This window comes from Colias croceus, chromosome 4 (genome assembly GCF_905220415.1).
Source record: "Colias croceus chromosome 4, ilColCroc2.1".
In the NCBI taxonomy this organism is placed as follows: Eukaryota; Metazoa; Arthropoda; class Insecta; order Lepidoptera; family Pieridae; genus Colias; species Colias croceus.
In genome coordinates, this window is record NC_059540.1 from 10,238,059 (window position 1) to 10,382,237 (window position 144,179).

Sequence of the window (144,179 nt, forward strand, 5' to 3'; positions counted from 1 at the left end):
ATAACTGGTGTAGTTTATATGGTCTATATGCATATAATAGTAGACTTTTCATAAATTTAGTACATAAATTCAACTGAAAATTCCAAAGTTTTCCATGAATAATAAATTTATCGTCTAAAAATAAAAACTATTTTCAATTCACTTCAATAACACTCCATGAAAAAGGTAAAATGGTATGCAAATCACTTCGAATGCGAAGGATGTACCTTAATTTGATAAACAGCGAAGAGCCTTGACGAACCTTAAACAATAACGTTTAATACAAACTTAGTTACTGTTCCCTCATAAATATGGAAATATGCTCCTTCTATTATTCTACCGTCATTCTAGTGTGAAATTCTCAAAAATTTCTCTTTCGGGTAACTTTTCTGAAAAGGTCGGGAGGGAACGTATTTTTCTTATTACGCGAATAACAATCGTCGGCAAATGTAACTGGAGCTCGACTTTACGTAAAATATTCGAGAAAAAATTTACATCGTTTGTGTAATTTTTAACCGACTTCAAAAAAAAGGAGGAGGTTATCAATTCGGCCGGTATATTTTTTTTATGTATTTACACCGAGGTTTCTTAACCGATTTCCGTGATTCTTTTTATGTTCGATGCGGGATGGTGTCGAAATGGTCCCATAAAAATTTTATTCGGATAGACCCAGTAGTTTTTATTTTATGAGCATTTTTGTCTGTACTCGATGACTTAATTGAAATGTAGCAAGTAACTTTGATTCACTTCCCGGTAACCGATTGAGCTAAAATTTTGTGTACGTATGTAAATTGGATAGCAATGAAACATAATCATGACATAGAGCTGATTTGATGATGGAATCGGAAGGTGGCCATAGGAACTTAGTAATAATATATTGACTCAACTTTATCGAGATTGGGCTCGTTTGATTCGTGTTGAAAAATACACTAAAAAGTATTAAATAAAAAAGATTTGATATCATTAATTACTACATATTATTTAGATGTGCTTTTTAATAAGATGTGCTTGAAAGTGAAAGTGAAAGTGAAAGTGAGAGAATAAAATTAGATTAAACATACAGATTATTAACGCAACTCTCCTCTCAATAGTTTAAAGTTAATTTACTTGAAAATTTGTTTTTCTTCATGGTGCGCCAGAAAAACTCATGCGAAAAGCCAGTTTACTTATAAAATTGATATTGTCAGTTAATAAAAGCTTGATTGAAATAAAACAAAGTCATAATACGAATAATTTATTGTTAAACAATGTAGATAGCTTGTAAAACGACGCACAGCGCCAGCCACGCGGCGAGGGCGCAGTCCAGTCTGTTCGAATTGACGCCTTGATGTAACTCTGCTAGACTCTCTCCTGCGAACAATTGTATTATTATTGTATTTATATAAGTTATATGAATGGTAAAAATTATCCTTATTGTTACTTTTACAGGTTCGTAGGTATAATACTGATTCATGAGAAAAACTCAATAAAATTACCATGAAAGTCGTTCTTTCAATATGAATAATACCTACATACTTCTTTTACGCTATTTAACGACATTTTAAATTATATTAATTTATGTACACGTTGATACTTTTTTATATTTTAAATAAAATTTAAGAAGTCACAGCTACAATTTTAAAAGTTCATAACACCAACTTAGTAACAAAAGGCCAAAAACGTTATCCAAATAGAATTGTGTTTCTAAAATGCAAATACGAGATCCAAGAGCTTACAAGAACCACTCAATATATTAATGCTGTGGATATATGAGGTATTTTAGGCTCACATTGCTAATATGTAAGCATATGCAAATAACATTATATAAATCACTGTCTTACAGTGGAAAAACTCATTTCATTTTTCTCATTCATTAATTTCCCTTGAGCCTGCTACATTTTCTACCACGTGCCATGATTACTGATTGTAAGATGAGAAGATTACAAATAAAAAAAATGTCTTGACTAGAATCCATACTAATATTATAAATGCGAAAGTAACTCTGTCTGTCTGTCTGTTACTCAATCACGCCAAAACTACTGAACCAAATTTCATGAAATTTGGTATGGATATATTTTAATACCCGAGAAAGGACATAGGCTACTTTTTACCCCGGGAAATAGGATAGGTTTTATCCAGGAAATTCCACGGGAACGGGAACTATTCGGGTTTTTCTTTGACTGCGCGGGCGAAGCTGCGGGTGGAAAGCTAGTATGATATAATTAGACAATATTCATTTTGTCCTAATGTTAGGTAAGTATAATTATATAACATACAAAAAGATTGCACTTTAATTTGCGTTTTAAGATGTGGACTCATGAGTATAAAACTTCTGAAACAATTAAGTAATAACATAAAAACAATACCTAACGAACTACTAAACATCTTTATTCAAATATGTTGTCTCTACGTATTTCTCATAACTCTTTCTACGTCCATCCGCTTTGATTCACAATACATTATGAAAATGTTCAACGTCAGAAATAGTTATAGGTAACAATTAGTGTTGCCCAAATGCAAGAACAAGACGAGACTTAGCCAGTCTTGGTCTTGGTCTTGCGCCAATACATCTGGTCTTGGTCTTGGTCTTGGTCTTGCGCTCCCAGTCTTGGTCTTGGTCTTGGTCTTGCAGCAAGAGTCTTGCAAGTCTTGCAATTACCTATTAGTCTATTACTATTTATTAAAGTTTACTTTAAATCTTAGAAAAACGTATTAGAATTGGAACATTGTGAGCTTGAATTAACATAGCCATAGTAAAGATCAAGCAGATTAATAAATAACTGAAGATTTGATAAGAAATTCGAAAAATCAACTGACCTATATGTCGTTTTCCATGGAATTAACTGTTTCTTAATAAACATTTATGATTTAAACATTTGATTTTTTTTCATTTAAGCTTACATTTGCTAAAACATGTAAAAAACAAATTAATTACAATAACTTGACTGTATTTTAAAGAACAATACTTATCTGTTTAGAAAGAGATTGAACCCTCAACTTATAAGAAATTTAATAAAAGAGTTTTACGATTTATCATTTATTTGAATAAAAAAAAAACATATAAGTAATCAATATTATAATATATACTTACTAGAATGAATTAATATGACATCTACTACCTATCCTTACATTTTATCCTAATCATAATACTACTTATGCGTGATCAGTATAATGTATTCATTTTCATTCTAAGCACTCTGAAACTTATTTATTCTATGGAACACCTGTAGGTACTCTTAAAAAATTCGAAATTATTTTGCATGAGTATACCTACCGCGCCCTATTGCGGCAATCAAATAGTGTCAAATGTTATGATTTCGGCGTGGCGGCCACGATTGTTTTAGATTTCAAAAGAAGCCGCCAAGTTTTTCGGAAGTACATGTATCATAACCATGTACTTCCGAAAAGCGGCAAATTTCTTTGAGAAGTAAGTACAAAACCTTTGATGTCGCATTATCAAAGTGCCGATGGTTAAAACATAACAATGCATGCACTCAGTTTATTTTAATAGATATTTTTTTTATTCGCTATGTTTATGGTAGTAATGCGCATAGGTCCAGTTTTTCATATTCTTTGATACAGTTTTTTGCGTCTCATAGAATTCCTAAGCGTACCTACCTAGTTATACACCGAACTGTTACACCTAACTACTCAGTGCTAAGTCCTAGATGCAAGACGCAAGAGTCTTGCAGGCTAAGTCTTGTTCTTGCTCAAGTCTTGCACGGTCAGTCTTGGTCTTGGTCTTGCTAAAAATACGCGGTCTTGTTCTTGGTCTTGGTCTTGCAAAAACGCAAGACGCAAGACCAAGACTGCAAGACCAAGACTGAATTTGGGCAACACTAGTAACAATGCGCACAAATTACAAAATGAATACAATTGCTGCACATAATGCTCTACAGAAAAGAAAAGAAACATTACCATCTCAAACAGACGACATACAACATTCACTTCAAAGAAATTCCCTAAAAGGAAAATCAACCATCGAATACCACGCTGCGAATCTAATGAGTGCAACCGACGGCTTTATAAATATAAAAGTCAACTCTAAAACCAGAAACTAGCACACAAAAGCGAAAGTTCCAATCGCAAATAAACAAATTAATTAACGCGTTGCATCGGAACGAATAATTGCGAGCTTTCGAACGTACTTACCTACAGCGTGGAATTTATTGATTTTTCAATTTATTTAGTGTATAACTAGATGTTCAGGTGTTTGGGATTATTTGATACGAATGTAAGTCGAGTACTCTTCATTGCGAATTGTGACACTGTTTCAGAATGCTATAAGTTACCTAGGATGCAAAATAAATAATACGTGATAAATATACTATTTATATCTTTGAAACTGAATAGATTAAAATTTTATTGAATGATAATGAAAGACCCGAAATCAATATCCTTCTTATTACAAATGCGTAGCCCGACGGGCATGCATTTGTAGTACTTCTACCACTTAAATAGTTCATGGAGGGTGGTGGTCGCTTAACATCATGTTACACACACGCTCAGTTACCTACTCTAATATAAAAATTAAAAACATAAAAACGTAAAAAATAACAAACCTTTTATGACATGCAGCATGACGTGCGCGGGCTGCGGCGCGGGCGGCGGCGCGCGGGACACGCTGCACGAGTAGCGGCCCGCGTCGTCGCCGCGCACGCGTGCTACTCGTAGCACGGAGTTCGCGCCGTTTGCACCGAATTCTGTGCGCACACTATGAAAAAAGTTCATAATTTTTACTTTAGAGTTTAGAGGAACGATTTCACACAATACAAACATAGATACTTAACCTTTTTTTAACAAAGATATCATGATTAAATAAACAATTTTTCATTGTAAATGCAGACAAATTATAAAAATTTGCAGGTTTGTAGGTCAATAAGAGTTTAACATAGGATAAGAGCCGTCAATTTTCGAAAAAAATAGAGTTCAGGAAAATACCTATATCAAGTAAAGTAGGACGATATCATGTAGCCACACGTTATCTTAACAAATTACAAGACAGTAAAACTTTCAAATCTTTACATCTCACCTAATTCCACCTCTAGTCGTATCATCATTAAGTAGGAACTCCCGCCGATGCCACAGCAGAGAGGGGCCGCCCTCCATCTTGAGCCCCCTCACTTCACACCGCAGGGCTACAGTGCTGCCAACCTCACACACCTGCTCTGTGACTACGGCACCAGCACCGTCTACTATTTTAACTGACACTTCTGAAACAATATTGGACACTGAAATTGGTAACATATAAAAATGGAACTTAAATTCATTAATTTATTCCAAATTTCTAGATAATCATTATTTATCGTTACGATTAAATTTACATTGTGAAGTTATTTGAACAGATAACAATTCCAGAAACTACATTGATAAGCTACAGTTAATTCCTAAATCCACTGATAGACACTATCTTAGGACAATATTTAAAAAAGGTCATATTTGTCAAAATACAGAAAGACCCTTATTAGACCCTTTGATATTATAAAAAGTTAAAATAATTCTGAAGAGACTATTTTCGTGAAAAAAATACGTGATACGTTTTTAGAAAAACAGGAGCTCCGTGAATTCAAATATACTATCTACATTTAGTTTTGATGGAATCACAAAAGTGATCACATTATAATATGAAGTATGAAGATGCTAATGGCTTCCTTTATTATATTATATTACTTCATACTAAAAATAAGATAAGCGAAAATGGAATCACAAAAACTAGCGTAAGATATGAAAATAATATTTATAGAGAGACTGTGTAATTCAAAGAAATATTGTCATACTAGATTTCCGCCCGCGGCTTCGCCCGCGTTTGCAAAGGAAAACCCGCATAGTTCCCGTTCCCGTGGGATTTCCGGGATAAAAACTATCCTATGTGTTAATCCAAGTTACCCTCTATATGTGTGCTAAATTTCATTGTAATCGGTTCAGTAGTTTTTACGTGAAAGAGTAACAAACATCCATACATCCATACATCCATGCATCCATACATCCATACATCCATACAAACTTTCGCCTTTATAATATATATTAGATCTTCTTGAAAGGGTTAAGGATATTAAAAATGGACACAATGTTAAAGAAAAGGTCAGTAAAGTGATTGTTTTAAAAGAGTTTATCTACTATAATACTATTATATCGCTATACTACTTCTGCAATAATTAGTTCACCCTCGTTCCGGGAACTTTTTATCCCAAGAGATTCAGCAAATCGATCCTAAACTTGTATCACGGTTCGGGGAGCAATCATCTAAATGGCTATAACCAAATACTCCGCGTTATATAAATGTACTATCTGTGGGTGACTTAGCTTAGTGTATCAGAATTTAGGCACGGGGATTACTACCTAAATAGGTTTAAGTAAATTAAGACACAAATTCAAGTTCTAAAAATTCTATACATTTTTGTTTGACTTTTGTAAAGCTGCAATATCAGTTTTTCTGCAATATTAATTACAGTCAGCAATTTAAAAATATTGAAGATTTTTCGGAACTTTTAACGTTTTCTTTCTTTATCAAATCAAGTTGTGAACGTCTTAATAAGCTCCTAAATATTGACAATTCGTCACAGAATCTTCAGCTAAAGGAAAATCTGTTGATATACAAAAGCTCCAATTGAACATTGAAATTAAAAATAACACCAACCAGGCACTCTCAAAGTGACTCGAGCTGTCCGCGGCGGATGGGCGGACAGCTGGCAATCATAAAATGCCGCGTCTGTCGGCCTTACTGACTTCACCTCCAACCGCCAAATGTCAGGCGGAATGAAGCGGGCTGAATACCTGATAAATAAATGGAATGCAAATAATTAGGACAATTCCTAAATTGAGGATTCAAGGTGATGCTTTTTATTACTAATAAGGTTTGGTCATGTCTATTATTTTTCACATGTAAATATACATTCAAACATTGATATAGATTTTCCCACTTTCGAAATCAGAGAAAGATGTAAGACGTCTTTTCTTTATTCATTGCATTATATCGTTCTCTTTGAAATTTATACGATTACCTGTCATCAGCTGTATATAGTTGTGTGCCTGTAGTAAGAAGTTCCATAGGTGCTTCGTCGCTTTTCCGACGAACCCACGATACCTAGAATTTCAGTTCACGTAAAACGTATTATTTGATGCTCGAATCATAAATGCCGGAATATTCCAGTACGAGCAGTTTCTTGTATTGGATTACGTAACGCAAAAGTAAAATATTATATTTCATTTTCAAGACTTCTCGATTTTACCTGATACGTCTATTTCTTAATAATTCTTGATGAGAACTGTTTTACGAAAAGAGTTTATTCGATGTAAGGAATATAAATGAAAATTACAGCAGTAATAACTAATATCATTGCTTTAATATACCTTATTGTATAATATTAAAAATATGGAAATATATTTTATTGATATTTTGAAAAAAAAAAAGGTTGATGAAGAGGATTAGTTTGAAAAAAAAATCATTCTTTGCGAAATTGAAAGAAAATAAGAGAATATATTTTCTAATAGAGATAATATATCCACACAAGGACAGTTTTCTCTGAATTGACAGATATATCAAATACTAGGAACATACTTATTACCAGTTTATCGTGCAAGGCGTCCACTTTGCAGTCCATGTACGCCGTGGAGCCGACCAGAGCCTCGATCTCTGGAGCCGCCGCCACGTATATACTGTTCCCGTGACCAGCCCTGAATATAAACAAGCCTTGTGTAATATACAATATTGTTTCCTGTCTCTTTGTGTATACCTACTGTATATTGCGTTTAAAATGCCTTTAATCTTTAAGAAGTTATACTTAAAAGGAAATAAGCAGTATTTCAATGTTGGTTAAAATTTATTTTATCATAAAATCTGATAATCTTTCTTATGTCTGAAACAAAAAACTGCAGCGTCACTCGCGTGTTTCCTATTACACAAAAACTATCAATCCCTGATACATGAGAATCTAGCTGTAACCCGCGGCCTCATACGTGTGGTACCCGAGTAAAAAGTCGCCCTAGCACATAGGCTACTTTTTATCCAGACCATCATTTATCTCTCTACTACCAAATTTCATACAGAGGTTTTTACGTAGGTATAAGATCATAACATCCAAACATTCTTACGAAGTTTCGCCTAATATTTCTACTAGGATTCTTCATTTTCAAACTAGTATAAAATATTTAGAATCAGCGGAATGCAGCTATTGTAACAAAGGTGGAACGCAGGTCAGCATGGATTTATTCTTAGATTTATTGGCAAATTTTCATTCTGAGCGAACCTAGCATGGCTGGAACGAAATCCCTTTTGAGTTATATTTTTATGTTTGGCAATAGACGTGTCTACTGATGCAGATAAAGAATCTGAATTTGACCAGCCTTTTGAGTATGTATTTTTAGTAAGTATCTTTTAATATGACTGCAAGTTTTTAGTGTCTGCTTGGATTGATTTTACATATTTAAAATAATATTATAATGATATAGGTAGGTACTTCAAGTATTTGATCATAATATAATGTGTGTAAAATAAACGTACATGACCTTAATATTACATTCAAAGGTATTAAATAAACATCATTAACATTTTAGATTTATTCGCTCATTTGGCAAAATTCTCATTTAAGAAAATTCAAACTAATTTTGTTATAGAAAACTTTGAATGTGCTGAATACCTATACCGTGACTTTAATGTAAACTAAACTTTGTTCTAAAAACTTCTATAGTCGGTTAGGGATTATTGTAACAAACTGAAAATTCGATAAACTAATTGTTTACACTACAAACTACGTTAAAATTTCCTAGCCGTAGCTCAGTTCATTGTAATTACTTTACAACCGTATTCACAAACAATTAAAAGGCAACTTTAAGTAAATACTAGCTTCGAATGGTAATTACTGTTACCGGCATTTACAAATGCTAAATATTCGCGTAATTAATGCCTTGAAGTAGCGTGAAAGTTAGTTACCATTTTATAATTTAGTTCCGTGTTTGTTAATACGTCTATTAATGTTGCTCTATTGAATAGCCATGAAATTGCCTTCTCAAAATATATGTGAATACATTTGTAACGGAATAAGGAAAATCTGTAATTAATGTTTGGTAGTTGGTACCTTTCGTGTCCATGAAATCGAGTATTGATTTCTGTTTATGAATATTCAAGTATTCTTCTACGAGTTTATCGTACCTAATCATAAAAGTTTTATAGTAACACAAATTTTCTACATACAATCATCTCTACTTTTCATGCTAACGGTTCGTTTTCAAGTCAATTATGAAGCAAATAATTATACAATAAATTACCTGTCATTTCTATGTTGATGTGTATTTGAATACGTATCAAATATATAATTGAGCAATGGTGCACTCGACCCCGTCTCCCCCGGCTTCTTCCTCCTTTCCATCGCGAAAGGGGAGGGAGTTAAAAACGACCTTGTCGTCACTTCATCCCGGTCATGTAAAGTGACATTTTCAATCGGCCGGATAATATATTCAACCCGTCTCTTTCTATGTTTCCTGTCCTTGTCTACATAAGGACGTATAGCACCGTTTAAACTTTTGGTTTCATTTGCAGTATTTTCAGTTGGTACGCCACTGTGACAGCATTCTTGGAACTTATCAATAGCAGTGGGATACTTTAGATTAGATTCGAAACTATGCATAAAGTTAAGGGAGTTATTTAAGTTAAGAGGTTTTGTTTCGTTGAGTGTGCCGTGCAGCATTTGATAGAATTTGTTTATAGTTGGCTGGGTAACTTCCCGCTTTTCGTTCAGAAGTGTTAAGTCAGCATCGGTACCTGGAAGACGGGAACTGATTAATATAAATGTAATGTCAAAGAGACAATAATGAATGAAAATGACGACATAATGCGGAAAACCAACTAAAGAATTATTTACTTATATTTCAATTTAAAAATCTTCATTAAGTGTCGATATTATCAATCTTGAAGTGACATCAATTTCATTAAAATCAATATCAATATTTACCAATTTACTTGTCAGTCTACTTCGTTATAAACTTCCAAGATAATATTCATGTTGTTAACGGGATTTTGAAAGTTAATAAACAATATAATAAAAAACCAATCGTGAAATATTTAACAAAAAAATCGCATAAATAATCTTAGATATAACCGTATTAAATTAACATAATATACTGCTTTAATATATTAATCTTGTAATATATGTACATAATACTGTTTTATATATTAATGTTATATATTATATTTACCATGACAGGGAAGAGCAGTAAGCGCGGCTAACAAGAGCGCCGCAGTGGCCGGCGCGTACATTTCTACATCTTCATGACATCTGTAACAAAGAGATTAATCAAATAAATGCCACCAGATACACATTTTCTTTGCTATAAACCCCACGGAGCCCGAGACCTTTCCAACGAATGCAAAATCGTGGAAATCGGTTGGCCGTTGGTGAGTTCTGGAGTTATAGCGTCAGGAAGGAATACCCGACTTATTTTTATATAGTAGATTGACTGAAGAAGGAACTAGGGGGTGAAAATGATGTCCTAGAGCAGTATTCATCCCAGTGTGGAAAGATAAGAGAGCTAAATAGGTCGACTAGCGCTATCACTTTCCCACACTGAAAATAATACTGCTTTAAGTCATCATGGTAACCCCCAGATAAACTTCTCAAAACATTCAGATATAACCTATCAGCTGGCAGGTATCTTACGTAATGATCGTGTATAAAACTACGAATAAAATGTTTTTTTTTTATAGCAAATCAAACCTATTTATAATACGAATATAATTGAAGTGCAGGTGGGTAGTTCACACCAATGATAGGTAAACGATCAAAGTTTGGGCGCTTTAAATTTATTAATAGCTGACCTTTTATTATAGTTACCTCAAACAGTACATCGACAAAAAACTCGACGAATCTTTATCGCGTCTTCTCAGAGATATAAGGCGAGATTTTGCTGAGGAAAACTCTGGCACACGCAGTATAATACAGGAGCTCGCAGATAGTGTAAATTTCATGTCATCGAAGTGCGACGAGCTCAAAGCTGACCTGGACGTAAAGACCAAGAAGATAGGAAATTTGGAATTGGAGATCTCTTCATTACGATCACAAGTAACTGATTTGAGCGCTAAGCTGAATCAACTTGAACAACAATCGAGAGATTGTAACCTAGAAATTCAGAACGTTCCAGAATTTAAAGCAGAAAACCTTAAAACAACTATCCAGCAGCTTGTTGCTACAGTGGGCTGCGTGCTACCGGAAAACGAGTTAATAAACTATCATCGTGTTGCAAAAATTAACCAAACATCAAACCGACCTAGATCGATTATAGTCAAACTTCCCAGTCCTCTGGTTCGGGATAAAATACTTGCAGCCGTTAAGACGTTCAACAGGACTCATCAGGACAATAAACTTAACTCATCTCATTTGGGCATCGCCGGGGAACAGAAACCTGTGTACGTTTGTGAACATCTATCACCTACAAACAAACAATTACACGCAGCGGCTCGTAAAGTGTCCAAGGACAAAAACGTTCAATTTGTGTGGGTTAGAAACGGCCGTATTCATATGAGGAAGGACATAACGTCAAAAAGCTTTGTGGTTAAGGATTTAGACTTTCTGAATTCCCTTAAATTCGATTAGTTTTTTGCTGAATGGTTATAAACGATTGTACTAAAATTAAAATTACATACCAAAATGTAAGAGGTCTTCGGACTAAAACAGAAGAACTTTTTACAAATGTTTTAAAACAAAATGCCGATATTGTTATTTTTACGGAGACTTGGCTGAATGACTCGGTTTTCGATCGCGAACTTTTTGACAATAGATACACGGTATTCAGAAGGGACCGAAGCTCCTCTGATTCTAAGAAAATCTCTGGAGGTGGTGTACTTGTAGCTGTCCTAAATAAGTTCCAGCCAATTCGTAAGCTGCAATGGGAATCCTCAACCGAAGACCTATGGCTAGCTGTTAAGCTGAAACAAGGCAATTCCATCGTCCCCCTATTTATTTGCGCAGTATACCTCCCTCCTCCTATCTCTTTAAATAATTTAAAAAACTTCACCTCAAACTTAAACAATATTGTTCAGCATAAACTACCGAAGAAATCGGTGATCTTGTTGGCGGGTGATTTTAATCTGCCTCACATCCAATGGAAATTAGATACAAACAAAGATCTAGTCCCTATCTGCTTGTCAAATCCAATCGACAATCTGCTAATTGACACCCTTTCATTCAATAGTCTCCACCAAATAAATCCTGTCACAAACATTAATTACCGCACGCTAGATCTTATTGTCACTAACGCAAAAGACTCATCTCAAGTTATGATCAATCCATTCCCCCTTGTAAAAATTGATAATCATCACCCTCCTTTAGACATACATATAAAACTTAAAAATTACAAACCACCCAAAATTAATAAGTTTCCTAGCCTCAATTTTTCTAAGGCAGACTACAATAAAATCAAAGAGGAATTAGATAAAATACGTTGGGATAGCTATTTTGAATCTAAACAAACAGTAGACGAAACAGTTGATACATTCTATAGTATTATAACTCCCATAATAACACAATACACGCCCTTACGACCAAAAAATAACAAGAACTATCCCTTTTGGTTCAGTCGGTCATTAATTAAATGCCTAAACGAAAAGTCAAAGTATCACAACAGGTACAAAAAATACTCTAATCCAATGGACCTGGTTACTTTTCAAATGTTACGTGACCGTTGCCAAAAAATGCTACTGACATGTATCAATAGACTTAAATCTGAGGCAAAGGCTCAAATAAAAAAAGACCCAAAATACTTCTGGTCCTTTATAAAATCCTTAAGATCAAATAGTAGGGACATTCCTGATGAAATGTATCTTCATGACCGAAACGTTCAAGGCGGGGACAATATCTGTAATCTCTTTTCCGAATACTTCCACTCCATATACAATAGTAAACTTGCACCCCATTCAGTAGATTTTGCTATGACACCTTTCACTAACAATGGATCTCTCAGCTCTTGCAACATCTCTGTAACTGAAATCTACAAATCACTTCAACGAATAGACATTAACAAGGGACCAGGCCCAGACGGAATCGCTCCCCTGTTCTTAAAAACTTGTTCTGCGCAACTCACAAAGCCTCTGTACCACATCTACAATAAATCTATCTCCCTCGGCCATTTTCCGACTAAATGCCCACAAAATTAAAATCACAATCAAAATCAAAATTGCCCACATCACTCCAATACACAAAAAAGGCGACCAGAGTGATGTTAAGAATTATAGGCCGATATCAATACTGTCAGCCATGGGTAAGCTGTTCGAATCCATAACTTACAATAGATTTTATTTTCATCTCAAACCTCTGTTTGACCCCTGTCAACACGGTTTTCTTCCAGGGCGTTCAACCATGTCTAACCTTTTGGAATACGTCAGCGACATCAATGAAGAGCTCGAAAAACAAAATGAAATTCATGCTATCTACACAGATTTCTCCAAGGCATTTGACATGGTTGATCATAGCCTTCTTGTCCAAAAGTTGTACCACGCAGGTATTTGCGGCTCTCTGCTCAGATGGTGCGAATCATATCTTCGTAATAGGTCCCAATTAGTTATACTCAGAGGTTACAAGTCAGTCGCTCGACCAGTACCCTCAGGTGTACCTCAAGGCTCTCACCTCGGTCCTCTCTTTTTTCTACTATACGTTAACGACCTAGGTGCCAACATTACGTCTAAGTACCAAATGTTCGCCGACGATCTCAAATTGTATAGGGTAATAAAAAACCATGAAGATACTTTAGCATTACAAAACGATATCAACAGCATTACATTATGGTGCGCAAAAAATAACATGTTCCTTAACGTATCTAAGTGTTATCATATGAAATTCACAAGGAAACGAAATCCACTTCATGTAACTTACTCTATTGATAACATTCCAATCGGTGAAGTCACGAACATCCGCGATCTCGGTGTTGTGGTGGACAGAAAAGTCGACTTTCGCGAGCACATAGACTCGGTAGCAACAAGGGCCGCACGCCTTTCGGGATTCATCATTAGACAGACCAAATTCTTTAATGACTCTGAAGTACCAGTATTGCTTTTTAATTACTACGTACGATCTCTCCTCGAATACTGTAGCCCTGTGTGGAATCCTACTTATGCCGTACACATACAGCGGTTGGAACGGATACAGAAACAATTCCTGTACCACCTAACTTTCGCTCACAACCTTTGCCGTAACCTAACGTCTTATTCTTCTAGACTTATGCATTTTAAAATGAAATCGCTTGAAAGCAGACGGACCCTTTCTGATATCGTGTTTCTATACAAAATTATAAATGGTAAAATAGATAATTCTCAATTATTGGGAAAAATTAGCATACATGTACCGAGGCCATTCAGCCGTCCCACTAACATGAAAACGTTTAGTCTTCCCTTTTGTCGTACAAACTACGCTCAACACTCGTCATTGCACCGCATGTGTTCAGCTTACAACGAAATAGTATGTAATAACGTCGATATATTTAGCGCATCCCTAAATTCATTTAAAAAATTAGTTTCCAAAATTACATAAATATTGTATTTAAATTGTTCCATAATGTTATTTTTCTAAATTATGTTAATATTGTAATAATGTAATTATATGTATTCGCGTACATTATTGCAGGCTGTGTTCACCTCTAGAAGGTCTAGCACCTATTACTTGTGATGTATCATAGAATAACCATATCTATTATTTTTGTAGTGCTATGTCCAGTTTGGTGGACCTATTAAAAAAAAAAAAAAAAAAAAAAAAAAAAAAAAAAAAAAAAAAAAAAAAAAAAAAAATAGTTAGAAAAAGATAAACTCTCCTTCAGACGACAATGCGGTCTTTTTTGTTGAATATCCTTGCCCGTTTTTTGCTGAAGTACTTTAAAAATAAAAACCTAAGCATGTATAACTCAAACAATCTGATATCTATGAATTATAGTCGTCGCCAATCAGATCCAGATAAAATAATAAAAGACTTGAGAAGATAAAGAGCATTTGGAAAAATGAATAGAATAGAGCCATTTTCAATATGTATTAATATCATTGTATTTTATACAGTAACAATTAAAATATTAAAAGCTTTGAAAACCTGAAGAATAATTAGCTACTCGAGCGCCAGATATCCAATAGTGTCAACATACCCAAAATTCTAAAATAAGTTACTAGTTTAACGACCTTCCTTTTGGGAATAAAATTACCCTTATATTATCTGACCAATTCATGCTTCCTTTCCCTTCACGCTCGAGTCAAACTGGATTACTATCATAAAATTATGTAAACTAAACTTCACACGCACCCGGAAAATTATTTTAATGCCCAGTAAATATTTAATTAGAAACAAGGGGTTTCGCTTTAATCATGAAAATTGACGGATGCCGTGTTCGAACCAAATTACATATTCAATTCTTCCGGGTTACGATACTCAACCGTCATTTAATTTGTATATCAATGCGAATATTAATTAAAAAATTACCGCGGAGGGAGGTGAATTTCATGTTTCAGCGTTTTTCCACCGCTATTTTAATTAAGTAACGGTTGTTATTATAATAGTTTTATAGCGATTGCGTCACCACTTTTTCATGATCAAGGTTAACTTTTTCATTAACAAATTGGTCTCATTTTCCTTGTGATACCTGATAGCGCATGTTAAACTTTTTGTCCATTTCAAAATAGATGTCTTAGTTTTATTCATCGGTTTAATTATCTAAGCTCTCAACGTATGTACATATTGTTTTCATCTTCTATCTCTTACCTTACGTGGAAGAAAACGAGTTAATAAGTTATACGCGAAAATAATTATTGCTATTAAAAATAATGCTTTATCTGCGTAGGTGCTTTCTCGGTACCTATATCTGAGTAAGCAGTAGCAATTGCCATTATTATGTAAATGCCTTCATTGGTTGATTTTTCATTACTTTTAACAGGGCGTTAATTGTTTTCAATGTCCAGATTGATTGCATCCTTTATTATGAATCCATTGTGAGATGAAATGTGAACTTAAATTGCAAATTATAATAATTTATTTGACGTGGCTTTGAGTGGAATGTTTGCTTTCGTATGTGAAATATTTAACTGAAAACAAACGATTGTTTTATTTTCAGTTTGTGTACTTAAATGAATTAACACAATGAAAAAATTAAGCGTCATGTAGTGTAGTGATATAATGACGATGGTGACGAAGAACAAGGAAATTATGACAGAATTCTTGTACCTTCTTATTGAATATATATTGAATATTATATAATATTATATATATAATATTTCACATTACCCAAAATATTGAGTTATGTAAAATAAAGAAATGGTATAAATTTCCCGCCGGATATTATGGAATATTTAATCAGTTCGTTTGTATTTCATTCAATCATGTTATGAAATTGGAATTTCGTTTTGGAAATGATCATACCTATATTTTTGTATAACAGACCCTGATTAATGCGTTTGAATATCGAATTATCGCGTATGTGACTAATAGGGGTATATTGAAATACATTAATATTACAAAATTAATGACTCTTTACTTACATAAAATTTGAGCTTTTATGTTTTTCGGTTTTAAGCGGCATCTACAAAGAACTAATTTTGAAAATATGTGTTTGCTTATCTCTGTCTACAGGATCGATTTCGATGAGATTGCTACTAGGGTAAATGTTAAAATATAAATAACGTTTGTTTGGATAAAAATTACCTACTTATCTAATACATCAAAATTGATGAAAATAACTACGAAAAATATACAATCAAATCATAATAAAATCTATGTTAAAAACATGCTAACATATACCTTCATTAAAACCACTCCGTAGTTTTAGGATCGTATTATTCACTAAAACGTCGGCTGCAGATTACGGCGTACATTTATTTAAAGCTGACCTTAACGCGAAATATTGCCCAAATCATTATTTCATACGTTGATAAACTATTCACACATTCGTGTACTAAATCCTACTAATATTATAAATACGTGTGTTTTTTACTCTTTCACGCAAATACTACTGAACCGATTACAATGAAAGCAGACATATAGAGGGTAACTTGGATTAACACATAGGATAGATTTCATCCCGAAAATGCCACGGGAACGGGAACTATGCGGGTTTTTCTTTCAAAACCGTGGCAAGCCACGGGCGGAAAGCTAGTTGAGTATATAAATTCAAGTTAAAACTCTTACTGATAATTACATAATCGATCAAACTAAGCTGTTAAACGAATGTATTTTATAAAAAAAAATAGAGTTTATAGAAATTATAAAAATTAAAATGTAGCATGACATCCATAGTAGAGCCATTTTAATAGGCAACATTTGACAGTTCAACAAAATTCAACAACGTAACCTAGTAACGACGACATAGAATAACATGATATTTCGTTTTGTTAGAACTGCACATTTGGTTAACTTTTTTCAATTACGACTACATATTTATAATAATAATGACCGATACAAGTAATTTTAACCTCCTGAGACCCAGGATTTTTTTTTCTTTCTTTTTTAATAAAAAGTAGCTGTATCTGTTCTAATGCAATTATAGATATTAAAAAAAATGGAAAAAAAAATCTTTTGTGGAAAACTTGGATTTTCTTTATGTCATTTATATATTACAGGGGGTCCCAGTTCCAAGTGTAATAAGTTTATGAAAATGAAGAAAAACTACATGTTTTTTTAGTTATTATATATTTTTAAACTTGAAACCTAATATTTATTATTCTATCTATTGTTCTGTATCTATTTTTTGTAACTTGGTTCAAAGATAGGTATTTTTAAGGGTGAGAAATAACCAGTTCAAGTATTTTGCACCGGCGCGGCGGTGTATTTATATTGTCACGTCCACCCCTAGGTCTTATTTCTAATCCATCCTCTTGTTCAGCCTCCTCTAATGATTGGTCCACGTCATGTGCGTCCCCGAAATGGTCTGCCAACAACTGAAGATGACATACATAGTGACGATTCTGTACTGACGTGACTCATACTCATTGGACGAATGGAAGAAGACTCATTTTCTGGTGTTTGGGCGGCTTCATCGGTATCATTTGGGGGATTATCTTCATCTCAAACATTTATTTATTCAATTAGACTTCTTCTAAAAGCACTTTTGAATCGTCATAACAGTATTAACATTTACCACCGATTCGGAAAGCAGTAGCTATGGAGAAGAACCGGCAAGAAACACCATAGGTCCATCATATAGGTCAATATTTGACTCATCCAGGTGTTGGTAGATCTCAGTATCTTATAATCCTTGAAAATTATAATGAAATCTGTAACATAAACTAAAGAATGTCATATAGGTAATACATGGGACCCTTGTAACCAATACCAAATCGGCAAGAATTGGGACCAAATGTCTTACCAGTATGACATAAAAGAAAACATTTATATTTTTCACAAGTTTTAGATTTATCTTTCAAAATAACTATTGCGGTTGCAGAAATAATATCTTTTATAATTAGATATACAAAGATATACTGCAATATACGAATGGTACCACTAGAAATGTAAGATTACTGACCACGTGTTTGCCGTCGCACAGCCACCGTCAACTTCGAAATGAGAATACTTCAAATCACTGTCACTTATATAACCAAAAACCGTTTAGTATAGCGGATGACATACCACTACATCGATTAGAGATATTATTCCCGCATATACGCAAAAGATGGCGTTGAAATATTTTTTTATTGTCTATGTAATATATATATGACCGCAGGCCCCAGGAGGTTAAGATTTCATTTTACTGATAAACCATTCTAAACATAAAAAACAATTTCTGAATTGAACAACTGACGTCGCTACAATTTTGTGTCAATAAACCTTTTTTCTTTTTAAATACCAGAGACGTTACTTTAAAAATCGAAATCTGACATCTAGAATCGAATGCATTGATTACTTGTAGTACGGGAGCTAGCAACGTTTAAAATAAAGTCATTTTAGTATAGTTGGGTTTTTGATATACTGTTTCTCTTGCTATTTCGGTTAGAGTCCGGGCTGTCTGGCTGGCCGCAGTGGTTGCGTTTATTAGTGCGCATCTTAACTGCACAGGAAAATATCCCTAATTTAAAGTCATTTTTTAACGCGTAATTTTTAATCTTTTGCCTTTAGATAGATCCATCAGACATAATTTTTTTATTGCAAGACGTTTTTTTCGTTGTAAAATAGGTGCCATACGCAATTTTTATTTCAAAATAACTAAAATGTCATCGAAATAAGTGAAATTACATCAACATGAGTCCGCTTAAAAGGTAAGTAATAACTTTATTATTTATATTATATTATCCTTTTTTAATACTTATATTGAATAATTAGTAAACTAATATTTTTAATAGATGGTTTCATATTTATTACACTTTTGGGTATAAATATGAATTTGATGATATTTGTATTTTCTAGTGTTTGATTTTACGCGAGTATTATACATTTTGAAATTAAAGACTTGGGAAAATAATACAATGAATAAATCGCGTTTAAAATCCGTTAAAAAGTCTTTAATTTCTTGATGATATTTGGTTTTTATCAAGTTTACATTAACGTCCTATTTGAGGTTCGTTGGGAAAAAGGAGGCGATATGGTAGATTGTTGCAAAAAAACTGTAAATAGTAAAATGAATATTACATATAGTATAAGTAACACAGTGATTACTTATCCTTCACTGGGACTCATGTTGATGGAATTTCACTTATTTCGATGATATTTTAATTATTTTGAAATAAAAATTGCGTCTGGCACCTATTTAACAACGAAAAACACGTCTTGCAATAAAAAATGTATGTCTAATGGATCTATCTAAAGGCAAACGATTAAAAATTACGCGTTAAAAAATGACTTTAAATTAAGGATATTTTCCTGTGCAGATAAGATGCGCACTAATAAACGCAACCACTGCGGCCAGCCAGACAGCCCGGACTGTAACCGAAATAGCAAGAGGAACAGCATATCAAAGAACCAACTATACTAAAATGCTCACTTGTCAACGTTGCTACCTCCTAGAATATTGTGAATAAAAATCATCATAAATTAATAAATTCGATTGACAAATGTTTCAAATCCTTATCGATTAATTCACTTTAATCGATGTTCTTAAGCAGGTTACCTCTCTTCGAAGATAAAATTGATAGACGTCAAATGTTGCCTATTAAATTGGCTCGACTATAAGTGGTGTCATGCATGAATGATAGAAGTATACAGGGTGTCCCAAAAAGTAGTGATGAACGGAAGCTGAAAGGTAGAGGACCTAGAGGGCTATCCGAATCACCCCCATGTATGTTATGCGATTTTTCGTATTTTCCGAGTTATGACGTTTTTTTTCAATTTTTCACCTATCGCCGAGTACGATGATATTTTCACTCATGGTGACGTCAATTATTGCGTTAGATGCTTAATTTTTTTTTTTGCTAAGCTGAAAGATAGGCCAATTCAGTATGGTAATATTTACTATCGTTAGACCTTTGAATGGAATAAAAAAAAGAATTAAATGCCAAGAAATATAAAATTACCCAGTATGCTCACCAATTCAAGGGCCCGTAACAAAATAAAATCACATAAAAAAAGTTTTCCGTTTGGCTTTTAAAAACTTGCTCTATCTATCAGGTAACTAACCTGAAAATTTCATTGTATTATTCAGAAGGCTTCAATCGAAAAATTGAAATTTAAATGTGGTAAGTGCAAAAATTGAATTAACATGATGATTAATAAAAACAAATTAAAACCAATAAAAAATGTTGTGTGGTTTTATGAAACCACGGTAAAAGTGAAACTGTTCGAACGGTTCCGAACACTGCTTTGTGTAGCGCATGTCGCGTGCCGAGTAGGTATACCTACTCGGCAGCCGCGATACACGCGACATGCGCTACACAGACCAAAAAGTTTGAGACGATGTAATAAAAGTTTCACTTTAACAAGGTGTTTAATTACCAGAATTTTTTAAAAATGACCCCGCTGTTGCTTAATGTAAGTGCGACATCACCGTAAAAAGTTGGCTTTTAAATTGTGACAGTCTCTCGTCTTTGTAGTATCCCCACGGGAAAAAATCAATAGGGTTTATGTCCGGGGACCGTGGAGGCCAGGCTAAAGGGCAAAGATACCCTGAAAGATGGATTGGTCGTTGCAGCCTGCGCATGCGCCGGTGGCGCACAGCCTTAAAGCCTGGCCTCCACGGTCCCTCGACCTAAGCCCCATGATTTGTTTCAATGGGGATACTTAAAATACCTCGGCTACTTGAGAGAATGCCATAATTTGGACGAAATAACCCGGAAATTCATAGTAGCAGAAGAAATCATTAAAAATGATAAAAGGGCATTCACACATTTAAAAGACAACTTTTTACGGTGATGTCGCACTAAAATTGAGCAACAGCGGGGTTATTTTAAAAATTTCTGGTAATTAAACACCTATTTATTGGTTTTAATTTGGTTATAATGATCATCGTGTTAATAAAAATTTTGTACTTACCACATTTAGATTTCAATTTTTCGCTTGAAGCTTTCTGAATAATAAAATGAAATTTTTAGGGTAGCTACCTGATAGATAGAGCAAGTTTTTAAAAGCCAAATGGAAAACTTTTTTTTATGTGATTTTATTTTTTATGGGCCCTTGATGTTGTGAACATACTGGGTAATTTTATCTTTCTTGGCATTTAATTCTTTTTTTTTATTCCATTCGAAGATCTAACGATAGTAAATGTTACCATTCTGAATTGGCCTATCTTTCAGCTTAGCACACAAAAAAAATCGAGTATCTAGAGCAATAATTCACGTCACCATAAATAAAAATCTCATCGTACTCAGCGATAGATGAAAAATTGAAAAAAATGTCATAACTCCGAAAATACGAAAAATCGCATAACATACATGAGGGTGATTCGGATAGCCCTCTAGGTCCTCTACCTCCCAGTTTCCTTTCATCACTACTTTTTGGGACACCCTGTATAGTGACATACAAACCACGTGCTGGTAGCTGATTGACGAACATTTCTATTTATGCTGCAAGTACATGCATGATCGTTTAGGTCATTGCAGACATGCAAAAGCTTAGAATTTTTAACGCACTTTAGTCCACAAATCAAGGCTGGACACGAACTGTATAAAAATGCATAATTTTTTGTCATTCATGAGGCATGACAATTCTCGTAAACGCATGTTTGCATTACCGTCTAGGGACTACGTAACTCACGATCAGGGCCGTCTTAGACTATGCCGGGGCCCTTGGGCACACAAGAATTGGGGGCCCTCTGAAACCAAACTAGGTATACAAATTTTTTCCCATAAATAAATATGTTTTTGCTCTAAATTGAAACTTAAAGAAGTAATAAGAAATGAGAAAACTATGTAAAATTTTTGCTCCATTTTTTTATACTTACGTTTTACAAAAAAGTTACTTCTGACCAATCTTGTATTATAATATGGTCTTTTTTTCCTTATTTTTTTTTATATGTATAATTCATTTAAAACGCTACTGCTGAAACGAAAAGTTTTATCATAAAATCATTTAGGTGTGAAGTGATTTAAGAAACGTATAATTTCATGGTCTCATCATAACAATATCGTAACGTCATGGAGTAATTCAACAATTTTGGTATCTTATAATCTTGCCAAAGAAGTGGGCTATTTAGCACCGAAATAATTTTTCAAATCGCACCAGTAGTTCCCGAGATTAGCGCGTTCAAACAAAGAGTTCGAGTTCGAGTTCGAGTACGAGTTCGTGTTCGTGTTCGTGTTCGTGTTCGTGTTCGTGTTCGTGTTCGTGTTCGTGTTCGTGTTCGTGTTCGTGTTTGTATTTGAATTTGTGTTCGTGTTCGATGTTCGTGTTCGTGATCGTGTTCGTGTTCGTGTTCGTGTTTGATGTTCGTGTTCGTGTTCGTGTTCGTGTTCGTGCTCGTGCTCGTGCTCGTGCTCGTGCTCGTGCTCGTGCTCGTGCTCGTGCTCGTGCTCGTGCTCGTGCTCGTGCTCGTGCTCGTGCTCGTGCTCGTGCTCGTGCTCGTGCTCGTGCTCGTGCTCGTGCTCGTGCTCGTGCTCGTGCTCGTGCTCGTGCTAGTGTTCGTGTTCGTGTTCGTGTTCGTGTTCGTGTTCGTGTTCGTGTTCGTGTTTGATGTTCGTGTTCGTGTTCGTGTTCGTGTTCGATGTTAGTGTTCGTGTTCGATGTTCGTGTTCGTGTTTGATGTTAGTGTTCGTGTTTGATGTTCGTGTTCGTGTTCGTGTTCGTGTTCGAATTTATAATTTATAAAATTTACTCGAATTATTTATTTACTTAATTAGTTACTTTATTTATTTACAATTAATTATTTATTTAATTATTTATTTTGACATTTAATGTCTGATAATTTAATTATAATGGTGTTCGAATCACTCGAATTATTCCTATACATAGATGTTTTGATTCGAATAATTCTGAAAATGATCTGACGTTCTGGCAACGAGAAAAGTGTATTGCTTTTTAATAAAATATTTTGAGATTTATGTGAGAAAAATTGTCTGTCATCTCCTCCAGGGGGGCCCCCAGACGATGGGGGGCCCTGGGCACTGGCCCCCTGTGCCCCTTTGGTAAAGACGGTAATGCTCACGATTCCATAATCAAAACAAACTTATGTCCATAGTGACCAATAATGCAAGTTTAGCACTGAAGAAAAGTTTATACGATTGCAGTAGATAATAAAATACTTAAAACTTTTATACTCAAGAGAAACTGTATTATGAAGCTGTCGCATCGATAATGAAATTAATAAGATAGGTAATATAATATTATAGATGCAAAAGATTGTATGTTTATAACTCCTTCACGCAAAAACTGCTGAACCGATTTTCTTCATGAAGTTTGGCACACACATAGAAGGTTAAGAAAATCCATGGAGGATTGTCGAGTAAGAACCATAGGACAGTTCTTTGGCATATATTAAGCAGTTAGTTAGTAATTATGTAAAAAATTGTAATATTGACATGATTTTAAAAGAGCAACTATGGAGTATCTTGCCAGTTCTTGTTCATTTAGGTATACTGCTTTCCGAATCGGTGGTAAATGTTAAAAAATGTTATGACGATTCAAAAGTGCTTTTATAAGAAGTCTAATTGAATAAATAAATGTTTGAGTTTGCATAATTTTTATCTCAAAAATCCCAGGAACGGGAACTATGCGGGTTTTCCTTTGACTACGCGGGCAAAACAGCGGGCGAAAAGCTAGTAAGATATATTTTGTCATCCTTCGGCATTTTTATCACGAAGGCTGTAATACGTAAGGTTTGGAAGGAATGAAAAAATAAATTTTTTATTACGCCTATAACTTGAAAACCGTTTAGGTCGAATTGAGCTGAAATTGTCAATCCTACAGTGATGAGGATGAAACAGGTGCATTTGATTTTTTAGTCCATTCTCCGTTCTGAGGCCGAATCTCGTGTTCTTTCTACTGAATATTTCGATTGAGGTATTCATTCCCTTTCCTCCATTAGATTATGTACAGATATTTATTTTTTACCTTTATAACAGTATTTTTAGGGTCAGTCGTTTAAAAGCCTATTATTATTTTCTCTTATATAAAATACTAGAGGTCCGCCCCGGCTTCGCCCGTGGTACATATTTCGCAATAAAAGGTAGCCTATGTCCTTTCTCGGGTATCAAAATATCTCCATACCAAATTTCATGCAAATTGGTTCAGTAGTTTAGGCGTGATTGAGTAACAGAGAGACAGACAGACAGAGTTACTTTCGCATTTATAATATTAGTATGGATTATTAAAATAAAATGAGTTCATTCTGTTAATGCCGAATAAACATTTAGGTATAAAAAGTTCGTTTGTTTGTGTTGGTCAACTTTCTGTAGTTCGCGCCAAAAACATCCTGCGGTTTAATTTTCAAATCATAGAGCTAGTTTTTATTGGATGCAAATTTTATTTAAATTAGTTTTATTTACTTTTTCATAAGCTATAAAAATATAGGTAAATAATATAATGATTGGGATGGAAGTTTGATATACAATTACAAAAGAACGTCTAGAAGAAGCTGTAAAGTTTTTACTTTTTAGGCATTTAAAAAACTTAAAGAATTTAATATCGCATCGTTACGAATACAAGGGTAGACATGGCTAAAAATAGTTTAAATTAAACAATTTGAATAACTATTAAAAATATAGATTTGTGTATTACAATTATCAAACTGACTGGCTTTATCCTTCAGCTAATGTTTTCTATTATATAGTACAAAATAAGTTTCTACGCCTTTTTCTTTAGATAATTGAATTTTCTTACAAAAAAAGTCAACCAGCATGTTTCCGAAAATCGATGTCTTTTTTGCGTGAAAAATAAATATTTTTAACTATTTGACTCTATTTACGAACCTCCCTACACATTCACATAAATCTCTTGATACATAATGTTGAAATGCCATAGATCAAGGCATACATAAAGAGGCTTTTAACTAAGAAAGGGTTTCCAGTAGCTAACCTTCGTGACAGCTGGCAGAACATCGCTTTGCGCTATTGAATCGTAAAAACCGTATTTTTACTCCATTTTCTATTTCATTTCCAAAATGTTTTTTGTTGTTTGTAAGTTTTTGTGCGGACGTTGCTTTTGGGAATGAAGCTACAAATACGTGCTATCTAACACTTCTTCTAGGTTATATATATTTCCTTAGTTGTAATATGTTGATGTCATATTAGATTTTTTTTGGGGACAACCCTAACGATAATATGGATCGAGGCAGCCCTTGTCGACTTACCAAAATAAAGGTAGTCTTAACTTAAGCTACACTTTAAAACATAAGTTAAAATCAGGTCAGACACTGAATGAACTTTAATAACAGTTTTGTTATCGTATATTATTACCGATTATTAACCGACTTCAAAAAGAAGGAGGAGGTTATCAATTCGGCCGGTATGTTTTTTAACCGACTTCAAAAAAAAGGAGGAGGTTATCAATTCGGCCGGTATGTTTTTTTTTTATGTATGTACGCCGATTACTCCGAGGTTTCTGAACCGATTTACGTGATTCTTTTTTTGTTCGATGCGGGATGGTGTCGAATTGGTCCCATAAAAATTTTATTCGGATAGGCCCAGTAGTTTTTATTTTATGAGCATTTTTGTCTGTATTTGTAAATGTTGCAAGTGCAAGTTTGAAATCGGTTGTTTTTAACGCAGTTATTAACTTGTTATTTTAGTATTCAGTATTCTCAGTATTCATAATTTTAATAAAAAATTGTTGATTACTGACTAAATTTTTTGAATATCCTTATCCAACTCTGGTTGAATAAAATAATATGAAAATATATCTATGTACGGTTTACGTATTACATCGAAAGTGGACTGTATTTAGGTCGCTATAAATGCTGCTAATGATGCTATGATATTATGGGACCACTGGGAACACTTTAATGGCTGCTAATAATTATATATGATTTACGCGGATTCGAGCGGATAGAGCACTCGGGCGCTGCTAAGGGTGAACTGCGCTTTCCGGCCGGCTCGGCCGTCGCACGATAATACTGCTGAGGCAGCTTGACCTCATTTACGTTATTGCTCAATTATTGTAATATGTGATGTAACTATGGATAATAAGTAATTTAAAATAAAATATTTGTTCGCTGCTCGAACATGCTCCCGAGGCCCACAGAAGATATATATTAATTTTTTATAAGTCGTGGAATGTTTATAATGCTTAGAGATTATATTTCCACCACTGAGTCACTTATTATAGCAGAGCGTTTGTTAGCTATTGGCGATGTCGACCTATCGCTCCTTTTAAAACGCGCGCTTGCCCATCGTTTGAGTCTGTTTTGTTCACATGACGCTACTTCACTGACACACTCTCCCCGCTCGGGTAAGGGAGACGCACGAACACTAGTAACACTTTTTTGATGCACGCACACACTAGAATCGACACACTCTTGGGGTATTGTCCGAGACTGAATAGTTTGTTGCTCTGCTGGGACACTCTGCTGTTGGGCTGCTGGGACGCTCTGCTGTGGAGTCGCTCGACTCCTTCGCCACCACACGAAGAAAAAGATGCTTGCTAATATTGTTAATGCTAGTGTTCCATATGATACGGCATATTGGTGTAGGTCGTGTTGCGAAATACCTAAGGTATCCGTTTCATCGACAGCGTTTTTCATAATTTTTATTTTCTCCCCAAGAGATTTTAATGATGTATTGATTTCTTCGTTGTCAGAGTAGTTTGTGATAGGCAGAGGCAGAGCAGAGTTAATCAGATTGTGGATGGGATTTAATTTGGTTTCTAATATGTCTGGTTTCAGATATAGCTTGTTTTCAAGTTGCTTAAATGAGTATAGAGTGATATCATGTCCCTTTATTATGCATTGTTTACTCAGTGATATAAGTCCGGCCTTGCTGACTTGGCGCGACTGTATGTCATTATCACATAGTATACGTATGTGTGCAGTATCGCATTGAAAATATAAATATGTAGTTAGATCATGTAATTGTATCCAATTACTTTTACAGCTGTTTATATTGTATTCACATTTGTTATTTTTTATTTCGCAAAAACGTTCATTGTTGCTAAAACTTATTATGGGACCATGCAATTGGCAAAAATAAATATCATTTTGGTTTTGACATGCTTGTAGTTCGGCTAGGGTTAATGTTATGTAGGCATCTCTCTTTATGTTTATAGAAATATATTCCGCTATTGGTTTTATGCTTATCATATTGCTGTTAACTTGCTTGGGTATGGGTATCAGTTTGTATAGTTGGAAATTGTCCCGGCTAATCAAAGGTATGAGGATTTCAAATATAAAAAAGTTTTCGGTAATTCTAGCTTTTACTTTTATTAATTTATAGATTTTATATAGGTCTGTATGGATGTTTTCTATTGGTAACGTAACGTCCTTGGATATTTGGCTGGATATAATTTGCAGCTCGTCGCGCAATTGTTTCGGTGACAATAAGTGTACATTTATCTGGCCGTGATAAATTTCAGTGGTAGTGTCCAATAAAGTATCTTGAATTCTACGTAAGTTCTGAATTAAATTGTTGCACGCTATTGCTGATAAGGTTACTTCCTGAATGGTTTCAATTTCAGATTGGATTATATTTGTTTTGTTGTTTAAGATATTTAAATGTCTGTTAAACATTTTGTACTGGGTTTCTATGGTTTTTTCTGTTCGCTTTAAGATGTTAAATTCGGCTTCTAGGACCGATGTTTGGTTCTTCCAAAGTTGAGTTATATGATTTGCGTTATTTTGAATTAGCTCGATTTCCTGTTCATATTTCTCAGCAAAGCTTTGATCAAGTACTCCAAATAATGAATTAGCCACTGAGCCGACCGCATTGAAAAGACCGCGCCGGGTTCTTGACCGCGCGTCGAAATGCTGATTCAGTAACAGCTGGTTGTAGTATTGGAGTTCATTGTAATCGTGACGTATTTGTAACAAGATAGTCTGGCAGTGATTTGATTCATTCATGTTAGTGCAGGTTTTTTCTAAGTAATCCGATAAAAGTTCAGCCGCTTTGTTCCCTTGCCAATATGGAGACATGTCAAAATATGCAATTATCTTCCATTTGTCTCTAGCTAGTTGCATTTCGCCCATCGAGTCAAAGTATATGGATAGATTGCTTTCAAGCTGTTTTAACTTATATTCCGCTGTAGAGTAGGATAAAATGCTCATAAAAAATATTAATGATAGTACGACGCTTACAAGTTTTGAAGGAATATTTTGTCTGATTCGACATTTCTTTCTTTCGCTTTTCAATTCGCTGCTGCTGTTTTGAATGATTGGACTTTCCTTTCTTTCGCTTTTCAATTCGCTGCTGTTGTTTTGAATGGATATATTATTATTTTGCTGAAAATTGCTTTTTTCTTCGAGTGGTAATAATGATAACTTTACTACTGGCCGCTTTAAGATCCCATTTTTTGTTTTTAATGTAACGACTCTTACCAACCCGTCGCTTCCTGGATGGGTTTCTACTACTCGGCCCACTGGCCACTTCCCGGCTGGCATAATATCATCGTGAATGGTCACTAAATCCCCTATTTTAAGGTTCCTTTGAGGTTCTAACCATTTGCTTCGAACGGTCAATTGGCTGAGATATTCATTTTTCCAACGTTTCCAAATATCATTAAAAGTTTTATTTACTAAGTACCATCTAGTCCTGGCATCATGTGCTGTTTCTATTAGAGTATTCTCCGCTCGCTGATTTAAAAAATGTGAAGGTGTTAAGAAATCTAAATCTTCTACATCTTCCGTAATTGAACATAAAGGCCTTGAATTAAGGCATCCTTCTATCTGTGCAAGGATTGTGCTGTATTCTTCAAAGGTTAAAGCTTGCTCTCCCACTACTCTTTTTATATGCTGTTTTAGGCTTCTTATCGATCTTTCCCAAATTCCTCCTGCGCTAGGCCACGATGGACAATTCCAGTGCCATTCTATCTCCATTTCAGTGATTTCTTTGTAAAAACTATCGCTAAAATTGCTTATTAATTCATTATATTCTTGTTGTATAATTTTATTTGCACCGACAAAGTTCGTGCCATTATCTGAATATATATGCTTTGGGGTTCCGCGTCGTGCTGCCATGCGTCGCAGAGCCGCTATGAAAGTTGTGCTGCTGAGGTCGGAAACTATCTCTATATGTACTGCTTTCGTAACCATGCATATGAATAACGCTATGTAACCTTTTGTGGTTTTTACTCCTCGACCTTTATTAATTTTGACGTTGACGAATCCCGTAAAATCAACTCCTGTATGATAAAACGGAGGAGCTGGATTGACACGATAGCTAGGCATATCTCCCATTAGTTGATGTAATTTTGTAGGTTCTCGCTTCTTACATGTGATACAGTTCCGAAGTTGCTTTTTTGTTGCTCGATATCCTTTGATTATCCAGTACTTTTGCCTTAAAATTGAAATAGTAATTTTTGCTCCACCGTGAAAAGAAAGTTCGTGTGCTTCATTTATAAGTAGTTCCGTTAAACGCCCGCTATATGGAATAATTATTGGATGTTTCATATCTTCGCTGATGTTTGAATTTTTTAAACGTCCTCCAACTCTTAAAATACCATTTTCATCTAAAAATGGATTTAAGCTTAATAATGCACTATTAGATCGTAATTTATTGTCATTTTTTAATTGCTCTAAATCAGCTGAGAATTCAGTCGATTGAACATATTTAATAATTGCTGTTTTAGCTTTTCTCACGTCTTGTAATGTGAGATACGTCGGCCTTTGTTTTAATGACGGTGTAATCGCTCGTAATATCCATGCTAATACTCGTACTATTTTTAATAATGAACTATATTTGTATAATAAATTATCTATTATGCTTGATGTGTATGCTTTTTGAATAATATTAACTTGTTTTCTTATTTCTAAATTTGTCGTATAATTAGTGTGCTGCTGCTTATTTTTAAAATCTGAACTTAATAACCATCCCGGACCTCGCCACCATAATAAGTTTTCTTTTAATTGTAATGCTGTTTGACCTCGACTCGCTGCGTCAGCTGGATTTTCCTTCGTTTTTACATAGCGCCATGATTGAGGTTGCATTGTTTCGTGAATTTTCTTTACCCGATTTGCTACAAAGGGCTTCCAACGGTCGGGGTTTCCGTTGATCCAACCAAGAGCTACCATGGAATCGCTCCAACCATAAATTTCAACTTTTGTGCTGCTGATGCTATTTTTTATTTTATTCATTAACTTTGTTAATAACTCCATGGCACATAATTCTAATCTAGGTAACGATACTTCTTTTTTATTCGGTACTAATCTGGATTTTGCTGCTATTATTATAGTTGAGATTGAGCTATTTTTTACGACTCTGGCATATACGACGCATGCATAGGCTTTTATTGAGGCATCGCAGAACCCATGTAATTCAATTGTGCTATTCTCATCACATTTATACCATCTGGGAATTTTAATACATTTTAACGTGTTTAGCTCTTTTTTTATTTTTATCCATTCGCTTTTTATATCTTGGGAGACTGGATCACGCCATTCAAGATCTGCTTGTAACCATACTTTTTGAAATAAAATCTTAATTTTTGTTGTAAGTGGCGTCAACCATCCTAATGGGTCAAATAGCTTAGACATTTCCGATAATAATTTTCTTTTCGTTAACTTTGCTGAGTATTCATTTATTACGCTATCATAGTCAAATACAAATACGTCACTAATCGGGTCCCATCGTAGGCCTAAGGTTTTCGGCGTGTTTTCCGTTTTAAACATAAATGTTGATTGCTCGTCTCGTTCTTCGCTGATAATGTTTTCAATAAGGCTCTTATCGTTTGCAATCCATTTTCTCAAAAGGAACCCTGCTCCGCTAAGTACATGATTCACCTCCGCTATTTTTTGCTGACCTTCGCTAATTGTGTGTGCTCCCGAGATGTAGTCATCCATATAAAACTCTTCTTTAATGCTTTTTGCTGCTTTTGGGAAATTATTTTGCTCATCTTGTGCTAGCTGATTCAACGTCATAATTGCTAAGAAAGGTGCTGCTTTCGTTCCGTAAGTGATAGTTGTTAATTGATATGCTTTTATAGGCTGGTCCGGGCTTGATCTCCACCATATCTGTTGAAGTTTTTGGTCTTCTTCTTTTACTAATATTTGTCGATACATTTTTTCAATATCAGATGTATACGCGTAACGGTATAGTCTCCAATTGATAATGATACTTTGTAAATCCTTTTGCATATTGGGTCCCTTGTGCATAAGGTTGTTTAAGCTGTAGCCTGTCGTGGTTTTAGCTGATCCGTTAAATACGACTCGTAGTTTAGTGGTGCTGGATGCTGCTCGCTGTACCCCATGATGTGGTAAAAAACATTGTACGCTTGAATTTAATGCTGCTATTTTCATGTGTCCCAGTTGTATATATTCGCTCATAAATTGCTTGTATTGCTCTGATAATTCATGCTGCTTATTAAGTTTATTTTCTAAATTCATAAATTGTGCTAATGCAAGTTTTTCAGACGATCCCAATTTTTGTAACGCTTGATCCTCCATAGGTATGCTTACTTCATAACGCCCGTTTTTTAATCGCTTTGTAGTTGCTAAGTAATAATCTAAACATTGCTTATCTTTCGCTGACATATCATTTTGCTCCTGTATATCCTCTATTTTCCAAAAATCTTGAATCTCTTGTATGTGATTCAAAATAACGTTGCAATGGAAGGTATTTATGCTGCCTCCACATAATAACCAACCCAATTGCGTCTGCTGTGCTAGTGGTTGTGAGATTTCGCGGCCTCGAATGATCCCATCTAACATAATGTATGAATAAATATCTGCTCCAAATAAAATATCTACTGCTCGGCTTTTGTTAAATTCTGGATCTGCTAAGTTTAAGTGCGCTATACATTTCGACCAGCCGGGTTTTTCAAACGATCTATTAGGTAGATTTTTTATAAGATTAATCATGATGAATGTATCGACGTTGAAGGTAAAATTGTTATATATAGATTGGCAATTAATCTTGAGTTTTCCACGACAGTTGTTTTCTTGGCCCCCTACACCAAGGACAATCCCTTTGCTTTGTTGGCGTTTTAAGCCCAGTTGCTGTGCTGCTCGTTCGGTTATGATGCTAATTTGAGACCCTTGGTCGATCAGTGCTCGCATTATGTGCTGTTTGCCATCTTCAGCTGTTACCTTTACCAATGCGGTGGCTAAAAGTACTTCAGAATCATCTTGTTGAGACGTATTCGCTTGATTTTTGGGGCTGTAATACACCTGTCTTTGGGTGTTGCTACTCATCAATTTTTTATTTCTAAAATTCTCGCTAGCTTGCTGCTTAAAACATTCGTGTAATAACGTGTGATGTGGGCCTGCACACACATGACACCGTTTATTCGAAGTACATTGATTCCCATTGTGATCAAAAATGCAATTAATGCAGAAACGTAATTGCTTAACCGTTTGAAGTTTATTCATAAAAGGTAATTTAATAAATTGTGGACAGTTAGTGAGCGCGTGTTCGAAATTGCATAAGGGGCATTTTTTCGCTGAGGTGTGCATTGACGTCAGTGACCTCTTTACTTGGCTATTAATATTAATTCTATTAGAATTAATATGTATAGGTTGTCTGTTCGTTGCTAATAATTGGTTTGATGTTCTGTAATATCTTTGTTCTGATGCTGAATTTTGGTTTCTTCGTGATGATTCAAGCGATGTAAATTTGTTCTCAAGGAAATCCAAAAATTCTTGTAGTATAGGGAGCTCTCGAGTACTTTTTAATGATTCTACGTATTCAGAATAAGTTTCGCTGTCTAATTTTTGTGATAATAAATGTACCAATAGCGGATCCCAAGTAGTTATATCTACGCCTAGGTTCTTTATAGCGTGTAAGCTTTCTAATGTGACGTCATGTAATTTCTTGATTGCTATATATGATTGCTGTTGTATATTAGGTAAATTGAGAAATATGTTAACGTGCGATGTAAAAATTAGCTTCTTGTTATTAAATCGATGATTTAGGATGTTCCAACAAACTAAATAATTGTCGGAGCTGATAGGCAAATGCTGTATAAGGCGCTCGGCTTCCCCGCTTACTTTAGCTTTCAAAAATTGCATTTTTTGCGCGTTCGATATTGATGTATTTTTATGTATAGTTTCATTAAAAAGGTCTTTAAATGATACCCACTGATGATAATTGCCAGAAAATGTCGGTATATCCATCTGCGGAGTTGATTTATCTCTATGACTTGTTGCACACATTTTCGAATTTATAGCTCTCTTTGTATTGATATATATTTTCTCATGTTTAGTAAAATTAATTTCGTATGCTTCATCTTCCTCTCCAAGTTCACCGACTATCTCCCAATGTAGATTTTCCACCGCTGTCCATCGATTGTGGAGAATACGAAGAGAGTCTTCATATTCCCACTTCTCCTCCAAATTATTCACGTCAATATTGCTTACTGCTCTGATGAATGCTTTAAAATTGACTTCCTGCTTCCGTGATAAGTCATCTAATTTGCTGTTGGTCCCCCGTGATTGAAATGTTGTAGACTTAGGCGTCGCTTGCGCTTCTAAAGCGGATCCTCCCGCTTTCGGCTCTAGATGGGCTTGCTTTTGTAATAAAAAATTATCATATGCTTCACTGATTGCTTCCTTTGTTCTAATATAAATGTCGTGAATGTTAATAAATTCTTCCCGCATAAAATATTGATGCTGTGTCGATTCATATTTTAAAAGCTTTTCATGATTTTTCTGGCATTCATCCCATAAAGATTCTAATATATCTAAACGCTGTCTGCAATAGTCGATACTCTTACGCTCTGCACTATCTTTTTTAAAATTCGCTAATAACCTCTTTATTTTGTCCTTGATCTCTAGTTGGACCGTATATAAAGCTTCCATTTTAATATAAAATAATCAAACGGTAGAAATAAAAAATAAAATGGAAAATTCTTACTTGGCTGTCTCGGATACGGTCGACGTGGCTACGTCCCCGGATACCTTAGGTTGCTTGCTGCTGCTGGCTGTCGTGGCGGTTGACGCGTGGCGGCACGTGCTGGTGACGTAAGCAGCTGGCTTACGTCTCGCTGGTTGTTGATTCCTTGTTGCTAATTGCTGATGGCTATTTGCTGCTTGCTGATTGCTAGATGCTAATTTTCGGTCGCTGCTTGTCTGTTGCTAATTGATAGTTGCTGATTGCTAGATGCTGATTGCTGAATGCTCGATGCCAATTGCTGGTCGCTTAATGCTGATTGCTAGATGGTGATTGCTGGATGCTAGATGCCTGATACTAAATGCTAGTTGCTGGTCGCTTATTGTTGATTGCTAGATGCTTGATGCTAGATGCTAGATGCCAGGTGCTAGATGCTAGATGCTAGGTGCTAGATGCTAATTGCTGGTTGCTAGATGCTAGTTGCTAGATGCCTTTTGCAGTTCACGGATGCTGATTGCTACTTGCTGTACGCTGGTCGCTGAATGATGATTGCTGATTGCTACTTGCTGTATGCTGGTCGCTGATAGATAATTGCTAATTCTGCTATTCTGTTAATTTCTATCCCGCTCGAATGCTGCTGCTAGATATTCTGGTAGGGGTTTTGCTGCTGGATGGCTGTACTTTGCTCGGGGCGATATACGTGGCGACACGTGGAGCTGACGCAAGCTCTTTTATAGCTTGAAAATGCTGGATTTTGTCTCGTAAAAATGCTAATTTTGGCTGCTGTTGAATTATATGCTGCTTGCTTGTTGCTAGTATGCTAGTTATAAGATCATAATATGCTGAATAAATATCACGGGGGAAGAAGGGACACGTGGATTTCCGGTTCCACGTCACACTTTACACTCGCGACGCGGCACACTTTTTTACGTTAATCCGGCTCGAAAATGTACGGTTTACGTATTACATCGAAAGTGGACTGTATTTAGGTCGCTATAAATGCTGCTAATGATGCTATGATATTATGGGACCACTGGGAACACTTTAATGGCTGCTAATAATTATATATGATTTACGCGGATTCGAGCGGATAGAGCACTCGGGCGCTGCTAAGGGTGAACTGCGCTTTCCGGCCGGCTCGGCCGTCGCACGATAATACTGCTGAGGCAGCTTGACCTCATTTACGTTATTGCTCAATTATTGTAATATGTGATGTAACTATGGATAATAAGTAATTTAAAATAAAATATTTGTTCGCTGCTCGAACATGATAAATATATAAATATAGTTAATATCACGTTATTTTCAAATAAAAATACAATAGTTATAATTTACAAGAAATATTCGGATCTGAGAATATTTTCCGTGTCAGGTCAATATTTGTACAAAGTACAAAAAATAACTGATACATTTGTAACGAATGTTTTCTTAGGATATTTTTCTTGCCTTTATCGGAAAGTAGTCTCATCGGTATATTGTAATAAAACAATGGATTTTGTTGTATGTACAAGCGGACCCAGGCAACTTAGGAGTCTAGAAAAAAAAATCTCCTTTTAGTTAGAACGTGGTGTTATTTTCTTCGTTAGTTTTATTTACGTAAATCAATTAAAAAAAACGTTTTTAGGATTGCAAAATTCCTTTAGTATCGAGGAAGGCTGTAAATAGATATAGCCTTCCTTCCTTGTGTGAAAAATGTCTTGAAAAATTTATTTATAATATTTATTTACATACTTTGCAAATATTGCATTCAAAATGTATGTATAATTGATTCAACAAAACTTAACAAACGATTTGAAAAATGCTGGTGAAATTACAAATGTTCTAGATACTTTATTGGCTAAAATCTAGTACTGAATATCTTCGAAACGAATGCTTCTAATTCCATCAAACATAGTCAAGAATTATAACTATATATATACGGTAGGGTATGTAGATATCTATTTACCAATGATGTAAAATGTTATTTAATATTCATTCATTTCATTCGTAGGTATGTACTACAAACACAGATAGACACGGATGTTTTAACCGACTTAAAAAAAGCAGGAGGATATCAATTCGGCCGGAATATTTTTTATAGACAATTAAAGACGTATTAAAATAGATTGCGTGGAAGCTGGTGTTATATTATGTATAACACCAGCTTCCACGCAATCTTATATTATCATAATATTATTATGTGTAATAAGTTGTTCCTTAGGTAACTAATATCTATAAAATACAGATTTATTATATCATTCCATAGCTTTAGGTAGAAGGAATTCTAAAATTTTCGCTAAATAGTTAACATTTCACTAATCCACGGTGAAGTCTAATACTAAGCTTACTTAAATAAGATTTAACAAACGCCCACGTGCTCATTACAAATACAGGATGAACTATCGCCTATATCAACGCAATGCTTATGTATATTAAGTATATTTTCCAAGACTTGCCTACGTATTTTCTATATTATAAAATATTCAAGTCTGCTGTGAAAATAAAATAAAGAAATATTGATTATAGTGACCTGCATCTCGCTTCGATGGCTTTGTATAATCTGTGACGTCAGTTTATTTTTACCACAGAGTTGGTACTTGGTATATATTATAGTTGCTTACTATATATAAAACTAGATATTGAATAATAAAGTTGTTTTCTTTTATGTAAATGTATTTACTATAAAACTAGATATTAAAGAATGGTTAATGATAATAACCTTAGCATCATATAGCGCAATAAACGAATATTTTCTTTAAAAAGGGCTTTATTAAGTAGAGCAATTTATTTCTTACAAAATGTAACCGACAGGCTTTAACCACAGAATACATAATAGTAGCTAAACGCTACTTTAACAATCTTGAAGTTTAATAATATAAAATAGTATTATCTCTATCATTTTCAAATCCAGATTCATGTTATGTATTATATAATATAGTATAATATTATATAATAATCATATAATTTGTTTATTGAAAACTAAAGTAGGTATCATCTCTGATAAAAGTGAATTAAACAACATGCAAAATATTAAAGTTGCATGTGTGTAAAAAATCAAAATGTAACGAAGCGAACACAACAACTTTTACAAGAGAAGTTATATGGTAACGACGTATAATCCAACTGTAGGTACAATTCCTATTCATAACTGCACTATACAACGATTATAACAGAAATTGGTTAACTATAATACAAAACTCCGCATATACCAAACATATTCAGCAAAAACAAAGGAAAAAATTTTCTAAAGCATAAACTAGTTTTATCCGCATACGTTTTATTTGTAAGCTAGATTATTTTATAAAAATATTATGCAGACTGAACATAAATATTCATCACATAAATGGAGTCAGACATTTTACACTAGCGCTATGTTTTTTCTAATAAATAGTGAACTGAAATAAAAAAAAATTATACTGGGGTTTTAAAGTCATCTTTTGTTAAATATTTTTCATTTTATGTAAACGGAAATGGAGAAATAAATTGAATGGATGTTTCAGGTTGGTTCAGTTGTAATATTGAATACGACGGTATTGCCTCATATAGATATCTAACTTTTCTCAAATAATATTTTGAATTCTTGTGTATTAGATAATAGATATAACATTTTTACAAAAGAAAATAAAAATGTGTGCGTGAAAGTACTAGTATACACGTAAGAAGTGAAACTTCTTTATAACCTTATTTTTCAATAAATAATTTACTATATGCAGCTTTACAGAAATACGTAGAATCACGCGTGGTAGGGATATGAAAAAGATGGCGCGTAACGAAAAAATGTTATACTAAATTTTTTTCCAACCCCGATAGAAAGTTCACTTCAAAAATAATGTTTATACATAACAATTTATTTTAAAGTCATCGTAGATGAGTATTTTCTCTTGTTTTGCATTTTTATTAATATTTTGTTTTGTTTACTGTTATTCGTCTTTTATAACCTAGCGCTAGCAATTAAAATCAAAAAATTATAGAGTATCTCTACCTGTGATCTCTACGATGCTAAACACATGTCTGGCAGTGTCAATAGAATTGAGAACTTCCTCTTTTCAAGTCAGTAGAAACTATAAAAGTCTCCACTCTCCATCAAAACAGAAGTGTACCGTTTAGGAACAAAAGGAACACATTCCTTTCTCTGAACAGAAAATGAACGTTTCCGTGAAATTCAATGATACTTCGGAACAGGGCAATGTATCCACTACACAAATGATTTGCACTGTTCGAAAACTATAAAAACATGTAAAACTGAAGTTTACTGTGTTACAAAGGGAGTAAAAATGCATTGCAATGCATTGTTGGTTCCAATTAATTGATTTGAAAAAGAAAGAACGTATTTCAGAACGTGAGCATCATTGGTAAAAAATTCCTTCATTGTAACAACGAAAAGTGTGTTCTAAACTGTATGCTTTTACCCAGTGTGTTTTCTTAACAAACTTTCAAATGACGCCTCTTTAAATAAATAATATTAACCTACTCCAAAATTAATAATGCGCATGCAAATCTTCGCTAATTGTCGTATTTCCAAAATGTATTTATTTTACTAAACAAATTTTACTAAATTATGCATGAAGAAAATGTATTTTACCACTCTATATACATATCGTCTTCGGACGCTCCGGGAATATATCAGTTACCGAACTGTGACGAAGATTTCTATGCGCATTATCACTTTTGGAGTACTGTATATTGTTAGGGGCGTGCTCTTCTTATAGAAGGGGATTAGTTTTTGGACAAGTTTTGGACATTCTACAACGATGATGACGTATTAGGTAGGTATAGGTAGATACGTTATTAGGTTTATACAAAATGATTATAACTCAGTTATATTTTACTGGCTTACCGCCCGTGTCTTTACCCGCTTTGTCTAAAACCTAATAAATTATATACTAAAACCCTCCTCTTGAATCACTCTATCTATTATAAAAAAAACGCATCAAAATCCGTTGCGTAGTTTTAAAGATTTAAGCATACAAAGGGACATAGGGACAGAGAAAGCGACTTTATTGCACGCCTCATAAGCGAAGCGTTGAGGTGGGTACTACTGTCACTTCGCGCAAAACATCTGATTTTTCAAACTTAAAATGTCTTTATGTATCATACATTGCACTTGTAAGATAATACATACACACACATATTAAGAAAAAACACTATTTTTAACATTCATGATATTTTTGATGTCATTTTTGTTATTTAAACTAGTTAAAAAACAGTTTAAAAAAGTTCTGTCTTGGACGTCCGTGTGTCTGTATGTGCGGAGGATTTTCTTGTTAACACGATAGCGACCGAAATACTTTACTAATCGAGTCTTTTTTTTTCTCTTACGCTTGAGTATGCTCAGGAATAGAACCCTTTCATTTTCCAGGGTCTGATTCGATGTGGTTTAATTGTTATTAAATAAACAAAAAAAAATATCGATTTTTTTTATTTTTTTTTTTTATATTTATAGTGTACTCAAAATGCACCATTATAAACTCGATTCTTTATACTATAAGCCAAGGTTTAAAAAAATAAGTTGGAAGTCAGTCCCTTAAACCTGCGCAGTTTCCCATCTAGGGGCCACAAGAAAAATAGCTCAATTATTACGGTACCGCTTTCTTTACTTTTCCAACTGTTTTGAGACAGTACAAGAGCATTGGCACATGAGAACAAGTGTATCCACATACTTATATTATATACACCTTTATAAATAATCAATTTTATTGTATAGGATGAGATTATGAGGCGTGCACTTTTGGATTTTCCAAACTTTTTTATACTATGTAGTGAAGCTATGGCATTACCGATTCATTACTCCCAAATAAAAATTGATTCTATTGATATATGTGCAATCGGAATCAGTTTTTGATATGCAAATATTTAGCATATAAAAGCTAGTTTATTTAAATACAATTCATCTCTTTATGTAAACGTCTCAGCGTCTCTAAAGCGATTCAAATACGCCGCTTTCACGAATTTATTCAAGACTTAAGGTAATGTATGACATTGTTATTTTTATTGCTTCCGAAGCAATTTCTAATGTAGAGGAAAGGGTTTTTGAATGTGCCTTGGAGATTGAATGTAAATTTCAGTAGCTATATAATACGGAAAGATTGAATTTCCGTACTAAGTTACGTAAATAAAAGAGAGTTTTGTTTAATTCAGCACAATATATTTCTCATGCAAAAGTATTGTTTGTATCTGAATTTATTTCAAATTGATTTTCAGCGTGTTGATTTGTGAAACTGTGCTTATAAAAACGAGTAGTTAATTGGCCACTTATTTTGCTCTTTTATTTGTACATCCAATCAATCAATAATTATAGATTTCAAGTAAATTAGTGGAATTAGTACGTAGATTTAATCTTTTATTCAAATAATTCATTATAGTGGCACCTTTAATTAAAAAATCTATTGCTTTGCTTTCATGTTTTGTATCATCAAGAAAAACAGATATCGCGATATAACCACGTGAATGAAGTTCATGTAAATCATTCTCAATCAAGAAGAACTATGATTAGCGTCTCATTACAGTTTCCATTGTGAACAAGCCCTATGTTAACCAAGCCCTACGCAACAAGCTGCCCTAAGGCTGTGTTCATACTCATATAGATATCTACAACCGCATATCATACGCATTCGTTATTACCATTGCTCAGTATTCATGGCTCGTTACATTATATTACAAGGCTATTTGAATTGTGAGAAATGTCTATTTATGATGTGGAAATATTAATGCAATGATAACTGACTGATACTATAACAGCAAATTATGCAAAATTGTTTGTAGGAAATCGAGAAAAATATATCCGATTCGACGGAGGAGGTATATGATGACGTAATATTGTATTATATACGAACGCCACAGGAGAACGAATTATTTTATATAAATTGATAAATGATACTTTGTCACCTCTATAACTCAAATAAACCCCAAAACAATAATAGGAAGGAAAGCTTTAGGACAATTTATCAAGCACAGTGTTGCCTAAAACACGGGGAGCCTTTATTATGTTATACTGTTAAAATCATAAGAATTTTATTTAACCGACTCTGCTACTAATAAAGACAATATGTTTTATGATACATTTAACAAGCATTTAATTATTCATAAGACAAGTAGATAACTGCGTTAAAAACAACCGACTTCAAACTTGCACTTGCAACACAAATACAGACAAAAATGCTCATAAAATAAAAACTATCATAGAATAAAAATTTTATGGGAACAAAGGAACAATTCGACACTATCCCGCATCGAACAAAAAAAGAATCACGTAAATCGGTTTAGAAACCTCGGAGTAATCGGTGTACATACATAAAAAAAACATACCGGCCGAACTGATAACCTCCTCCTTTTTTTGAAGTCGGTTAAAAACTAGCTTTAAGTAGTCAAAGGAAAACCCGCATAGTTCCCATTCCGGTGGATTTTTCGGGATAAAACTACTCTATGTGTCTATCCTCTCTATGTGTGCCTAATTTTATGAAAATTAGTACAGCAGTTTTTGCGCGAAGGAGGCAGATATTCAAACTTTCGCATTTTTAATATTAGTCGCAACCGACGGAATCTTTTTAACCTATTGAGCCCCAAGCGGCCCGATCGGTCCACGACACAATAGATTTTCTATTGTGTCTGTGATTACGGGACCTGAGTTTTTAAGCAAATTGCACTGATCAAATAATAATATAAGACCTAATGTTCAACATGCGTTATAAGTATGCGATGATCTTCTAGTTTGTGTATAGTAATAAAATCATTGGTATCATATTTTAAAACATTCTAGCCAACTCTCTTACTCTCTCTGCTACGAAAACATGGACCGATCTTCAACAAATCTCTCTCAAATACTATAAATACACGTCGAAACATAATAATGCAAGTACTTATACCAAAGTTCACAGTACATTGTACTTCGTACAACAGCTTGGGAGCGATAAAGCCTAGCTTTACTGCAGTCGGGACGGAACCCTGCCAAAAGATTACCCTATCTGAGGAAAGACATTTTAATGTCCCTTTGACGGATACGGACGAGCTTAATCGAATTATCGCTGTTTTAGGGCCGATTTTTCACTCCTTGGTTAAAATTTATCCGTCCAATAAAGTATTAGACGAACATTTTAAAATATCACCTGTAAACTGTCAAATACGGACAATTACAATTAACATTTCTGAAGTGGTAGTACCTAAGGGTAGTACATAATATTAAATGTTATTCGATGAATAAGTTTTAACTAAGGTATACCTATACTGATGTAATTGATGTTATATTATCGTATTACTCACTGTTTAAAGTAAGAAGTTGGAATACAGACTAAACGTAATTGTTTGTTTTTTTAGGAAAATATTATTAATACATTTTAAATAGTGTTTTCCTGTCTACCAGCTTTTTTATGGACAAAAGTTTTTCATAAAATATTTTATAGATAACAAGTCTAAAAATCGAAAGTATGTAATAAATATATCGAACGATGAAGAAAACGAAAGTGGCTATAAAAACTACACACGTAGCTTTAAATACATTATTTAACCTACTATTCGCTATGTAATAATTCTCCTATAAAATGAAACTATCGTATACCTACTGAAATCAAATTCTGACAAAATTGGTTTAGAAGTTCTTTAAAAATGTAAACGTATTGAATGAGATGAGATTTAAAGACTTGTAGCATTATAAGACGCAAACTACTTTAATTCAACTAATAAAATAGAGCTTTTATACAAATTATAAAAATAGGCTATTGGCGATAAACTATCACAGGATAAATTAGCCTATGGTACCTGATACTTTCGGTATTAATTTTTTATAGGAAATAGAATAGGAATAAAGATAGATAATTTTATGTGAATATTTTTAATGAGAATTCCCAATAATAGAGTAGAAAGACCAATTATTGTGAATCATGCAACAAAACAAAACTACATATTACAGACTAGCGGTCCGCCCCGGCTTCGCCCGTGGTACATATTTCGCAATAAAAAGTAGCCTATGACATGATTTTAAAAGAGCAACTATGGAGTTTCTTGCCGATTCTTCTCCATAGATCACTGCTTTCCGAATCGGTGGTAAATGTTAAAATAATTATGTAATGACGATTCGAAAGTGCTACTAAATAGTAGTCTAATTGAATAAATGAATGTTTGAGTTTGTTTGAGTTTATGTCCTTTCTCGGGTATCAAAATATCTCCATACCAAGACAGAGTTACTTTCGCATTTATAATATTAGTATGGATAAAACATACTAAAAAAGTTGTTTGCAATAGTGGACACAATAAAACGCTCAAACTTTGAACGATGACAATCTTACAATTTATATTATGCATATGAACGTGTAAACTTGTCCGGGCTACCCATAAGTGGGTTAAAATTTCCCAACTTCATGTATATTCAAAACTTGGCGTCCTGTTGGTGTGAGATAAGCTCGTATGAATACTAACCGTTCTTCACGGCGTCTTTGCTATTTGGAATTCCAATTTACACTGTTAAGTCTTTCGCCATTGAGTGGTTAAACAAGTGGACTAGAACTGGATTAAAGCGTGCGGTTTCATGTTTAGTATAGAATTTAGAGCATAAAAAATTTTCATTCAAAATGAATCTGCTATTTGATTTTTTTTTATCATGTATAACATGGAATTTTATAGTAAACATTGACGAAATAATATAAAAATAACGTTATAATAGCAGTTCGAATATGACTAGCGCGTTAATTGAATGACGACATTTAATTGAATGACTAAAGGACAACTACGTCAGGTCGTAATGTATTTCAACGTCTTGACTACACGTTTAGCATAGTAGTTGATATACTAAGACAAACGATTCCAATTATAATGTATTATGTTACAATTTAAACATACTGTACCATACAGTAAGTTGTTAGCTTTACGACAAAGGGGCAGTTATAAGTAGGTGCAAAGCTTTCCTACATAAAAACACCCACTAAGCTTGGATGTATTTTTTGCAACGTCTCGACGCCTACTTTATGTCTATTTATGCAAACTGGAGTGCAAAAATAGGGTCATAATCGTATTAAGTCTTCTTTCTCAGTGCAAGATGAAAAAATCAACTACGTGAGTAAAGAATTTATACATAAGCATGCATTGGAAATTCAAAAAGAATATCAATTAATTTTGTATTTCTTTTCTAAAATTTATATGAAGTAAAATATTATATCTTTAGAAATTAAAGAATTTTTAATCATCTTCCTCCTATAATCTTCCTCAATAAATGAGCTATATAACACCGACAGAATTTTTCAAATCGGACCAGTAGCTCCCGAGATTAGCGCGTTCAAACAAACAAACTCTTCACCTTTATAATATTAGTATAGATATTATTTTCCCGACGTTTAGAAACTTTTTACAGCGAGCGTGGTACGTGGTAAATGTATAATACACGCGTAAAATTAAACACTAGAAAATACTAAAATATATCTGTTAAAGTTTTCATTTTAACCACAGTATTTTTTCTGGGGCTACTTCTAAGAAACTTTCCTCAATAAATAAATAGATAATACAAGGTTTTATAACTCGGCGCAAACGGGTGCGAAGTAGGTAGGTGTCACTGACTTTATTGTTTAGGTATCTCTTGACATTCTAACTACCAGAATTTAACAGATGATCTGACTAAAGCGCTTACAGCGTTCATCAGTTAAGCACATAAATATCTAATGGAATCGGAGTAATGTCTACAGCATTTTATTTCCAACCTTCGCTGGAATATTTAATGCTCCTGCATCGCTGAAAACCGCTAGAAATCGAGAAAGATTGTGAATAAATAATAGTGCCTATAGGTAACGGTAAAAACCGGTTTTATTGTCTACTACATATTGGAAAATACGATTGCGTTTCTATTGTTACAAGCTTGCGATCTGAGTGCTGAGTGATTGTGTTGAGGTCGAAATGGTTTTGAACAAAACTTCTATTCACCTCTTCACCGTAAAACATGAGTCCGGTAGATTTCTTAAGGAATTTATTTCTGACTGTAGAACACGCGAGACGATTGTAAGACCGCTTTATAAGGTATGATTATAGTTTCAACTTTTCATGAGGTTGTGTGGAAAAGTTTTAAATTGTTTTTAAAGTGAAACTTTTATAACATCGTCTCAAACTTTTTGGTCTGTGTAGCGCATGTCGCGTGACGCACGATACGTACGATAATTGTCGTACAAATACGATAATTTTTAGTTAAATGTCTATAGTGTGAAAAAAAGTTTCACTTTTTCCGTGGTTTCATAAAACCACACAACATTTTTATTTATTGTGGAATACAATACCTTACGCTTTGTGCTTGAATCTGTGAATTTTTCAAAATTATGATATCAATTATGCCTTTGCCTATAAGAGTAAATTAACCATCGTAAAAATATCCTAGAACATCTCTTTGTTAATCTTCTTTCCATTGTATTTCGTTCGATTAAAGAAAAAGAGAGCATTTCTGTTTTTAATATTTTACTTAATAGCACAAAACGATAACACAAAGTACGATATTTTATATCCTGATTATAAAGATCCATATAGTAATTGGATAAGATAACTGCGATCACTTGTATAATATTGTTTCAAAGACGCCTTTCCTATCGCTTTCAAGAACAACAACGGAGTTATGACTAACTTTATACCTCGTAAAGTACGTTCATATTTTCTTCCAACCCCTCAAATGATTTCAAGACGTATGACTTAGAAAATATGGTTGTAAATAGCTCGTCGATGAAAATGCTATCAAATTCGCTTATTCAATTGTTATTAGCAATAAGCGAGGCTATGAAAGATGCTATGATAGTTTGATGATCGCGACTTGACGCTGCGCCAATAGAAATTATGAGCGGAGTTATATTTCAAGAAACAAGAAGTTGCAATACTTTTCCTGGCAGCCGTCCAGACCAATTTGCATACGTTTTGATTAAAATTACAAGTTTTGCGAAGAAACGGGAGTTGAAATGCTTAACAATTGGAATGAAGTAGTTTGTATTAAAGTGGTACTGAAGTATGACAATTACACTGCACTAAAATGGATGTACTTTTTAATTTACACTTGCAACGAAATTTTCGATGTTTAAAAAATGAATTTTGTTTAACAAACAAACATTATTATATTGTGTATTGATAATGGGTACATTTAAATATAGTTGTATCATCTACTAGAATATAAGTACAAATAAAAAGTTATTATCTATGATATATAAAAGAGCTAGGATACGTTACCCGCTCTCTATTTTGGCAAGAAAAAACTCAGGTAAGTGCCCGAGTTTCACTTAGTCACGCTCCATTCAGCGTCGTGGCTGGACGTTCTTTTTGTATTTTAATCGGCAGTTGTTATTACGAAGTACATGAGTGAGACATGTATTATGTCTCGTGCGTGAGAGTGAAAGAGAGAACAACTGTATTGGTGATAATGCGTTAGTAAGTAGGTATGTATTAATTACGCTGTTTTTTAGTGCAATGATGTTGGCGTATGCCGCGTCTACTAGTATAATAGGTCATTGGTTATTATCGACTCTTTTTTAAGTATATGACTGCGCAACGAAATAAATCTTATTCTAGAACATGCATAAATAAAAACTTACAACAAAATTTTCAAAAATGTTTGAAACTGAACTTATTATTAAGTCAACGAACAATATTACCAAAGTTGCGCAGATACTACACGCAGGCACTTCATCACACGTAATTCCATCAAAGAATTGCAAAGTGCTCCCAAATATTTATGTCGAGTTTGTTACCGAAAATTTGAAAGTTGTCAACGTATGAATTTTAAAATATTTACTTACTCAGAGGAGTTGGCGCGGAATTCGTTCTGTGAATATTTTACATGGCTGAAAAATTTTTCATTTTGGCTACGAGCGGACGCCATTGCCTGTCAAAGTTGAACACAACTTTGGTGTATCGTGAACGCTCCAGTGTGTTTACAATAACGTTATAAACATGCTAACAAACTAATGTTTACATTCAACCCGAGGAATATATACTTAAGTTTGAAAGTTTGAAGATTTTATTCGTCAGTTTATGTTTGGTGTAGTTTTGAACTTTAGCTCCAATATAAAATCTTTTTATCCATCCGTTTGGATAAATAATTCTAAATGGTTTATGAAGTTTTAAGAGATGCTTTAAATATGAAACAGCTGTAGACAGCTAAAACTCCTCTTTAAAAAAAATTCTGACATTAATTTGCGTTCAAAGATAAATTGTAGAAGAAATCTTATCTTAGCGTTTTTATATTCGTCTGAAATTTGTCTCAGCCTGCTGTATAGATATCTCAATTCTGATCCTGACATGTTCCTATTCTTGTCATAGAGTACCTTAGTGGGTAGAGTCCTTTAATTAGGTTCTGTCAATACATAATCAGAGATACATTGACGTCACTATTGCAGTCTCATCACTATATAGTTAGTAGAAGCAACAGCAAATCTCAAAGGAGTGCTAACGAACGCAAGAGGTATTATGTACACAAGTGTAAGATCTGATGCTCTCTGTTGCCTCATAATCCGATGGGATTTTAATCTGATAGTGAAGGAGCGAGAACTAAGAATATTACGGAAGTGTTTGCTTTAGTTGGTTTCGTTTAAATTATATATTCAGAAAGCATGAAATACAGAAACGTATTTTTATGAAATCAAATCAATCCGCCCTAGCTTGGCCCGTGGTACACATTTACGTTTTCTCTACATCAGAACCATCCACGTACTTCAAGGAATAAATAAAAATATAATTAACGAAATCGGTTCAGCCGTTCTCGAAATTTGCGCTTATGCATGGCGATTTATTGTATAGAATATGTTTATATTATTTACTAGCTTACCGCCCGCGGCTTCGCCCGCTTTGTCTAAAATCAAATCTAATATATAAAAATCAATGCCACTTTTCGTTGTAATTCCATAACTCGAGAACGGCTGAACCGATTTCGATAATTCTTTTTTTATTATATTCCTTGAAGTACGAGGATGGTTCTTATGTAGAGAAAACGTTAATATGTACCACGGGCGAAGCCGGGGCGGACCGCTAGTAAATTATATATGTACTAAAACCTTCCTCATGTCACTCAATCTATTAAAAAAACCGCATCAAAATCCGTTGCGTAGTTTTAAAGATTTAAGCATACCCATAGGGACATTATAGGGACAGAAAAAGCGACTTTGTTTTATACTATAACTAGCTTCCGCCCGCGACTCCGTCCGCGCGGAAAAATTAAGATTTATTTTTTTCTACGTATTTTTCCGGGATAAAAAGTATCCTATTTTATGCCCAGGATAATAAGGTATAATTATACCAAGTTTCATCGAAATCGAACCGTTAGTTTTCACGTGATGCCGGAACATACAGACAGACAGACAGACAGACAGACAAAAATTTTTTTAATCACATATTTGGGTTTGGTATCGATCCAGTAACACCCCCTGCTATTTATTTCTTCAATATTTTCAATGTACAGAATTGACCCTTCTACAGATTTATTATAATATATGTATAGATTATAACAGAAATTAATATTATTGTAAACTATACTATAAAATTACTAGATACTATATTTTCATAATGCAACAACGAACAATTAATCGCAAATGTCTTTTGTAACAACAAATAAGACGAATATGGATCTTAATTGTAATGTTTTTTGACTTTAATAATACGACAATTCGAGACCAGGCGAGCGCGCAGGAATTAAATTGATTTTTCAATTTATCTGCGCATGTTGTAACATCACCACTGCTCGAACGGTGAAGGAAAACATCGTGAGGAAACCGACATGTCGAAGAATTAAAAAGTTCGACGACATGTGTCATCCGCCAACCCGCACTTGGCCAGCGTGGTGGATTATGGCCTGTACCCTCATAGGAGGCCCGTGTCCCAGCAGTGGGAACGTATATGGGCTGATGATGATGATGATGATGATGAATACGACAATTAATCACATAAATGAGAACTCTTATAAAAGCAATCCCACCGCTTTAGAGATGAAAGAAAACTCCCAACCTTTATAAATTCTAATTAAGTTCAATCTCGAAAGCAATTTTGATTATTTAAATGCGATATCACAGGACAAGCTACCTCATTACTAGTACAATAGATAAAACACTTCATACGGAAACGCGCTTGAAACTTGTACCTAACTTGTACGTGGCGGCTATTACTAGTTCCTATCATCTATACATATAATAAATCTGTAGAAGGGTCAATTCTGTACATTGAAAATATTGAAAAAATAAATAGCAGGAGGTGTTAATGGATCGATACCAAGCCCAAATATGTGATTAAAAAATTTTTTGTCTGTCTGTCTGTCTGTCTGTCTGTATGTTCAGGCATCACGTGAAAACTAACGGTTCGATTTCGATGAAACTTGGTATAATTATACCTTATTATCCTGGGCATAAAATAGGATACTTTTTATCCCGGAAAAATACGTAGAAAAAAAATAAATCTTAATTTTTTTAATTTTTCCGCGCGGACGGAGTCGCGGGCGGAAGCTAGTCTATACTAATATTATAAAGCTGAAGAGTTTGTTTGTTTAAATGCGATAATCTCAGGAACTACTGGTCTGATTTGAATTTTTTTTTTATTAAATTTAACATTATTATTAATCTCATTACGATAATTATTATTCTTAGTCACATAATTATCAAGAATAATTTTTTCTTTATAAATACAGTTTATCACACAATGCAAAAGGACATATCATATTGTCACAATAGAGCAGTGCTCTACAGGCTTTATTTAACATGAGCTAATTCAGTAACAAATATTAAAAAAAAACTGGTTGTCTGTAAAGTCGGTTTACTGACGATAGTTGAACGTGACAAAAATAATATTGTAATACTGTGGTGACAACGTCCGATTGTGCTTCTTTGTCGTTCGTTCCGCGCTCTCGCTCGCACTTCAAGCCTTCATGGAACGCCTCAGAGCGAGGTAACGCCGCATGAGTCATGTTTTTTCGTGCGTGCAGGTGGCTCTATCGAATTATAAGACGTTGTCACGTCAAAAAACTCTTTTTTCTTAAGGCTATAAATTTTCTCAAACAAAAACATTCAAACGATATAAACCTACGTCAAACTGTCACTCAGTATGTCATTTTAGCACCGCAGATAATGTCAGCACGCTGTCAAACTACATACAGTAATGATGACATTTATGTTACTATTCTCTGTGCCATTGAGATAGTAGTAGATGGTGTATATTTCACATTATTTTTCTTATGAAATGTTCCCTTTAACATTAAACACTCTGGAGCTATACCAACACATGTTCTTGCGTCTTCATAAATACAATCTTGCGAAATAAATAATTATAGGTACCTACTTCAAGAAATCTTCTGCCGTTTTTTGGTAATATTCGCATTTAATCTATGTCTATATCTATTCTAATAATATTATGTATGCTATCAATAGTAATAATATAAAACTGAAGAGTTTGTTTGGACGCGCTAAGCTCCGGAACTACTACACCGATTTCGAAACTATTTTCACCGTAGGATATACCAGTAAACCTTGAGTGATGTAGATAGGTATGCTAGTAATGATCACACGCACAAGTGAAGCTGGGACCAACCGCTACTAGATAAAAGTCAACCCGATTTCATTTTTATTCCGAGAAATTTATAACATCGACCACCTCTCTCCACAAAAGTTAAAATCAACAGATTTAACCTTTAACACATTTTGACTTCACCTGTGGAAAACAAATCTTCACGTTAATTCGCGGGTCAGTCGTGTTTACATAACAAACAAACATGCTAAATTGTGAACAAACACACGTCTAAACTGTTATGAGTGTGGTTTTCACTCAGTAAATTAGACATACTAAATGTTAGTTTGAATTGGAGAATACCTTTTCATTATGTAGGAAGTTTTGCATTATTGAAATAGATTTTATTAGCAAACGGTAGTGAAATATTTGTAATATATTTGATTTGTTGAAAGGTTTTTTTATGAATAGATAGTGGATGGATAGGTTGAATATGTAACACGTTAGTAGGTAATGTTAAATGGATAAAAAATGCTCCTGAAGTTCAAATAATAAAAACAGCGTGCTGCAAGCAAGCAACCTGCTTACTTGTATCATCAATGTATAACATTCAAATACCATCTTCTTATATAAATATTATATATTTTTTTAAAGTTCCGAAAAAGGTCATTGATCGGGATTCAAAGAATAGCTACTACTAATAGGTTTACAACCAAATTGTCGAATATCGAACATAATATTCAAAACGATTATTGATATTTTTTTAAACATTAGTGCCCTCATTTGATTCCTAGGTAAAAATATACACAAAGCAACTAGCTCATTGAACATGGGACAAAAGGTCATCATCTTCTTCTTCTTCTTTTAAATAATGGCTCCACCCAATAAAAAGGGAAAAAAAACGATTCTAAAACACGTTGACAATCACTTAAAAGCTGTAAAATAACACCTGCCATTTGTAAAATTGTTTTTTGCTTTTCAAAACACCTCTCGAGCATCTCTCCGGACATAATAGGCTCGGTTGTTAAGAAAACCGATAAAATTTATCAATGTCGTCGCTTCACGTTAACAGCCTTTAAAAAATTTTCACCTCCTATTAATTCCTTTGATAAATTTGCCAGCTATTCAAAATTATTTCGCTCCATTGACATTTTATTCGTAAATAATTTTCATTCAAATGAGTGTCCCGTTTTGTATCCTATATTCATTATTTATGTCATCTCAATAATCTCTGCTTATTTTGTTACGAAATTCTAGATTAATTTTGATAATTTTAAGGATAAACATATTGTAATAATAAACTTTAAAGAGAAGATAATCCATTGAACATTAATAAGCTTTATTAAAATGTGGGATTATGATTGTTATTATCTACTACTACCTACTATAAACGGACCTTCATTTCACAAAAAATAAGTCATAGAACTATTTATGACTTAGATTTTAGGTTCAAAACATGAATTTCAAAACATAAGAATGTCTTTATACCCACCAAAAAGTGTTCAACGTGGTAACGAAGTTTTCATTCAAAAATTACGTACGCAAATCTCTGAAGGGTCAGCTTAGTCTAAATTCTTTTCAGTCAGCATCTACATCTCAATATACCCTTTTTGAGGAGGCGTCCTCAAAACACGTAGGTATCGAAAGGCAAATACATTTGCGCGGAATGAACGTGTTTTCGTCAATTTTGAAAAGATAACGGACAATCGCTTTTACGACAAGAAACATAAGCATTTTAAATAATTTTTTCACCGTGATTAGGAGATAAAGAAGTAGGTAATCTATTTGTTACAATTGTTTGTTTTGTTTAGTTTTATAGTTTCATTTTATTACAATTTTTACCGAAATATTGCTTATTTTTTTCGGATTCTGTCTTCATCAGCTTTTCAAAATTGCTTCAATGTTTTCTCCAGCCGTAAAGACCTGTGATCTTTTGAAAGGTCAGCGTGGCAGTGTGACACATCTGGTACATAAATCGATTTATCTTTAGATGAACAGCATTTGGGATTGATATCTTTACTACAAATACTTTGGTAGCCTGGCATCAAATATAGAACAGAAATATAAAACGACATTAGTTTAATTTATTATAATTCTTTCTCTCGTTTATTCTTTCTCTCTATAGCAGTTGTTTATACATATACTATACCAATTTCTTACAAAACTAAAAGAACTATGTATGTATGTTGCTTTTAACGTAACAACAAATTTTGTCTGTCCGTCTTGCAATTCCCGCTTTACTACAAAATATCTTTATTGATCAAGCTACATTTTATTTAGAAAATTGTTTTGTGCGCAATATGATTTTCCCTCCAAAACTTCTCACGAACGTTACCCAATATAGACAATAAAAACAAAGGAAGACAAACGCACTCTACCAAATCACTTAACCCTTTCAAAACCTTGTATTATATATTAATATTATTACCATAGTCTGTGCGTTTTCTTATAGAACAATAGATACAATTGTATCAGCTTGTATAGGAATTTCAGCATTATCTTGACATTACAACGTAAGAATTTCAATTGTTATTTCAAGTGCGTTGTATTTTATTTATTACTAGCGGTCCGGCCCGACTTCGCCCGTAGTACGTATACGTTTTCTCTTCCATAAGAGCCATCCTCGTACTTTGAGGAATATTATAAAAAAATCAATTAACGAAATCGGTTCAGTCGTTCTCAAGTTATGCACTTGATGTTAAGTGAGTCATTTTGCGATTCATTTTATATTACAGATTAGAATTATGTAATATAAAATAGGTACACGATTAGCTAGAAAATTATTTAAGCTCCTCTTTTAATATGTCAGAAGCAATACGCGTAGCAGCTAGAGTTTTTGAAGATTATACAACTATCATACATATTAAACGAATAATTTTCAAGGGCTTTTTTTTCAAGGTATAAGAAATAAAGTTGAAGACAACTTTTATGTAAAAATCTCAACAGTTTATACATAAAATAATAGAACAAAACGTTATTCATTAAAAATTTCCTTTAAATGTCACAAACCATTTCAACAATTTAACGCATTTGTATCAAGAATTATCTAACTCGCGTCAAACGTTACAACCAATTTATAATTATACATTGCTCGCCTAATTGAATATATTTCTCACATCAGCAGCACTTTGCGCGCAATCTATCAGGCTGTAATACCCTGTGTTCGGTGTAACATGACGTGTGTGTGACAGGATTATTTGTCGCTTGTCGAGCGAACGTAATAGTTTCGCAGAAAGAATTTGCTAACTTATTGCTGAAACATTTACTATTGTTTGTTAATCAGTAATTTGTTACGTTCTTGCGTGAACAGTAAGTATATTGGTGTTGTTACTTTTTCTTATTTAGTTTTCGTGTCGTGTGCCTCGATAGATTATGTACTATGTTTATATTGTGAAGTTAGGTGCATTAGAGTGATTCCGGCGACGGGGTAAACACATCACTACCTACATACCTAGTATAAAACAAAGTCGCTTTCTGTGTCCCTATGTCCCTTTGTATGCTTAAATCTTTAAAACTACGCAACGGATTTTGATGCGGTATTTTTTTTAATAGAGTGATTCAAGAGGAAGGTTTTAGTATATCATTTATTAGGTTTTAGACAAAGCAGGCGAAGCCGCGGGCGGTAAGCTAGCATATGTTAAAGTAATTATACGTAACTAGTGATAGGTAAGGCAAAGATGTTTGCTAATATTATAAAACCTATATATCTTCATACTTCACGATACTTTAACAGCGATGTTTTAAAGTTGTATTTAAAGTTTCTTTAATATCATATTTTGTTAAATTCTTATACTAGTCTTTGTTCACATACGCACATTATTTCACTACCTATTGGTGTACTTTTTAATTGGCGTAGCTTTGTATTTATTCATCTCAAAAATTGTTTCACTAGCTGTAAGGTACCATATCATCTATACATATAATAAATCTGTAGAAGGGTCAATTCTGTACATTGAAAATATTGAAAAAATAAATAGCAGGGGGTGTTACTGGATCGATACCAAAGCCAAGTATGTGATTAAAAAAGTTTTTGTCTCTCTGTCTGTCTGTCTGTCTGTATGTGAAGGCATCACGTGAAAACTAGCGGTTCGATTTCGATGAAACTTGGTATAATTATACCTTATTATCCTGGGCGTAAAATAGGATACTTTTTATCCTGGAAAAATACGTAGAAAAAAATTAATCTTAATTTTTCAGTTTTATCCGTAGACGTTGTTCCGTAGAACCGCGAACACACGTTGCGTATTATTATAGGCCTAGCCGTATTTGGGAATTGGGTCCAATAGATATTTATAAGATGTTATTGACAGAGGTACTCAAAATGGAGAAATAACCATCCACGCGAAGACCGACATCCGCGCGGACGGAGTCGCGGGCGGAAGCTAGTGAATAAATAAATAAATAAATGTATCCATAATTTTCCGAAATTACTAGCAAACAAAGCACGCTTAAAATGTAGAGACAAAGAAACAACGAAAAATATTGTAATTGACACTTATGTAACGTAGTATGGCCATAGGTAGTGGCGTATTAGGAAAATGTATGTCACTCTTCTCTAATTGATTTTCTTTACGCAAGTAGGTCAGTCTGTGATACATCAAAACATGTTTGATAACTAATACCTAGTAGTTTCAGATTAGTTAATATCTTTTACCATAGACACACTTCTTTCACATCTGTTAATCATCATAATAGCTGATAATAAGAAATAGGTCCAAAAACGAATACATAAGTATTTTAATGACTGCTCTATAAACGAAACTATGCCCTCTCGGGACTCTATATTTAATAATAATTAACAAGCGGGCAATCAAAATGATAATACCTCGATTATCAAATTAAAATATGTACTTAAACAGTGAAGCATGAATATTAAGAAATAACTTCCGTAAATTCAGTAGTTGTTTGAAGGTGTGAAGACAAAAACCAATAAATAATAAATACAATATAAGTAGGAAACTTCATACAAAATTCAAACGACTACTAACCCATATCAACACCACATCATAATACAAAATAGCCCTGGGGGATCAAACGAACGAAACACGTGTAAAAATGGCCCTTTACTTTGCAGGTCGATATAAAAATAAGGCCCTTGAGTATGATAACCGGATTTTCACACTATACCGTTAAGAGTCCCTGTTGGTTAGCTAAATTGTTATAATGTATATCGTTAGAAAGTGATAGATACAATTTTTTGAAGTATGACTGACTGATATGATGTTAATGCCGGCTACTCACGTACCTGCCGCAGGGGCAATATTGGATTTGTACATTAAATTGCCTCCTTAATTGTTATGTGTATAGAGAAGCAGGGGCAATGTTTAAATTGGCCTCTTAGTTTTTTAATTGCTCCGACTGCCGTGCAACCGGTATTGCCGAGTAGCCCGCTTAAATACAATTTTGATAATGTTTGAGAATGATGGTGATGGACAGATATTAAATTTTATGTTATTCAATTATTACCATTACGTTTCTGATATCTAAGAAATTGAACAAAACATTCCAAAGTTCGCATTACATGAAAATTTAACTACGAAAGCATTATTGGAAATAAATCACTGTTAGACAATTACCTACAGAGCACAGACTGTGAAATGTGTAATATCAAAGATTTGTAATTTATCTTAGACGTAATATTATGTTATTCCTTCTTCACCAGACTTTAATCAAATGTTATTTACTTCATACACAATTAGGATCTTTGTGATGAATATTAATGAATAATATCTAGAGAATGTGCGTATATTGCGAATTTAATTTTGGGCTAAATATTACAATTGTTAAAAATACATAGTTACAATAACACAGAATATAATTTCAGTATTATGAAATAGATTTTACCTATAAGAACCACGCCTTTAACGAAGTTTTCCTAATAATATTCAAGTCTGTCAAGTTAAAGTTATTTAATTTTCCTCTAAAAACAATAAGGTCGAGAAATGCTAATTCGTTTTATGTTTATTTAATAACGTGGTATTAATAAAACAGATGGCATTTTAAACATTTATTGTAACGTAGTTATTTTAATTTTTAATTTCATTACTTCATTAGGTATTCATTCTCATTATGTTTAACGAGAATATTAATTAATAAAATGTTTTAGATGTATTTTATAAATCCAGCACATTTATAACGTAAGTATAAAGTAACATTTTTTACATATCTTAGACTATGTATAAAAAAGAGCGTGTGTGCCAAGCACAGTGTTAGAAGTGAAAATTCTTTGGCAAGTTTCAAAGATACCAAAATCGTCGCCTTACTCCATGACGTGATGGTATTGCTATGACGTGACCTTGAAATTTCACTCTCCAAGTGCCTAAAGAAGTTTGACTTCAAAATTTGCCCATATTTAATAATTATTGTTCATAGATGTCTATGAAGTCGGTAATTACATCTCAGATGAACTAATTTTGTTTTTGGCAGCTCTACCTTTTTATTTTAACAACTAGCTGTGTTCCGCGGTTTTTCTCGCAGTGCTCCGCTCCTGTTGGTCATAGCGTGATGATATATAGCCTACAGCCTTCCTCGATAAATGGGCTATCTAAGACCAAAGGAATTTTTCAAATCGGACTAGTAGTTCCAGAGATTAGCGCGTTCAAACAAACAAACTCTTCAGCTTTATAATATTAGCATAGATATGTATAATATGTTTCAGTAACACATCCATAACATCTAGTTATAGTACACAAAATTAAGTTCTTGTATTAAAATGCATTAAAATGAAGCCGCTAGTGGAATATCAGCTCATCAATATTCCTGCTGGCCAGATCCGTGCAGCTCAATTCCAAATGCAATCGCAAAAGCCATGAAATTGATTTACGAATTTGTTTTTCTTTCGGGTTTTTCAAATCTACGCTGACTTTTAATCAAGATTCAAGAATTGCAACTATTATTGTGGGGATGTTTAGCAAAGAAGAAAAAAATCTAAAGTCCGAATAACTTTCATGTAATAAATGTTAAATAATAAATGACAAAGTAACTCTGTCTGTCTGTCTCTTCTAACGCCTTAACTACTGAACCGATTTGGATAAAATTCGGTAATATTTTTTTTTTATTTATTCAACAATTTTATGTACCATTACAAATTTTACAATGATATCATAATGTTAAAAGAAAAGGAAAAGTTTGTTTCCTGAGAAATGACATAGGATAGTTTAATAGAAATTTCACGGGAACGGTTTACGGTAACGAGCGGAAAGCTAGTATCTATGCTATAAAAACCAAGTCGCAAATAAATTGTCAGATAAGTAATTGGATTTTTAATTAACATATAATTATACCTATAAAATATTATAGAAGGACTGTAAATGACTATGTAACAGAACGCTAATAAGATGATAAATTAAATAAAAAATTCATTTTCGAGCTAGCAATTAGCTTTGATCCAAGTTTTCATGAGATATGAAATTAATATTTATTTTCTATTTTGCGACTAGTTTTATGATATTTAGTTTGATCACAAACGTTTGATGTTCAATGAACCGCAATAAACTTTGATCTTTTGATCATAAGGATGCTTAGAATTAAAGTTTTTAAAAGCTTTTATAAATATTAAAATCTGAATAGTTTTTAAAACTTTGCACTTTGCATATAAAATATTATGTCCGTCACCACATCGTATGTAAGAATATTATGTACTTAGATACGATGTGGTGAACTCCTGTTGTGCTATTTTATGATTTAAGTATCACAATTCTATATTTTTGGAATTAAATAAAATGTGTAAATGCTCCAATCTTTACTTTAAAAATCTCATATTTCTTATACTTACCTAAAGATATTTTCATTCTTCAAAGCATCCCTATACCTTAATTTATTTTACTTTCGTTCCTACAAAAACTCGAAGCCATTTTAAAATATCAAGCTCATAATCTAAACCATTAATGAGTGTTTAATCCGTTAATTTCAAGAATTTAAACGAATGAAGCAATTCCAAGACTGAGTCTAATCGCTTCATTGCAGATAATACGCAGATAATCCCACAGCTTCATAATGACACCCACATTGGAACAGCCATTAATTTATCGAGTAGTTCTCGTACTTTCTATTAGTATTTTCTCATTAATTAGCTTTTTAATAGAGCGTTCGAGCTTAATATTCCCTAGATAGGAAATAACTGAAAGGTTCGTTTGTGATTGTTTAGTTTATAATAATATAATGGTATTTATCTATTTCAATTGTATCAAAAGAAAATGGTTTTGTTCGTATTTTTAATTATATAGTAGTGCAAAGGTTGAAATAATATTTTTATTATTACTAGGAATTGTGCGATTGTCTAAGATAGTAAGTGTAGTAGTAAGAATCATCCATCATTCGTAAGTCCACTGTTGGACAAAGGCCGCCCGGCCCCCATACTGTGCCACAGTTGCCGATCTTTGGCTTTGCTTAACCATCTGCGTAGTAGTAATAATAAGAGCTTGTAATAAGAAAGATTTATTTGACTTTTTTAACCATGTAACTATGATGATATTGTAACTGCAAAATTAATGTACATATATGAATAGTTTTCCTTAATATGCTTCGTATTAAAATCATTTAAGCTAAAATATTATTAATTATGGGTCACTGCAAAAATGAACCTAATTCTTTTGATTTTTGATCGAATACAATGAAAATCTTAAGTATCCTTTATAATAGCGCTGAAATAACAAAACTCAGCATTCTCCGTAATTAAGCTCACGCTGCTCAGTTAGAGATGACTCAGTAACATTACACGTACAATTTTAAATGTCATTCATCATCATCATCATCATCAGCCCATATACGTTCCCACTGCTGGGACACGGGCCTCCTATGAGGGTACAGGCCATAATCCACCACGCTGGCCAAGTGCGGGTTGGCGGATGACACATGTCGTCGAACATTTTTTTTTTTTTTAATTCTTCGACATGTCGGTTTCCTCACGATGTTTTCCTTCACCGTTCGATTCATTATTCAATTCATATATAAATGTCATTATTTTACTGTAATACCAATTAACGTATGACGCACATAATTGTAACGGATAATAACATGTGAAACATAATGCTTGAATACGCAAAAGATTGTATATATTGCTGTGAGATTGCTGATTATAATCTTACTCACGCGGTTGTCTCTCAACAAATTGTAGAACATTAGCTTGCATTTCAACACAATTTTATATTAAACTAGCTGTGCCCTGCGGCTATATCTAGACTCCTTAACGTCATTATATTACAATTTCTTCGTGTATTATCAAGAAAATATTTGATACTAGCTAATACACAGCTGTGTATTGCGGTTTTACCCGCAGTGCTCCGATCCTGATGGTCTTAGCGTGATGATATTATAGCCTATAACCTTACTTGATAAATCGGCTATCTAACACGAAAATAATTTTTCAATACGGTTTCTGAGATTAGCGCGTTCAAACAAACTTTCCAGCTTATAATATTAGTATCTACACATAAAATCCAACTCTGCTTTCAATCTTACGGTGACATGTCATGTGGATCAACAAAGGGTCCAAGGGAAGTACTTGATGGAGCCAACAAAAATATAGACTTACCATCTCAACCCGGAAAGGGTTGGCAATTAATTAAGAAAACAATAAAACAACGGTCTATTTAAATAAAGAATCCATTGAAGTTTAACTGCATAATGATGTGGTTGAGTTTGTATTTTTTGTACTTTCCAGCAAGCAAATACATTTACCGAGAAAAATACTTATACAAGTTGAAAAAATAAACAAAATTAAAAAATATTTGTTTTATGAGACTAGTTAAGAGATTAGAACGGAATAAGTTGTTTAAAATCTACTTTACTACCGTTCCTCCCACGATAGTTGCATCAAAACAATAATTAAATAAGTTCTTAAAAATAAAACTGTAATTAACGGTTTGCGTTTTACAATAGTAAAGAATATCCTATTGTAAAATTATTATATTATCGTAAATTTCCTCAAACATGAAAAATGAGATTCCCAAAATTCTCAGAAGCAATGTATTCTCAAAATTTTATTCAAATTTCTGTAGAGCTCGAACAACGATGAAGTTTCCCTGAACTATATTGCCAGATAAACAAAAACATTTTATATCCTAGTCGATTTATTATAATATTATAAAGCTGAAGTTTGTTTGTTTGTTTTCTTAATCTCGGAACCTCGGGTCCGGTTTGAAAAATTATTTCATTGTTAGATATTCCATTTATCGAGTAAGGCTTATATCATCACGCTAAGACCAACAGGAGCGGAGCACTGCGGGTAAAACCATGGAGGACAGCTATTAATATTATAAAACTGAAAAGTTTATTTGTTTGCTTGAACGCGCTTATCTCAGGAACCACGAATCCGAAAAATTATTTCAATTGTTAGGAAGTACATTTATCGAGGAAGGTCAAAAAATCACACCAAGCAATGCTGGTAGAACCACGGGGCACAACTAGTATAAAATATTTTCTTAGTAATACAAGAAGAAATTGTGAAATAATTTGACGTTAAGGAGCCTAGATAGCCGTGCAAAGCCTCGATTGGAAATGACATTGCCAACTAGGTCAGTTATTTCATACGTGAGCCCTGTCCACCATTTTGTTGTAAAGACCGTTAAACCGTAGATGTAGTCTTGTACCTAATTGTTATTATTTTGTAGTATTATACATAGTCTATAAGATCAGTCAATTTAATATACAATGATATTTCAATGCTACAACATAATATTTAACTCTATTAAAATAAAATACATGTATTCTATCCTATTTTTTTTAACAATTATGACCTAAGATATGGCTGATTTTGATGATACAATTCATGATTATTTTTGAGGAGTTCAAAAAGCATACTGTTGTGGTTTTGAAGAGCTTAGAAACCTTATTGTCAAGGTTCTTAATATTTCATAAAAACAATTTAAAAAAATATTAAAAAATATTTTTGCAAGTTTATCATTTATAACGATTCATTATTCCCTATGAAATAAAAAACAAACACATACAAACAAGAAGAAACAAATGCTGACCCTGACTTCAAAACAAATTGCTTAGTATTTATACTTATTCTTTTATTCATAACCAACAAAGGTGGCGAAAAATAAAAATCAACTGTTATATTTTCAACGTTTGTGACTCGAAAAAAGCCGCAGATTTTCAGTCCCAATGATATTCAAATTGAGATATTTCTTACGTTTCTTTCTTGCTTCTTAGCATTAAAACGTAAATTTAGTTCTCACGGAATAATGAAGATGTAATTCTGTCACCGTTGAATTTTTATAATATTCAAACAATTTATTATTATATTTCACTTAGTTTGGGACATGTCGTACATTAATTGTAAAACATAAAATGGACAAATAAATTTATTTCATTTCATATTAACAATATTATTTGTTATAAATTAAAAGTAATATAATTGAATGATGTAAATTGATGTTCATTGTAAAGTTAAGCTGAATTGATTTGGTGTTAATTTGTATACCAAATAAAGGTTAACAAAGAGAGTGTTTTTGGAACAAAATGTATTGAAATAGGTACAATGAATAATTTTCACTCGGTGCCAATTCCAATAAATTCCGAAACTAAAATAAAAAAATATTGTGATTGGAATATGTGATTTCATCGCCAAAATTACAAGTATTTTCACACTTATCTAAGAAATACTTTTTTAACGGGTTCGTCCGTGGGTGAAACCGCGCGGCACAGCTAGTTATTTATGTATTGATTTTGCTAACCATTATCGCCGCTCATATTATGATGTCATCTTATAATTAATATAACAATTAATTTCAAATAAATTTTTGATAAATCAGTGTGATTCCACGTGGTTATTATATATTTAACTAGCTATGCCGCGCGGTTTCACCCGCGTGGCGCCGCTCCTGTTTGTCTTAGCGTGATAATATTTATCCTATATTACTCGTGGATAATGTAGCTTTCGAATGGTGAAAGAATTTTTAAAATCGGTCCAGTAGTTTATGAGCCTATTCATTACAATCAAACAAACAAACAAAGTTTTCCTCTTTATAATATTAGTGTAGATTACATTAAACCTTGAGTTTCTTGACAAATAGTGTTATTTAATTAAAGTGAAATATCATTAACAGATTTCTGTACTAATACAGAATTGTAGAGTAATTTGATTATCACCAGTAATTCTATAATAATAATTAATTAAAGTGATGTTGTACTAAAATCTGGAAATTGTGTCACCTGAAAACAATATGATTTATTACCTAACTAAAGAAACTAATATCATCTGCTCGAAATTTATAAGCTGTTATAAATGCTACATTATGTTAATTGAAAAAATATTAATTTGCATATTATTATTTTCTTAATATACTTTATTTGATTATTCAATATAAGCTTAACAAATTTTATGTCTTTTAAAAGTTGATTTTCGCAGTGATTGTGAAAATTATGTAGAATCCTTAATTGTGGCATTTTCATTATTTATTGCTATAGTTTTGGATTTAATAGAAATGTTGAATTAAATATGCTCTTTATTGTTTTAATCATTTTGCAGAGTAAATAAAAGGTAAAAACTGTGTGTTGTATAGTAATTATATTATATTGTTAAGCATCTACAAAGAGCTACTTTTGTTTTATTAATATACCTACTAGCGGTCCGCCCCGGCTTCACCCGTGGTACATATTTACATTTTCTCTACATAAGAGCCTCGTACTTCAAGGAATATTTATTTATTATAATTATTAATAGTAAAATATATAAAGCAAATCATTTTCATAATCAAGTACCTAATAGGGGTCAAAATCAAGTTCATTAAGTTAAATGTTTTAAAGTTAAAAAGCTTTTTATATAATAAAAACTCTTTAACATTTATAACCAATTACAATCACATTAAGATAATATTTTCAACACCTCAATATATATATGAAGTTCAATTAAAAGCAAAAGAATAAAAAACAATTCTTTACCTCCTACTAAATAATATTGAAATGAGTAAGTTTGAAGAAAACTCTTATAAGAAAAAGAAAAGCTTGCTAGCTTTTAAAGCATTTTCCGTTTCCTATTTATGTAGTAAGTATCTATATAACAATATACTAGTTAACAAAACAAAAAAATACAACTGAAAACTTCATCTTTTTTGAATTGCTTAAAAGCACTCACTGCACTTTTTTACAATTTTACAACAATCACAACCAACAAACAATATTTTATCTGAAATCTATCAAAAGACTGTTTCGAACATTCTGACAAATTAAAAAAAAATTATAGCATGTATTTTTTTTAAATTAATAAACTCCATAATATTTAAACTTACCATTTACTAAAACACACTACACTACACAACACAAGTTACGAATGAACTTCGAACAGCGCACGTGCGGCCCACCCTACGCGTGACTCTACACTGCCGTATGAGCGTCCATTCAGGCCCTAACATCCTAAGAGCCCTGTCAGTCAAGCGCTTTAGCTTATAGTTATATGCAAATCTTTTAGGCACAACTACGGAGTGTAGTTTTCTAATTGGGCAATGATACCTACATAGCTGCCCCGCAAGACGCTGTTCTTTTTTTCTAAATTGACTTTTTCGTGTTTTCTCTAATAAAGAACCTTCCTTATGCCTTAACGAAAACGTTAATAAATGTCGAATTGGTCGAGCCGAGCTGCGAGCAACACATTTGGCGATTCATTTTTGTTCCATACAGACAGATATGTGGAAAGTAACAGCAAAACAATTACAGAATAGATTTATTATAAACGTAGCTTTCCGGCCGCGACTTCACCCTCTTGTCTAAAACTTAACATACCTATAATATTTATACCTCCTTGAGAACCACACTATCTATTATAACGTACGATAGCGACATTCCAAATTGTGGTTAGTTTAAAATAATATTCACATATACAAACACTTGTAAAAGTTTAATGTATGAAAAAGTTTTGAGTTTGAGCTTACGCTCTACACCACACGCTCTACATTGGAATATTCTATGTAAAAGTAAGTGACGTAAATTCGCATTTTATTTGTATTACATGAACACTGATAATAAACTAATTAGTTTAGTAAACATACACTTTAAAAACTTGATAGTCGTACAAGCATTGAATTAAATCCGTCCATTTAAACTGGATCAAAATCGAATCGAAAGATTACACCTTTTAAACATGTAAACAGCTGACATTTAAACGTGTAAACATACAAACTTATAGGTAAGGCTAATAAAAGCGTGTAAAAAATTCTAAACAATTAAATAGGCTACTTGAACAAAACCTCAGACAAGAGCCTAGTCTAGATAATGCACAGTGAATTGGCACTTTTACTCTTAGACCAAGCCACAGACCAAGCTTACAAGAAGGCTTGCCTTTCTTTTATGAAAATACGTTGACATCCAGACTATTAACAGTGAGTCATAAAAGTTTTATTTGTTCGATTTCCACTGTTGGAAAATATCGTAAATGGAAAATTACCTTATTTAAAGATTGTGTGTAATATTGTACTGCGTAAGCACTGTTGTTTTTTGTACATAGATTTTCGCCTATTTTGTTTCTTTGTGCAATTAAGTATTTACTATCTTATTATTACATAGATAGTTACATTTTATTAAGACGTAATAATTACTGTAGTAATATATATTTAAAAAATATATGATAAACTATAGATAGCTGTTTTCTTTTTTCTTAACAAATAACAATATTATAATTATCATGTTATTTATCATTTTCCCTAAAAGAAATAACGAGTTCCGTTGACAGTGAGAGAGAAACGTAGCCCCTGGGTATTTATAAGATTTCGCACCGGTACTAAAGAAACTAAAAAGGTTTTTGAATAATTTATTTTTATTTAGGCATTCTATTTGAATTCGATTTTTTAAAAGCTCAATAGAAACTAGGCTATTTGGAATTATATTTTTCAAGCAGACATTATATTGGTTTGATTTTTTTTTTTGTTTTTATTAAAATGTTTTTTGCTATTAAATTGTTAATTAAGGAAAGTAGAAGCATCTCGAAATTCAGCGCACCTTTATATTATGGTCAGTATCTAAACCAATGAACTTAGACAATAACCATTTTCTATTCAATTCTGTATCCCTCTATACTTATAGCTTTTGATTTTTACATATAAAGTTACTTTAAAAGAGTAAAATTCGAAAAGTAAAGGGGAATGTTAAAGAAATATATTGATCTACGTGAAATTAAATAAATGAAGTTAAATTATTATTTCATGAGCATAAATATAAAATGACAATATATTTTGCTTACATGTAGCCTCTGCATGAAATCATTAAGGGGGTGATAGTGATATAATCTGTGACGCAATGTTACCGCAGCACCGATTTTCAGTGAGCCCTTTATCATCACTACATAGATAAAACAAAGTCAAAATTTTGATGCTTACCATTTTCCCATAGACATACCATAGCATTATTTTTTGTATGTAGAAATGAACAAAAAGAAAAAACTGTAATAAAAGAGCTTATGAAATGATGCAATAGGACTCGACAATAACAATACTCAAAAGAAAAGTAATTAGAGGCATGAAACGTTGTTACAGCTACTCAGCAAATGCTGCAATGCAGTTTTTACACTGATTTTCAGTGCCCTTTTATAAAGTTAAAAACTTACGCATAGATATATCCTTATCTTTCTTTCTTCCATGACATTTAAACTAAAGAGTTAGAAATAAAAAGATCGCACAGCTAAAGCTCAATTTGTTATATAAAGTTTTTAAGTACGATTTATAAGTTACTAGCTGTACCCTGCGGCTACCCGCACTGTTCTTGTTGGTCTCAGAGTGATGATAGCCTTCGTCGATAAAAAGGCTATCTAACTAGTCCGATCTAAAACAATTTTTAAAATAAAATATAATAAATCGGACTAGTAGTTCCTGAGATTAACACGTTCAAACAAATAAACAAACTCTTCAGCTTTTAATATTAGTATAGATTTTATCCAACCCGACGCGGACGTTTAGAACATTTAACTGTGAACGTGATAAAATAAATATCTCGTGGATTTCGATTTTTAAACTCACCTAGTCAAATTCAAACAACAAAAAGTTTTTAATTTTTGAACGAAACTTTATATTCGAATTAACAAAATAACGTTAATAATAATTTATAACCATGTTCATACAATAATAATACAAGTATTTACGCTTTGTATTTATAATTATAAAGCACTAAAGAGTTTTTAATAAATAACTAAGACTCGCACATAAAACTTGGCTGAATACACAAAAAAAAATGTAAAAGGAAATGCGACTCGCTTTCGCGGGCTTTTTTCTGTCTGTTGCTTTAGGCAACCCTTTGGCGCGAAAAAGGCAAAGACTTATTGTTATATTCGTTTTATAGAGCTTATCCTTTTTATGTTAATTCTTTACCTAACAAACGTAATTAATCTAGGGCCATCGTAAAAAGATTTTTATCAATTTGTACAAAATTAAATGAGCATAATCAGATTTTTTTTTATAGCTTAGGTCATTGAGATAATATTAATATGGAGACGATACCGCCTACATCACTTATGTTCCACTCAACATACGTCATGTGGCGTAACTGCACTCAGTCGCTTGCTCGCTCATTGGCGCGAACGTCACGCTCATTTTTTATTTGTTTTAAAGTGAAACGCATCAAATATGCCTACGTGTGTGTTACGATATTGCACAAATAATACAAAGAATACGGAAAAGTGCAAAGGAATAACTTTTCATCAGTTTAGTAACTAGATAATAATTTTTAAAACTTAGTTAGAGCAAAATTTTTGGCGGGCGACATTTTGTCATAGATTAAAAATTTAAGATATGACATTGGGCATGAAATAAGTGTTGTTAGTAATAATTGCTGGCGTATATTTTTATAGTATAAAATAATAATTTTACATATTTAGAAAAGCATAGACTGGTTGTTAATTGAAAAAAGGTGAAATCATGAAATATGAAAATCAATTACTCAATCACCAATTTTATTTGTTAATTGATTTTAATCAAGTTTTTAATTGATATTGTATAAGCTACTGACTTGAACGTATAATTGAATTATTATTTATTTATCTGCACTAATATTATAAAGAGGAAAACTTTGTTTGTTTGTTTGATTGTAATTAATAGGCTCATAAACTACTGGACCGATTTTGATGAAAGGAGAATGCCCATTTTTGGTACTGGTTTTTCTCATGCATCAAGACAACAATACTATTAAAAAAAATCTCGGCAATTTAGAGGCCTTCTTACCATCGGAAAATATATTTTGAACAGGGAATGTTTTGTAAAATCTAATAAGACATGTAATTGTTTAGATCCGTTATTATAGATTTAGTGTCCATTACCGGTTACCACGGTAACCAAGCGGTAACTTATTACATTTACTATGGTAAATAGCTAAATGTATTAATATCGATTATTGTTTTCATTGAATTACAAAAAAAATCAATTAACATAAAATCACTCTTTAAGGTATTGTTTATACACTGTAGGTTGTTTTAACAAAGATAGTGAAGTAAAATAATATAAATATGTATATATATAAAAAAATATTATTATGACATAGCTTGGTAGGTAACCAGTTATTTCTTATTTGTTTCTTTCTTCGAATATGTAGTGAAAAAATGATTCAAACAACAACAACAACATGTAAACCGAATAAAAACTCAATTGGCATTTTTTAAGTATATATTTAGGTTTTCTTGAAATCCGTCCCGAAAGATTTCTGGTGCCTACCTACACTAGCCGATGAACAGATAGACTTTGTCTGAAAGCAAAAGCTCTACGCATAGATTAAAATATATGTTAATCGAAAAATAACCTTTGGACGATAAAATGTTACCTAAATCACACATAAACCTAACTAAATCGGGGTTATTTAAGTTTTGAGGTTATTTCACATTTTTCTCAATATCTTGAAAACCCCTGTTTTTATCACAAAAAAATCAATTGGTAAAAATCTTTTGAATATTGAAGAACCCTCCAAAACCACTCTGGCATTGACGCAACACTGTACTGTGGTCCATACTTTCATGGGCATTCTTCTTTGGCACAGACAATCTTAAGACCCTGAGAAAGAACATAGGCTACTTTTTATTGCGAAATATGTGCCACGGGCGAAGCCGGGGCGGACCGCTAGTTCAGAGATAAGTAATTAATATTTTTTCTATTCAAGGTTTCCATGTCTGGGCCGTGAAGAAAGGGAAAAATTATTTTTTTTCTAAAAAAGGCTCAATTTGTAAGGAATAAAACTTCCCATAGCCCTGACTGAACCTAAAACGTCACTATTTACATCATCCTATATTATATGCCAGATATTGTTAGCCCCGCGTAGTAAAGTCAGTTTATACCTAAAATAAATATTAAGTAAGTACAAAGAAAATTTGAAGTCAACGTGCATGTAAGGAGTGGCACCCAATAAAATAGACAGAATAAAACAAAGTGTCGCCTCTATAGCGGTGAGTCAGTGACATCGCATAATCTATGACTGTCTAGCCGTCATTCGCGCGCCCAGCGCCGCCGCGCTTGGCGCACAGATTTTGTTCGTGGTGTCTGCTCCATATTAATATTATCTCAATGGCTTAGGTTCATATTGTTTTATATTTTAGCTAAGATTCGAATGCTTTATAAATATACATTTTTTTTAATAAAAAAAAATCAATCACGAGGAGGTGTTCGATCCCGCGTCTTTCATATTGTTTTCTTTTTATTCAAAAAAATGTTTAAAGGATGTCACAGATTAAAAAATGTACCGTTTTTCTATTGACTTATATTAAGGACAACATCATTGATAAAAAATGGTGATTTTTAGACTCCGTGAAACGTAAATTGTGTAGTGTGATCGAAGCGTCTCAGCCAACCTTTAATTCTATTTACTGAAATTCTATAGCTATTTGAATTGTAGATTTTATAATAATTAAACATGACAACTGTCTGTCTGTTGTTTATTAATTTGAATACTATTTTGTTTAGATGGAGACTTCTGGGTCTCTCAGTTCTATTGTGTTATAGATTTAGGATAAAGTACGTTTCAAGGGAAATCAAATAAATATATTAAAAACTAGCTTCCGCCCGCGACTCCGTCCGCGCGGATGTCGGTCTTCGCGTGGATGGTTTATTTCTCCATTTTGAGTAGGTACCTCTGACAATAAAATCTTATAAATATCTATTGGACCCAATTCCCAAATACGGCTAGGCCTATAATAATACGCAACGTGTGTTCGCGGTTCTACGGAACAACGTCTATGGATAAAACTGAAAAATTAAGATTAATTTTTTTCTACGTATTTTTCCAGGATAAAAAGTATCCTATTTTACGCCCAGGATAATAAGGTATAATTATACCAAGTTTCATCGAAATCGAACAGCTAGTTTTCACGTGATGCCTTCACATACAGACAGACAGACAGACAGACAGACAGACAAAAATTTTTTAATCACATATTTGGGTTTGGTATCGATCCAGTAACACCCCCTGCTATTTATTTTTTCAATATTTTCAATGTACAGAATTGACCCTTCTACAGATTTATTATATTATGTATAGATAAATAAATTGTTTGCTTATTCGTATTTTGCTCATAAACTTATAAAAAAGTTTGTTTTAGTTGATTGTTTCTAAATGCATAAATCTACCATTGTCAATATTGTATTCATGAAAACTATAGTTTATTTACTTAATATGGATAAGTTTAATAAAAAAAAAATTTTTTCACGCAAAACTAGGGAGTAGGTTTAATTTTTTTGCTGTTAGAACACTGGGGAACTAAGACTTACCAAAGTCGAATACAAATTACTGCATTATAATACTACGTACTTAGGTGTTTGTAACGAGTACACAAGTCTTCTTACGGCACTCATGGCATCAAAGGACAGGAAGAGAGACTCGGTATTCGTAGACGCTATGTTTCTTTGCAAAGGCACCAACTTAAACTACTATAACCCATATAATAATACACATGAGTTTCCATACAATATGTATGTCACTTCATCGCCGATGTAACAGATGTAGATTTATTAAGATTAGTACAAAGGCGTTTTATTTCTCGAACGAAAGGCTTTTCACGCGAGTGGAGCCGTATAATACCTGAATTCTTATTACTATACCCACAATACGTATCAAAATATTCATCGAGATTACGATAGCAGTAATATTTTATATCATACACGAGTGATCTATCGATGAAACTCAAGCGGTTGAATTTGGTATTACATTTACAAAGCGTAGGCGTCCGCCCACACAATTCTCTCACGCGTCCTACTATAAAATACAGATTTAGTTACGCGCGAATAACGTGCGTAGGACGTGCGAAGGTTTGATAAACTTTAGTAAAATAAACAGGCGTATTACGCTTGGTTTGGTTTATTATTATAGAAGAAAAAATGTAGAATATAATACACAGTTTGAACACTAAAATCTTTTCACGTGTAACATTATACAAGAGAAAGACTAGGCAATCTACAAATCATAACAGTATACAGTAAGTATGAACAACGTAATATTATGTAGTCCAGTAAACTACTTATATTTTAGTTACTTAATTTATTTTGAGATATTAAGAAATGTTGTGTTTCTATTGCATGTTTTTAAGCTATTGCTTATCTTCTATCGCGGGCCTTGAGCGCGGGGACCGAATCGAGAAATTCCGTAACGAAAAAACCTCACGCTCCCCACTCCGACGGGCTCGGAGGTGTGGCTTGAAGGCATGCTATGCAATAACTTTACCGCGGCAGTCCCCGAGTGCCTTTTTTATTTATTTATTTTCCTTTGAAACCCAGAAATAAACACGATTTTCTCGTTGAGCTTGAGAAAATTCAATCGTTATTTGAATTTTCTCAAGCTCACATCTACTGTGGTATTAAATTTATAATTAATCACGGAACTTTGAAATACTAGGATACCCGGTGAAGTTTTAAAAAGCGACTGCTCGAAACGTGCTAATGTGCTGAACACATACCATGCATAAATCATTTTCCCTTTCACGGTGCCTCTTAGACCCTTGTAATGGCGAAAATTTTTAACGAAATTTCAAAACTTCCGTCCATTGTTGGTAAGCCATAAACGAAGAGTTTTTTATCATGCCAGCAATACATCCTTAAAAGTTGAAGTGTATGTTTTTCTTTTGATAATGTTTTTTGTTTTTTTTTTGTATTGTTATCTTTTCTTTCTTTGGAAGAAAGACGGATCCAGAGCATAAACTTTCCTCTTGAAAACCAAGCTGAAATACCTACACCATTAATTAGTGAAATTTACTGCATTGCGTAAGAAGTATCCTTAGGCGTTAAAGTTAAAAACAAACAGTATAATAATGTACCTTTTCGCACAAATCTTTCTAATAACGTCCAAAATTATTTTCTATTTTTTGTTTCTATTCTGTCATATCTGTCTCAACAGTCATATATCTCTTTAATATTATATTATTGTTCGTGTAAAGATAAAGGCGTAAAGATAATCCTCTCCTTTAATTTATGTAAGTGCCTACATTCATAATAACTACTAAAGATTACAGGTCCATTCACAATCTCTCCAGGAGCATTCATAATGTTCCGAATATAAACTTAATTTACTAAAAGAGCAATATCACTAACTGCTTTAAGAGTACTGTAATTTATTTTTAATTAACCCAGTTTGATTTAAAGCAAGGAAGAGAGAAAATAAAGACAATCCGTCCAAGCTAACGAATTAGTTAAAATGTACAGACGTTCCGTTTCCAACAAGTACCCTTTTACAATTTTTCTTTAAAACTTTACAGTGAAACTTCACGGAAAACTCCGCACTTCGAATTGGATTTAGTGTATTTTGCGTTAAGTATATAAATTTTGTTGTAAGTACATTTTATTATATAGAATACTAGCTTACACCCGTGGCTTCGCCAGCTTTGTCTAAAACCTAATAAATTATATACTTAAACCTCCCTCTTGAATCACTCTATCTATTTAAAAACCGCATCAAAATACGTTGCGTAGTTTTAAAGATTTAAGGGGCATAGGGACAGAGAAAGCCACTTTGTTTTATACTATGTCGTTATAATGATGTCAATTTTTAGGGTTCCTTACCCAAAGGGTAAAACGAGACCCTATAACAGCCTCCGCTCCACTCGGCTCCGGCTGTATTTCATAAACTGTGATAGTCTTAAATTTTGCACAAATAATGTATTTCCATTGCCGCTATACAACAAATACTTAAAATTAAAAAAAAATGTACTGAGGGGAGGTTCCTACATAATACAATAAATGATTTTCTATAGATGATAGTACGGAACCTTCGTAAAAGAGTCCGACTCGTACTTGGCCAGTTTTGTTATACTTTAATGAGTTATATACTTTAATTATCCATATAAGTATATTATTCTAAGATCAGTAAATGGTTATCATACTATTGCATTAGCCTAGTTGAAATACATTATATTATGTGCAAGCAATTAACACTCAGGTGTATCTAATACACTGTAATACCTCCATTTAATTAATCTCAAATATATATATCCAATATCCGACAACATAATACATACGATTATATAATAATATACTCCTTGTACATAATATACATAGCAATGGAGTCCATTTAAAATATATTAATGATTTTCACTCAATCATAATAAATAAAAGAGAGGATAAAACCAAATAAAACATATAAAATTACATGAACAGCACTGAATAGGTAAACCTCTGAAAAACAAGCGTATAATATTCAAAAGAATTAATTCATAAATTAACGAGTGCCTTATTACCCTTCCCACTAAAAAAGATTTCACTGTCATTAAATTTAGATATTACATGGTACGTTCAGATGCGTGGCAAGTAGCCTGGCAAGCAGCCCGGCAAGCAGCCCGTGCGCTTATGGTACAAACAAACAAACACGGGTGCATGCAAAAACAACATGCTTACATGCTTATGCCCGTGCTTGTGCTCGTTGAATGTCACTTTGCACGCAAGCTTCTTAACCCACCAATATATGCAAGAACAAAACATACAAGACCTACACAAGCATTCTAGAAACTACAAGATTCTATTCCACAAAGGAACAGCGAACGTTATATTTCAGAACATTGGAACGTATTACGTCGAGATATTCTGACCCATTAATTTCCGAGTGGGCACGATTCGCTGCGTTTTTATTTCTGCAGCAGATTCTGTATACATGTATGTCGTATATTGTCGCATAGTTGCTGAAATTCATGACTTTACTTTTACTTAGTAAACTTTAAATTATAAAGCTAAAGAGTTTGTTTGTTTGAACGCGCTAATCTCAGGAACTCCTGCTCGATTTGAAAAATTCTTTCGGTGTTAGATAGCTCTTTTATCGAGGAAAGCTATAAGTTTATATTAAATCATTACGCTAAGACCAACAGGAGCGGAGCAGCAGTTAGTCAAAAGATAAATACACAAAAAAGCTGATCAACCTGGTTGGTTAAATTTTTTATTGTTTTGGTAACATAGGTAGTCAAACATCAACAAAATTAATCGTTTTGTGACTACAGCGTTTATGACATATAAATGACTTTATTTTGAAGCTCTAAGCAAAGGAATGTTATTAACTTTATGTGGCTGTGTTTTTTTCATAGTATTGTAGCTCTGGTTTCAGAGATTGGTTTTCAGAAGCTATGTATTATATGAGAAAAGGTGCAGCCGTTTCCAAAAACTTTTTGACTCTTCGAAAGATGAGATTTAAATTTTTCATATAATTATAACTAGCTGCGCTCCGCGGTTTCACCCGCGTGGCTCTGCTTCTGTTGGTTTCAGCGTGACGATATAATATAGCCTTTCAAATCAGACCAGTAGTTTTTGAGACTAGCGCGTTCAAACAAACAAACTCTTCAGCTTCATATCAGTATAGAGTATAGATTTATCAGCGTTGCTTAGTACCACGTAGTTTGAGTATACATAATTTAAACTACTATAAAAACAGTGTATAATAAAAACAGGCCACATTATTTACAGACATTTATAATATTTTTAAAGCAATAAAAATAATGGAAATAAAATACAAAGCCAACATTTAAATAACTCCAAACCATAATCTGCATACCAAATTTCAGTTAAATCCATTCAGTAGCCTTTGCGTATAACAACAACAAAGTTTTTAACATGTTTTCGTATAAAAATACTATATTCACTCTCTGATATATGAGCATTTAAAATAAATGGTTCACTTCACCAGATCCATTTACGTTTTATTTTTATAGTAAAAATAAATAAGAGTTTTTTAATCGTAACTTAACTTTTTACAGAAAAAAATATTTGCATGTGTCTTTTTATTATTTTGAATTAATTATGAAAGTTTAATCTTACGCTGTGTTCTTGCTGATTGTAAAATCAAACATTGCTTAATGATAATATTATGTACTATATTCAATCATTTATATGTATTATTTTTTATCTTTAGATACCTATACTTAAGGCGAACACGAAGACAGAGAGAGCAGCCTCGCGAAGTAATTGTTACGCAAAGCAGCTCTGTCTATGTGGACATCATATTCGAGAATATTAACTTATAAAAAACAACAATAACTACAAAGTACACATTATGTAATTCGTCATTACATAAAATAAGATTGGTCAATAGTCCAAATCCGATCTTTCTGAAGCTGAAGTAGCTTACTTTCAGCATTGTAGGACGAGAACAACCTTTTATATCATCTCGATACGTGTAGGGAATACTCTTTTATAAGTACCAGAAGTCGCTCACTACGTAATATAAATACATATTCAACCCAAACACTTTTAAATAAATCATATTTAGAAGATAAAAAAAATAATAAACGCAGGTTACTTCAATATCACTACATAGTATAAAACAAAATCGCTTTCTCTGTCCCTATGTCCCTTTGTATGCTTAAATCTTTAAAACTACGCAACGGATTTTGATGCGGTTTTCTTTAATAGATAGAGTGATTCAAGAGAGAGGTTTTAGTATATAATTTATTAGGTTTTAGACAAAGCGGGCGAAGCCGCGGGCGGTAAGCTAGTTTATCACAAAATGAACATTTTAAAACTGTAAAAAAACAATAGAAGACAATCTCAATGACACGATTAAAATGCAAACTTATTCTTTACTTACGGAAGATGTTTAAACAACAAGATAAGGGATAAACAAGATTTTATTTTTCATTTGTTGATTCAACAGAAACTCCCACACAATTTTCCGTGAACTACTAGTAAATGTTAGGTTAAATGTTAATGTTTCTACGTATTTTATTTGTATTATTTAACCTGCTGATCAACATTTTCATTACTAAAACTTATTTTAATAAACTTATACCACAGAATACTTGATAGTAGCTAAAGCTTCTTATCTATACTAATATTATAAAGCTGAAGAGTTTGTTTGTTTGTTTGTTTGTTTGAACGCACTAATCTCGGGAACTACTGGTCCGATTTGAAAAATTCTTTCGGTGTTAGATAGCCCATTTATCGAGGAAGGTTATAGGCTATATTTTATCACGCTACGGGTAACAGTAGGGGAGCCACGGGGGTGAAACCGCGCGGAGCAGCTAGTACGCTATAATACCTAAGTATATGGAATGAATGACAATATAACCTTCTTTTGAAGTTTAAGCAATACATTTAGCTTAATTTTACAACATACTAATCAAAGTCCAAATATTAAATAGGAGCCTTTGAACGTTGAAACATTCAAGGAAACAATTGACATCGCAATTTAAAAGGAATAATTAATGAATTAATTCTATTCTATTCTATATTCTATTTGATTTCCCATTCCAAGATCCAAACAGGGAGGGAACATAAAATGCTAAATAGCTTGCTCTAATTTACATCCAAGTATCAAGTATCCGATGTCGCAGGGCGTCCCTGCACCGATTCGATTCGCAAAAAGTAGGTTTTCGATTAGTTTGTCGGAATGAGCTGCAATCCTCCGAGAACTAGAAATAAATAAATACATACATCACAAATTGAAACGCTTTTTTGTAGTCCCTACGGAATTTCATCCGTACCAAGAAAATCCATACTGAATCGGCTTCTAGAAACAATTTTGTGTCCCCGTTCGTTTACTTGGAATTTTTGATATTATTGTCTTTTTGTACTTGTGATTTGTGAATAAATAAAGGATTTAAGAAACAATATTGTACGATTGTTTCGATTTCATTTAATAGACTCAAAAGCAAATATTTCTGTGAAATTAAGACGAACTTTTAATTAAACAACAAATTCGATTTGTTTTAAACTTTTGCCCACGATAAAGGAAATGGAGTTTAACATAAATTCGGAAACATAATCATACAAACAATGTGTAAACAGATTAATAAACCATGTTTATTCCAAGAACTCGTATGGTTTAAGAGATTACTGTATGTGTAACTCAATTTTCCGAGACGCGAATACAAATTGTACAACACGTTTTCATCAACTTTTGTTTGTAATGCGGAAGGTTCTTATTATTGCGGTTGCTTGGCAACGGACTTATGCATTGGCTATGAAAAATTAAAATTATGTACGTATCACCTCGTATCACACGGTAAATGTTTTTGAAAAATTTATGTTATTAGCAGATAGGCAACGTGCTTTTTTTTAAATTTTACAATTTTTGTCTGTCTGTTAGTTCCGGATAATCTCCGGAACGGCTGGAGCTATATTGACGGGAATTTTAGTGACAGATAATTTTCTTTGTTTCACCATAATATTCGGATATCGCAGATCCATTACTAGAAAAAACTTAATATTTATGTTAATCATTAAATCTAAGTTATGTCCACGACAAAACATTACGCGTAAAAAAGGCATACTTACATCGCGACGACGCGACGCGACGGTGCGATTCTATGGCATGATTTTTGATACATGCTAGGCTTTTACCTAAAGCGTCTTATCCCGATGGGAATTTCCTTTGACCAAAAGGGGGAAGCTGTTGGTAAGCTAAAAGCTTGGTAAAGTGTTAGCTATTATTGAAATAGCTTTAATATTATCCAAAACAAAAAACACAGTATTCTAAAACAATAGTAATCATATACATACCTCCAACTAAAAATATCACGTTTCTTCCAAAATTCGTTTTCCTCATTACCCTTACAAGGGTCGATTATTAACCGACCGTTAACATCTTGTGTAACGTGTGATTAACGCTTAACTGGCAACAGTTTAATAATAACACTCCATTGAATATCGAACAAGGGATGTGAGGGGATGCTATTTTTATCTATCGTTTCGAGGAAATCTAATTTTGATGTATTTTTCCAAGGATATAACGTAATGGTTACTGAAAGGTTAATAAATAAATAGTATAATTTTATTAAAAGGGCCTTTACAGTATCTTCTACATTAGCAGGTATTATTATTTTAAGGAATGTTACTTTTGCTACCGTTGTCAATTGAACAATTGAAATTGTTGAATGATTCGAGCTGAATTATCTTCCCTTAATCACTCTCCGTTTAAGTTGCTTTAAGAACTTCAGATTTAAACACAGTTTAGTAAAACTTATCAGGCTACTGATTTTGTTGTTCGAAATGCAAAACAGTTAAAACATGATAATAATTAGAAGTTATTTCATTCAAGATTGGCTCTATGTTTTACGCGTAAATTAAATTTACCAATTTTAAATTAAATTTAGTAAGATTATTTAATAACTAGGTAAGTATTTCGTGTATATACTTACTAATATGCAGTAGAGTAGAGAGAGAATAAGCGATAGAGTTTGTTTGAACGCGATAATCTTAGGAAATACTGGTCCGGTTTGAATTATTTCCGTGATGGATAGCTCATTTATCCAAGAAGGCTATAGACTACATAACATAACGTTAATACCAACAGGAGTGGAGCCACGCGGGTGTAACCGCGGGGCGCAGCTAGTGTTTAATATTCAATTTAGTAATATTGATTAGTAACTAAGTTCGTGTATAATTTAGTTACTTAGACCATCACGTATATACCTATATACCCAAATCTAGAAAGATGTGCCAAATTTATAAAACTTACAATAATTAAACCACACAGTAACCTAATTTTTAGAACGAATATGCTTAAAACGTATGGTAATTAAGTAACGTGATTACAGAAGCGAAATACGGCCACCTGCCAATACTTATTGTGTTTCCAGATTTACTGGCGATATATCATGGCCACAAAGGCCTTTAACAATGCACCCTTCGCAACTTAGTTTTGTACTAGTTATATTTATTTCGATTTCAGTTGGCGTCTCGGCACAGATGGCGTAGGTTAACAGAAAAACATATTTGTGTTGGCCATTTTTTTTATTTCATAAGAAACACTATTTTTATTACTTTATAGTTAATACCAAAAATGCAGATACAAATGCTCAAAACAAATCTATGTTGTGGAAAAATATAGTTATTATTTCATCTATACTTTAATATTATAAAGCTGAAGAGTTTGTTTGAACGCGCTAATCTCAGAAACTACTGGTCCGATTTGAAAAAATTTTTCGGTGTAATACAGCCCGATGAAGGCTACAGGCTAAGACTAAAAAAAGCGGAGCAACGCGGATAAAATCGCGGGGCACAGTTAGTCTAGCGTTATATGTTTAACATAATCAATGTATTTGACGAAAAATTTGATTACTACTTCATAGTTATTACCTAGTGTATAAAATCAACATCTTTATCTCAAATCTGAGTAAATTCGGAGAGAATAACTAGCCATAAAATGTATAACGATAAAACTATACGATTTATTGGAAAGATATATTTTCACCCATATCCAGCAAGCAATTAAATCCTACCATACATAAATAAAGGACACAATACTTATTTGATTTCCAATATATCATACAGGTAATAAAACATAGTTGACTCCATTTGCTGTTATTTATTACTTCGAGTGCGTTTATAGCTTGTATTCTTGCAGCGAAAATAATATATCAACTGCATAAAATTTTGATTTTTTTTTTTATTTCAGATTACACCTTGTTAACTGGATTCGATAAAACACTAAACAAAGCGTAATATAAAGCGTGTTAATAACAAAACAAATCGCAAGTTTATTCAGATAAAATTCATAAATCTACTTGAAACATTACTATTTGGAAAAAATAAAATGAATTGGATTGGAAGAACGAATTATTTTAGTTAAAAAATTACAGATTTTATACTTACAATGAACAATTTTAAGAATATTAAAAGTGGCCGAATGTGGTAAAAAAATATCTCTACATATAATAAGAATGAAAACTTATTTCTACAAATGAAGTAGCTTATCAAAAAACGCCTACATTTGTATCAAAATCTCAGAACTTAGAACATAATAAAGTCACTCGTTACAACTAACAAGTGAAGTTTGATGAACAATTTTCATTAAAAAGATGTTTAACATAAAGTGGAACCTTTAAAACGTTTAATTATATAAAGTAGGAGGACTTCAGAGCATTTTTCCTTGTAACGACGAGCGTTGCTTATTAAATCACCCAGGAGACAGCTAATCTAGATAATTTAGGCCTAAATTTTACGATTATATCGCTCACAGGGTACCTTTAGTGCTAATAAACTTTGAATAGACATTGCCAGTATTTTATATAGGCATATACATATTATATTCTTTAATCCTAGGTTTATAATAAACTACTTCATGGTATAAAGTGCTGTTTACTACTTAGTTCATAAATGGCAACCGAATATTACATAATAACGACTATCTGATTCCTTCTGTATCAATGTGTAATCTATACACTACCATTTTTATTACCAAAAAAGCAAGTTAAATAAAAAGTAACAATAAGTATTACTATATATATCTGTCAACTGTGGTATTACTCCATACAGGAAAACAACTGCAATCTTGAATAATTTGAAAAAGTTCCAGCAAAAATATACATTTTGAGTGACAGCGCTCTGACGACCGTAATATCAAACTGATTTATATTCCACGAAGGACAGTAATTGAAAAACACTTCGGCAGAGATGAGTTTTTATGAATATAGATGATCTTTTTGTTCGCATAGCCTAGATTCGAACTATTTTAGCGCTGGTGTTCGTACATTTATTAAAACTAGAGATCCTTAGTTCCCTACTCGAACAAAACCATAGTGGATCTATTCATTCCTATTAAAATTTATAAAGAATGTTTTACGTTCCTCTTTCTATTTCATTCTGGAATACTTATAATGGACAATCTAGTTTCTGCCATGGATACCTATTTTTATTTCTCCATACAATTTTATTAGAACTTATTTAAAATAAGCAAGTTATTTAGAATTAGTGCGATTTATTTATAGAAAATCTAAACTCGTTTGTAAGTTATATAGTAACGCCATTTTGCTGGTTACTTTAATTTAGAAAGAGCAAATACTATTCAAATTAAAAACTGCAACGCAAAACATCCAAAAATACATTTCAAAAACAATTTTGATCATTGAATATCTCACGCAGTAAAAAATACACATTTTTATATCTTTGGTATAATCAACAAAAACACAAAAGCTAACTCAATAAAGCCACCATTTCCCATCAAAACCATAAATAAACCACGTGCGTACAAATTACAAACATATTTTATGAACGCAGCCAAAAATACCTAAAACTAAAGCTCATAAATTGTAACCTTCCCGGTTCACGACTTTCACGCAGTATAAAAAACATAAACAGGTTGGAATTGCGCCTTTAAATAAAGCCAACTTGACCGAATATCAAAATTTTATATCCCACTGAAGTAAGATATTACTTTCCCTTGTAATTCCACTTTATAGCGTCTAGTTAGTATTCTATTGCGCGTAAAAATCGCTGTGTTCGCATAGCATTGAAATAAATATGAATTTTTGGTTTCTCCAATTAATCAAGAAAAGGAAACAGAAATTCGTGGCTACGTACAAACGAACGGTCCTTAGTTTATTATTGTTTCGTATTCGCGAAAAAAATGATCCAGAAAATATTATTTTAATAAATGTGACTTTGCTTACATTTTCACATATTTCACATTTTCTCTCTAGTTAATCTTGAAGTAAATAAAGCTTTCCTGTACATATTAAGAAACGTAAACTTTTATGTTTTTATGAGATGAAAAATTATTCAGCCGCTCTCAGTGATTATCGGGAGGATAAAAAGTTATCACAAAAATATTGACAAGTGAGTAAAACTTTTATAAAAAATACCAATCACTTTCTACCAGTTTATTTTAGTATGACATATTTAATTGTACTTTCATTAAGGGCCGATTTTTCAATCCTTGGTTAAAATTTATCCGTCTAATAAAGTATTACAAGAACATTTTAAAATGTCACCTGTAATTTGTAAACTGTCAAATACGGACAATTAGATTACATTTTTGAAATGGTAGTTTAATATGTTATTCGATGAATAAGTTTTAACTAAGGATTGAAAAATCAGCCCTAAATTGTCTCAGTTTTTTCTATCGACTGACAAATGTCTGCCTATTTCATTTATTATGTCTACAGCAAACTTCTAAAAATACACTTCATTAATCTCCAAAAATACGACCTCAATATATTTCTTATAACTTGATTTCTTTCACGATGATTAAGCAGCATACAAATTATTATCAATCTTTGTGTTAATGTTCTTTTTGTTCTATATTGTAAAGGTTACACAAAATATAGACTTGTTACTTAATCATAGATATCGCTCTCGGTATATTGTAAATCAAATAATAATAATGTAGAGAAAATACCAAGAGACATTTTATTTACAAGCAGGTACTACAAATATATGAACGCTTACCATAATGGTTAAATTAATAACGAAAATAACTTTAATATCAACATAAAATTAGAAAGAAATCTTAACGAAACACACTAATTATTACAGACAATGTAAGATCTTAAAACAAAAACATTAATAACAATTCATTTTTTACTTAAATAAGACCACTAGTTTATAATATGGTCATAGACATTACAACCAGTTCATGCCATAAAACCCTTATAGCTATAAAAAACCTAAATCACATTACATACAGACAGACAATACTTCTTCATCACAATACGTAATGTATCAATATAAAAGAATACCGAGACACAGAACATCACTCACTTAACCCTGAGTGTAACTGCTATCAATCAAATGGCAAAAGGCGGATGTCGAATCCTTGTCTTATTGATTACTTACGGTCGAAACTTCACATGGCAGAAACAATGTGATTCTGAAAATGGTCATGTGTTCAATTCCCTTTAAAAATGAATAAATAAAGGAGGATCTTATTTTAAGTGTGTTTATAACAAGAAAAAAAAGCATCTTATTTTTCTTGTCTTTATAGATTCATTTGACAAGCTCTGTAGCGTTATTGACTAGTTGAATTGTTTGAGATAGTTGTTAAATTGGTGAAATTTTTTTGTTGTTCAAACTCCCCCGGAACTGCTTGTCCGATGTTTATGTTTTATGAATATTGATCTGGTGGGTTACCATGTCTTACAGCCGTATTATTTACAGTATTAGCTTATGGCTCTGTCATTTTTCCTCACTGGAAGTAATACTGCTTCATGACATCATAGTTGGTTACCAATTCCGAAAACACTTAAACGTAAATAACGTTTATACGCCTAAATGATAAGTCCTGATACAAAAAAGAGCGTGTGTGCCAAGCATACGTTTCAGAAGAGAAACTTCTTTGGCGAGATTAAAAGATACCATAATCGTCGTCTTTCTCCATGACGTGACGGTATTCCATGACGCGACCTTGAAATTTCTAAAATAAGTTTGACTTCAAAATTTTCCTCAGCTAACTTACTAGCCAAAATTACAAATACCTGATGGATCCAAAACTCTATTTCCTGTGAAATATAATATTGAAGACTCCGTTGGACTAGACACAGGAGGCTGGTCGATTCTTTACAAGCGAATAGATGGACCGTAAAGAAAATCGATCAGTGAAACAGATGTGAAATACATCTGCCTCACACGGTTATGGACATGGGTATATTATTATGGGGGACGAATGCTAGTTACTTTTGTTCTTAAATGAATATAATATAATATGTATAACATAAACTATCGGTATTTGATAAAGTCTACATGACAATTTCTCCCTTTTAGCATTAATCTCATTCTGGTATTCTGGTTCATCATTACTGGTACCAATAATCTATAACAATAATAAAATAAGAGTGTTTGTTTTTAGTATAGAAATAACCGATTTTTTTTAATGCATAATAATTATGGATTTATGCACTTTACATATATAACTAAATAGTAATTTTTACAATTTCTCTTGACAGGACTTTCACTGACAGATATCTGTTGTTATAAAGAGTGGCTATTTTTTATTTCGAAACATTAGGATTAAAAGCACTTAAAAGTAAAAGCTCGTAATAAAAACAATGTTCCAATTTTTTGATGAATCGATACACTATTGACACATATATAAATTTCCGTTTTATTTTGTCACAAAATAAGAACCAAACCTTCAATTTTCACTTTGAAGACGAATAAATTCTACTCATAAAATGCTTAGATAAATGTACTTGACAATATAAATATTAACTCATAATAATATAACAAAAAGCCGTTAGAATTTAATATAATTTGAAATCCGGCTTAATCCCACGAATATGAAAATTATCATGAAAATCTTTCCAGAATATTCTACACCCACAACTATTATTCTGTTTACGGTTTATGAACGTTAAAGGTAAACGCACACTTATCCATATCGAACGCGCCAATCGGAATGAATTTTAAAATTATTTACATAGAGCGGTCGATTTTTTCGATGACCCAGATGTGTGTGCCAGGCTTCCTTGGACCTTGACTTTGACTCCTTCGGCGCATTCGGCTCGGATAAGAGTACCTATGATAAACTAAATCTTACGCTAATAACTTTTTTACTTATTCTTTCGCTGCGAATATGTGCGCAATATTTCCTTGACTTCGACTCGTTCGACGCGCCTGCTCGGATAAGTGTGCGTTCACCTTAAGGGTTGGATGTTCCCTTGGATGTTCCTCATTACCAGGCATGTCACCTGTCATGGCCCTTTTTAAAAAACAATGCAAAAAAACCTTAGCACGTTCCTCTATGCTTTATGATGTCCTAACGAGATTCTAATGTTTTTTTAAGCGTAATACGGGAAGTAACGCAACATTAGGACGTGATAATTATTCTTGAATAATAACATTTTGGGTAATCTTTTATACAATTTATACAATATATTATTATTATTTGCACTAAAAGCAAAAACTATAATCAGAAGTTACTAAAAATATACAATATGCATTATAATTTATATTTATTTGTCAATTGCCAAGTTTTTATATTATTAACCCGTCAATTCCCAGTGTCACCTGTAGGTGACAGTAGTTTAATATTTTTTTTCTACCACATGACAATTTATTTTTGAATTCTACCATGTTTGTAGCAAAGCTTATTAGTTGAACTATTCATGTTTTTTTTCTGGCAAAGCTAACTATATGATATTTATCAAATTTGTTTAGTTGTTTCGAGCGTACTTGAAGAAGTCAGAGTTTGTGTGATTCCTTGAAGTGTAAAGTGATATAAAAATGTCCCGACAGTAAGTGTTGTTTTTTTTCTTATTACATATAGTAAATGAAAGTATTATCTATAATATAAATATATTTTATGATAAAAATAACTAATAGCATCTTCACTACAGCACTGAAAATATGCCGTGTCACCTGGAGGTGACACTGGGCATTATAATAACTTTATTATTCCGAATTCATTGTAAGTAATAACAAGACTGTTGCTTATATTTTGTCTTATTGCTATGTGGTGAATGGTGATATTGTTTTAGGGGTTGTTTACGTATTACAGGTTGAAGTTAGATGAGATTACCTAGGAGTTGCACGCCAGAGAAGACCCAGGCAATATTATTTTATTTCCTCCTGATGATGGTGTGGTGACTGACGAAGATAGTGGAGACGAAAATGACGCTAGTATTTTTCATTTTTCTATTCGCATGCTTTGAGCATAATTAGAATGTCAAAATAACCCTTCCGTCTTTGGAGAAAATTGTGTATATGACGAAGAAGAAGTCGAAATACCGAAGAAAAAAGACCTTACAAAACTTCTGATAAAATTATTGCCGTCATGTGGCATCGTCTCCATTGTGTCCAACTAACACGGATTGGATCCTATCATAAAAGTAGAACGCATTGGATTTGTGGATAAAAAACGTGTTTTGGCATAGAAGCATCTGGCCAAAATGCATGGCTGATCAAAGGGCTGATGGAAACTAACTGGACCTACTAAGATTTCCAGCGAAATGTGGCAACCGTAATTCTGCCTATATATTCTCAGTACAAATGAGAGTGCCCACAGAAGTGAGGAGAGCTGGAACTGCGGACGACCATTCGGCAGTTGATTGCTCACAATGTAGATGCAGGTACGGTACCAACGCACTAGAAAAATGTGCGCCAAGTGCAATATCGGTGTACATCTAAAGTGATGGTACATGTTCCACAATAAATAAGTAATGTATTTTTTTCTACTTGTTCATAAATAAATATTATTATAATAATTTATTTTTATTCCCAACAAAAAAAAAAGAAAAACCTCGTTAGCCCTTTAGAGTCCTAAGTTAAAACAATGCCCAGTGTCACCTGTAGGTGACACCCTCATAAAAAAAAATTGGGGGGTAGTATTTTTTTTTGTTCTTTGTTTTTGTCTTCGCCAGATGTATTTAAACTATTTCAGTAAAAGAGAAATACAAAATTGCTATTAACTTAGACATGGGAATTGAAGAGTTAATAACGAATTATAAAATATAATTCGCTATAACATTTAACATACAGAACAAAAAAATCATTTATCGTAAATATTTACTGAAAGAGAAACGAAAGGTTTATATTATTCAGACAATCGCCCGATTAGCATCTTAATTAAATGCAAAATCGGATACTGTCACTCCAACTGTATAATCTGTAGTATACTAAAATAATTGGTTTTATTATCGCCATTTATTCATCTGATAATCTTATTGTTTTATGTACGCAACTACGTCAAATTTATTTTTAACTAATATTTAAAAAGCAACAGAATTTCTTTATTTTCAACTGGACGTTTAATTCTTATGGCATTCAAATGCTTTATGCTATAAAAATGATTTTTAAAGAATAGAAAAAATTCAATCATTAAACGGGATTCGAACACGTCTTTCTGCTTTACCGTGGCAACGCCTAGCCTCTTATCAATTGGACGTTCTTTATTTTTTTATTGATAAAGAAATTTTAAACATTGTGAATATCTGCATCATCACCTCATAATATAAAATAAAGACAAAGTTGCTTTCTCTGTCCATATGTATGCTTAAATCTTTAAAACTACACAACAGATTCTGATGCAGTTTTTTTAATGAATAGAGTGGTTCAAGAGGAAGGTTTTAGTATATAATTTGTTAGCTTTTGGACCAAGTGGGCGATACCGCGGGCTGAAAGCTTGTTTTCCTATATGAGAGAGACGAAAAAATAATGTTATAGAGCGAAAGAATTTATCAACTCTAGCCTCATGCAGACACGTTCGTTTTTATCTGCGTAATAAAGAATGACAGTAAACAAGAGGGTTTGACTAAAGTCTAACGAGAAAGAACGTTTCTCATTTAATAAAATTTACTTTTTATTTTCATCCCTTGACCCACATGTAACCTTAAACCTTCTTGAGTGCTTCAAGTTAAATATTCTATCAATTTAAAATAACGGAACACATAACATAAAGTAGAATACAAAAACAAATTAAGCGTTCGATCTGCAATAACAACAAGTGATAACTGCGTTAAAAACAACCGACTTCAAACTTGCACTTGCAACATTTACAAATACAGACAAAAATGCTCATAAAATAAAAACTACTGGGCCTATCCGAATGAAATTTTTATGGGACCAATTCGACACCATCCCGCGTCGAACAAAAAAGAATCACGTAAATCGGTTCAGAAACCTCGGAGTAATCGGTGTACATACATAAAAAAACATACCGGCCGAATTGATAACCTCCGGCCTATGTAACCTTGATAACGACCGGCCAGTCGAGTAGACTAGTCGTGAATTCTCTCTTTTTCGATGGAGGAATTCCACCTTCCTTCCTCCACACCTTCAAGCCACACCTCCGCCCGTCGGAGTGGGGAGCGTGAGGTTTTTCGTTACGGAATTTCTCGATTCGGTCCCCGCGCTCAAGGCCCGCGATAGAAGCTATGCAATAGCTTAAAAAAAACATATCATTTTAAATTATAGAGATACTGATGACATGGGCGTAGCCACGGTGGGGCAGGGTGGGGCGCTTGCCACACTCTAGCTTTGACCTGGAAGGTAGGTAGATACCTAACCAAATCTATTAAAAATCGAAGTACCTACTAACTACTAAGCTTAATATCCGTAAGAAATTTCACACTCGATTCTCGAAATACGACAGGCGACACAGAAAATGCGACCTTTACAATTAGTATTATTTACCTCTAAATTGACTGACTAACAACTAACAAGTGTCATACGCCCAGCGACCAAACGGCTGAAGATTTTTGGATCTATTTCGTGGTGTGGTAGGTGAACAATAAGGTGTTTTGAATAAGAATAATTCGAATAACGAATTACACACGAAAAAAGAAAATAGCTGAGGCTTCTATGTTACATGAACTGTAAGAAAAATGAGTATAGTACCCCAATTAGTTACCCCACTTACTTTTCCAATTTCACTTTTGTTGTGTTACACGTTCTACAACTCACTGATACTTTTTACTTTACACTTTTTTTTCTAGTGCCTACACTAGAAAAAATGCATTCGCGAATGCCTTCGCAAATGCCTTCGCAAATGCCTTCGCGAGTGCCTTCGCGAATGCCTACGCGAATGCCATCGCGAATGCCTTCACAAATGCCTTCGCGAATGCCTACGCGAATGCCTACGCGAATGCCATCGCGAATGCCTTCACAAATGCCTTCGCAAATGCCGGCGGTACGGCCGCCTTGAGCCCATGGCTAGCTACGCCCATGACTGATGATGATTGATGAGTATAACTTTATAAATAAATTTATATTATTGTTATAAACACGCTTTAGAAATTACAGACTTCTTACAACGTCCATCTAAACTAAAAGCAATTAAAATTGTAGTTAAACGATTCTTAAATATTCCTAGAATTTAAGTTCAAGAGAACAATTCATAAATCGACCACCCTTCAACAAATTACTCAATTCTGTTGCCGGATTAAAACATGGATCTCGAATTTCTTACTTACTAATTACTACGCTTTGCCTCTTCAATTCAATTTACCGCTTTTGATAGCGTCCCCAATTACGTCTATACTCTGTTCAATTCAAATTCAATTTTGGAATATCCTAACGGTTAAATTGAACAACAAACGTTCAAAAATTCGAAAGAAATAAAGCTGGCTGGTGAAAAAGATAATTAATTTTATTTTTTCATGAGCGTTTTCCGCTAAGTATACTCGTGTGGAGGTTGGATATGCGGATGGTAACAGAAATGTGTTTTAAATTTAATTCTGTCGTGGTAAAAATAAATTAATTTGAAAAGCCGTCGTGCATGTGGTAACAATGTAAATTGATGATTAATTAATACATTTATTTCAAGTAAAACATAGGAATACAATAGTAATCGAAATCATATTTTGATAGGCAAAGGAAAAATGCATACAGCCAAGATTAATGTCAAACTGCTTTTCAAATTAAAAAGAATAACTCCCATTTCCAGGCTTACACATGGCTACTATGAAAAAATGTAAATCCACAAAAGGAATGTATCGACAATTCGAAATAACAACGTCACTGGTAGTTTTCAGTTGACGTAGGCCTGACAAATGGCAGCCATTTGGTATCGCGAGCCATTGCATTTTGAATGCAGTTTTAGCAGAGATTAAACTCGATTTATGCGAATCTTTTTCAAAACACAAGTTTTAATTTTAACTTGTAGCCCAATTCAATGAAACTGTTTGTTTTGAAAAGGTTTTTACGATATGCAGGCAAAAGTCTGGATAGAAAAAAAAAAATTCTATGACTTGTTTACGTAAAGCAATGTGAATCGATATTTTGTTGCTATTTATACCTGGGTTATTTTTCTTGTTCCAAGGTTTTGACTTACTGCGCAATGCGCATACATAATAATATGTAAGCAATGATCAATATGATCATCTAAAGCCATAAATATATTAAAATAACCCTTCACCCAATAAAGGTAAAGCTTATTGAATAACATACGCACCTAAACGTAATAACTTTTAACTCTTTCACCCTAATAAACAAGTCCAGAAATCGATTGAAAACCGACTGAAACGACTTGTACATAGTAGCATCACAATAGATCGGACGGTATTCATTCTTTGACGAGCCCTTAGCTATTAGGCGGATTCACACAGAGCGAGCAGCCTCGCGAAGCATTTGCTACGAAGCAGCTACGCAGTTGCTACGAAGTGTAGACACTCTTTGATTGAAGGAAAATGACAGTACACGCGTTTTCCTCGACCGAGCTGTTACGCGCCGCAATAGCTTCGCGAGGCTGCTTATTGTATGTGTTAATGTGGTGTTTTTTTTATTAAAAAGGGCCGAGAAAAGCACGTATGCTATCATTTTACTTCAAACCATGTCCACGCTACGTAGCTGCTTCGTAGCAACTTCTTCGCGTGGCTGCTCGCTCTGTATGGACCCGCTAATTGAGGTTTTATAAAGTAAGCCACCGCCTTAACAAACATCGGGAATTTTTATATTTCACAGGAAAATTTCCCTAAGATACTTCAGCGTATACACGTTTTCTAATGGACTAAGGCTGTCATCGCAATTTTTACTATAATAACACACTTTATATCAACGATATTATAATACTGCGAAGATGCTTTTATGAATATTGCAGAACCGACTACGTGGTGATATGTTATCGCACCTAGGAGATACTTGCACATGTGTTTAATAAAATAAAGTGACTTTGAAAGGATCGTACCGCATTTTGAATTTAAAAACACCGCAAAATGGCCGGAGTCGCATGTGGAAGATAAAAAGGTGTCAGATGGAATATAAAATTGAAACAACATTTTATATTATTAGTTTCTATGTACAGCTGGTAAAGTTTACAAATTGTGAAAAAACGTTGTATCTATGAAATGTAATTTAATAATAGCAACAGATATTTCGCATATTTAATAATAGATCTCATATCAATATTAGGTTATAGCTGTAATTAACAGATATTATCATATTCCAAAGGGAAAATTCAACAAACCAAAAATCATAAAATCCATTCAAATTAAAATCTCTTCGGGAGTGCTGCTATAACTGAAACTAACACAAGTAGGTATATTATTTAATAGAAGTAACAAAAATAATGTTATGACATATTCATAACATCATACCACCAAACTGATATCCAGTTTGGTGCTATATATACATATTAAATACGTCTATCTTAACCAATTGCTTCAAAACTAACATGATCCCGTTAACACACGTAATTTATCGTAAAAACAAAAGAAACACTTGACTGGGATCCTACATGATTACGTTAGCCAAAATGGCCGAACCCACGATCGAACACAGAAGGATATAAGTAACAAACTAATTTCCTCTTGCCTTGAACACTACTTCTATATAGACTTGTTACGAAAAATGTTGTGTGAAAACATTGTTGTATATTGTACTTTTACATGATTGTGTTTTATTGTTGTTATTATGTAGAGGAAATTATGATAAGTCTGATGATGGATAAATTCGTTTTTATCTGAATCATAATATATTTAAGCACGTATTTACACGGGGATATTCCTTTTATTTGGTTTTAATCCAAACTATGGAACTCCGCTACAAGTATGACATTATTTTCAGTTTGTAATTTATTATATAAACTACATTTTAATTTAAAAAATAAATTGCGTACTGTAATCCTTTTTTGATTGCGCTTTTAAAGAGATGTCATTACATACTTTGAGCAAAATATAATTTATAATCATAATAATTTATTTACTAGAAGAGTAGACATACGGCTGGTTTCTGAATTGAGTAGATCTCAAACCATACTTAAATATTTTCTTGTATCTGATAGATACAAGTTTTCTCAAACCATAATCAAATCAATTCTTAATGTAGGAACCGGTTAAATTAAAAATAATTCGTCCCAACTATACAGGTAAGTATCTGTAGTTTGCGTTACAGAATAACAACATGCAATTTTGGACCCACATAAACAGATCACTGTTAGTTTTTAGCCCGTACACAGTTAACAACATCAAAGCGCTGCTAGTGGCTATGTTTTAGACAAACGTGTGCCTAGAGGTTTAAATATGAGACACAAATGCACCACGTAACCACAATATACAGACACAACCAGTAGGGTAACTTCATTCAACACGTTCGAAATGGCTTACGCACACAAGCAAGCGTGTTTACGAGGATCGAAAAGGTATTATGACAATTGACAGATATAAGAATACCCTTACGATTCTCGTAAACACGCTTGCTTGTTTGCGTGAGCTATTTCGAACGTGTTGTATGAAGTTTACCTACTGGTAGTATCTGTATATTCAATATTGTGACGTAACTTTCCGCTGTTTTATGCAACTGTAAAATGAAAGCTAACCGAATTTAACCGTGACATACGAGATACGTACCTCTTATTGCAACCATATGAACAATTTGAAGTCCTCTCCATTTGGAAATTCGAAATTTGAAATATACTTTTTAATTTTCAGCAAAAAGGTTTTACTGCATGCAAAGAGTTTTTATATTGTGTATGGTGAAATGTTACAGCTTGTTTTAAAAATATTGGGTTGAAAGTTGCTGTAGTAAGAAAAATAAGAAATATGTTCTTCGTCATTGCATATTTTAAAGGTCACATCTCGACCTTCATTAACATGCTGCACTGAAGTTTATTATGATAATTTTTTACATTTTTCTTATCTTAACAGAGAAAATTTATGGTGGAATATTATTATGGTGATTCTTAACTTGGATAATTAAATTTTGTAGGTATTTTATAGCTTTGTAACGTTTATCTACACTATCCTAGATTGATTTTTTTTGTATTTGTGTAATCAAAACATCAGGCTTTTTAAGTTGATTTTTCTCCTCGAGACAAAGAAGGAAACAAAAATAAATAAATTATTGTAAAAATACGAAAGTTTTAAGATAAAATAAGTCTTTAAAGAGAAATACAATGTGACAGTAGCGATCGGGTGCGCCCAATAAATCTATTGTCAACTGCAGCACAACCAAACTTGTATAGAAAATACGAAAAATAGAAATGTCCGTCCCGGGACATGCTTATATTCAAGCTTTCTGTACTCGGTATTTTACAAAATATGTAGAGTATTATAAAAATGTTATACCTATGTCTTATAGAGCGCACGGTGGTTGATATTCGAGATTCTCGTAAAACATTTCATTTTTGTAAAAAATCTACCCATGTTCATGTCGACGATACATTTTTTGACTGACCGTTAAATCTTACGAAAAATCATTAGTATAAAAAATTAAAATTTAAAATTGCTTTCTATACCTTGTTTGAAGATCTCTTAGGAAATTCACCTTTCAGATTTTTTCGATATACCGCTGAATAGTTTTAGATTGCGATCCGCGTTCCTGAATTAACTACCTACGTACAGTTTTTAGGAACCAAGCGTATTTTAAGGCTATAATCGCCACATCTTATCTTATAATATATAAAAATGAATCGCAAAATGTGTTGGTAAGCGCATAACTCGAGAACGGCTGAACCGATTTCGATAATTCTTTTTTTATAATATTCCTTGAAGTACGAGGATGGATCTTATGTAGAGAAAACGTAAACATGTACCACGGGCGAAGCCGGGGCGGACCGCTAGTCTTCAATAAATATATCAAACAATCTTATGGAATTAATAAAAATAAATAATAAAGCATTCATAAATTGTTTTCACCAAAACGCTTTCAAAGAGCTGGCTTAAAAATACGAATCATACATACATCATACATCTTATTAACCATTGTATTTCCGATCCAATATTTTACCTATGGCATTTGACATGATACAGTCATTTGAATGATCACTCATATTTTTTCGTTTCACAATAAAATACAGTCAGCAGCAACGAAAAAGTTGCAAATCTAACTTAATTTATATAACTTTAAATTAACATTTTTTTTCAGTTAACGCTAAAATATTGTGAAATTAAAAACTATACATATGTACTTTTTACGATTAATATTTTGTATACTTTGAGTAGACTAAAGTTAATTAAAAATAGAAGTCTCAAATAGTATGATAAAATAGAATAACATATAGGTATATTATATATAATTCAATTTTAAAACTGTAGGTATTATACCTACAGTATTATAAGTATTATGAAAATAGATGTATTTCAACAATGATTTCCTACCTAATGTATGAAATCCTATGAAAAAAATATAAATATGAAATGAATATGTAACCTACTAGTAGACCTATGTAAATATTAAATTATTTACAAAGTTTAATAGCGCTCGTTGCTGTCCATACACGAGACAAAAGATTGTTTTATTTCCCAAATCGAGATCAAATACAGGATATCACCGTACAAAGAAATGTTCAAAGAACATTAAACTGAATATTTCTCAAAAAATACTCGAGCATTGTCGTTGATAAGCCTCTACTAAAATTTATGTAACCTTATTTATCAAGCATTAATGGGTAAAAGTTGAAAGTAGATTTCAATGTTCATCACTTTATTCAAAAGATTTCTTATTCACACTCCTCACTTTCTGTAGTTTATTATCTTTGAATTATGAATATATTTTATGGATGTATAAGATTTTTAAGGCTTTGATGGATGTGAACGAAAGAAAATTCTTTAGGCGCGTTGAGTAAAATTGTTAGGCCAAATCGTCATTTGGTATCTTTGATTCTTGCCAAAGAAGTTTCATTTCGAATACGTGTGCTCGCACAGACGCACTTTTTTTGTTTTAAGAATGCATAACTTATGAACAGATTGACCTTTACAAATTATGTCTTGATTCTAGGAATGTAAAATAGAATCGATATACATAAATGTTAACACCGTTTAATCTGGAGAGAACTATAAAAATAAAATTTTAGTGTTCAAATTCAAACTCAAAAATTTAAAAACTCATAATTCAACTCTTCTTTCAAAGTCTCTTTAAAAATCAAATTACGTCATATTCTTTGATATAGCTATAAAAATGTAATTTAACGAAATTCGTGTACCAGTAACAGAAAACGTAATCAATTCGCTTTCCAGAATTCGTCCTGTCTACGGTATTCCAATAACAATACCAGTTTCCATCTTACGATAGATATTTTGAAACATTTCTCTGAATACCAATTCCAATGAAGCTGACATAAATCACAATAAAAACAGCTTAATTTTTCTATTTATTTTTGAACGGTCTTATTATTTTCATATGTGAATAGTAGGTATTTCTGTCTATATAATAAAAATGAATAGCTAAATAGTTTGGTAAGCGCAAAGCTCAAGAACGGCTGAACCGTTTTCTTCCTTTGTTCATAATATTCCTTGAAGTATGAGGATGGTTCTTATGGAAAGAAAAGGTAGCCAAACACGTATTTTGGGCGTACCGCTAGTATTTAATAAATACATAGAATTCTTAAGAATTATTAATATTTATATTATAATTATTAATAATCATTTTAAAAACAATATTTTGAAGTCGATAGGACATTATTCCAATGAGTTAAACTAACAACAAGCTGCATATAACAATTTGATGTTTTAAATTCATGGTAGTGTTCAAAGATTTATCAGTTAAATCTTGTAGCCGTATCATCGTATATCGTTCAATCAACTGAAGATAATAAAATGAAAGTTCTGAAACTAAAACCCGTCGAATTCAAAGACCACGTTCGCTATAAAAAATATGAAGAAAGAATATATTCTTTTTTTAATTAAAATGCAGAAGATTTTGCAAATTGAATGTTTATAAAGATAAATTTTCTGCATTTTATTCTACTCTATGTAAAAATTACGTAAGAAATATTATCAACCTTAAAAGAGCTATATGTCATTGTAGAAGAATACACCAGTAAATATAATAAAAAATATAACATTTTTATTCGTCTCTACATACGTAAACTCAAACTTAAACATTTATAATTTATTCATTCAATTAGACTTCTTCTAGAAACACTTTTGAATCATCATAGCATAATATTTTTAAGCTATTGCATAGCTTCTATCGCGGGCCTTGAGCGCGGGGACCGAATCCAGAAATTGCGTAACGAAAAACCTCACGCTCCCCACTCCAACAGGCGCGGAGGTGTGGCTTGAAGGCATGCTATGCAATATAGCTTTACCGCGGCAGTCCCCGAGTGCCACACGTATTTTTTTTACATATACCACCGATTCGGAAGCAGTATCTATGGAGAAAGAACGGCAAGAAAGTGCATAGTTATTAGTTGCTCCTTTAAAATCATGTGAATATTACATAAATACATAACTAGCTTTCCGCCCGCAGCTTCGCCCGCGCAGTCAAAGAAAAACCCAAATAGTTCCCGTTCCCGTGGGATTTCCGAAATAAAACCTATCGTATGTCCCGGGGTAAAAAGTAGCCTATGTCCGTTTTCGGTTATTAAAATAATATCTCTATACCAAATTTCATGCAAATTGGTAGTTATGGCGTGATTGAGTAACAGACAGACAGAGTTACTTTCGCATTTATAATATTAAGTATAGATATGTAACAACATAATCTATACATATAATAAATCTGTAGAAGGGTCAATACTGTACATTGAAAATATTGAATAAACAAATAGCAGGGGGTGTTACTGGATCGATACCAAGCCCAAATATGTGATTAAAAAAATTTTTGTCTGTCTGTCTGTCTGTCTGTCTGTATGTTCAGGCATCACGTGAAAACTAACGGTTCGATTTTGATGAAACTTGGCATAATTATACCTTATTATCCTGGGCATAAAATAGGATACTTTTTATCCCGGAAAAATACGTAGAAAGAAAATAAATCTTAATTTTTCTTAATTTTTCCGCGCGGACGGAGTCGCGGGCGGAAGCTAGTATATAATAATACCTATGCCAAAGAACTATTCAAAGCCGTGAAATTTTAATATCTGATTATATCCATTTAATTTTCCTATCTATTGCGTGTAAGCAACAATGTTCTATATTCTGTACGTTACATGAGAACTTGGAAGGTTTAAATACCAATCATACTCATTATCAAAGGAATTTAACCAGTTCATTAATTTGGTAACGTAAACGGTCTTCTTTGTTCATATTTCTAATAGATAATTAATAATAACATCTTACTATTTCGAATTTCTAAATCTTTACTACCTAATATTATAAAGGTGAAGAGTTTGTTTGTTTGAACGCGCTAATCTCAGGAACTACTGGTCCGATTTGAAAAATTATTTCGGTGTTAGATAGTACATTTATCTAGGAAGGTGTGTGTTTGTTACTCTTTCACGCAAGTAGGTACTAATGAGCCGATTACAATGAAATTTAGCACACATATAGAGTGTAACCTGGATTAACATAATATAGGAGAGGATTTATTCTGAAAATTCGACAGGAACGGCAACTATGGTTTTTCTTTAAAACAGCGGGCGAAGCCGCGGGCGGAAACATAGTATTTGTAATAATATTTATCTTGAGCTATACAGATAAACCCATCATTAAATCTCGTAAGCTTACTGTGAATTAAAAGATTTTATAGTTGTATTAAATGTAAGTAAAACTTTTAGCAGTGTATTTCCTTAGAATTCACAATTTATTTGAAAATGTAGTTATTTAAAAATGTATTCTGTAAAATAAAATATGAATTGACGCTTTTCTTAGTAACATTTCTATAGTATTTCTTCTCAGACCACTATTCGTTTTGATCTCAATGTAACTTTCAAACTTGCTTAAAAGTAAATTTAATTATTTTTTACTACAATAGACGGTCTATATTCATAAAAACCGGCCAAGTGCGAGTCGGATTTGCGCACGAATGGTTCCATACTATCCTACTAATATTATAAACTAACTGTGCCGCGCGGTTTCACCCGCGTGGATCCGCTCCTGTTAGTCTTAGCGTGATGATATGAGCCTATAGCCTTCCTCGATAAATGAGCTATCTATAGCTCTAGAATTTTTCAAATCGGACCTGTAGTTTCCGAGATTAGCTCATTCAAACAAACAAACAAAGCTTTTCAGCTTTATAATATTAGTATAAATGCGAAAGTTTGTTAGGATGGATGTGTGTATGTGTATGTTTGTTACTCTTTCACGCAAACCTTCTCAATTTATAAACAGCCTGGAGTCAGATAGACAGACAACAGAGGCTTAGTAATAGCCAATAGGGTCCGGCCGTACGTTTTACCGTTTGGGTACGGAACCCTAAAAATATTTTTAATGCATCTTACGTTTAAAAATTATATTTTGTTTTAAGGTTAATTTATACTTCCAATAAACAAATAGATGTTCTACCACAATTATTTCAAACCATTCTAGATCGATTATGATTCATAAGCACTTTTAAAGCGTAAAATATTCAATCGCTTTCAATATTGCATACCACATTATGTCGATTGAACCTTCAGCAGACTTCTTTCGATTATATGTTTTATTTCATTTTATTGAACGTTTTTATTGAGGTGTGAATGGTGACAAATTAAAAAAAAATTAAGTTACATCATTCAAATTCAAATATATTTATTTGCTCGTATATGGTCATTAAGGGTGTTATACAATTTTTTTTTCGCATATACTGCCGTTTTAATTTTTTTTACAAATTAAAACATTCAATTCATTTTACAGATTTTCGGATGTAACAAAATTTAAAGTTAAATGTATGAAAATGTAGTTTTGAAATTAAACTGCTTTAGGCGGGCTTAGAGTAAAATTTCAAGGTCGCGTCATGACAATACCGTAACATCTAGGAGTATGGCGACGATTTTGGGTATCTTTGAATCTATCCAAAGAAGTTTCACTACTGACGCGTGCTCGGCACACACGCTCTTTTTTATTATATTCTGTTTACATTTAGTTAGATTTTTTTGGCTAAATTCTGTAAAGTTATTATTATTAAAATATTTCGTAGTTCTTATCGCAGCAGTTCGGTCGGTTAACTGTTTTCATAACTTATGTAGCAATTTCTTATACATAGACACAGTCCTCACAAATTGTATCAATGTTCAAGAAAATGTCCTACAGTCCTCATGTGCAGTTGGCCCAATTTCTTTGTAAATCTTGCACCGTCCTCGCTCCTAGCATTTTTACTTGAAAATTATATTATTTGGGTGTTATGTACATTCATACAGTCGTATCATAAACATACTTAGTATATTTATTTTATTTTTACTGTTATTAAGATGTTAGTTTACGTTTAAAAAGTACCGTAGTAAGTATTTAACTAATTCAGGAGCCTATGGATTCATATATAAGCTGTACCTATTTTTTTATGACAATAAAGTTATTTATTTATTATTATTATTACCAATATTTTCTTTAAACAACATGATGTTTTACGAGGCGAGTAGATTTTCCATTAAATACAATATATTACATAATATAATATCTGCATATAATCAAACAATATTACTAAGGGCCGATTTTTCAATGCTTGGATAAAACTTATCCGTCCATTAAAGTATTACACAATAATATTAAAATGTCACGTAAACTGTCAAATAAGGGCAATTAGAATACGTTTTTATAATGGTAGTTTTATACATTATTCGACGAATAAGTTTTATCAAGCATTGAAAAATAGGCCCTAAAAATATTGAACTGTTACAGTAACGAAATAAACCTAAATGATGCTATTTAACATGTTCAATCGGATTGTTAGAAAATAAATTTGCGGTTATCAACAATGAATCGTAATCTATAATAAGTTTCATCATTTAGTAGCAAATTGATTAATACCAAAGTTACAACTAAACTTAACTAAATAATATATGTATAACCTTACATTAAACCAGACAAAAGAAAAACGTGCGCCATTTTGGAATTCCGAACATTTCGTTTCAAAATCGCGCGCGTTTTTTCGCAACCGTCGCCCAAATACGTTAACGCTGTGTTTTTCTGTTGTCAGAGGCCTACACCACCGAAACTAGCGCCACCGAACGTTTTATTATTTTTTTACTCCTTAACCAGATCAAATTTAAAAAATCTAGCTCGGTACTTTGCTAGTATATTACTTGTAGTATTTTTGGTATTACTTTTCACTATTCTAACTGTTCATTATTCTAGAGAACTTTTGATTACCGCCAAAAGTGGCCACTTTTGGCGGTAATCAAAAGTTCTCCTAATTTACCGAATTCAAAATAATGAAAAGTAATACCAAAAATACTACAAGTAATATACTAGCAAAGTACCGAGCTAGATTTTTTAAATTTGATCTGGTTTAGGAGTAAAAAAATAAAATGTTGGGGGGGCGCTAGTTTCGGTGGTGTAGTCGCCTTAAGGAAAATAAAGTTCAGAGGGTTTCTGAGCTGGTTCGTTGGGCTTCATCAGTATTCTTAGCCCGTAATTTACAAGCGGCTCGATGCGGCTGAATCGTCACGGGAATGTTAAAATGTCTGCCGAATATCGACTTTAAGTGAACTCCTGAAATATTGTATTGGACAGATAATTTACTTAGTGAGCCTTTGGTAGACTTTATTGGAATATTGTTTGATTTGGTAAATTATATCGAACTTGCAAAAGTTGGCATTTAATTTCTCATCACATCAAGCTACTAGATTTATAAAGTGACAAAATATTTTGTGATATTATTGAAGGAATAGTTATTCCTTTGCCTTTCTGGTTTAATCTAGAGCTTCATAACAGACTTTGATAAATATTTTTAGCCAAATTAAAAAAATCTATTCTCCTAGGGGAAGCCGGTGACAATAGAAATCTCGTTTGTTTTGTATTTTTATTGATTTCCACCAACAGTATTATTAAATTTATTTCCATTGACATTTATTATTTGATTTAAACCCTATCGTGTTGCGGATAATAATTACTGAAAGGAATTATTTGAATTGTATAAAATAACCACATAAACTAATGTGCCGCGATAATTCATAGCCACAAAACAACTGTACAGGCCACAGCAAAGGTTGAAATCACAGGTTGAAATATACAAGAATGAACTGGCATTCCAACCGCTAAATGTTCTGGTATTTGGTAAATAAACTTTTGAATAGTTTTACATTTATTTTGTATCGGATTTGCGGTTTACTGTAAAGGTATTGGATGTGAAAACATTTATGATAATACAGACTTTTGGCGCGAAATAAAATAAAACCACTTTATATTGTATTTATTTATTTATTTATTTATTTATTTATTAAAAAGGTTCATCACCAGTTGTTACATATGTATCATTCTCGTTAAATAGTAACAATAGGATTTACACATTATTATGCACAACTATTACAGATGAACACTACATTCACAAAAATTAATAATAAATTAGGCGATATCTACATACAATACAAATTAAACAAAAATGAAATGTGTGTGCTCTTAACATTAAAGAATTCTGATTAACTACAGCAGGCAATATTAAAAAAAAGTTATTACATTTAACCTATAAATTACGGACATACTGACAATAATTATAAATTGTATTGTATCAATACTTAATCTACACTAAATTAGTATTAAATATTATAAAGCTGAAGAGTTTGTTTGTTTGTTTGTATGTTTGTTTGTTTGTTTGAACGCGCTAATCTCGGGAACTACTGGCCCGATTTGAAAAATTCTTTCGCTGTTATGTAGCCCATTTATCGAGGAAGGTGTATAGGCTATGTGTCATCTCGCTACGACCAACAGGGGTGGAGCCACGGGGGTGAAACCGCGCGGAGCAGCTAGTTATAAATAAATATAATATATTATTAATTGTACATATTATATCTCATACAGATTAAGCATTCTATTTATTAATTTATACTTGAATCGGAATACAATGCATCAAATCGATTTAAATAGATTCATTTATTGATAGAGCAATTCGCAATCGTCTTACCTAGATCAAACATCGCTCTCTAATCTTCACTGAAAATCCAAACATTTAAGGCTCACTACAAACTATTGGGCATTTTCTATTTTGTGGTGACGTATTCTCTCGTTTTCTCTTGATTTATTTACCAGTACCTTCACTCAGTACCTTTTAGTATACATATGAAATCTTAACAACAAAACTTAATTACGCGGCTTTTTTTTTCATACTTATAGTTAGTTCAGTCATAGGTAGTTACTTCAGTTCTCTTTTACGTATCCCGATTATATATCGATAATTTTGAAAAGAATAAGAAGAAATTCTGTACAATTTTAACGTATGTGACTACTAATTTATACACGTACTTTTCCCATATTGAATTGAAATGTACACATTCATTAAAAAATTTATCATGAACGTCGATTCACTGATAACCTTCAAATTTTCATAAATATTCAATGACAATAAAAATACATCACTGCTATTATTATCAAAGAAATAAAATTCTGTTTAAAAAAATTGTAAATTTTTTAAAGTTAATACCGAAACTTATAGAATTCAGTGGGCCTAAGTGAAAATCAATATAGTTCCATTGCAATAATAATATCCACCGTCATAACGTTGGAACTATTTCATTGTATTCTAAGTAAATCTGTATGAATAAATATTTAGAAGAATATAAAATCAGTGCTGTATTGAAATGCACATAGAAAAAGTAATCTTCCAAGTCATCTATACTATAAATCCTAATATTATAAAGCTGAAGCGTTTGTTTGTTTGTTTGAACGCGCTAATCTCAGGAACTACTAGTCCGATTTGAAAAATTCTTTCGGTGTTAGATACCTAGCCCATTCTTCGAGGAAGGCTATATACCATCACGCTAAAACCAACAGGAGCGTAGCCACGCGGGTAAAAACCGCGGAGCACAGCACAGTAAAGTATATTTAGTAAGAATCTCGACTTAAACATATAATTTATTGTGCGTAGAACAAAATAACAACAAAAACGCGGTACTAGGATATACTAAGCGACTCTTTAAATCACTACATAGTATAAAACAAAGTCGCTTTCTCTGTCCCTATATCTTTAAAACTACGCAACGAATTTTGATTCGGTTTGTTTTAATAGATAGAGTGGTTCTCGAGGAAGGTTTTAGTGTATTATTAATTAGGTTTTATGCAAAGCGGGCGAAGCCGCGGCCGGAAATCTAGTACCAAAATAAAACACGCAGTAAATTGTACATTCCAAAGTTTTTCGTGTGTAAACACTTCAAAAATGCACGCTCAATTCCAGTTAAATCACTCGACAAAAATGTAGTTTGTATTTTTGCTGTTTTTCAGTAAAACTGCTTAAATCCTGTTTTCTTTACAGAAGTACTGATTATAATCACCCTCGCTGAATTAGGCCTGATAAGGCGGGAGTGTCCACTGTCATTTGACAATAACAGCCGAAAAATTCTGCGAACAAAAGCAACAAACAACTTGAAAATTTAACGATTGCCCGTTATATTTTCGCAATTTGTCCTTTTCACCTCTAGAATAGTTTGTAATTCAACACCGGTTGCTTTTTATTACACAATTAGATTATATTAGGTAATATTTTAGATGTAAGCACTGAATTTTGGGTCATAAATCATTGTATGTATTTTATTTACTTCTCATAGTATACTAAAGTACTTTCATCAAGACATAAATTCAAACGGTATTAAAATAGCTTTAGGTTACATCGAAACCATATGCTAATTTTGTAGAGTTTTTATTGATTTGCTCTTCCTTGGCATTGTTACGTTGTCTTATCCCGCTATGAGTGAATAAAAAGGTGAATGAAAACCGATGCATACTTGTTATAAAGGGATCTTATGTGACGGTTATAACAAACGCAGTTGAAGTCAAAATTGGTGAGATACAATTTTAAAACTACGCAAACCATATGCGTAATACAGACAGACGTTGTTAACACGTCTAAATATTACTTGCTACAATCAACACGAATATAGTAGATACTGTAGTGTGTATGTATCGTATGTGTGTGTAATAATCTAGATACTAATAATTATAAAGCTGAAGAGTTTGTTTGTTTGAACGCGCTAATCTCGGTAACTACTGGTCCGATTTGAATAATTCTTTCGGTTTTAGATAGCTCATTTATCGAGGAAGGCTATAGGCTATATATCATCACGCTATGACCAACAGCAGTGGAACCACGGGGGTGAAACCGCGCGGTGCAGCTAGTATATTATAGACCTGTTGTTTTGAATAAAGTGTTCAGTTTAATACAGTATAATACAGCCTACAGTCGGGATCAAGTCCTTTATTGACCACCAACCAATGTATTTTTTTTTTTTTTTTTTTTTTTTTTTTTTAAGTGGGGAAATCTTCGAAAGATACCCACGGCCCCCGGGGAAGGAGCCGTGGGTTATGTCGGATTCTTACCGACTAAAACCCCACTGTGTTCCGTCGAGCCGCGCAGTTAACCGGGGCCGCGGGTACTCTTTTGAAATCGTCCACGACCACGGACCAACCAATGTATGTACCAACCAATGTAACGTATAAATTAATATTTTATCAAGCTTTCCATCAAGGTTTTTCCATCATAGCAATACTAAATTAATTATTTACTACGCCAATTAAATGAAACTATAAATAAAACAGAAATATTTTACTCAAACCACAAAATAGCTTGTTTTTCAGAATTCCCATTATGCAGAAAGTGAGAAACGGCAAAAATTAATAAATATTCGTGCAGATTTATGGCATCTAGCTTGAGAAAAGCAAATTAATAAAGTCTCAAGTTGTCGAGAACGTGAACAAGACAGATTGGTGTTGCGGTATTCATAAACAGTGCAACGTTGGTAAGGAAATCTGAGGAATAGTGAACAAAGGTGTGTGCAATCGTTAGTCTAGTACTATGGACAACATATTATGGCGAAATAAGCTTGTACCTTAGTTTTATCGTACTGAAATGAAATCCATACTAATCCATTCTTCCATACTAATATTATAAATGCGAAAGAAATTCTGTCTGTCTGTCTGTTACTCAATAACGCCTAAACTACTGAACTAATTTGCATGAAATTTGGATGAGTTTGAGGATGGAGATATTTTGTTACCCGAGAAAGGACATAGGCTACTTTTTATTGCGAAATATGGACCACGGGCGAAGCCGGGGCGGACCGCTAGTAGGTAATATATGATAAATACTTTATCAATTTAGACAAAGCATTTTTATCTCAGTACCTATGTATAATTTAAAAAAATCGTGTTAGTTACACCAATTATTGCTCCAAGAAGTGAACGACCTTTTATTTAGTATTTAGGTAAGTAATAGGTATCAGCTTTATCTACGTTAAGTGTTACTGTAATAAGACGCATAAAAATAGGTAATCTCCCTATACTATGATTTGAAGCTGAAAAGGTTTTTTGTTTGATTGTTTCTCTAAGTTTGAAAAAACTTCTACAACATTACACCATCACCAAAAGGACCGGACACCATTACAACGTCAGCTAGTACCCTAATATATAAAATGTGCCCATCACTTTCCCTTACAAAACGTCATTAAAATCGAATTATCTCAAATATTATCCGTAATACACTAGCCATCCCACTGAGGATCCAGAGTGTATTAGTTAGAGCAGTGGTTCTTAACCGGTGGTCCGCGGACCACAGGTGGTCCCTGGAGGCATTCCAAGTGGTCCGCGAAGCCATGACAAGATTAAAAACAGCCCTTATTTTGCATTACAATGTGATGAGTCTACCGATGTTTCGCAATGCTGTCAATTACTTGTATTTATTCGATTTTTGGAGGACAACAAAATGTTTAAAGAAGAGTTATTATTTTCTCAAGAACTTAAAACTACGTCGCAAGGTGCAGATGTTATGAATGCAATAAGCCAATATATGGAGGAACATGGACTTATGTGGGAAAGGCTTGCCGGGTTTTGTACTGACGGTGCTCCTGCTATGCTTGGTTCTCGCTCTGGTCTTGCAGCATTGGTAAAAACCAAAAATCCTTCCGCAATTACGACGCACTGCGTTATTCACCGTCAAGCATTGGCTGCCAAAACGCTCCCGGAATGTTTTACAATAGCTCTGAAAACAGCTATAAAAGTAGTTAACTTCATTAAAAAGAGCGCACTCAATACTCGTCTATTCAAACAGTTGTGTTCTGACATGAACTCTGAACACGAAACTCTGCTTTTCCACACAGAAGTTCGTTGGCTTTCAAAAGGAAACATGCTGTCGAGGTTGTACGAACTAAGAGAGGAAGTACAAGTATTCTTAACTAACAAGGAAAACAAAGAGTTGCTAGATCAGTTCTGTGAGCCCGAATATAAAGTACGTTTTGCTTATTTGGTCGACTTTTTTGCGCAAATAAATAAATTGAACCTTCAAATGCAAGGGTCCGGAAATTTGAAGTTGCAAGGCATGAGCAACATATTTGCATATGAAGATAAAATCAGGGCGTTTATTGCTAAAATCGAGCTATGGATCAATAAGATCGAAAGAAAAAACTTTTCTGCATTTGATACGCTCAACCAAATTATTGACGGACAAGGTGCAGATATTAAAGAAGAAATTCAGAAGAACGTGATGCTCCATTTGACTAATTTAAAAAGTGAATTCAATCGCTATTTTCCTGACTGCGAGGACAAAAGTATTCAGAAATTGATCCGGAATCCTTTCATTGTCAACGTTTCTGAAGTTTCTGATGAAATTCAAGAAGAAGTGATTGAAATGCAACACAACACGAACTTAAAAGATACATTCGAATCAGGAATAAATCTTGAAGATTATTGGAGCCAAAAAGCAATTTTTTTCCAAAGCTTCGAGACATTGCTATACGTTACCTAACATTATTTTCATCGACGTATCTATGCGAGCAGGGGTTTTCGACGCTTCTGATTATTAAAAACAAGCATCGAAATCGGTTGGATGCCACTGCCGATATGCGTTTAGCTTTGAGTAGTACTGAACCGAGAATTCCGAAGTTAGTAAAGAGTATGCAGGCACAAAAATCACATTAAATTAAAATCTGTAACTTTTATATTTTTGCCAAATAATAAATAAATGAGTGCTAATTATAAAATTGTGCTTGTTTTCTTTATCAAACAACCCTTAATTTAGGTCATTTTAGTTAGGTCATAGGTAAACCAACTGGGTGGTCCCCGGCCATAGAAACATTTGGTAAAATGGTCCCTCATGACTAAAAGGTTAAGAACCACTGAGTTAGAGAGACTTCGAATCAAATTTAATTATTGGTAGTTAACATACCCTAATACAATTATCCTTTGGAAACTTAAGTCTCTTAACGGCCGCGGCCCTTTGAGACCTATCCGATCTCGTTTGGTTAATCAGTGAAACTATTACCTTCTTACTTGAGCTGTTTTGTATAAATAAACTAAATATTGGGAAGATAAATATAGTGAAGGCATAGGGCGTGAATTAAAAGATAAGTCTTCATTTCAAATCTGTTTTTGATGATCATGCTTTTAAGTTTCTTTTTGTCTATACTTAATATTATAAAGAGGAAAGGTTTGTAATTATGTATGTATGTAGGTATGTATGGTTTTCACGCATAAACTACTGGACCGATTTTGATGAAATTTGGCACAGACAATCTTTAGACCCTGAGAAAGAACAAACTTTACTTACTTACTTATTATTATATTAGTAACGTTACTATACTTTATTATTCTTACAAACAAATAATGTACTTAATACACAACGCCAAATGTACCTACAAATATTTTTGAAAGCACAATATTATAACAATGAAAAAGAAATAAAATCGTAAGTTGACGAGATATTCATATGGTATGAAAGTTGTGAACAACATTAAGCAAATCTGTCCCAAAGGAGAAGTCAGCTCTGCCGATATCAAAGTTAAGAGTAGTCTATACAAGTCCTATTATATTATATTTCATATGCAAAATTAAAAAGGAATATCTTAGAAAATGATATTTTTTTGGAATATAAGGAAGAATTGGGAAAAAGGGATTTTCTATTCTTTCGAATTTTTTCGATTCTTTAGAAATTTCTCATTTATAAAGCATGTGAATTCTAAAAAGTTAAATATCAAATCTTTGAAAATGTTATGAAATTTTAAATAGCACGTGTATTATAGATGTACATATCTACTTTAGTATTACAGGAATCTCGGAAATATCACAACATATTAGCTATAAAACGGATTCTAGTAGATAGATAGCAATAATCTCTACAAAGGTACCTAAGTAGATATTGCAAATAGGAATTTTAAAATTTCGTTATTATTTCTCATAAAATTCAATATTTGCAGTCTTTGTCATTATTTCATTATTCCGTTATAGGGCAAAATCGCCAAAGAAATTTATAAATTCAGTGAATAAAATAAATTTTCAAGATTGAAGAAGATTAGAAGAATATCAATAGATTACCCAAGTTATGGCGTTGAAATTGTTAGTAGTACATATTTAAATACCTACTATACAAAATGTGGTACATTGCATTGCTATATAAATTCTGACTGTTTTATAATATCATTCACAAGAGATATATTCGAATATGACTATTTCGGCTTTATATTTACTTATAGTAGGGGAGCCCAAGAGGGGATTTTGGGATTTACTCGAGCGCGTCAGATTACTATAAGGGACGGTACCTTAGCTATTCATTAGTACCTCTAGTCAATATGAGCAGTTATGGTTGGTGGGTGCGCTCAGGGGCCCCGCTGGAAAATTTGAATAATCCATAATTCCCTAAGGTTGAGCTCGAATCGTCAGATTAGCGAAATGGGGACTTCTTATATTGTAATTAACCCCCCCATATATTAATCTGACGCGCTCGAATAATATTACTTTAATTTTTTACCCTTTCTTCATAGCGATTAAATCGCCACTTAAATCGTCAGATTAACGTATACTATTTTTCAGTGACGTCCTGGAGCATGCAAAATATCAATATCTAACGCGCTTGAGTATTTCCAAGCCAATTTTTTTCTTTTTTAAATTAAAAAAAAAATCAAAAAACCCTTCCCCACCGCTAAAAGTGAAAACATTATAGGACCTTTTTTTCTCGCTATGGTCTAATCTACCAATTCTAATAGGTTCCCGTGACGCTCGAGTAAATCCACATTTAGCATCCTGGGCTCCCCTACTATTATAGGCCGCGCCTCACTACGTTATAATTTGCTCCGTTCGCACTAGACTCACTTTACCTGTAGGTGAGTACTTACAAAAAATTAAAAAAATAACTACAACAATTGTATGGACCAGCTGCAGCTATACGCGCGAATTCGTTCACATAGGAAGTGAAAAGACGCTGTTTTCCCGCGTGATTTGCAACATTTTCATTAAGGCCGTGTACGCGGTCCGTGCGCTGTTTGGCTCAAATATGTGATTTTTCAAACCAGATTGTCCATCAACCACTTATCTTACAAACATATGAATTACTAATAATTTTAGGAAATTTTATTGTCTATATAGTTAGTTAAGAGTTTATTTCAATTAATACAGTATTTGTGAATACCATCAAGATAACTGAGCCGATGATTACTTGATTTCACTTTTAGTGTCAATTTCGAAGCTAAAAATATCTGAAATTGCTGACAGATCTAACACACATTTTTTTTTAACTAACTGCAAAAATCCTTATTAAAATAGTTAGTTAAAAGATTTTTTTATTTTGGACTCCTAACTTACGAAATTAAAATCCGAACAATGTGAATTTTTTTAGAAATTATAGTCGACAAAATGATTATTTTCACCAAGATATTTGACTTAGTTGAATATAATTTATATATATTGCAATAAAAGAACGTCTTACTTATAAGATAAAATTTAAAAAATCAACTAAGGTACCTCTATTATTTTTCTACAATTTTTTTTAAAGTACTATAAAACACTGCGCGCGACCCGAATAAAATCAGTCGGCAGCGAGCCTTTCCAGAGAGAGGACATGTTGCTCGGCGCTCTCCTGTGGACCTATGCTGTTCATAGTAAAAGGATAGCGCAAGCCGCGATCTATCGTAATAGATCGCGGAGATTTTGACTTGCGTTAAATTGAATAAGCCCTCTTAACACCTATTAGTTGCAACTTGTAACTAAGCCTCTAAGTTCCCTGATAAATAAAATATCCAATCGTTATATTTTTCCATCAGTAATTCCTAAAACTTACTTCAGCTTAATATTAACATTAGTACAGAAACATTTTCTGTGATATAACCTGATGTGACCCAATTTACAACGAAATATGTTCGACGGCTAAGTGCAACTCACTCGCTAGCCTTTTTGTCCAATACTAACCTGTACATTAGTTCCATTAAAAGGCATCTCAATTGCAACTACGATGCTTTTAGAATTAAAAACGAGTAAAGTAAGATTTTTGCGTTCATATTGGAGGAAATGTTAATACGTCATAGCTATAAATAAAATAATAATATACGGATAGGACCAAATATTTTCCGCTATTCAGATGCTATATTGCATTACAGAATAGTCTATTATTTTGCAAGATTTTTCTCCTAAGATCACCTAAATTGTAGTTGATGCGTATGAGGGGCGCTGATCACCATCAGTTGATCTCTTTTATATACAAAAAATATATCCTTTTGATCCAATACTTTAACCAATCCACATCTCACAGCCTTCTTAACCATTAAAAGCGCAATAAAAGCTAAACAAAACGGCATTCACGGCAAGTACCTATGTACTAGAACAATATGATCCTGTTTTATATTCCAAGCTCTCGATATCCTAGTCACGTGGCTATTGTGTCAGCGTTCGATATCATCCATATTGCATAGCTGTCTTTAATTGCAGGTTATGATCGAATGTCAATGAGAAACGCTCGTTTGGAAGGGGAAATTAGTCTGAACTATAAATACCTACGTGATTAAATATGAGGTATCAAATTATTGACCACCTTATTGGTGAAGTGAACGTAGAACTGAGGGGTCCTGGGTTCGATTATCAGTTCTAACAAAAAAGAAGTCGAACTTTAGGAAAAAACTGAAGTTTTTTTTTTTTTTTTTTTTATTGTACAATAGGGGAGCGCTTGGCCACAATCACGCCTGATGGTAAGCTGAGATGTGGCCTAAGATGGAGCGCGCTTCCCTAAAATGTACCTGTTCACTCTCCTCTTGAAGACCTCCAAATTGTACTCGTCGGGGAACACAGATTCAGGAAGCATGTTCCAGTCCCTAGCGGTTCGAATAAAGAATGACGATCCGAACCGCTTTGTCCGGGTACATGGAACGTCAACCATGTGGCGATGCCTGGAATCTGTGCGCCTCGACGAACGATGGAAAAATGGGGATGGCGGAATTAGGTCGTGCAATTCCGCAGCGCACTCTCCAAAGTGTATCCGGTACAAAACCGATAAACTTGCCATTCTGCGACGGTGGGCGAGGCTCTGGAGTTTTTTGCCTACTAGCTCATCGTCGTTTATTAGCCTCTTGGCACGCCTCTCTATCGCCTCAAGTGTCTCCAGCTGGTATTTGGCAGATCCATCCCAGAGGTGAGAGCAGTATTCCATGCACGAACGGACCTGTGCTTGATAGAGGTTGAGCAACTGTCCCGGGCTGAAATACTGCCTCACCTTTGCCAGTATACCAAGCTTTTTTGAGGCTACTTGGGCTTTTGATTCGATGTATGAACCAAAGTTGAGAGTAGGCGTTAAGGTGATACCAAGAAGCTCGAGGTGGTCAGTTATCGGTACGGATACACTTTGGAAGGACGGAGTTAGGTTGAATGGACATGTTACATGTTTAATTAAGTTTTTCCATAGGTGTTCGTTAGTATCCCAAATATTTTGGACCCATTTTGAATAAGCTCACGCCTTCGAGAACGTAAACTACTAACTACGCTTTAAAAAAACGTGTTGCCCGCAAAAATAACATTTTTTCGATAAACTAGTTCGTCATAAAATATACCTATAAGAATTTACTAGACTCAACGTCACAATCATTTTGCTGCACTTTACGTTGGCGGACATGATTTTTACTTACATAAATTGTCACAAAGTTAGAATAAATATTATGCAACAGCTGAGCGGGCCACATCTGCTCCACTGCAGTTCCTTGGAATTTTAACTTTTTAAAGTGCAAGAAATATTGCGTTTGATGCATAGATGAAGGAATAATCTAATCATCGCGGCTCGAGTTTTACCATTTATATTAATACTATAAAGTTAATACTTGAATGTATCGAAGTTGTTATTAGCGACAAAAACGATTTTATAGAAAATACTTATCTACGATATAAAATAGCATGGTGGCTACGCCGTTTGTGAAAAGTCTTATAATATATTATATTTAACACCATACTCAAATATAAAAAATATTATAAAACTAAAAAATTACATCATACAAAGCTGAAAAACTACTACTACTAAGTATACTCGTACTAGGAAATGCTAAAATAATTTATGACGTACTCATTAAATCATAATACCCAAAAGATCAATCTACATGCGAAACTCAAACCATATTTAGATATAAGCAATACTTAATAAACTAGCGAAGGGTGTCCCTTGAGACGCGATTTGGCGTCAAGTCACGAAGCTACATCGCGTAACCTACATACATCAACATTTATTAAACAATTTTTCCGTCACCATTTCTCTATTAAATAATAACTTCTTAGGCACATTTGTAAACAGTTTTTTTGTTGGAAGTTATATTTTAAGAAACAAAGTAAGCTTTTTGTAGTGAAACCACAGAATACATAATAGTAGCTAAAGTGAAACTTATTTTGACGTGTCGAGAGTAAAATTATTATCATAAATTGAATATAATCGCGTCATGGTAATACCGTCACGTCATGGAGTAAGGCGACGATCTTTGTATCTTTGAATCTTGCCAAAGAAGTTTCACCCTTGACACGTGTGCTCGAAACACACGCTCTCTTTTTTACTATTAAGAACATTAAAATACATTATGAGAATATCGTGGAATAATAAAACAGAAATGAATTTAGTTGAGTTCGAATTAAGTTTCCTATTTCATACAACTTTTTTTTAATCGAACACTGAACAGTCTCTAAACACACACACATCACATCACAAACGCATATTAGTCACACATAAGTCTATCCTTACCAAACAGCAATATATGCTTCCTAATAACCTTTTTTTTATAGTGGGGAAATCTTCCAAAGATGCCCACGGCCCCCGGGGAAGGAGCCGTGGGTTATGTCGGATTCTTACCGACTAAAACCCCACTGTGTTCCGTCGAGCCGCTTTAATGATGGGGCCGCGGGTATTGATTAGAATTCTTCCGCGACCTGCTCTGTCAGTCTCTAAACACCTCTGCAGTCACACATAAGACTATCCTTACTACCAAACAGCAATATCTGCTTCCTAATAACCTGTCAGAACGATATTAATAACGCAAATTCCACACTAATTAAAACTAAGTACTGTGATTTAATAAACTCGTCGATCAGTCAATGTCGCGCTATATTGCGCGGCAGATTGATGCGGTTCCGCTTTGTCTGTCATTTGACCGCCATTGGACGTGATATTTTCATTTTAAACTAAAAAGCAACTAAGTATACGAGAATTAAAATCCGTGTTTTCAAACAATAGACGGTTGTTTTGAAACTTTGGTGTCACGGCAGGTTATGACAAGTTGTGTTCTTCAGGAAATACATAGAGGGAGAACATTTGTTTTAAATCTGAACTTCACAAAAAATATCAATTAAAAACTAAAATATAAAAATGCAATTTTACTCCAATTAAGTCCGTAATTAAGGTTATAAATATATTAAAAAATAATTAATCATCTAATTTAAATAACATGTTATTTTACAAGTACCAGGATAGCATCAAATAGGAGGAGATAACAGAATTGGTTCGCTAAATTGCACGATCGCAGATTGCTTTAACAATTACAAGATAACGGCAATCCGCACTGCACTAAAACGTAATTATGTTACATTATTGCGGGAATCTCTATTATTGTTGTTATATTTTATGGACGCAATAAACGTAGCGAGCTTTAACTTTATGATCCGTTCTGATGGTTCTCCGTAAATGTGATTGGATTCAAATTTAAAGTTATGTTCACATGTGTTTTGGTATATACCACTTCTCTGTAGAAGTAAGAAAGAAACAATGGGCAGATATAAGTCTACAAACTAAGTATGTTGCATTGTAACTACCATTTCAATAATGTAAGATGCAACAGTCAGCGATAAAAAAATGTATAGAAACTCAATAATAAGCCCCTGGGATTAGCACGTTCTACTAAACAAAAACAGCTTTATGATCGTTTGTATCGCGTCTAAAACTCGGTTTGCAACAAGATAATCTTCGTTAATTTACATCCATTACAAAACACGTGTTATCCAAATGGAAATTCCGAGAACATTTATATTTCCTTTACGCCATGTTTTCAATTAATCCTGCTTATCTATTATTATCGAATATTGCACTGAAACTCTGGTTTGATTTTCCTGATAAGAGCAAATATTGGTTGAATGGAAATAAATATTTAGCTTCTAGGTAGGTTTAAGCATAAATGTTAGGTTTAAATAGGTATTCATTTCAACCTTATTTCTATTGGTGAAAGCAGCTACTAGGTAACATAAAACTGAAAATGTAAATTAACTTTATATCAATACAGAAAGTGTACTTACTACAAGTAGGTGATCTTTTTAATCCACGAACGTAGAGTACCTAACACAAATTAAAAGAACTTCTAATATGTTAATCTGAAGAAAATACAATTCAAATGTTAACATCTGAAACTCAGTTTAATAAATACGCAATTTTAATCTTATTTTTCAATACACAATTGAACTACAGACCTTTTAGATTCACGATCAGTGAAAGAACAGCCTGTTTAATGCATCTAAAGCAAAATAGGACGAAAGACAATTAAATAACGAATTCTTTAAAGTAAACATATTTTCTTATTTGCTTCATGACATTGAAATATCTTATTATGTAGGTTCAATATCCCTCTTGAACTAACCTGATCTAGGGTTTACTAGTCTGATCCAGGTTACAAAAAAGATTTTATAAGAAAATGTTACATAAATACAAGTTAATACGATCGGTCAGTGTCATTTGGGATGGAAAGTATTCTCGTTTTTTTTTTCTTTAAAACCATGTTTTGCGCAATTTCAATAAGTACATATTTTCAGCAATGTATACATACACCAATTGAGCTTATAATATTTATCACCTATGTGTTTTCTTTTATCAGTTATCCAAGGAATTAGCGCGAAGATCTTTAAAAAAAAATAAACTTTTGTTAATCTAGACAGGAACCATTTAACAATCAAGTTCTTATTCGCACATATCCTATAAATATATTGCAACTACTAAATTAAACATGTTACCAAATATATGGCAATATAACAAAGAGAGGTTTTACGTCCAGAGATCAGAGAATATTATCAGATAACTGTATAAGGACGTCTTTGTCGCATCAAAGCCAAAATTGGATCAAAAGACTTAGGACGGGTAGGAAAATGTTTGACTCATAATAAGGTGGACGTTTCGCTTTGACACTATTGTGTTTATTCGATTCTTGATAACGCACTATATCAGATTGTTGTGGGTGTAAAATACATATAAAGAATACTTATTTATAAATTGTTATTCCTATATTTTATAATAAAACGTTTTTAGGAATAACAGATTTAATTATATTTTTGGTATGTGTGCCGTCAGCACAATATAGAATTCCTTTATATTCCTTATAAGAATATAGAATTCCTTTTCGCAAAATCGGCTTAATCGCCATTGAATCGGATAACATCATATAACTGCAGATCTCTGCAGTCAAGGTGCACTGTTACCGCGCTCTACAGTCTTATGTAGTGTCCTGTAACAGCTCTAAGCTCTATACACAAAACTATTTAAAAATAAATCAACATAATATCATTACCTGATAAATCTCATTACAGTTACGAACCATTCACCAATAGTTTGAAAACCACGTCCAATTTTGCGCAAAAATATGCTACATAAACAAATTCAGCAATTTCTATACAATAAATTAGTTTTAATGTAGAGCATTTAACGTTAAACATTATTCCCTTACACAAGACATACATACATTAATCTATGTCATTATAACCCTTGCATGCACATTATACATCCTAATCTATCCTTACAATGCTCTTTACCAGCAAGAAACAATTGTCCCATTCAGACAATTGCAAGCTGTAATTAAGCACAGAGTAATATAGTCCAGATGCCACCATCAATTAATATGTAGCCTCGATCAGACATGCTTCGCTGGTTAATTGGCGTATTTGATCAATCGACGCCAGATATATGCTTCTGACCATTAGAGGGCGTTAATTGCTCCTTGGCATTGCTGATTTACTGGAACAGTTCCGATTGTGGTCTCTGCCTAAATGCTATGAAAATATCCAGTTTGTGGCAGGAAATTGAGAGACAATATGAGTTAAATTTGAACTAAAAGCTTTAGTATGCATCCAGGAAATGAAATAAGATTATAAGACCAATCGAATGAATCAATAGCAACAGTCGCAACAGTCTCTTGATGGTAATTTCGGAGAGATATATGTCATCTTTCATGGGACACTTTGTGCGTAGACTTGTCCATTCAAAGCGACATGTTTACGCATAGGGTGCCCCGTAAACTGATGATAGTACTCTAATATTTACCTACTAACATTAGCTTTAAGTCACGTACTAACATTAATGGATCTATGTCGTCTAATTGTTTAAATAAAATAAATAAATAAATAACGTTATCAGACTGATGAAATTTATCATATTTTCTGCTTGTATATTCATATGAAAATTACTGATATGAATATGCAAGCAGAAAGATTTCGTGAATATGCTCTACGGCCCACAAAATACTATATTTAATACTGAATCGACTTTCATACAACTTTCGCTGACCTACATTGGATGTAAATGAAGATCAATAAAATTAATTATCTATATATATATATTATAAATGGAATATAATATTATCCTTTTATTGAGAACAATTAGCTGAACATACAAACACATTCAAATAAATATATTCAACCCTTTTTATAGATTATTTTTATTTATATTGTTTACATGAACGTGTACATTATAACTGATTGAAATACGAATGAAAATAAATAGAAATACTACACTGCAGTGCGTTGGTTTGTAAACAATCCTTTTATTTCAATATTTCAGCATACTATTGAATGATTAATAAACATTTTTTTTTTTTAATTATAACTCCGACAATGGAGCATGCGATCCACTTGATGGTAGGTGATGGTCGCCGTCCATGACAATTCACAGCATTAGGAAACACTGCGAACGTATTTCCGACAAGGTGGAAGAAGGCTTTAAGGAGAATGTATGTTTTATTACCGACCGCCTCCTTAGTACAGTGGTTGACGCGTGAGCGTAGCACCGAGGGTCCTGGGTTCGATTCCCGGTGGAGAGGAAGAAGAAAAAATGTCTCGGACTGGCAGGACACAGAAGATTGATCACCTACTTGCCCTAAAGAAAATCGATCAGTGAAACAGATGTATCTGCCCCACAATCTGCCCATTATCCCACTAGGTGACATGAGACTTCACTTTATGCTATATTAGCTTAAAAATACTTTCATACATTATCAACTATCTAAAAAGAAGTGATATAATTCCCTTTACAACTACTTAAACAAGGTTAATGAGATTAAAGTTTGTAAGTTCCAAGCTATCGAAATCTGAACAAATAAGTTTAAACGACTTTTAGGAAATGCTTCAAGACATAAAACTGCAATTAACCATCTTTACGGTTATCTACTTAAAATTGTAATGGCCGAGGGTAAGTGGTATTATATTCATCAAAATACAGGTCAAATCACATGGCTTCGCTTGCGTAAAGTAAGTAACCTGTATTCTATTTTAAACTATACCTTTTGTGCTATGTTTAAGTGTAAAGTTTGCGTAGTGACACTACACTACAGCAGAATAAATATGTAATCACAAAGGCAATACAATTCGGTTCATGTATTTTATGTACGAATAATTAGCACATTTAGTATAAATTATCTCTGAGATTAAAATCTTGAATACTGCGAAAATAAAAAAAACTTGATGAAGGTATTACAATTTTCAGAAATGTTAAATGGGTTTATAATTGACTAAATAATTCATAGCATCTATTTTAATAGCATTCACATGCCTATACCTCACTACTTTGTATTAAATCTTTAAAACTATACGGATTTTGATGCGTTTTTTTATAGATAGAGTGATTCAAGAGGAAGGTTTTAGTATATAATTTATTAGGTTTTAGACAAAGCGGGCGAAGCCGCGGGCGGTAAGCTAGTAAAATAATATTTAATTGTAATATGTGGACAAGGATACAAAATCTAATCAAATCAAGTATAACTATGGAACTAACTAACAACGAAAAATTTATAGCGCTATTCATTATCTGTGTGTAACACAATTATGTCTACAGACTAAATAAAATTCCGATAATAATTCATAACTCATTCACTACCAAAGATAATGTTATACCACGGATTATCCTATCTAATACGTAACCCAACGTCTTGACTTCAAAATCAATTACATTATCTGTGACCAATGTTACTTCACACAATTTCCTAAAGAGTCACACATAAAAACGGCACGAAATGGAAGTTTAAACGACTATTGGATACTAGACTAGAGGTTATGTATAAAATACGAAGGAACATCTGCGCTCTACCATTTATCATATTATTCTGGATCGCGTTTTGGGATCACTACGAAATAGAGAATTATTTCAAAGCAAGAATTATGTGTATTAGGCTATTTATACTTTTCAATATGTTGCCTAGACGTTACGACATAAGAACGCCATAATTGCATTTATATGGCCTTGCCACCATTGATTTTAATTCCCAATAGTCCTAGAATATGATGATGATCACCACATAACACACACCTTTATAAAGATACAAAAAGACGGGTTGCACTCCGGGAGTGCCGGCAGAAGTGAAAACTTGATTATTACCGTTCAGCATGTTTGATATTTTGGAATGGTATCCGTCTTACGCATGGAATATAAGGGCTAAAAAAAATCCGTCTTACGCTTTTTCGATCAGGCCACGTGTCCTGAAGCGAGTTTAAGATTTTATACCCAACGCCGCTAAAGAAGTTTTCACTTCAATAAAAAAATATATATTTACAATATATATGTCGGAGTATTGATTTATTCAGTAGGTATTAACGCCATCTATTGGTAAAGTTGTGAATATTTTTAATATTGACATAGTAAGACTTGAAGTAGTAACGAATGAATTTATGACAATGACAAGTGACAATGACATTTTCCTTGAGTCAGTAGTTTGGCAGGTTGGGGGGGTGTCAGCTCGAACGACACTTGCCGCCCGACAGCCAACCGCGCTAGTTGTGCGCACTGATTCTTTTTATTATTTTACGATCATGGCGGACGTTGAAATTAATCGCGAGGAATCTCCGAAAGCAGCGGTGGGATCTGACCATCATTCCTCCAGTGTACTTAACCGACACCCTGCTACTACGAGCGAGACATATTTCCGAGAATCGGCGAACCAATCCGCCGAATCAAACTGCGACGAACAATCTACGCCACGAGGCACCGAAAACCGTAACGTGCCTAATAATAGTGCTTTTCCTAATGTGCCTCCTGAGATGTGGGCTTCGTTTTTCCGTGGAATGGCGGAGACTTTTCACAATAACGAAAACCAAACTTCAAACTCCAAACCACCTGTGAAGAAGATGAAACCCACTGAAGTGTACATTCCGTCGTTCGATCCTGACGATTGCGAGTTTACGGCGGCGCAATGGTGTGCCGAAATCGACCACCACCGGACACAGAACTCATGGACGGATTATGAAACGAGAAATGCTGCTTTTACGCATCTACGCGGCCGAGCACGCAAGTGGGCGTCCAAATCATATCCTTTGTGCAATACGTGGGATGAAGCGAAGGAGCGGCTAACAAGACAATTTGCCTCCATCAAGCGTTTCCACGACCTTTTCCGGGACATGGTGCAATACACGAGTGACCGCGCCGCTAGCTACGTGGAATACTCCACCAACAAGCTGGCGATGATCGATCGACTGGAGACAGCGTGGAGCGAGGCGAACAAGATCGAAGTCGTCATATCAGGTATCTCTGAGAATCAGGTACGAACAGATTTATTAAAAAATACCCCCGCGGACTTTGTAACATTAGATAGACACCTCGCTACCTACCCTCAAATTAATAAAAATAATAAACGACCTTCAACTTCGAACTCTTTTTGTAGTGACTTTAAGCAGCGTAAAATTGAAACAAATGACCATGTTATGTGCCACAATTGCGGCAAAATGGGGCACTATAAGCGAAATTGTAAATTCCGTCCGCATACTAAGGTTTTACATTCGGAAACGTCTCAATTAAAACGTTCCCCGCCTGTCGATAAAAATGTTCAGTGCACTTATTGTCGCAAATTGGGGCATACCGAGCAGGTGTGTTTCTCTAAACAACGCGACGAAAAATTTAAAAAAAGTAATGATACAAAGTCCGTTAATGTGTGTGTGTAGACAGAATCGCCGTAACTATCGCTGACGTTATAACCGGTGTACGAGATCTTGTTTTTACGCGTTTAACTGGTGCTCCACTTCCACTCATTCTTTTTCCTTATTACTTTGCCTATAGAGATCGATGATTTTCACTTAGAGGTCGATTTTTTTGGTGGTAGACTCTCAGGCTTTACCTCATGACGTCATTGTAGGGCGGGATGTTTTTACGCGACCCGGGGTAAACTTAATTATTAATAATCGTGGCGTTCACGTTTCTCGCGATGTTCGTGCGGATGTTTGTGCTTTGCAAAGTGCCGCTATAGAAGCGATCGATACCGACCTTACAGACATCCAAGATATTGCTCGTTTACGTTCTATTATTGAAAATTTTAATGAGAACTTCGTAAAGGAGAACTCTCAGACGGTCGTAACAAAAATCCACCGAGAATCAACGCGCTGGTTAATGAGTATGAAAAGCTGGACCTGTTCGACATCAGACGTGACGTCAAGGTCAGGATGGACGAGACGACAAAGCTCGGGAGCATATCTGGAGGACGTGCGCAACATAATATTGTGTGTCATGAAAGGCTGAGGAATTATCCTACGAGTTTACCAGAAATGTCTAATCAACTTGTTGATTTGTAATAAGAGTGAGTTTTATTTTTCTAATCGGCTTTAAAAATTATTAATTAAATATTGAGTTAAGTTAAAATGATTAGTCGCCAAAGTAAACGGCATTTGCTGAGATACACGATTGTATTAATTATGTCAACGGTTGCGATATTATGTGTTTTTTTTTTTTGTTGTTGATGTTTCGGTTAAAATAAATGCTTAGAATTTATTTTGTTGATCGATGCTAATAAATGATCGCATCTCTAGACGCTTGTTTCCTTTTTCTTTACTAAGGGGAGTCGATGGCGTAAATTTTGCATTGGAAGCTCCGCGCTTCGTGCGAAATTTTAGTGTTGGAAGCTCCGCGCTTTATGCAAAGGTTTAGCATTGGAAGCTCCGCGCTTCATGCCAAGGTTTAGCATTGGAAGCTCCGCGCTGCATGCCAAGGTTTAGCATTGGAAGCTCCGCGCTTCATGCCAAGGTTTAGCATTGGAAGCTCCGCGCTTCATGTGTTGGCACTACATTGGAAGCTCCGCGCTTCATGTGTTTGCTCTATCTACATTGGAAGCTCCGTGCTTCGTGTGTTGGCTCTATCTACATTGGAAGCTCCGCGCTTCATGTGTTGGCACTACATTGGAAGCTCCGCGCTTCATGTGTTTGCTCTATCTACATTGGAAGCTCCGCGCTTCATGTGTTTGCTCTATCTACATTGGAAGCTCCGCGCTTCGTGTGTTTGCTCTATCTACATTGGAAGCTCCGCGCTTCATGTGTTGGCTCTATCTACATTGGAAGCTCCGCGCTTCATGTGTTTGCTCTATCTACATTGGAAGCTCCGCGCTTCATGTGTTGGCTCTATCTACATTGGAAGCTCCGCGCTTCATGTGTTTGCTCTATCTACATTGGAAGCTCCGCGCTTCATGTGTTGGCTCTATCTACATTGGAAGCTCCGCGCTTCATGTGTTTCCTCTATCTACATTGGAAGCTCCGCGCTTCATGTGTTGACTCTACATTGGAAGCTCCGTGTTTCGTGTAAGTTCTACGCTGCGAACTTTGACGCAAAGTTATGACCAGAGCTAAATAGGTTTAGAAATCGCGCGAGAACGCGCTAACTGTCAGAATGGCCGTGTCGGAGTATTGATTTATTCAGTAGGTATTAACGCCATCTATTGGTAAAGTTGTGAATATTTTTAATATTGACATAGTAAGACTTGAAGTAGTAACGAATGAATTTATGACAATGACAAGTGACAATGACATTTTCCTTGAGTCAGTAGTTTGGCAGGTTGGGGGGGTGTCAGCTCGAACGACACTTGCCGCCCGACAGCCAACCGCGCTAGTTGTGCGCACTGATTCTTTTTATTATTTTACGATCATGGCGGACGTTGAAATTAATCGCGAGGAATCTCCGAAATATACAACTCTCAAAAAGACGCAAGCATGTTCCCAATTCGAAGAACGCACGAAAATAAATGCTGTCTATACTCCATAGGATTTAACAATTTAAAAAGCAGTGCTCAATAAGGCTTTATATTGCCAATGTTCTTCAAATACGAACCGATACAGGGATGATCGGCAAGAAGGATCTATAGCCGACATCTGTCATTCGAATACCTAGGTTTATCTGTGGCAGTCTGAATCAGAGGCGCCCAACCTTTTTACCGAATGAACATATTTCCTTTAGTATATTGAGGTTCGAGCATTTTCTACATGAAAGGGACGTTGAAGGGGTTTTATTTATATAACGTTATGTGTTTTAATTTGTAAATTCCAGAATACATAACAACTATGTTAGGCTCAATTTGTTTTCTTATTACTGTGTAGCACATAGTATTGTTTAGATGGTATCGCAAAAATGTTGCAATTTTGTTTCGAAGGATTTCATTTACTTCTTTATGTCTTCCCTAATTTACATAAATCGAATGAAAGTCAGCAGCATATGGTAACTTCTAATACAAATGAATAAATCCCATAGTTACTTATTCTCCACTCGTAAATAAAAAAAAATTTATTTATGTAAATATTTTGATTCATTTAGGTTAAGCGTGGGTTTAGCTAAGTGAGACAATAATAATAGCTTACAAACTATTTGGTTCAGTGCACTTTTTCTTGTCAACATCGTAATCGAATTTTGTATAACTTTTATCGAGTCTTCTAGAAAAAAATAAAATAAAAACACAAGAAATAACCAAGGTTTATTACACCTATTACGTTCGACGATTACGTTCGTGACTGTCATGTTAGGTAACGTCATATGTGTAACGAGATCAATACAAGCTTTTCAAACTCAATAATATTACTAGTGGAATAATCTTGAAAAGCTTGAAATATACTCCAATCATTTCAGTGCAGCTATAGAAGCTCTATATTTTATCTCTGAGCTAGCGCGCAAGAGCTAGTGAAAGTGCACGCACGTAGCGACGCAACTCCCCATAGAGTTGATGGGAGAGACAAAATAGTTGCGGAGACAAAAGTTGCTCTTGCACGCTAGCTATAAGATTTTATCCTTAATTTTATCCCTCTCATTTGTCACTTAGACAAAAGTCGCTCTTACGCGCTAGCTCTTATGTGAGGGTAGTATGAATTTTTTTTTTTTTACATTTGCACAATGTACGTTTATAGTTTGTAAAACTTTCATTAATATTTATCACGCATATTATGTCGTTAGTAATCTGGTCTTCCTGGTTTATCATAATCATGATTATATCATTTCATCGATAGAAACAGTGGCAGCATCATTCATTGTTTTCTGCCCACTCTCTTAGTTTTTAATACTCGATTTTATTTAAATCATTACTTTCAAATCCACCTAAATGTTACACAAAAAAAGAAGTAGTTATACTTCACTATACTACGTTATAAACCATTAAAACATTACAAGCAATCATGAATCAAAAATTACTCCAAACTGACAAAATGCTTATCATAAAAACTACTTCAACATAAAGTAGTTCAAGTCTTGGAAGCGAACTTATACGATACGACTAGTTGCTGAATATATTATACGAGGCAGTCTCTCATCTTTTTAAAATACTGCTTTAAGTCGTTCGTCTTTGAATATATCCGCGTCGTGAGCCGAGTCCCCCGTGGCATACAATTTATTGTTTTGCTTAGAAAAATGAAATCTCTCGTTCGTGAGAAGTTTCTAAACTTATAACTTAGTGAGTTAAATAAAGTGATCGTATTTTATAACATCTGAGGATAATATGACTCAAACTTATTACGTAATGATCGAAATCTGTTACATGATTAATATAATTCAATATTTGTCAGTACCAAGGGTTTGCCGTAGGGCGGAATAAATATGCTTGAGTAATGTATCAGAGATTTATATGAATTAATGACGCAACTTACTTGTTTTTGAAGTGAAACTTCTTTATCGGGGTTGGAAAAAAAATTAGTGTAACGTTTTTTCGTTACGCGCCATCTTTTTCTTCCCTACCACGTGTGGTTCGACGTATTTCTGTAAAGTTGCATATAGTAAATATTTTTTGAAAAATAAGGTCATAAAGAATTTTCACTTCTTGCGTGTGTACACTAGTACACGCACACATTTTTTTATTTATTTCTTGATCATACGATATTATATGACAGTCCATCATCTGATACCAGTTTAAAACCTCACTGATAGGCATTTGAGATAATACAAAATCAAACAATCTTCTAAAAAATAAGCACAATAAGATACGCTTGATTTATGTGACATTTCCTTTCCCTAAACCGGGAAATAAAAGGCACGCGACCAATTCAGTATTAATTGAGCGTGAATTCTCACAAAAGTTAACAATCTGCTTTTATATTGTCGTTTCCCCCAGTATCAATTGTGATGCTTATACATTACCTACCTACGTTATATTTTACAAAGACTAATACATAATTTTGTCACTTTGAACAAATTTTGTAATCATGTACTGAATATACTATGTCATAGTTTAGCCAAAAGACGAGTCCACACCGATTGAGCTATTTCGAACAACAATCGCGAGGCTACTGTGGCACTTACGTCGTCGTAGCAGTAGGTATCGATGTTTTAAAATGTGACATAGATTAATGTAATTATTTTCCTCTTTATATCAATGTCAAGATATTAATCTAAGTAGATAAGAAGAAATAGATATTCCTGTCAAAATTTACACAGGACATATAATTTCTAAGTTACGCACGAAAATCACGTAACGATTTTTCAATCACTATAAATAATGGTTCCTACCAGAGCGTGTAATTAGATGGATGACAGGCTTGCAGTAGGGATTACAGAGTCAAGTCAAATTAGTGTCGATTCGAGTCGAATATGCGACACTATTTGTGCATTAGGTAATGCGGCGGTCACTGGTGTTAAACGGCTGGATTAGCGTATTGGAAATTCGTATTTTGTTCGTGATAATGAAATTAGAAATTATTTGGTATTTTGGAAATGTAAAGTATCTAATTTGTAAAGATCGCACTAGTGATAAAGTCCGTCTTTTACGCATGTCGCTACGCTCATGTGCCTACGCTATTCTGAAATGTGTTTAGGAAAACATAATAAGTCTGTCTAATATAAACATTATTTTTTTTAAACTATGTGTTAAAGTTACCCCATTGCAGCAGCGGCAGTACCACCTTTACATTACCGTCGCACTGTTTTTTATCGAAATTAAAAAAAGTATCATAACATAATATAGGTATATTGCTTTCAAAATCAGCGGGATATTAATTATTGAAACAAGTATACGTTACCTATATCGTTGTATTCAACACTTCAGTGTCCACAAACTATTCCTATTTTGCATAGATCAAAGCGAATGGATAATATAATGAGGTCCGCAGCGCCTCTCATCACATCGCTCTTGATGTAGCTATAAAGTTAAAGTTGCCCGCATTTTTCTCCATATTTTTGTAATATTTTTAGTTTGAACATCAGAGTATTTGCGTCAACTTCCATTTTCATTACATTACGTTTGTTAACAATTTATAAAAGTTATTTAAGTATATAAACTACAGAATAGATTTTTAAACTTCCTTTAATACATACAACTACATGTAACCCAAACTATCACAATTAGCATTATAGTCACAGCTCGATTAATTGTTTTTGAGAAATTCATGACCGTGATCCGCACTAATATAATATAGAAATTTATAATCTGAACGGAAACTACAATTAGCTTATATATTCATTTACAATGTAACTCTATTATACGTGGGCCACACTGAAAGTTTTGCGTAACTAATAAACAAAACAATTTATTTGTCCAATATTATATTTACTACTTTTTAAAGTATTCTCCGTTACATTTAAAACACTTTTTCATCCGTTCAAAACATTTCTGGAAACATGAGGACCATTGGTCTGAGAGTATGTTTTCTGCGTGCTGTTTGAAAGCAACCACGGCCTCTTCTGGCCTCGTAAATGTCGAACCACGCATTGAATCATTGATTTTTGGGAAAAGGAAGAAATCGCAAGGTTCTAGGTTAGGACTGCGTGCGGCATGAGTCACGTGCTCTATGTTTTCAGTAGCCAAAAATGACTTTGTTTTGTTCGCGGTGTGCGCCGAAGCATGTCATGGTGCAACAAGATGCGACTTCTAGGTCGCTTTTCTCTTATTTTTTCTAAGACATTGGGCAAAAAATAGTGGTGTACCACTCGGCATTAACAGTCTTTTGTTACTCAAGTGGGATAGTGCAGACAGGATTCGTCTAAGAGATAACTGCGTTAAAAACAACCGACTTCAAAAACGGAAAAGTAAGAAGATAATGTTTCATCGCTATCCAATTTACATTCGTATACAAAATTTCAGCTCAATCGGTTACCGGGAAGTGAATCAAAGTTACTTGCTACATTGAAATTAAGTCATCGAGTACAGACAAAAATGCTCATAAAATAAAAACTACTAGGCCTAGCCGAATAAAATTTTTATGGGACCAATTCGACACCATCCCGCATCGAACAAAAAAAGAATCACGTAAATCGGTTCAGAAACCTCGGAGTAATCGGTGTACATACATAAAAAAAAAAAAAAAAAAAAAATATATACCGGCCGAATTGATAACCTCCTCCTTTTTTTTGAAGTCGGTTAAAAAATAATGCAATCATTTGTTTGCCAACCCTTCTCGCCTTCCTCAATTTGGTTGGTTTACTGTCACCTTCAAACACCCACAAAGAATATTGGTGTTTTCTTTCTGGAATATAACCATATATACATATTTCATGTCCTGTCACGATATTATACACGGCATTAGAATGTCTTGTACTTTAACACGTTCACTGCGGCATGTCCAGTATCGGGCCATCAGCGACTACACCACAGTGCGGCGCCCAAAATCGCAGTTTTAACCGTGGTGCGGCGAGGTTTTTTATATGTTAATCAATGACTAGAAAAGAGACAAATATATTTTTGTGATCACAGTTTGAAGTAGGACTCAATTTCGTTTAAAAATCGTATGGCAATATATTGGACACACGCATAGAAAAGAAACCGTTTCTTTTGTGTGCGGCATGTCAAATATTTTGCCATGGACAAGCACCTCATGCCGCACTGTACTACGAGCGCGCCGCGTGTCAGTCTCGCATAGTGATGTACCAGGACCGCACGCGTCGTTATCAAATTTTTAAATGACAATGATACCTTAGATGCTTTAGTTTTTTTACTTTCTTTTATTTCGTAGCATAAATGCAAAAATGTGATGACAGTTGTGAAAATAATATAAAACATTAAAACAAAAGTTACTGAACAAATTAAAACAAAAGTTACTGAACAATTTCCTGATAGTACTCTATCAAGTACCTTGTTTTATATGTGTTTTTTTTTGTATCGACGATCTCGTTATCTGTTCACAAACAGACTGAAATATACAAAATTGATTTATATCGATATCGATGTTTTATTTTACAGTGTTTCCCATCGCTATTACTGTAAACATGCCGTATCAAAGCAGTGCGGGATGGCAAATAATTTTTCACAAAATCAGGGGTTTACATTTTCCCTCATATCTTTTAAACTATTGGGTCAAACTAAAAACTATTTATCCGGTACATACAAGACTATATATACTATTATCCGAAAAAAAATTTTTTGAAATATCTTTAAATTTCATGAAATTATTAACCTTCAAAGTCAGTAGGTGCGATGTGATACACTGAGAAAAATTTTCTTTAGCAAAGTACCAATTTAGCTCGGTTAAAAATTATTCTGCTGCATTCAATTAAGACATATTTAAAATATGCATTAAAGCTTTGCTAGTATTATACAAGCAAGTATTGCTAAATATTCTTGGCTATTATTAAAAAAGTACTTATTTATTTCAAAATTACCGACTCGGTAATTATTACCTTTACCGAATTAGGTTCAAAATAGACAAGCTTACGTTATTATTTAATGATAAGCAAGTTATTTAATTTTAGACTTAACCATAGTTGGCTACTATTTACACAGAGTTCGGTTAAAAATAAACAAGCTTACATAATGATTGAATGACAAGTAAATCATTTAAATTTAGACATAATATTATTTGGCTAAAATTAAATAACTTTCTATGATGCATATAACCGTGTTTCTTACTTAAAAACAAACAAGTAACTTATCTATTGGGAGATAAGCACAGCTCGGCAATTAACAATGGAGCGAATACTATTTTTGACCGAGTAACTTGATAAAAATGAAACAAGGAATTGGCTGCATAGCCCGCAAAGTCAGCCATTTCTATCAAATCATAGTCGAGTGACGAACGTGTCTGTTGAAGCGCCGCCTCAGCACCTACAAGGCAGATTCAAATTTACATTAAAAACTTTTCATCATCATTTTGAATTTTAATCAAACTATTATAGAAGAGCAAGATGCAGAAGACAAACTATTAGGGCTCAAAAACAGCCATGGACAAGCGTAGAACTAAAGTGGCAAGACTCTACAGAGACGAAGCTAATTGCTGCAAAATAGTTAACTATAGCTCCAATACCTCAATACAATGAATATGCGGCTCTTAAAAAACCCAAAGGATATCTTCTGGTGAGTTCAATTTTTTTGAATTTTTTGTCTGCTTTAGTTTAATTACTTTTGTATAATATTTACTTAGGTTTTTTTTATTTTTTACAGCTAGAAAAAGATTGTGAAAACCAAAGGACAATATATCACTGAAAGCTTCCCCACAATCAAGCCAAAAATATTTGAATTAGTAAGTTACTTCTGATCAAGCAAGATATTGTCATATACTTATTACTTTATTAAATACCTAAGTATAACTTTAGTAAATTTATACATTAGGTATAACATTAGGTAGGATATAGTTCCCATATAATATGTAAAGAGCTTATTGTACTTTAATTTTTTTTGGTGCAAAAAATGTTTAAGTTTTAGCATTTATGATCATTTTCCCGACGACGAATGTGAATTATGTTTCAATGAGAATAAATTCAAATGTTTAAAATAACGGTTTTACTTGTTGGGTTGTAATAAAATTATTAGATCAAAAAGATTACTTATTCTCCTAACTTATTCTATAGTTTTTGCCTAAACTTTTGACTTATCAAATACATATAAGTACAATATTTAGATGTAGTAACTTGCTTACATTACCATAATGGTTGTTTGTTTTTATGTAAACAAACCTAAACCACTTTCATTAGAGAACAAACTCCAACATCGCGAAATAAAATCAGCTGTTCCGTAGATTTTGGCAGAGTAGATAATTCCACTTTTGTATATGAAACAGCTGATATTTCTTTTACGATGTTGGATTTGGCCTTGGATTAGGTATAGACCTAATTAAAGTTGTTCAGGTTCGTAGTGTGAGTCATTCCTTAAAAGTTTTCACATGATTTATATGTAACCCTGTTATTGTGAAAATTAAAACACAAAATAGTTATTGTTTTTTTGACATTGTAAATTGTGTACTATTTTTAAAAGTAGTAGTATCTAAGTGTAAGTAGTATGTTACTTGAAATGATTGTATCGTGTACTGAATAAAGCTAATTTTATTAATGTGCATAATTTTCTTTCAGTTTCTTATAAGTTTTTGGTGTGTCGGCAAAATGAGTGTTATTTTCCTACATGAACGTTTCATTGGCTTTTTTTCCGACATGCCAAAATTTTGCCCCCTGCACTAATAATGGTACAAATGACAACATATCGAACTAGGTAAATATTTTCAGTATGAGCTGACTTCACATTGCATACAGGGTGTAACAGAAAGGGGTTACACATCTAAGCAGGGCGTGATGTACCTACTGATGAAACTGAACAATTTTCCCAAAGAACATAAGGTCAAAAGATGAAAATAATGGAGAGTTTTAATTTGTTTTTCATCTTTCGACCCATTTTTCTTGGGAAACGTTGTTCAGTATCATCAGCGCATCACGCCCTGTTCGGATGTGTATATCCCCTTTCTGTTACACCTTGTATAGGTTTTACAAACATTCACAGGTCAGCTTATACTGAAAATATATAGCTTAATATGTGTCGTTTGAATTAGTACTTGCAACAAAGTATTTTAGCTATGGTTACCTAATAAACCCGCCTAAGAATACAAAGTAACTTGGCTAAATATACCAATCTTAATTGACTAGAAAGAACAGAGTATATTTAGTTATAGTTAACCAATGAACACGATTGACAGTACCCAGTAACTTGGCTACGTATACAAATTTTCAATTGAGTAGAAGTAACAAAGTAGATTGGCTGTCCCTACCCAATAAATATGATTAACATTATCGTGTTACTTAGCTAGTTTTACGAAACAACTTTGCTAAAAACAACAGAGCACGTTGGGTATTGTTAACAGAGTAACGCGATTCACTATAGTAAGTAGGTAAGTTATGTTTACTGAGTGAATAGGTTAAAAGCAACAAACCTTTAATAGTATTTTTTGACCAGCTTAGTGGGTTTATATTACCAACATACGTTAACAAAGTTGACTTGTATAATTTTAGCAACAAACTTTGCAGGCTCCCTCCGAAGCAAGTTACTCGGTTGTAAATAGCAGCAACTTGTTTATTTATAGCCGTCACGTTTTTTCAGTGTAAAAATGGCTCATGACGCACAGTGGTGAACTTGCCGATGTGAAGTATGGAAGACATGCCGCAACAACGGTAAGTTTGGCATTTTAGGTGCCGCAGTGAACGTGTTAATAGCATTTCTTACACCAATCTACTCGATGGACTACTACTCTTTATGGAGTTTCTTGCCGATTCATGGAGTTTCTTGCCGATTCTTCTCCATAGATACTGCTTTCCGAATCGGTGGTAAATGTTAAAAATACTTATGTAATGACGATTCGAAAGTGCTACTAAATAGTAGTCTAATTGAATAAATAAATGTTTGAGTTTGAGTTTGATGTCGTTTTTGTTCTGGAGTGAGTTTGGGAGCAATTTACCGGCAACCAAGCTTCCTAACTTTGAAATGTTAATGTAAAATTTTCTGAATTTGTCTCATACCAATCCCCAAATGTCCTCGAATCTCCTAATAAGTGATATTAGATTTCCTAATAAGTGATATTATTTTTTAGATATTATTATTTTCTTAAATTAGTCGTCTGATGGTAGCCATATTTTCCTCCGTGATCGCAGTTGAGGGTCGACCTTCACGAATTTCATCATGAAGAGAAACACGGCCGCGATGAAATTCAGCATATCAATGCCTTACAGTGCTCAATGGAGGTGCTTCCCTCCCGAAAGTATTTTGAAGGCGAGCAGTGCAAGCTTTCGGAGAAAGCGAACTTTTAAAATCATCAAAAATCATCGCCCTAAAATTGTTTCATGTTAGTTCCGTTTTTGCTACGGACAACGGACAACTTGAGATAAAAAAAAATTGACACGAGCTTCCAGCCAAATTTTTTTTTTCCTCAACTTATGAGACTTCATAGGTTAAAAAAATATAACATTCAAAATTCAAACATTTATGGGTGCCTAGAAACGCAAAACTTTTAGTGTGCACTAGGTCCTAAATATACCTACCTTCCTAAATATATCGGATGCAAAGTCATGAAGGTAATTAAAAAATGGGTTGTCTGTAAAGTCGGTTTAACTGACGATAGTTGGACGTGACAACGTCTTAAGGCCGATTGTGCTTCTTTGTCGCTCGTTCCGCGCTCTCGCTCGCACTTCAAGCCTTACATGGAACGCCTCAGAGCGAGGTAACGCCGCATGAGTCATGTTTTTTCGTGCGTACAGCCGGCTCTATCGAATTACAAGACGTGTCACGTCAAAAACAATTTAATTACCTTCCTAAGTTTTATAGTCCTATAAGTCCAAAATGTATACCAAAATATTCGAACTTTCCCAAGTTTATATGTAAATATTTTTATCTTGAAAAACAAGATTTATACGACCAGTTGTAATCAGTTAACTACTAAATCGGATACACACAATAAACTTGCCTAAAATATCGAATTCGATTACGAGAGAAGCCGAGAGAAAATAAATTCTGCGAGGTCAAAATGTCCTACGGCATTGTAGGCTCACATTACAAGACGCAGTCGACCAAATATTCTAGAATTTTTTAAAATAATTTTTTTTAATGTTTTCTTATTTGTACTTAATTGTATAATATAACTCTTTTTACAGTTACTATATATAAAAAGGAAAACTGATATAATGACTGATTGATATGTCCACGCACAGTCCAAAACTATGTACTTGGCTTAGAAACGTAAAATATTCCAGCATTCTTTCTGGTGTGGATGAAAAATATTCGCTTTCACGTTGATAAAAATCGTTCCTAAAAGAAACAAGGTATGTTGAATATTGCTTTATAAAGTTCGATAGAAGACATGAACGAAATACAGTCATTTTTAAACTAGACGCAAATATTGCTCCGATTTGTTTTTCCATTCCCACTATTTTTTTTATTTACATCAAAATAAGTTTCAAAATTTGGTTTTACTTCAAATATCCATCAACAAAACGTCATTAAACATCATCATAAAATAGACCGTATGAACCACAGAACCGAGCACACGTGTCAGAAGTGAAACTTTTTGGCAAGATTCAAAGATACCTACCAAAATAGTCGCCTTCATCCATGACGTAACGGTATTGCCATGACGCGTCCTTGAAATTTTACTCTCAACGTACCTAAAGATATTTCACTTCATTTAATATCAGTTTCTCGATTTCCTTTGACCTGTCAACAGCGCAAAGAAAATGTCTTCCAACTTTTGGCCATTCACTTAACCAATAATGTGTCTAGATAAAACAAATACGTTACCAAAGCTAATGTATAGGACTGGAGTGTGTGCGAAGGTCCCTAATTAAGGGCCCTTGGGTCGAAAGCTAAATGTATTGAAAGGGATCAATGTTGGATCCTTGTGGTAATGTTTTGATTAATCTATATGGGTAATGTTTTTAATTTGATATAGAGATATGATGTAATCTATTAAGTGTATTTCGATTGAGGTAGCCATAATTCTTCTCATATAAAGCTCTCCTGAAAAATACATAAAAATATTAGAGTCAGTAACCAATATGGTAGCTTCTACCACTTCTGTATTGCAGTAGTTTATACGTTAGATTTAAATAAATGTGTTTACTTCTAATAAACTAGTTCATTATCTTTACAGACATGTTGATTATAATTTCCTGTAACCTTTCAGAGATATTTGGTTGTTCTCCATTAGGTAGTACCACTGTACAAAGGGAATATATTTTTATCACATTTTTATGAATTCAGTCTGCGGTGGAAACTAACTTACATTTAAGAATATAATATGTATTAAAATTAATGAGTGGATTAGACGATCCATTACATATCCAAGACCGTACCCTACAGATCAACATCTATACAACGCAATATAACTTAATAATATCATTAACAAGCAATATGAAAGATTCTACTAAGATTGGATACATAAACAGGAACACACTCAAAGCCCCTTTGTTCCACGTTTCGCGCCAAAAAGTTCGATGTATTGGCAATTTACTGCCTTATCTCTGCCGTATAAATTCAACCAGGGTAATTTTGATACAATGAGCTTCGTGATTCGATTGATCTTCAAAGGAATTGTTGCTTTTTTAAGGTTTTAAACAAAGGATTATAATGTTATCATGACGTAAGGGAATAATGAGTAGGTATACACTATACATATACAAGTCAAGCGAAGGTATTTCCCGTATGACTGGCTTATAACACTAGATGATGTAGTTTCGATTACCAGATAAGTAACATTTATCTCATAATAATTATTATTTCAGATGAAGTTCGTGTACTTTTCAAACATGAAACTTCCTCTGTCCCTAACTGAATTTACTGGACCGGAATATCAAAAATTACAAAAGCATATTGGAGGTATTATGGTTATTGGTACATATTTTTATTTAAATGCTTACTCAATGAAAAGAATAAGAACGTATGTTATTTTGTAAGCAGCACTAAAGAATGGAGTACAATTAGATATTTGTATGAACAATCTTTTTTTTAAATTTTTCCCTCGAATGATCGAGGGAAAATGAGTGTGGTAAATTTTGTATTGACAGTTTCTTTAAATTCAATTAGTGAAATGACATAAATACCTATGCTTTTGTAGTAATCTCGAAAAATATTGTTACTTAAATGGTGCCTTCTAAAAACCTTTTCAAAAGGTTTTAATAGAATCAATAACAAACATAACAAACACATGCGATTTAAAAATTCTTAATATCAAGCCTACTGTGCAAAATTGTTCGCATGAAATTACAGGAAGGATAATAGCATATCGTGTGAGAATGTTATTGGAATTCTTGTAATTTCATATCAGAGAAACAGGTTGCACGGTAAATTAATTCTATTTCGTTTCATATTGCATTTTAACTCTTAAAAATATATTGAGTAGAGCTTTTAATGAAAGTGGTTTAGTAGTTCTAATTAGTTTTGAATTGTGAAGTTATTTTATTTTGAAAATAACGTATTTTTACAGATTGAAATGTTTTGCAGATGATAATATTATGAATGAGCTTCTCAATAATGTTATATAACAAATATTCAGTATAATACCATGTAGGTTGTACCACGTGACGTCGAATGGTGCAATTCTATTGGCCGATATTTGGGTCGGAAAAATAATCTAATTAAAACAATGAACAAGGATGACATTTTCAATTAGTACTAGAATGAAGATATTATTTTTGTTAAAATACTTATGTAAGTGGCAATGATTTTAATTTTAGCAGTGGTGAACGGCAATGCCGCTGTAAAGATTAATAGAACGCAGAAAACTAAAAAAGGACATTTACAGTAACACATATATGTGGGGATGGTGTAAATAAAAAGCCAAAATCGCCCAATCGATTTATTTCCCAGACACCGGTTACATATCAAAAAATACATTTCAACAACCCTCCATTACAATTACATCGTACCAAAAAACACACAGTCAAGTCATAGACAACATAGATCGTTCTACAGTCTACAGATAACATATCCACAGATTAAATAATAGAAAAGCACAGACTAAAAATAAAAGTAGTTATGAAATACAATCTTAATTATTTATCCTATTCCCACATATATATTATATAGATAGAGATATGTCCTAATATTTCCTCCAAACAGGCTGAACAAGATAAAATATGAAGTTTCTATTCCACAGGAATAATATTTTTTTAATTTCTGATGAACGCATTTTCAAATTAGGTTAATTTCGAGTTCATCTCAAAAACACAGACGCGTAGTTTTTACAAGATGTCTGCCTGTCCTTATAAAACCAGTCATATCGAGAGCTCTTAACTTGAAAGCTTTCTAGACAGCACGTAATACATAACTTGGTTACAAGTTTAACAATCTACGTGACGTCACAAAGTGTTAGAAACGATAGACTCACGTCGACCCGGGATTAATAATTGCTTTCAGTGCATCGAGGCAACGCATTTTTTGATTCTTTCATGTCGAACGAACAATATGACTCAACTTATTACATACTTGATACCTGTATATTAAGACTAACTGTGCCGCGCGGTTTCGCCCACCTTGCTCCGCTTCTGTTGGTCTTAGGGTGATGATTATAACCTTCATCGATATCTAACACCGAAAGAATTTTTCAAATCAGACCTGTAGTTCCTGATATGAGCGCGTTCAACCAAACTCTTCAGCTTTATAATATTAGTATAGTTTTATTATTTAATAAGAGACAAAGTCGGCTACCTCAACAAGTCGAAAACGAAACTCAAACAAAGCGAAATATATTTGAAAAGAAAATTACATGGCAGTCTTCACGATTGAGCATAATTTGAAATATAATCGAAAAGTGGGTTCTGTTGACATTGATACAACAAAGACAATAGAATAATTTTGTTGTCCCAAGAGCATTACCGAGTTTAATGAACTGGTAACATTATCTTAACGCTTGCGAGATGGAGTGTCAAAGAGCGTTCTTTATTGTGAAGAAAAATGTATATTTTTGTAGCTGTATTGATGTTCGCAAGAATCAGAGAAAGGGCGGACTGAATACGTCTGTCGTTGAAAATTTCATTTATGCTTAGTTGAACCAAAAAAGGGACTGCTGGATTCGGTTGTATTTTTTGTGTTGTAAACTTTAATGAACCTGGCGCTTCTCCTGTAAATTCTGACCAGATACAATAGTTTTTTTAGAGTTGTAAACTTAATAATACGAAACTTTGACTTCATTTTCAACATTAGAGTCATATATATAGAGTTTGATTGCAATATTTTAAAATCAATTTGATAATAATACTAATTCATCAATTCATCAATTTGCAATATACACATTTTTTTCCTCTATGTATCCGTGGAAATAAATATCAAGATAATTCTTTCACAAATATACCAGCCATTGATTGGACAAACTCTTATGTAACTCAATCAATACTTGAATTTTGAGCACTCCTCAAACCTTCTCTTGACTGCTCCTCGACTTACTAGTTAGCACAAGAGTATTACAAAAGGGAATGATTTTAATTGCCAGTGCAAAAATTCTAAAATATCCCACATGAGAATATGACGTGTCTGATTTGTAAGAATTAACTTCTAGAAATGAATAAATTTGAAGAAAATCCTTTATGTTTTTATATTCACAACTATTTAGCCAATATTATTCTTCAATGCTAAATCAGAACTCAATTGCCCTTTGAACCTTAATCCAATTTTACATCAATCCTTTTAGAAGAAAACGATCGCGTAAAACGAACGGAACGTTTAATAAGATACACTCAAAAACAAAATGGATTAATCGCAATACTTCAAGCTTACTCCGAACCCTCGGCGAAATTTAATTAAGAGCTGTAAGGGAAATTTTTTAAAAGAAATCTTCGATTTAATGAGGTGCTCAAAATTCTACTTAACATCGCACTAAAATTTGAGAGTGCCCATTTAGCTAGTACGCGGAGATTCTCTCACTGCGGGACCAGAGGGCATGAGCTCGACGCGAGACTTCATTTCAAGGTAATATTTGAGATGCTCAGGTGGTAGAAGGATCTCTGAATGCTGGTGATGTGTTATATAGATGGAATGTTCGTGAATGCGAAGGCAACTTCAATTAGTGTTTGGCGGGAGTTTTTCGGGGCCGTCCGGTGTTATGTGCAATGAATATAAATTTCGTACGTGATACATTTCCATATCTCTGTTGGATAATGTATAGAAACTTGGGGGATATCGAATTGATCTACTCGGTGTTGCCGTGAATTTATAATGGCCCTTTTTGTTTCATTTAACTTGTTACGATTACGTTGTTATATGGAAGCGTATTTTTTAATTGATATTAATTTTTATTATGTTTTCTCAATGTATTTTGTAAAACTTTTTTTAAATGGTTTATTTTTTATGACAAAGGATCGATTAAAAGAAATTGTTGGTAAACTATCAACATTCGTGACTAAACACTATGAAGAAGCCTTTACTAATTTTAAAAGATTTATATAAGATGTGCTGTTTAAGAGATGTCCATATTATAGGTGAGCACATGAGAAATATTTTGATATATACGCAATGACATAATAAAGGCACACAGGTATTCAACCGATTTAAATTCATAAATCATTCTCAACCGAATAGTTTACAAAAAAATTTCAAAGCAGTTTATCCAACTCAAATATGAAATTTTCTTCAAAATACACAAAATATGTTCTCAGTTGAAATATTTACAAGTCTTCCACATGAGAACGTGCCCATCTCTGAAATGGTTCACAATGCTAATGCAGTGAACGTTGCAGTTAAACTGTAGTAAAGTGCTTTTGTTATAAGTATTGTAAGTGCTACTTTTCTATGTATTGCTGGTACGTACGTAAAATTATGATTTGTAGGGAATAGGTATTATTTAAATAATGTTTTTGATCAATAACTTAAAAGCATGTAACTTGTTACCAAACTGTTTTTATATGAATAAACGGCAACATATTTACAAAATGCCAAAATTGAATAATGCTCTTAGAGGTAAAAAAAAGCTTAAGTACATAGTAACAAAGAGTAAGGTTACTTTCTTTTTAATACAGTTCCGTGGTTTCGTCTTATTGCCAATAAAATTAAATGTAAATTCAACCTTTTTTGAGATCAGCCTTATTATATTTGAATTTGCTTTTGTCAAAATTTGGTCAAAATCATAGTAGGTAATTGGTAGGCTTTTGGTAGGTAAGTAATTACAAATGACGCCACGATTTTAGTTATTTCTATAGATTTCACATATGTTTCTATACTTAAGAAGTATATTATCTGTGCCATAGTGATCAGATACCAGAAGAAACAAAGTAGTTTTCTTTAAAAATGCAAGTAATGTAAGAAATTAACGGCGTATTGCAGGCAACTTTACTAGTAACTACTTTCTTTGGACATTCCTTACTTCTTACTCTTTGAAACTAATTTGTGTTAAACATCGATTAAATTGTATTTCCTGTGCTAAATAACTCTCATTAAAAGTTTTTATAAAATAAATTGCGATTCATACTAATATTTATCGTTATATAATCTATATAATATATAATGGTGTAAAACGCAACTGGATTGAAACATTCATTTACGGATTAAAAAAACCGCTCAGAAAATTATATTTTTTCGATTTTAACACTAATATACAATGTATAAAGTACCATTTCCGTGTAAATTCGCGAAATGGAATTCAGTGCATATTTCATTACTAATGAATCCAAACAAATGTTTCTTCATTTCCCCTACTATGCGTTTAATAGAGAAATTAAATAGGTGCGAAAATTAATTATAAGGTCAGGTGGGGTAAGGGGAACATATTTCATTTTCAGTAAAATATTTTGACTGCTAGGAACAACATTTATAGCTTTTTAAGATGTTTGAAACACACAGAACTTACCTTTATGTATTAGCTTCCCGTAGGCTAAATGTCATTACTCTAATAACAGTTCTTACGAAGATATTGACATTAATGTCAAGATTGAGTAATCGTTCCTCTTCCCCCTTACAAGGGGTAATAGGGACAGTCATTGTATTTCCTAAGATTGGAGTTTGAATTAAAATATTCGTTGCTAAATGTTCGTTAATTTGTAGGTAGAATGTCTTTGGTCAATATTAGATCTTAATGTCGATGAAATAAGGTATAATTTGGAATAAAAAACAAGAATACATCAATTCGGGGTAAGAGGGACATACAGGTTCGATCAGGGGTGGCAAACTAAAAAGAAGTCGACAAGTTATACTGCTATTTTTATTTAATCATATAAACTATGTGATATGAGATCAACATTGCGATTCAGTCTTTAACCCTTAATCGGCCATGACTTCAAACAAGTTTATTTTAATACATCAGTACGGGGTTATATCGAGATTAAACACTTGAGTATTAAAAAGTAAAATATTGGGTAGCTTATAGGTTTTTTTGGGATATTATTTCCCTATATCCATGAACATACATGTGGGAAATAATCCCCCACTTCACAGCCTCATTTAATTTATCATTATCATAACTGCTTCTATTAGATTTTCTTATATATTTTCGCGGCATGTTTTATCTTATATTCCTGCAACAGTCAAACAACAAGAAGTCAATACTTATTACAATTAAAGAGAAAGAGACGTATACAAATCGCATGAAATTTTATTTATCTATATAGGTATAATATAATAAAAAAAATGTATGCGTGTACTAGAGTACACACGTAAGAAGTGAAACTTCTTTATGACCTTAAAAATGTCACGAGTATGGCGTAACGCAAAAATGTCACGCGTACGGCGTAACGCAAAAATGTCACGCGTACGGCGTAACGTAAAAATGTTACACTAAATTTTTGTCCAACCCCGATAAAGAAGTTTCACTTCAAAAATATTTAAATTTTTATTTGTTTGTGATAATAATAATATGGTTTCAAAAACCAAAAGACCGATTAAAAAAAACTTTGTTATAATAGCCCCTAGACAACACAGGCTATAAATTATAAATTATACTAAAAAATTAATCAAAATGTTGGTCACCCCTGACACGGGGGAAGAGAAACGTATGTTCCTCTTTCACCGTCAATAGTGAGCCTCTTACCCCAGCTATTGTTTTTGGAGGCTAGGATTTTCAAGCAAAATAAACTCACATAATTAGTTGTTTCTTAACTAAAATGATTAATAAAAGAAATACTTACAGTTTTTTCCGTGTATCACTGTATTTAAAATATTTCTAGCACTATTTTATCAACAAAATATGGGTTCGCAAAAAAACGCGCCAACTTGGTGTAAGTCGTATTCGCAACTGTCACATTTGTTTACATTTTTTGTGACGTCTGTGCTACGTAGCGACATCTAGTCAAAACCGCTCAAACTAATTCGCCTTCACTGTTTTACCGACGGAAAGTACATAGTCACAAACGTTTCGGTTTACTAGTTATGGTCTTTAGGCCCTCTTCCCCCAATGACCCTCTTACCCCACCTGACCTTAGTTTAAATAATATCATGGTTAGTTTAATTATATTATAACTAGCTTTCCGCCCGCGGCTTCGCCCGCGCAGTCAAAGAAAAACCCGCATAGTTCCCGTTCCCGTGGGATTTCCGGGATTGCGTCATTTTCCTGGGATAAAAAGTAGCCTATGTCCTTTCTCGGGTAACAAAATATCTCCATACCAAATTTCATGAAAATTGGTTCAGTAGTTTAGGCGTGATTGAGTAACAGACAGACAGACAGACAGAGTTACTTTCGCATTTATAATATTAGTACCTATGGATTTATATTAATTACAATTTAATTACATAATGTAATACAACCCATACTATCAATTTGATACACTTAGATTCACTCACCTGTCTTCGTATTGGAGTTAATTTGATCCCATACCAAAATATTAAAGACAAGATAATTTCAGACAAGCTCTTTTCAAAGCTCTCAACATGTCAACTATTTATTAAAACAAAAAACTATACGATCATAATATCATTCATTTCTTTAGTTCAAAAAATTAAAATACGTAGGTATGTAGGTAGGTACTATGCAGGCGATAAACGCAGTCCAAAAGTTCTCACATTAATGTCGAATCGAGTTATACGTGACACGAGGGATTATAGTATCAAAATCCGAGATAAGTACGAATAATATGAAGCATTAGCGAAATTCGATATGGATTTCGAATGACAGCCCGTTTTGGGGATTATTTACTTATTATTTATTTTGTTAATGTGGCTCGTTTGTCATTTGTGATTGAGTTTGGACTGTTAAATTTTTTGTGGTGCATGTCTAGACAACATTTAGAAGTTAATAAAGAAGCAAAGAAGTACTTTTATTTACTGATCGTAAATGGCATTTTTATTGTGCTCGTACTACAGACTGCTTTTTGTACAAACTAGCCAAAATAGTAATGTTAAGGTATGGACTTAGATTGTGTCTTGCTGGGGCCTCAAGGCGTTATTATTTCGACAAAGAGATTTACTAATGATACTGACTTCAAAAGCAACAATAATTGAACATATTATGTATTGTACGACTGTCAATAATTTACTTATTGATATAGGGTTGATGTACCACTAGTTGACCATTTAAACGGTTTTATCTTTAGTTATATATAAAAAACGGGTTATTTGTTTTACGTTCAATGTTATTTTTGGGACATAGATAATTGAATAGTCACTGCAACTATTGTTCTTAGTATCAATTTGATAACCTTTAAAGGTTTTATGAAAACTACTCTGAAAGTTACTTCTGCTAAAAGTACCAATACCTGACCACTGATCACCAATATCTGACCATCATTGCTCTAAAAGTTGACCATTTTCAAAATGGACAAAATGTCCTTCTTCGAACATTAGTTTTGTTTAATAAATAAAAAAGTCTGTATTTATATTGAAGTTTATTTTATTAAATGTTATAAATCATTCTTACAATACTGTTATTAATCCTTAATGACTATACCTACGTACCATACAATCTTTTCTTCTTTCTCTTTTTCCTTCGACATGGGTGTCGACAAGATAATTTCAGACAAGCTCTTTTCAAAGCTCTCAACATGTCAACAAAAAACTATACGATCATAATATCATTCATTTCTTTAGTTCAAAAAATTAAAATACGTATGTAGGTAGGTACTATGCAGGCGATAAACGCAGTCCAAAAGTTCTCACATTAATGTCGAATCGAGTTATACGTGACACGAGGGATTATAGTATCAAAATCCGAGATAAGTACGAATAATATGAAGCATTAGCGAAATTCGATATGGATTTCGAATGACAGCCCGTTTTGGGGATTATTTACTTATTATTTATTTTGTTAATAATAAAGAAATGGCAAGACTACTTATAGGCGAGTAGTCTTGCCATTTCTTGGAAGTTGTAGCACAGAGCAAGCGTTCAGTCTTCTTTTTTAACGGAGAATCAGAAGGCCATATTAAATGTTTGCCAAAAGCTGGGCTTATTTGCTGTTGCATTTTAGTTATTAAATCTACTAATTTGGGCGAAGGAGGTTCAAGGAAATGACTGACTGAAGTTGATGTTGATTCGAGATGCATTGTTGGTGTTGGAATAGGACTTAGACGGCTTATATGGTTTGTTAAATTGGGTATAAGCACAAAAAAAAGCAAGTCTTTCTTAGCAAAATATAAAGAACCAAGAGCTGACCATACTGGTCAACAATAGGCGAAAAATTGTTTTCGTTGTTCCAAAAGATAACCAGGCCGCTAAAAATCATGAAAAACTGTTCATGCCAAAAATGAAGCCGAAAGTCTATAACAGAATGGTTCAACATTATGCCTATAACAAGACATATAAAGAGTAATCGATTGCATTCAAGATAAATTAAGATTTCCCAATCAACTCCCGATAAAAAACTCTTAGTAAAAAATGTGATTACTTACGGGGCACCTACTTAATTACATCTTCGTGTTGAAAAAATGTCAATATTTCTGATCAATAGCAGCAAGGTTTGTTTTTATTTTATAGATGATGTTGCTTTATAGAAAAAACAATAAACTATCATCTGGGGCTGCCGTATTTTCTTAATTGGCGCGTATATTTGAATTTTGGTCATGTATTGGTGCTTGGTCAGCTAGTGGTACATTGACCCTAGGTTATATAAAAACCAGAACGACAATATTTGAAGCTCCTGCATGAATATGCATAAAGTATGTGTATAAACTAATATAGGATTTTACCACATTATTTACCGAGATTACAGATAACATAATAGATATAATAGTACTGCGATACTTCATACAGTTAAATATCGATCTTTGGTTAAATGTGGTTTCGGTAAATCCCCGTATAACGTAATATATCGTGCGGAGATTTCATCTTCAAAGGAATTGAGGAAGGAAACTTTGAACGCACAAGGGTTACAAAATAAATGAAAAATGTAAAAGACTATGATATACCTTTTATGTTTATTTATTAAATGTCGAACCTTACGTTCTACTAATATTATAAACGTGAAAGTTTTTGAGCACGAACATTTGTAATTCTATCACGGTGCATTTACATCTAACGAACATAGAGCTAGAGCAAGAGCATTCTTTCGTGATCTTTTTTAGTGTAAACGAAAACTCGTATTCAATCGTGTTCAGTATTACGTTGCATTTAAATCAAACTAACTTTTCGAACGAACTAAAAACAACAAAATAATGCTCTACGCCTGTTTACACTAAAAGAATGTGACATGTGAATGCACCGTCATACAATAACAGCTGATCGGATCTGTCTGAAACTGCTATAGGGACAAGCTACAATTTGGATTAGTAGGTAAATAAGCTAATTTTAACAATAAAAAGCTCCAGGTTGAAATTCACAAATCTTAGGAAGTAGGCGTCTAGAATACATTTTGAGTTATCTGATTTCATAGTAGACTCGTGCGTTTGTCTATTTTATTATAAAATCATATTTATTAAAGCTTAATGCATTTTATATTGCTGAAAGTTCTAAGTTCGGCACATCTATCATCTCATGTTTGATATAAATTCAGATCTAAACGATTTTTCATCGAAATCGCATTTGGATCAGATAAAATATCGTACGAAAAACTTACAATTTATAATGTTATAATCGGCTTATTCTGGCAATGCTGCAATAAATAAGCCAAAGTGGTATTATCTCGCCTCCACCGTACCGCCCTCAAAATGGCTCAGATTTTACTGCTTTTTGGCAACAAGTTGAAGACGTTTCGTGTTAAATATATTTTATGGTGTATTGCAACTGGTATAAAGTTACAAATGCTATGAATTTTCTGTGGTATATGTTCGTATATGATATTTTAATCAATAAAAGTTTATAGTACACAAGACTAAATAATAATAACAAAAAATCAAATTACATCTTTTTCATCAAATTACAATTTTTTTTAATTAATTACAACTACAAAGACAACATCGGTTTCTTTTTTTAATTTGGGCATGTAGTTACCTAACTACCTATATCTAATTAACCTGCAAAG

At 33.3% G+C, this 144,179-nt stretch overlaps 3 protein-coding genes and 1 long non-coding RNA gene across 4 annotated transcripts; 3 read left to right on the forward strand and 1 right to left on the reverse strand.

Moving 5' to 3' along the window:
• Positions 1–1,200: 1,200 nt before the first annotated feature.
• On the reverse strand, positions 1,201–63,981 carry LOC123690870. Its single transcript, XM_045634971.1, has 9 exons — positions 63,880–63,981; positions 10,150–10,229; positions 9,223–9,715; positions 7,524–7,632; positions 6,960–7,042; positions 6,596–6,732; positions 4,991–5,171; positions 4,521–4,672; positions 1,201–1,329 (listed from the first exon to the last, which is right to left on the reverse strand). The coding sequence occupies exons 2-9, from the start codon at positions 10,208–10,210 to the stop codon at positions 1,220–1,222; spliced, it is 1,326 nt and encodes a 441-aa protein (XP_045490927.1). The 5' UTR covers positions 10,211–10,229; positions 63,880–63,981; the 3' UTR covers positions 1,201–1,219.
• On the forward strand, positions 10,917–11,543 carry LOC123691013. The gene has a single exon (XM_045635188.1). The coding sequence runs from the start codon at positions 10,917–10,919 to the stop codon at positions 11,541–11,543; it is 627 nt and encodes a 208-aa protein (XP_045491144.1).
• Positions 63,982–105,147: 41,166 nt separating the features above from the next.
• Positions 105,148–106,185, forward strand: LOC123691014 (zinc finger BED domain-containing protein 5-like). The gene has a single exon (XM_045635189.1). It carries the CDS (start codon positions 105,148–105,150, stop codon positions 106,183–106,185), a length of 1,038 nt encoding a protein of 345 aa, XP_045491145.1.
• Positions 106,186–128,099: 21,914 nt separating this feature from the next.
• LOC123690875 lies at positions 128,100–128,846 on the forward strand. The gene is made up of 2 exons (XR_006751343.1): positions 128,100–128,413; positions 128,501–128,846. It is a non-coding gene; the product is annotated as an uncharacterized LOC123690875 (long non-coding RNA).
• The last annotated feature ends 15,333 nt before the right edge of the window (positions 128,847–144,179 follow it).

Coding starts and splice junctions, on each gene's coding strand:
- LOC123690870 (XM_045634971.1), bottom strand. CDS start 10,210: ATGTACGCGCCGGCCACTGCGGCGCTCTTGTTAGCCGCGCTTACTGCT. Junction 7,633..9,222: donor CATCAACATAGAAATGACAG/GTAATTTATTGT, acceptor GTTTATATTCAG/GGCTGGTCACGGGAACAGTA. Junction 7,043..7,523: donor ACGCCTTGCACGATAAACTG/GTAATAAGTATG, acceptor CTGAAATTCTAG/GTATCGTGGGTTCGTCGGAA.
- LOC123691013 (XM_045635188.1), top strand. CDS start 10,917: ATGTCATCGAAGTGCGACGAGCTCAAAGCTGACCTGGACGTAAAGACC.
- LOC123691014 (XM_045635189.1), top strand. CDS start 105,148: ATGTTTAAAGAAGAGTTATTATTTTCTCAAGAACTTAAAACTACGTCG.